General features: G+C 45.0%; 4 protein-coding genes and 1 non-coding gene across 5 annotated transcripts; 2 read left to right on the top strand and 3 right to left on the bottom strand.

Moving 5' to 3' along the window:
- Nucleotides 1-8,199: 8,199 nt before the first annotated feature.
- LOC128112014 (uncharacterized) lies at nucleotides 8,200-14,456 on the bottom strand. Its single transcript, XM_052740666.1, has 2 exons — nucleotides 13,911-14,456; nucleotides 8,200-13,475 (listed from the first exon to the last, which is right to left on the bottom strand). The coding sequence occupies exons 1-2, from the start codon at nucleotides 14,454-14,456 to the stop codon at nucleotides 13,338-13,340; spliced, it is 684 nt and encodes a 227-aa protein (XP_052596626.1). The 3' UTR covers nucleotides 8,200-13,337.
- On the top strand, nucleotides 14,403-68,259 carry Fstl1 (follistatin like 1). The gene is made up of 11 exons (XM_052740665.1): nucleotides 14,403-14,514; nucleotides 14,634-14,690; nucleotides 49,631-49,735; nucleotides 52,599-52,728; nucleotides 53,739-53,771; nucleotides 55,197-55,327; nucleotides 59,154-59,272; nucleotides 60,483-60,595; nucleotides 60,904-61,014; nucleotides 63,331-63,407; nucleotides 65,583-68,259. The coding sequence occupies exons 2-11, from the start codon at nucleotides 14,634-14,636 to the stop codon at nucleotides 65,625-65,627; spliced, it is 921 nt and encodes a 306-aa protein (XP_052596625.1). The 5' UTR covers nucleotides 14,403-14,514; the 3' UTR covers nucleotides 65,628-68,259.
- A 14,724-nt stretch (nucleotides 68,260-82,983) lies between these two features.
- Nucleotides 82,984-83,056, bottom strand: Trnak-cuu (transfer RNA lysine (anticodon CUU)). Its single transcript has one exon. It is a non-coding gene; the product is annotated as a tRNA-Lys (tRNA).
- A 7,171-nt stretch (nucleotides 83,057-90,227) lies between these two features.
- LOC128112016 (butyrophilin subfamily 2 member A2-like) lies at nucleotides 90,228-110,100 on the bottom strand. The gene is made up of 5 exons (XM_052740668.1): nucleotides 103,687-110,100; nucleotides 101,712-101,764; nucleotides 97,325-97,726; nucleotides 95,643-95,927; nucleotides 90,228-90,563 (listed from the first exon to the last, which is right to left on the bottom strand). Exons 2-5 carry the CDS (start codon nucleotides 101,761-101,763, stop codon nucleotides 90,535-90,537), a joined length of 768 nt encoding a protein of 255 aa, XP_052596628.1. The 5' UTR covers nucleotide 101,764; nucleotides 103,687-110,100; the 3' UTR covers nucleotides 90,228-90,534.
- Nucleotides 110,101-110,402: 302 nt separating this feature from the next.
- Nucleotides 110,403-133,214, top strand: Lrrc58 (leucine rich repeat containing 58). Its single transcript, XM_052740667.1, has 4 exons — nucleotides 110,403-110,980; nucleotides 123,633-123,761; nucleotides 124,746-125,023; nucleotides 127,430-133,214. The coding sequence occupies exons 1-4, from the start codon at nucleotides 110,496-110,498 to the stop codon at nucleotides 127,636-127,638; spliced, it is 1,101 nt and encodes a 366-aa protein (XP_052596627.1). The 5' UTR covers nucleotides 110,403-110,495; the 3' UTR covers nucleotides 127,639-133,214.
- The last annotated feature ends 9,968 nt before the right edge of the window (nucleotides 133,215-143,182 follow it).

A 143,182-nucleotide genomic window follows, 5' to 3' on the forward strand; every position in this document is an offset into this window, starting at 1 on the left:
TCAAGAAAATGCCTCCTAGTCCTGCCCACAAGCCAATCTGATGGAAGCATTTTCTCAATTGAAGTTTCTTCTACCCAGGTGACTCTAGCTTGTAGCATGTTGACAAAAATCTAACCAGTATATTATTGTTCGCTAAACAATGCAGTACATAACAGCTATGTTCATGGTCCGTATGTTTTATTACGTTCATAAATAATCTAGAGATGACTTAAAGTCTATGTGAGGATGTGCACAGTTTATATGCAAATGCTATGGTATTTTATTTAAGGGACTTTGAACACACGTGATAGAAGTGTCCACAGACGTCCTGAAACTGATCCCTTGTGGAAACCTGGAGACAACTGGAAAGACACCAACTGTGTAGCTTAAGGCATCTCCCTCTCTGTCCCTGTACTCTACCTTATAGCCCTACCAGTCTCCATTTGACCTAGACCTGAAGTCATCATTGCCCCATGATAAGTTTGGTACAACTGAAGGGCAGATAATGAAGTCAAATCTTTACTTTTGGGTTTCAAACTAAGCTTTGCAAGAATAGGATTCTGAGACTTGAAAGCTAATGCCGCCAAAGACTTAGGACATAAAATCATGCCATAGTATTTGGTATTAAATTCTAAGCCTATGATTCTAAAGGAGCAGCATAGAAAGTTCCTGTTCATTTTAGTTATTCTATAATTAAACAGAAGAATGTGCTATTTCTGTGCAGATATTCTAGTGAGAATGAAAAGCTAAGTTTAAAAGCAACTGTGCCATAAACAATAACTGAGGAGATCTGGGGAATTATAATCCAGACCCCCAAGTCTAGGGCTGTACCAGGAGAAAAGGACTATCACAGTTTATATTTTTTATATATGTTTTATTCAGTATTCAATTCTATCCTCAGAAGAACCATGGAAGACACTGCTATTCTAATTAGTCACATTTGATAGAGGAAACTAAGAAGCAAAGAACTTAGGTGAATTAGCAAGCTGCAGGTCGCTAGAAATTCAGACATTGTTGGCTCAACCAGCACTGTTTATTCAAAGCCCCAATACTAGGGAAGCTTCGTTTTGCCTTGTCCTTATTCCAGGGAAAGACAACTCAAGTTCATTTTTTTAAAAAACAACACAGGATGGAAATGACTCCCAAACCATGACCAGATGCTCTCACTCAACCCTTATCATGCACACTACAGAAACTCCCTAGGGACTCCTCAAGGACAGAGAAAAGTATTCTGCCATTTAGCACTATCTCCAAGATGGTGCTAAAGCCCTGAAATACTCTTGAGTCAGACTAAAAGGCCACATGCCGGATAAAGGAAACCTTTCTGAAACGCTGGTGATGGTGTAGAGATGAACCCTTCCTGCCCAATCATCGTCTGGCAGTGGTCAACAACCTCAGTGGGCCCAGAGTCAGCCACCAGGTCTCGTCCCTTTCACCAACTGCTGGTCCTCGGGCTCCTTCTACAGCCATATCCTGCCCATCTGATGCATTTCTAACCATCTCATCTCACAGTCGGAGGATGTTAGCTCTTGAGATAGACACAGTTGGCCATATACATAAGACATAAGTTGGCAAATACACTGAACGCCTACCCGAGAGCCAGACCAGGGGGCTGGAGTTAACAATTGCCTCCCAGGGGGGCCTTCAATGTGGTCACCTTATTGCTTAAGTCTGGCTGCAGATTCAGAGGAGCAGCTCCACAGTGGCCCTTTCCACTTCTCAGCCCCTGCCAGCGGCCTCCGCAAAGGCTGAGTCCCCCCACAAAGGAGTCCTGTCTCAGACTATGCTGACTTCTTCAGCCTGCCTCATTAAGAATGTGTGACAAGGGTGCCAGAACTAGGTGGTGGGTGATTTTGCACGCGCGTGCATGTGCGCACACACACACACACACACATACACACACACACTCACTCACTCACTTTGTTGGAAAAGAAATAGCCTGACACAGAGAACTTTTCCCAATGTCACTCCTATGACTTAACCACGCAGATACTTTTTATAGCTCCTCTTAAACCTACTTACATTTTCTCGTTTATATGGGATAGAATGTGTCCCCAAACTTCCTTGAATGCCCTCTAGTAGAACTAATCTCACTTCAGTTTCTGGGTCCCTTCGCAAAGGGAACATTAACAGCTGCATTAACAGGCTCTTCCAAGTCTTCCTGGGCAAGATACACCCATATTCGTGAAGGGAATGTGTTTGCTGCCAGACAATTGGAGGAACATAAACAAGGAGGTCTCGGTGTGCCTTACTGTGGCATCTCAAGGTTGGAGAGCACAGCAGCTTTCATGGGCATCTTTCATTGGAATCTGGGCCAGCAACACGGCTCTCACGCAGTCTGAGCATCTGACTCCCACCTCTACCGAGCTGGATAATACTCATTTTTTCAAAGAGAACAAACTGAGCCAGTTTTCATCATCCCATTAGAGCACTCTCCTGATTGGTCAGACTCTGCAGCTCTCGGTCTCAGTCTTGTTCAACCTAAATCCATTAGCCGTGCCTCAATGAGACTCATTTGTGGCTAGGATCGCAGAGTCCACACATTGTCCACGTGTACCTGCATCAGTCGCTTTTCTATTGCGGAGACAGAGTGCCACAACCAAGGCAACCAGTAGAAGCAGTTTACTTGGCTTACAGGTTCAGAGGGATGAGTCCGTCATGACCGGGAGCACCGAGGCAAACCGCAGACATGGTGGCTGGAGCGGAAACTGAGGGCTCACATCTTGAATGGCAAGCAGGAAGCAGAGAGCACCCTTGGAATGGCGTCCTCTTTTTAATTCTCCCAGCGCGCCTCCAGTAGCACTTCCTTCAACACGGCCACACCTTCTAAGTTTTCCCAAATAGTACCACCAACTGGAGACCAAGGGTTCAAACCCCCGCCCCCCAGGCCGGCCCGCCCCCGCCCCCGAACTGTTTGTACACAAAAAAAACTTATGTTAACACTTGACTTCTTTCAAGACATCTGGCATGTGGCAGAGAGAATGTGGTTAAATGATCAGCTCTGGATAAAACCTTTGAGCACTGAATTTCTAACAAGCTTGTGTCTGTAAGTACGAACCTCCCATACAACTCAAAGGGTAAAGACGCCGCCGACGCTGCATGTGCACCAAGTTTCCAGTCCTTTGTCCCGGGCACCTTGTCCTTCCCTGACTTTGCTTTATGTCCCTTTACTGTAATAAGTCATAGTCCTGCATGCTGAGTCCAGTGAATTCTCCCAGCAAACCACTGAATCTGAAGTAGCCTGGGGGCCCCCCAGTATACATCCAATCAGATGTAGAGATTTTCATTGAAATGAGAGTAGCATATTTCCTCATGAAAAGAGAGAGAGAGAGAGAGAGAGAGAGAGAGAGAGAGAGAGAGAGAGAGAGAGAGAGAGGACTCTAAGTGTTCCCTGCAAAAATATTCCTTCCGTCCTTGCATTCATTCATTCCAGTAACGAAAAAGAAAGCTTCCTCTGAAAGCAAACATGAGCAACTCCAAGTTTAACGAGGGGAGAAGAGACAGGGCAGGGTGGACCCCAGCTGGAGAAGACTGCTACCTGAAAGGCTCACCCTGCAGGCCTGGCTATTCAGCAGCTTGGCTCAGCGTTTCTGTACACCAAAAAAAGCCGGGAAGAATGAGCGTTTTCTGCTGCATCCACACATTCCTTGATGAGCTGGGTTTTCCTACCTGACCCTTGTGCACTAGTCACTTTCTCTGAGTAACTGCGTCTACTCTCATCTATTTTTACGTTTCAGTGGTGAATTAAAAGTGATACCCCAAAGGTTGACAGAAGCCCCGCCTTCGCTCGTGGGCACATTCACTCCTGGGGAGGGGTGCAGACCCTTGAGAGACTGTCAGCCAGTGAGGTTTTATGATAAATGTCTGTGATTATGCTGATAACAGACTCTCCCACCGAAACTAGACAAGCGAAGGCATTTCCTTTTCAGTGGGGAAAACAGAGAATAAATTGCTTTCCACGAAGCCCGAGGCTGGCATATTAGCATCCTGCTTCTTCCCCCAAGAGTGGAAGTGGGAAAGACGGGGGAAAGAAGATATTAAAGGGGGGAAGCTAAACCGGGGGAGGGGAAAGAAAGAAGAAAAGTCAACTGCTAGAGAGTGAGGCAAAGGCTGTCTCAGCCATGGGTGTCTGGCCATGGAAAATCCTCCAGGAGAGACGGTACTGCCAGGGACCCTCAGGAACCACGGGACCACACTCAACAGGCCTAGGACAGCTCTACTCTGATGGCGGCGTTTAGGATTGCAGAATCATCGTTTTGATCAATCAAACAGCTTTCACAGTCTGCACCTGGGTTATAAAGAGCTGTTTTTATCTGCTCTGGAAAAGAAAGCTTCCCTGTGCTCAGAGCAAGTGCTTTGGTTTCTTCTCCTTTCCTTATATATTTTTTGTACTTTTATGCATGCACATTAATTATATATAATAATGGGTTTTTTACAACATCTTACACATTTTCCCAATGTATATTTTATCATGTTTACCTCACATTACCTTTTCTTGCTCCTCAACCGCCCCTGCTGATCTTCTTTGACCCAGCTCTTTTCATGTTGGTTTTTTTTGGGGGGGTGGGTAGGATGAGATGGGAGGCTTGTTTGCTGGCTTTTGTTTTGGTGACCCACTGCCTTTTGTTAGGGCTTCTTATAAAATCCTGGGTAGGGGATTCCTTATTAGAGCACAGGCTCCCAACAGTGGCTACACCACTGAAAAGAATGTCTCCCCCTCTCCTGCTGGCTATTAACTCCTACAGGGAGGGCAGGACTTTGTGAGCCCTTTCCGCCTAGCCAACATAATCTACCTACAGATATCTACCCAGTCGTCATGGAGTGGCTTGTTCTCCCACCCCTTGCCCCACACGCACCACGGCAGGTTGTCAGCAGGCCCAATCTTGTGCAGGCCTTATGCTAATAATCACAACTTCTGCCGGGCGGTGGTGGTGCATGCCTTTAATCCCAGCACTCGGGAGGCAGAGCCAGGTGGATCTCTGTGAGTTCGAGGCCAGCCTGGGCTACCAAGTGAGTTCCAGGAGAGGCGCAAAGCTACACAGAGAAACCCTGTCTCGAAAAACCAAAAAAAAAAAGAAAAAAAAAATCACAACTTCTACCATGTCCGGCACGCAATGGCTCTGTCATACTTCACCTCTGCTCCATCCTCTGACTCTCACGTTCTCTCCACCCCACCTTCCGCAGTGCTGTCTGGGTCTTGTAAGAGAGTGATACAGACATGTGGCTTATGACTGAGCATTCTGCAGCCCGTTGTTCTCATCGGCTGAGTCTCTGTAATAATTACCACTGCCCCCTGTAAAAGCGAGTTTCTCTGACCAAAGCAGACGGTAGCACTGGTTTATGGGTATAAACACAACTATTCAGAAAACAATTGTGCGAACACATTTCCATTTAGCAAAACAAAAGTAGCAGCTTCCCCAATACAACCTATAACCTCCCCAGCTTCGGGCTTTTCACTAGGCTTACAGAACTGGATGTAGATTCCCTCTGGTGGAGAAGGCCTCAGATGCAATCGGAAAGTGACTGGTAAACCCTCCCTGCCCCCATTCTGATTGACCATTGCTGCCCCAGTAGACACTTCTTACCTGTCACATCCACAGGACAAGTTTGTTATTGTTTTACCACAATCTTTCATGTCCTCATGGTGTCCTTAAGCTGAGTAAGAGCCCAGGCATCAGGTCTACTGCCTCTTAGTGGATACTGAGTTGTCTAATGGCCCTTCTTTGGAAAGCCCTCCTCCTCCATTCCATATGTAATGTAAAGCTAGTGATAAGACTAAAGGGTAGATCTAAAGGATGGTATTAAGACCAAACACTGCCAAAACCAAAACCTCCTCCTGGGCAGTGTGCTTTGTCCAAGGGGTGGGCACAGGGCATAAGTGGGGCTAATCAGAACCCTTCCCTGGATGGATCTTCAGGCCTGAGAAGAATAAAAGCTTGCCTCATGCTAGGATGCCAAGGCAGAGAGAAGATGGGAATTCAGCCACACAGCAGCCTTCTTTACAGCCACATGGAAAAACCAAAACAGCAGCATGAGATGAGAGTCGTGTGTGTGTGTGTGTGTGTGTGTGTGTGTGTGTGTGTGTGTATGTGGGGGGGTTGGGGAGAGGGGGGAGGGAGAGCTAGGGGAAAAGGAAGAGAGAGGGAGGGAGGAAGGGAGGGAGGGAGGGAGGGAGAAAGAGAGAGAGGGGGGAAGAGAGAGAGAGACTAACTGACTAACAACATTATGTCTGACATTGGTTTCCTACAGCTACCACAATGTGAATGGCTTAAAACAGCAGACATCCATTCTCACACAAAGCTAGAGATCGGAACCCCCACATTAGCACGATGTCATTAGGGTTCAGTTCCCTCCAGGAAGAACTTGTCCTTTGTCTGTGCCAGCCATTCCCTGGCGTTTTCTGGCTTGGGGTTGCAACACTCCAGCCTCCATTTTCATCTTCCTGTCCCCTTCTCTGTGTCTCTCTTCTCCTCTTCTATCTGTGCACATTGCTCTGCTCTTCTTTCCGGGTGATGCACATGCGCCGCCTTTAGAGCTGCCCACTTGTTTAATCCTCGTCTGCTCAGGACCTTAATCACTTCTTTGACATGTAAGAACACACTCACTCTTCTGCCATTCTGCCATGTAAGGCAACAGTGTATATTGCAGGGACTTTTTTTTTTTAACCTATCACAAATTTCATTCAGATCTCTGAGATTTTACTTACTTCCAGCAGCTCCTTTAGCCCCCAGGAGCCACCAAGGTTCCTGCCTTTCACCAAGCCAGCAAGTTTCCTTTTGGCTTTGATGAACATGATCTGGGCTCCGTGAGCCAAGTCAAAGATGTCTTAAATCACACAGGTCTGTGTCTGCAGGAGTCTGGGCAGTGGAGGAGGCGCAAAGGGCTGTGGACAGAACCTTGGCTCTTCACTGAGGTGTGAGAAAACTCACTTCCCTTTTCCGGGAGTGTTAGTTCAGAACCCTGACAACTGTTACTTAAAGGATTAGTAAAGGTGTTTATAGTATCTTATTGTCTTAGACACTCTGTAGCAGTATGTGTGGCCTGGTAATCAGCTGCAGTTTTCCTGATTGTGTCAAAATAAAACAAACAAAAAGAACCCCAAAAGTCAAGGGCCAAATCTGGGACCGCAGTTGAGGCTCTGATGATGCCCCTGACTCCACTTCCTGTCTGTGTCTTCAGGCCCTAGCAAAGGAATCCGGTAGATCCAAACTCAGGCATCCAGTACCCAGGTCAATAGCACAGAGGGCCAGCCTTCCTGATGGACAGATACAAGTCTTGGAATTGGGTTTCGTTAGCTCTGTTGACTGACTTCAGTCAGATGCCTGCTCTGAACTCACTGTGGCCAAGGGGATGAAATGTACTGACTGGTTTTCTCCAAGTCTTTCCCTCTAGGGCAGTGGTTCTCAACCTTCCCAATGCTGCGACCCTTTAATGCAGTTGCTCATGGTGTGGTAACCCTCCCCGCAAACCATAGAATTATTTTCATGGCTACTTTATAAGTGTAATTTTACTACTGTTATGGATCGTAATGTAAATATTTTTGGAGACAGATGTTCGCCAAAGGTGTCACGACCCACAGGTTGAGAACGGTTGCTCTAGGGGAAGGTGCAATGTGCAGCTGATGAGTGGCATGGGAATGAAGTGGAATGCTGTTACTTAAGTGCAGTGGAAGCACACAGCATAAAAAGGCCTGGGCGCGTCCTGCATATCTTGACATTTAAAAATCCTACCAGGTCTATCGTAGTTCTATGACTATAATATGAAAATTTATACAACTAACATGTAAAATTTCCCGAAAATAACTTTGAAGTAATTGTATGTGTCTTGAGATACTCTTGACCTCTAGAAACCGACTGCACTAGACACATCAATAAATGTGTAAATGTTGAATAAATATTTTATTTTTCCCCAAGACGCTGATCAAAGAATCTTGTCAGTGATTAGTCAAAATGTCACCATGAGTTTGATTAACTAACCATGAAAATACTGTATTTAAGGAGTCCTTTTGTCCTGCGTGTGAGATTCTGTTTTCTGTAGCCAATGATCTTCAGGCTTCTAGTTATATAACCCCACCAGTAGCTGTGGGCTAATTACAGCACATCCCAGCAGGAAGAGACACAGGAGCTAAAGAGAAATCAATGCACATTTTAAAAAGGTTTTTATGTCCGTGTGTATCTTAGGGTTTCTATTGCTATGCAGAGAAACCATGACCACAGCAACTCTTATAAAGGAGAGCATTTAATTGGGGCTGGCTTACAGTTCAGAGGTTTAGTCCATTGTCATCATGTCTGGAAGCATGGTGACACACAGGCAGACATGGTGCCGGAGAGATCCTTGAGAGTTCTACATCCAGATCAGCAGACAGCAGAAAGAGAAGGAGACACTGAGCGTGGCTTAAGCATCTAAGGCCTCAAATCCCACCCCCAGTGACACACTTCCTCCAACAAAGCCACACCTACTCCAAAAAAGCCACACCTCCTATTAGTGCCACTCCCTATGGGCCTACAGGGCCATTTTCATTCAAACCACCACAGTGTGTATGTGTGAATGTGTGGTACTGGGGACTGAACCGAGTGCCTCATACATGCTACATACAGTCAAAACATTGTTTTAGTTCATTGGAACAACAACAATAATAATAAATTAGGTAAGTGTGATGTCATCATCCCATTTAGAAATATTTGTTGAAGATTTGTAGCCATGCTGCAAGTGTGCTTTTAAGACCAGTTCATTACACATTTGGTTTTTAAAGCCTTCAAAGTGGGAGAGGTGAATTCCTTGCAGTTGCTGGAAGTGCATCTATCCCAAACTCGTAGGTAACTTTTATTATATTTGGATAGGTAATTAAGATTGAGTAAGATCGTAGGGAAGGCTCTAATCTGGTGCCACCGGTACCCTTCCTTATAAGAGGGACAGACAGCAGGCAAAAGGCCACATGAGGACCACTGAGGAGAGGGATGCTGGGCAAGCCTGGGAGTGAGACCTCAGAACAACCAGCCCACCCGGATTCCTGGACTTCTAGCTTCAGAATGGTGAGAAATAAATTTAGGTGGCTGACGCCACCTCCTTACACAGTTTCCTGTTGTGGTAACCTTCCAGGATGAATACACTCACAAACTCACAGATCTGAGTGAAGACACGTCCCCTCTGTTTACTCCCCAAACTCAGATATTCAGTTCTCCGCCCTAGGAATCAGTCTTGCAAAGGTTTTTTGTGGAAATTTGGTGAGTAAATTTCCCTATAAACCATTCATTTTCCAATTTAAATAAAAGTCATTGCATTTTTATATTTTTTGTCAAAAGGATAAACAGGCTACTGGGATGCTTAGAAGATTATGCCAGAGTTTTAAAACAAATATGCATCTGTGAAAGTCTTAATTTGGACAAAAATCACTTAATTATAAGATACATCCAAGAATCCAATTTCAAAATATTTCTCCATAACATATTTCTTTCCAAAAGTGACTGCTCTTTAGCAGTCCTTATTAGCATTGTTCTCTATCCTAAAATGATGGATTGTGTGCGGGTTTGTTTTAATCTGATAGGGAGTACCATGCTGACACATAAATAAACAATAACAAATTGGGAACCGCTGTCTTTTTGTCAAATAAAGATGCAAATTTTCAAGTTTCACAGCATCTCAAGTCTCTGTCCCAAGATCATCTGGGAGCATCAATACGAATAAAATATTTCCAGTCACTTCTCATGTCATTACTAAGTATGACAAATACTTTGCCGTGTGGTGGTGTATGAAATCTGTCACATTAACCGTATCAGTGGCTTTTGTCCCATGCTGCACAGCTCCAGCCTTGGGGTCCTTGCTGTAGTCCCTTCTCTTTGAATAGTACAGCGAAGGTGTCAGGGTTGAGCCTGGCCACAGCCCCTGCCTGGAAGCCTCTCCTGTGTGGCTCTATTCTCATAGCTCCTGTAGAAATACTGTTTCCATTAAAGGTGCAGTGCCTTATTAAGAATACATTATCCTGCGACTGCTTTCCTTAATTGCTCATCAGATAGCAATTCTTTGCAGATTTCACTACTGAACCTGGAGGTAACCAGTGCGATAATCTCAGGAACACTTGAGACAGTTGTGTTTTTATTTACTTTACATCAAATCTCCCACAAGGCGAAATTTGTTGTAGTATTTGTTGTCGCTGTTTTCCTTTATTTTTGTCTGTCTACAGCAATTCATATACAGTCATCCCTCGTTATCCTGGAAACGTGTTTCCAGGGTCCCTCCGAAGTGTCCAGAATCCATAGATAATCAGTTATATAAAATGGCGCAGTGTTTACATGTATATCCTCTTTTATAATTTCCCATATACTTTAAATCATATCTATATTGCTTACAGTACCCAATAAAATATAAACACTGCAACTAGCCATTAGGCCTCATTGTTTAGGGAACAATGACAAGGTTGAGAAGTTGCAACATGTTCGTTACCAGTGCAAACATTTTCCTGAATATTTCTGTTAGTGATTAGTGGAATCTGTTTCTATAAAACCTAGAGGCATGGGAGACCAACTATCCCACTCATGCGTGAGGACCAAAGAATGCATTTTATCTTCTTATCATATTGTTCTTCATTTAATTAATATTTCTACTCTACTTCTGTGTGTATGTGCACGTGTGTAGGTGTACATGAGTGTGAGTGTGCATGCATGTGTGTGTGAGTGCATGTGAAAGTCAGAGAACAGCCTCAGATGACATTCTTCAGACACTGTCCACTTTGTGCATTGGCCTGAAATTCATCCAGTTCTCCTCTCCTTCTCCTTTTCTTGCTCCCTGATCTTTCTTCCTAAATTTCTCCTCCTACTTATTCTCTCTGCCTGCCAGCCCCGCCTATCCTTTCTCCTGCCTCACTATTGGCCATTCACCTCTTTATTAGACCAATCAGGTGTTTTAGACAGGCACAGTAACACAGCTTCACAGAATTAAACAAATGCATCATAAAGGAATGCAACACATCTTTGCATCATTAAACAAATGTTCCACAGCATGAACAAATGTAACACATCTTCAACTAACATTCTACAACAAGTGAGACTCTGGAAAGAAAGAGAGAGAGAGAAGAGAGAGAGAGAGAGAGAGAGAGAGAGAGAGAGAGAGAGAGAGAGAGAGAGAGAGAAGGGGAGAAGAAGAGATGGAGGGAGGAAGAGAAAAATAGAACAAGGAATGCTCCTTGGACTGTAGAAGCATGTCTTAAGACTTCTATGACATCTCCAGAAAAAGGCTAACACCCTCCCCTCCATGAGACCACTACAGGTCAGCTTATCACCCTGCAGACTGCAGTTCTCAGGACCACCCTGTAAAACCCAGGAAAGAAACAGAGGCTGAAGGTAGAAACAAAGGATGTAATACATCATCAGTCCTTGGGGACATGTTTGAACTCCTAGGTGAAGACTTGCCTAAATCCAGCCGTTATCCTGGGACTTCTCTGCTACACAGGTCACTAAATTGGCTTCTTCAGAAAAGCCACTTAAGTATCTGTCACTCACAGTGAAAAATGTCCCTCACCAGACACAGCTGTCAACTTCCTCTTATAGTTTGTTTTGCTGTTATTTTTATTTCTTTTTGGCTCTGCTTGGTTGTTTATTTATACTCTGAATCAAGAACAATCATGTCCTAAGTATTAAACAGAGAATAATAATGTACAATAAATACCAAATTGCAAAGCTATCTAACCTTGGGAAAATATCTGAATTTTTCTGATGTTCAGTTTTCCTATAGGAAGATAGAAGTCACTTTTCAAAAGCCTTCAAGTTTACTGTAACAGTGAACTAAAAATATGGCACGTCGGATACTTTCATTTACCTGGCACATAGTACCGGGTACAATTTAGATGCAAGGCAGATCAATGAAGTAATAATGGCTACCGTTTATAGATGGCTACTATCTCTCTGCCAGGCACTTTTTATAACCTTCCACTTGAAATTTCACAAGCCCCTAAAGGGCATTATCACCGTCATTCGTCAGATGCCGGAACCTAGGATGGGACGGAGCAAAGGTTAGCAGCTATACCAGGATAGAAAGCCAGGTTGGTTTGACTTCAAACTCAAGTACTTTCTGCCACCCCAATCTGTCGTCAAGAAAGGTTCGAGAGATGCAGTGAAACTCACTTTGGGTTCTGAAAACAATAAAGCAAATTTCAGTAGAGGAAGGGCGTTGCCAGTTTAGAAGGGAACAAAGCATTGTTAATTATTAGAGGACAGTAGCAAAACCTAGTACCTCCGAGCTCCCTCCTTCAACCCCAGCACGATGACAGGCAGGGGAGACGTGGGGGTCATCTGCTTCCTACTCATCTTGTTCCATCAATATCTGACTGGTGTGCGTCAAAGAACGCGTCACTCTCCTCTTGTTCGGCTTTCCTTTCTGTTGCTGCCATAAAACACCAGACCAAGAGAAACTTAGGGGAGAGTTTATTTCATCTTAGAGGTCTCAGTCCATCACTGAGGGAAGTCACGGCAGAAGGAACCCCCAGCAGGAACCTGAGGCAGAAACCACGGAGGAATGCTACTTGCTGGCTTGCTTGCAGGTCATACATAGCTAGCTTTCTTCTACAACCCAGGACCACATGCCCAAAGAACGGTGCTGCCCAAGTGGGCTAGGTCCTGCAATATCAATTTATTAATGAAGACAGTGTCTCCACAGACACCGGTCCATCTAAGCTAGGCAGTTCTCTCTTAGGTAACTTCAGGCTGTCAAGTCAATAGTCAGGGTGAAGTAGGACATCCCTCTTAGAGAATTGCAAGTGGTTTTTGGTTTTGGTTTGTTTTTGCTTTCCCGTGCTGCTGATTGTACGCAAGCAGGTTTTCCAACTCTCCCTGTTCCTGTGGAGTTTGTTCAGTTCTGGGGTTCTGCACTAGCAGACCCATTGCCCTGTCAGCTCTAGAGCCGCGGCCAACATTCCAGTTTGACCAGGAACAACAGAGTTCACATCTTGGTTTCCATCCATGTAACAACTATCTCAGTGTGAAATTTAGGCATGATTTTGAAACCTCCTAAAAATTCAGCAGTAGGTATTGGTAGAAGACAAATTCGACAAGTTCAGAGGACACCATGAAACCTGGTGTGATGTGAGCAGTGGGGTGTGTGGTGAAGAGGGTGAAGACAGATAAGGTTAGGCACACGGAGTAACAGGAGTGCTCACAAGGAAGGCAGAAAGTCTGGATTTGATGTGGAAGAAGAACGTGGATGAAATTTCTCAGTAGATGAAGACATGAAACCTGAGTGTCTCAACCCCAGAGTGAAAGAAAATGGCAATTTTTTTTTTCAGTGCAGACAAGAATGAGTATGCCTGGAGTCAGTGTTTTTTTTTTTTTTTTTTTTTTCAGTGCAGACAAGAATGAGTATGCCTGGAGTCAATCCGCTATCAGAGGCAGCTTCTTGAATTTCTGAGCGAGGAAGGAGAGGCTGCGATAGGGAAGCAGACATGTGCACAGGATTGCAGGCCGCATAGGAGATCTCTGCGGGAAACCGATCAGGTTATGGTGACAGACCTGGTACCGGAAAAGCACAGGGGTTTTGGAGGCAAGCTCTGAAAGAAGTAATGACTGGAACCCCTGAACTGGGGGAAAGTGGGGCACAGCCTCCCGGTGTTGGGTCTGAAGTGTCACACATAGATTTATTCCTGGTCACCAGAGACAGGGAAGTGAAGGCAGGAAATAAATTCTTAACATAGGGGGTCAGCACCCTTAGAGAGGCGTCACACCTTTGAAGACCGCTATGGGATGAGTAAATATGGAAAAAATTACCAGAAATGGCAAGGGTACTAACAGGAACACTGGTAAGGAGTGGATGGAGGAGAGGGGACCACGTTCCTGGGTTAGAGGGAAGGGTATAAAAAGGTTGCACTCAGGCTCTTAGCAGAGCAGGGCAGTGATGCCCTCTATCCAGTACAACCACAGTTGAATGCAAAGTAGCCTTCTGCTCACCAGCCCTTCTCGAGCTCCAGTGCCCACTTCCTTCTGCTTAGGCTGTAGTAACACCCTCGCATCCTCTGCTCTCTCTATCCCTTTCACAGATGGGGGTGGCTCTGGGATGCTTAGGTTCGAGTACCAGCCCCGGAAAGGGCTCCCACTGTGCTGTCCACCAGGTTGGCTCTGCAGCCCGCAGCTAGTTCCTGGTGTCACCCGGACTGCCGCAGGCCAGCGCCCCTCCCGGGGATGGGGTTTCCGCGGTTTCCCCCGCCTTTGTTGCAGGGTCCCCCACGGAGACATGGACACCTCATGCCTTCTCTTGAGATGCCTGAGGATCCTCGGTGAGGGTCGGGAGAGGGCAGGGATGCCCGCGGTGCTCGGAAGCTCCTGGGCTCCGGGCGGGGGCCGGGAGGAGGGAGCGCCGCTCGCGGGGGCTGCGCTGCAGAAGGGGAGGAGAATGGGGAGGAGCTGGGGGGCCGGCGGGCGGGGAAGGAGGGGTCTTAAGGGGCGGCGAGCCCAGGTCGGACTTCCTCGGAGCCTGGCGATCAGCGAAGATCCCATCTTCGACTCCAGCTCTCTGCCCTAGCCCGCGCCCTCCGGAGCCCCGGACCCGAGCACGGTGAGCGCGGCGGCGAGGAGGCTGGGAGGAGGGGACGAGTCTGCGGGACCCGAGGAAGTTTCCAGGGTCCGCGCGGGGCCCAGAGCCTTCAGTCTCACCCCCCCTTCTCTCTTCCGCAGATGTGGAAACGCTGGCTGGCGCTAGCGCTGGTGGCCGTCGCCCTGGTCCACGGCGAGGTAGGTGACCGGTCTCTGGGGTTTGCGCGCCCGGCGGCCCGGCGTGCGCCCCTGGGATGCTCTCTGGGGGTGGGGCTGGGGTCCCCATCCTTGCGGTAGAGTGGGAGTCTGGGGCGCTCCGAGCAGAAATTCTACTGAACAAACTTCCATCTCAATTCTGAAGTAGTTTGGGCCATTGAGCTGGAGCCCCACCACGCCTAATATGGAGGGAAGCTGGGGAGTGGGGAGAGGGCACGGGCTGGGCGGATAGGAGCAGAGGCGGCGGCCAGAGCTGCAGCGGAGTTCAAAAAGGCGCCTTGAGTTCTTCTGTTCACTTCAGAGGAAACAGCGAACAGTTACGGACTTTTCCTCTCCAAGTCTTTCCTGGTGGGGGAGGATTCAAAAGATTTTTAATAGCAAAATGAAATTTTTTTTTCTCTTTTATAGAGTGAACTGTGATTCCCCAAAATGCGTTTTCTTCTTTGTAAAATGTCCTGGATTTTGTTTGTTTTGTTATTTTCTGGCCTCCATAAGTGCCTTTTACAGTCCAAATTTTCCCTTAAACTCAGTTGAGCAAGTGTGAGAATCTGCGGCTCTGCCTTTGGGGGCCTCTGGTTTCCAGTTAAAACATGCAGCAGCTCTTTCTCTTTCTCTTTCTTTCTTTCTTTCTTTCTTTCTTTCTTTCTTTCTTTCTTTCTTTCTTTCTTTCTTCCTTCCTTCCTTCCTTCCTTTCTTCCTTTCTTCCTTCCTTTCTTTCTTTCTTTCTTCCTTCCTTCCTTCCTTCCTTTCTTCCTTTCTTCCTTCCTTTCTTTCTTTCTTTCTTTCTTTCTTTCTCTCCCCCCCCCCCCACACCAATGTTTTCTTTTCAACTCCAGTGACCCTCCTGGGGCACTACAAACAAACCAACAAACCCCTACGCTCACAAGCCCCTCCATTAACTCAAAGGTTTATGGACAGAAAATAAACAATTCTAAATTCCCCGGGCTCCAGTCTCCAGAAAAAGTGAGGTCAGAAACTAAACATTTGATAATTACGGCAGGAAATGTGGAAGGAATTACAAAGCATGAGAAAGAAGAAATGGAATGCACATTACAAAAGAAATCGCTCCCTGGTGGGTGGTTTACAGCCCCTTTTTGAGTTTTCCTTTCATATTACAGTTTAGCCCCACCCTTTACATCACAGCATGAGTCTGCCCCAGAATTCATAAATGCATACAGTCTTCTTACTTAAAAAAAAAAAAGAGAAAAAGAAAAAGCACACACTGTACTAATGTCTCCTTTCATTCGCTGCATCATTGATTGAGGTAGAAACAAGCTCCCCCAGTGAAATAAAAGCAGCAAGTATTTATTAGGTAGCTATCACTTGTGATAAAATTCTACTTTTAATCATAGAGAAACTGAGCCAGAGAAGTTTATGTAACTTATCAAATACCTTCAGTTATAATAGTGGGGGCAAGATGGAAACCAAAACCTTCTAGCTCCAGACCCCCGACTCTTAATCACTGCCTGGCCCCACTTGCGAGCAAGCATGAAGGCTTAGAACTTTGCCAAGTATTTTGACACCAGAGGTTGACTGCTTGTATCACTTGTATCATTTCTTTTAAAGCCCTTCCAACCCTGTGAGTGGGCTTTGTTAGTTCCATCTTGCAGAGCAGGGAACAAAGTTAAGGCAACTAGTTAAATTGTCCACGTTCGTATAACTGGTGAGTCCTGCAAGTAAATCAGTGTGTGCCCAGCTCCCTCTACCCGCAAACCCTCTCTGAGCCCCAGCCTACTCGGCATCCATTTTTTCTTCAGAGTTTGAGTGGAGGAAGTAGCCCCGATGTTTAGCCCTGGTTAAAGACTACTCCTCCATCCCTGTTATGGCCCACAGGATGCCTGCCTCTAATCCCAGCACTTGGGAGGCAGAGGCAGGTGGATATCTGAGAGGCCAGCCTGGTCTACATAGTGAATTCTCCAGTACAGCCGGAGCTACATAGTGAGACCCTGTCTCCAATAATAATAATAGTAATGATAAAATAAAGAAGACAGCTGCTGTTCTGTGATAGATGAGGTGAATCCCTGGTTGGTTTCACCGCCAGTTTAAGACTCGCCAACTAGTTCATGAAATGAGAGTCGTCTTTGCAGAGGTAAGGGGTGCAGGCATGGTGACTCATTAGCACAAGGCTGTGTGTCCCCAGGTCTGTGACCTGTCCCAGGTAACCTGCACTTCACGCTGGCTTCCTCATCCCACTGCACCGCAGGGGAAAGCTCACCCCAGGTAGTAAGGCCCTCAGCTGCAGTTTCCTGCTGGAGCTCTATGGAAGAACATCCAGTATTCAGTTCCCAGGCAAAACCTGCAGGGGTAGAGGTGGAGGGGGGCAGCAGAGGGAAGTGCTGAGGCATGAAAACTGAGGGAGCTGGTGCAGAAAAGAGACTGTGAAGTCAGGACACACGCACCATGGAGAGGGATCTCAGACATGAGCCCCGGCCACGCTGTATTTCAAGACCTCACTTTATGAAGGATTATGATCTTATAATCAACTCAGCCTTTATTGCCTGACCTTTCAGGTAACTCTTGGCAAGTTTTAATGCACGTGTTAAATCCTGCATCTTTAATCATGGCTGAAAAAGTAAATTAACCCTCTCTATGGGAGACGTGACTTGGCATACATTTTAAACACTGTATTTGCAGTTAATGATACTTGCAGTTGAATTTTTTTCCCCCTTGTTAACCATAAGAACATTCAGCAAACACTCAAATACGGTATTTCTGGTCTTTTGGCATGAGTCCATTTTAGTAAAATGTAGATCTGCTGCAGTTGTGCAGATATGGTTGGACTCTCAAAACATGAAACATAGACAATAAAGGGAACTTTCTTGGTGCTTTTTGCTGGAATAATCAAACCCAAGGTTTTAATTCACTTTTTTTTTAAAAAAATGGTGATGGTTTTACAACTCCTGTTGGTTTTTTGAAAAACCCAAAGCCTTGGGAGTCACCTTTCAGAATCAGAGCTGTTCCTTCTCGGGGAAGGGTGGCTAGTATGATCTTAACGCTAGTGTGTAAATCTGTTTGGTTACGTTTGAAAAACTATTCGCAAAATCTCAGTAAGGGAGATTTGTTTTTGGTATTTTCGGCGGTGTCACACCTGGCACCTCAGCACAGTGACATTGTGGTTGTTCCCTCCCTCCCTCCCTCTTCACTGCCACCACTTTACCACCAGGGTATTCCTTCAGCCAGCCTCCATCAGAATTCTGCCACACACACACACACACACACACACACACACACACACACACACACACGGGTTCTTCAGAGCACTGCACGTCTCTAGCTACACAGGACTTAGGCTGGGGTGGGGCCTTCAGCAGAGAGGGGGGCTTCCACCAATGGTCACACCCACCTGCTCTTTCTTTCCAGGCCCCTCCCACCGAGAATAACCACAGTTCCTTGGGAAGCTTTGGTAATGCAATAGAGGGGTGACAGAGAGGACTCCAGGCAGCAGTTTGTGGGCCTCTGGAGTCAGTGAGTGTAATTCAGTTCCTCTGACATGACAGGGGACACATAGCTCAACTACCTGCTTCAGGAGGACTGTCTTAGGAAGTGTCCAAATGCCCCTCTGGATACTGGCTTATTTTTGCTGTGGTTCCTGGCATTCAAGGTCTAGAAACTCATTATTTTAAATCACATATTCAAGGAACAGGTTTACAGAGGAGATCACTCATTCCAGCAGAGGATCCACACTTGAGCTGTGAGCTGGGAATGCGTCTCTTGAGACTGGTGTAGAGAAGCAATAACAGTTCTACCAACAGATGCCCTGTGCTTAGCTGTAGGCATCCCACACCAGCAGACTGTCGGGGCTTTGTCCCTGGGAAGCCACACTGCTTAATGTCATTTACACCTCCCCACCTGCATGTAGTTAAGCACTAGGGCAGTGTCTGCCGGGCTGGGAAGGGTTGGGAACGCCTCTGCATTCTATAGAACCTCTTCTTGAGCCTACAGTGCAACCCACACCCCCCAAATGCTTGCAGGTCCTGAGCACTTGCGGCTTGCACATCAGCCACCGAAACGATCTCCTGTTTATCCTGTAGCAAATAAACTACTTGCCGTGATTCTGAAGGCACTGTTGGGAATTGAGAAGTTAAAGCACAGCAGGGACACCGCTGAATAGCCAAAACAGATGGGCAAGCGCCTGGCAGATGGAGGCACTGCGCGGCTGCCAATGTCTTCAGAAGGTGGACCTGTTACAGTTCCTGTCCTAGTGAGTAGGGTGACAGGAAGCTCGTGCAAGCAAGTTGAAGAGCTGTCATAGGAAGAGGCTTGGGACTATGGCTGAGGCGGATATAAGGACCCCAGAAGTATATCCCAAAGAACTGGGCAGCTAGGCAGAAGTACAGGCCTGGGCAGGAAGAAAAAGTGAGCGATAAGCTTGTAAATACCCAGGGCCACATTGGTAGACTGGAAATGTGAGAGTTTCTTTTTCTTTCTCCTCTTCAAATAGCTGGACATCCAGGTTCATTTTATTGGCTTCATAATATCAGATATCATATTATTAAGAAAAAATGTAATATGTGCATTTTGTAAGTCAGGTGGTGAGTGACCTTGAAAGTGAAATGCGTACCTCTTCCCCGGTTGCCCAATTCCAAACCCCGTGGCTTTGGCAAGGGTGCTTTCTCCAAGAATGATCCGTAGGCGGCCCAGGGCTTCTCTTCACTATCTCCGTCAGACGTAGCATTGTCTGGTTCAGGACAAGCTCGCCCTGCACATGTGTATGGAGCAGAATCTAGATTGATGTGCAAGGCTTGGTCTCTGCCCTCCAGTTCCTTAAGGTCTACTGGCAGGCCAGGAGCTTTAAGTGCTAACAGATAAAATGTAGGTTAGAATAGCATTATCAGCAAGTGATTTCAAGGACAGCCTGGTCAACACAGAGAGTTCTAGGCCAGCCAGACCTACATGGTAAGACCCTGTCTCAAAAAAAATTATCCTTTTTAAAAAGATTTATTTATTTTATGTGTATGAATGTTCTGCATGTATGTATGTCTGTGCACCCCCTGTGAACCTGGTGCCCTTAGAGGTCAGAAAAGGGCATCAGATCCCCTGGAACTGAAGTTAGAGAAGGTTGTAACCTGCCATGTAGGTAGGTACTTAGAATCAAACCTGTATCCTCTGCGAGAACACGTGCTCTTAACCACTAAGCCATCTCTCCAGCCCCTGAAAATTCCTCTACATTAGTATAATATACACATCTATAATGTGTGGCTAGATAAACTTTTATACCCAGGTAACCACTACCCAGTGAAGACAGGGAGTTGGTGAAGAAAGACTGTTAAGTTCAGGGTCAAAAAGACTCACAGTAGAAATAGTGTGTGAAAGGGTTCGGCCCAGCATACGTTTAATCAGTCCTTGTTGAACAGTGGTTTTCGTTTAATCAGTCTCTTAGTGTCTAGAAATGTTTGGCAAATTTTTAGTCCATGTTTTAGCAATAATGAAGTTTTACAAATCAGTGAAAAGGCTAATTAATTCTCCCAGGAGTCTTGCAATTTAGATGTTATGTAAGTATTTGAATCTGTAGTTATTATATTTAAAGAGAGTCTTCATAAGATGCTAATCATGTTATTTAGAACAGCTGTACATTTAGAACTGCCCTGACATCTAATAGGGGAAGGGAGGGCATGCCATTTGTGCCACGCTGGCTGTGCTTCAAAACCTTACCTGTAAGTGGTGGGATTGAGGGTAATTTTACTAATTGTTCTAGTCTTTCGTACACTTTCTAAGTTTTTATGAGTGTATCTTAGCTTCATGTCTCAAGAGAATATAATACTAACTTTTTTTTCTCATGTTATGTGCATGTGATCTGTGTGTATGGGTGGGTATTGATGTGTGTGGACACTTAATGGGGTATCATGCATATGTGTCTGAATGTGTGTGAAGACCCAAGGTTGATGCTGGATGTCTATCCAGCATGTATGTGGGTTCTGGGCATCTGAATTCCATTGCTCACATTTGCATGGCCAGTGTTTTTCCACTGAGCCATCTCCCCAGCCCAGCATTAACTTTTTCTTTAAGTAAAATGACCTTAGGAGGATAAATTCCTCTTGGAGGTCACAGGAATCCTCACGATGTCAAGGCCCTAGATGAAATATCAAAAGAATAGAACTAGCAGGGATTGCTTTAAGAGAATATGGTGGATGATGCTCTATAACTTCCAGAGACTTGATCAAATTAGTAGTATGTGATGATCTTATTAAACACCGTAGGCGGTGAAAACAAGTACCTCCCAACACTGGAAGAAATGGCTTGCTGAGATGGCATGAACAAAGCATACATGCAGTCCTGACTTGCCCCTACCCATGCAGACATTACTAATCAATCGTAGAATTCTTCCCTACTGAATTCAGAGGTTTGAAATCTTATTCAACAGTATTCCATGTAGCCATTAGCAATCAGTCAGAGCCTAATTGTCATTGCTGCTGGAACACTCAATCCAGTTTGGCAAGCACTGACAAATTTTAACTGAAATATATAAGAAGAAGGATAAGGAAGGATAATAAGAAGAGTGAGTTCAGGGTGGTGTGCCTGACACAGTGAACAAGAGATGATGGACCTGAGGTTGAAAGTGTCAAGAGAAGCCACTGACCAGTTTCTGGCCCAAGCATCTAAGTTGTTTGGGTGACTATAAATACCTCAAAGTAAGCCAAACCCTTTCATGTTGGCTATCAGTGAAGATGTGGCATTGAGAGTTTTCTTGGATACCCTAATGAAATACATGCTGGCTCTGGTTAAGCCTCAAAGAGCTGCAGCTGTCACAGATAGCAGCTTCTGCGTTAGCAGGGTCTGGCCATAACTTGCTAATAGAATGTTCTCTGGGTAGTTATAATACAAAATAGAGCCTATAAATTTGCATCTTCTGCTGTGGTTGAAAGATTTCCGTGTAATCTCTTCACGGACTTTTTATGCCCTCATTTGGAAGTAATCGCTCTTACGCTATTCCCAGGATTAAGTCTGAATTTATGCCACCTGAAATGTCCTGAATAATCCAGGCACTATTTGTGACCAATTAGGACATTGCCAAACGAATCATGTGATAGATGGCAAAAGCTACGTTGTGTTGCAGGCTCATGTATGTGTGCGTGGTGTGTGTGTGTGTGTGTGTGTGTGTGTGTGTGTGTGTGTGTGTGTTGTGTGTGTGTAATGGGATATTTAAATCCACACAGGGAAAGTGACTTTTTGCTCCTTTGTTATTTTCAAAATTAAAATCCTGTGTGTGAGGGAAAAAAATGTCTTTCCCCAGTTTTTCATTTATCCTTCCACGATCCTTAATAATATGACTTATTAATCCGCAGAAGCCTCGGGCCCTTACTAGGGTGTGATATCAATCACATTTCTTCCCATTAGCAGTAGTGGGAGACCGATAGCACTATACGGGTCTTTTCCTGGAGGTGCTGCCTCCATCACCAACAATATACAGCCCCAATGGGTCTGGCCATTAGGGAGCCCCGGCATGAGTAGCCAGCCCTTCCTTACCTCTTGCCTCTGGTTTAGACAGTTCTGAAACGCAGCAGTGGGATGCGTGGCCCCGGCCCACCCACAATCCCAGAGGCTGCCTCCGGGCAGAGGGTGTCATTTCTGCCTCCTGACCTTGTCTTCTGTATCAGCGTGGCAGCTGTGGCAAGCATTCAGGCATCTGAACTGGCCTGCTCTTGGGGTCCTGACAGGATACATCCTCAGCTGCAGCCACTAAGAGCACCCCTGTGGGCACACGCTCTGTTCCCTTATAAAAAGGTGGGCCTTGCCCGTCTCCCGTCTCCTTCTCTTCCGCCGCTGTTGTCACTAGGGACCGGTCTCTGCCCCTTCCTTCTCCTTTTCCAATAAATCTCCCATGTAAGCCCTGTTGTATGGCATGACCCACCCCCCCATGCCCACGCTCCCCCACCCCGCTTTAAACTCTAACAAGCTATGGCAGCATTTTGTGCAGAACTTTATCTGAAATGGTGTCTCTTCTTTGCCCTGATGTTTTCCCGTTTCCTTGTCGTTCAGACGTTCTTCCCCGAGTGCTGTCCTTCATTGTCTCTTGTTGTCAAACTAGGTACCTCCAAGTCTGTTTTGCCTGTCTGTTTATCTGTTTTTCGTTATGTGAAAGCACTGAACCCTAGGCCTAGCTCAACCTAGCCAAGAGCTCCACCACCGATCATGTCCCCCAGCCCTTGCGGCAGAATCTTGCTGATACACCTCAGCCTGGCCTTGCATTTGTAATGCTCCTGCCTCTACATCTCAAATGCTGAGATGACAGGCTGGTGCCACCATGTCTGGCCTCCAAGCCTGTCTTTTAAACAGAGCCTATTACAGAGCGCTTTTGTTATTAAAGGTGACTGTGTAATGAAACAGTCCGTGGCATGGAGGTCCTGGGAAGTGTTTCCTGACAGGAATACAGTACCTGCTTCTCTGAAGGAAACTGGGACCTGCTAGGAAAGCATGGCTCCATCCAGAGCCCGGCCTGATCCGGCTTTATATGCTCACAGCTACCCAATCCCAGGCCAGGGCTCCTCTTTGACCTCTTCTCCCTCCCTCTCACCTCTTTTGTCTCGCCTCCCCCCCCCATATTCTTCCTGCTTCCCTTCTAGCCATCACCCCAAAATGCCTGGGGTGCTGGAACTGACCAAATCCCTACAGACTCCTGCTTGTCTTCACACAGTTTAAACCCGCAAACCCTTACGGGCTGCTTTTATCACTCATCTGAAACAATTCATTCTCTCAAAGTCCACAAGAAAGAGAGTCAAAGGTTACCCACTCGGGCCCCTGTGGGGCACTAAGTTAATGCTGGTGAAGAAGGCCCTCACAGGAGCTTTCCGTCTAGTAGGGGAAGTAGGCAGGGATCACCACAGCCTCAGAACGGTCCAGTGTGAGAAACAGCCAGGCAGGGCTGAGAATCGCCCCGTGCTCAGCAAGGCAGGGCTGAGAATCTCCCGGTGCTGAGGTCCAGGAAAGCCTTTCAGAAGCAGCCTGCAGCTGAGCTTGGAAAGGGGCCTACTGTGTAGCTCAGGCAGAAAGAGAAAGAGCCTCCACGCAATTCTCACAAACTGATAAAAAGTCCTCATCTTACTCATGAAGAAACTATTCAGTTGCCCCACCTCAGCTAGAGGCAGGATGTAAACCCGGGGCTTGAAACCCCAACGTCAAAGCTCAGGGGTCTGTGCTACTGTGTCTTGTTTCCGGAAGTCAGACTCTGTAAACACACCAAAGATTTTGCTGGTCGTATGGACTCAGCCCTGTACGGACCTAGTCACTGACTCTCCAAGGTACGTCAGTCGCTGAACGGCCCTAGTACCTGGGTTGATACTGCGGCCTTGCCCGCTGCAACCACGTGAATATGATCATCGCTTGAGTCCGGCCCCAGCTGCTTCTCTGATGCATGCTGAACTGCAGTTATTATTTGGGAGCACTGGCAGCTAATGGCCAGTGACTCACGATATTTTAAGGGGAGTTTCTGTTCTTGAGATGTCCTCACAACTGTTCCTTACCACATTAAGGCCAAACTGCAAAATGGCTCCGATCTAGTTGCTAAGTACGGCTGTTGCACAAATATGCCTGGCTGAGGGGCCCGAGGGGGCCAATTCCATCCTGCACTGTACTCATTGGGCCGTGGGCCCTGGCGCAGGGCCCCTCTGCCACCCAGCAGAAAAGGCCCCTTTCCCCACCAACTGGTTCATAAAGCTTCCCAAAGCCAACATTACCTCAGAGTCTTAAGCTTGTTGGACTGTGGTCGCCATTTCTATGTCTGTACCAGTTTTAATCAACCGGTTTCATCAGAGTCCTGAGGCCTCCGTCCACCAAAAGCCAGTCCTTCATACCGACAAGCTAAAATAACACAACTGGAAAGAATTTTAAAGCATGGTCCTTCACCCCTACAGAGTGCCTCTTTTGGCTGTTGCTCACTTCAGTTTGGGTGGAGAAACTGTGAGTTCTCGGGGACTAAGAAAAGCATCCCCAAGCTCCCCTCTGATGGCTGGATTACCAGAACTTTCCTCGGCTTATAGCTGGATTCCAGCCCCTGGGAAGAAATGTCTTAGATAGAGTGAGCCCCCAGCCTGGAGCCTTCCAGAGGTGGTGTCATGTGTTTGCATTAGCCGAACAAAGAGCTACAGGCTTTCTGGCCTGGCTCCCCTCCTCCCTCATTCGCCCCTCCACTGGGAGAGGCCAGCTAAAGTCTAGACAGCGTCTGCTTGGCACCGTGCCTTCCCAGCAGCCCACAGGGCTCTGCAGCCCCGACTGCCTCAGTGGTGATCGCTCTGGTTCCTCTCCTTGCTCATTTCCTGCCTTTCTCCAAGTCAGCCCTGAGTTGGCTGGGGGGCTGGGGGACTGGCACGTACCCATACACGTAGGAAGCAAGGGAGTGAATTTTGAGCCCAGGAATTCGGCTGCCTTGTGAGGTTCTGAACTGAGAAGTACTGGCTGGCAACATGGCTGTGATAAGTGTCCTTGATGGAAGCTAGCTTCAAGGGAACCTCCATCTTTGGCCAGAGAAGGCTGGAATGAATGACCCAATGGCACCCTAAGGGCAAATTGAGACAAACATTTAGCCCCTCATCTCCCAAAAAGAGTGAGAGTGAACTGCGGTTTAAAATCCACCCATTTTGGATTGTCAAAATACTCTGTTTAGACGATATTTGATTAGCTCTTAATTTTCCATCTATGGGGAACCATGGGGAAGAGAGGCTGGCTAAGGAGTAAGAAAACAGGATAAGGAAAGCAGGAGGCCTCTGGGTCCTGCTCTTACTTATTGAGTGCAGCCTAGAGGTCCAGGGTGTGGTGCCTGAAGAGTCTTCATGGCCCAGGATCCTTAATCCTGACTACTCTACAGACAGGCGTCCTTTGATTTTCTACTTCAAGTGGTAACACTGTGAATCAACACCAAGAAAGAAATGGAAGATGCCAAACCCCCTTGGCATTGGGGAAAGATTTTTTTAAAAAATGCAAAACAATCTAAAATTTAAAGAGTGCAATTTGAGGTTTTGTTTGGTTTTGGTTTTGGTTTTTCGAGACAAGGTTTCTCTGTGTAGCTTTGCGCCTTTCCTGGAACTCGCTCTGTAACCCAGGCTGGCCTCGAACTCACAGAGATCTGCCTGCCTCTGCCTCCCGAGTGCTGGGATTAAAGGCGTGCGCCACCAACCTTCCAGTGTCAGATTTTCTTGACAAAAGCAACTTTCTTCTGACTTTTTAAATGTTCACATTTTCCTTCAAAAAATGGTGCCGTGTTGCAAATGACTTACAAAATACCTGTGTAGAAAAGTTGCCTGGAATCCTTCTTACCTCTCACCGGGTCGCCTGGCCCTTGACCAGGCTCCAGGAGTTCCTGAACAGGTGTTGAATGCCCTGCCTTGATCCCCTGGCCTTGATCTCTGAGTCAGCGATGAGTGTTTGTGACTGTCTCCGGCACGGGAATCAAGTGACTTGTTGCAGTGACCTTCGTAAGGAAGCCAAGACCAGCATGGAGGCTTCTGTCCCACTGATGTGTTTGGTGCCTTGCCCTGGTCCTGTTTCCAAGCCCCAGTAGATAGCCAGGTGCTCAATTGCCCTGACTTCTGGTCCTGAGTAGGGGCTATTCATGCAGTGTATGTGTCCTTCCTAATAAGGGTTCTTGTATAGGTTAGAACTGGACACATGTATATACACACATTTGCACATGCACACCCATGCACACTGACTTAAATTTCATCCCTCGGCGAACACAGCCATCTGCCAGTATCTCATAGTAAGACTTACCTCAACAACCAATTCCTATGGAAACTAATGGGGAGAGGCAAGTGTGCACTGGAATTTCCTCTATTTAACTGCCCTGTGTTACTGTGTGACTTCATGTTGACACTCTAAGCCTAAGTACAGCGCTTATTTTTGTGATTATGAAACTTGACTGCTAGTGAACGCATATGTCAGTCAGTCAGTCAGTCATTCAGTCAGTCATTCAGTCATTCTACTTTAACCATAAATGGTCAGAATGCCTGCAATTAGTTAAGCCAACTAAGTTTGGCGAGGGATCCATGTTTGGGGTATAAAATTTGTAAGAGAGCAAGACCATGGGTAAGGAACTCAGGGACAGTCCCGAGGAATTCCTGGTTACTGTCACAGGGATACTTGGATCCTTTAAACCCTGGGGTGGTATTGATACAGGAGGAATTTCTGCTGGGACAGCTGCAGCGAGTGAAGCAGATGTGCAGGCGCTCGCACACCCAGGTTCCCTTCACACACACTGCCTCTGTCTTGAGGACCCAGGGAAGCGTATAGCTTCTTGCTGGCCCAGCTCAATTCACCAAAACTTCTGTAGGCGTGAGGCATATGTGTGCACCAGTTCATTCACCAGTGGTGTGAACAGGCTTCTCAAAATGCTGTAGCTCTGATGCTACGGTCAACTAGGGCAGGGCCAGGCTTCCCCGGAAACTGTGGGCTCTTCTGGTCCCAAGAATCTGAAGAATGTGAATGTGCCCGTAGTTCTCTTGTTGTTCTCTTCCTCCCCCTTCTCTTCGCTCCTTCATTTTCCACTTTCTCTCCTGTCTTAGCCTGCGTTGTCTCAGCCTTGCTGACAGGCACGCAGGGAATCAGGTTTCCTGGGTAGGCATTTATTTGAAAGGCAGGACTTTCTCTTTCTGCATCGGTCGGCCGGTGTCTGCATCTTGTTCATCAAGATTTCCGCAATGCACCACGGGCTGGCTGAGAACCAAGAAAAACTCCAGCCAAGGAACACCCGCTGACTTGGGCCTCCTCGGTTCCCTTCTGGAAGAAGAGTGAGGCTGGAATCCAGGTGCTTACTAGGGTTGATATGACAAGTTCGGTCTGCCCTGTGTGACCGTCATGGCAGGAATGACAATCTTCCACACTTGTGCCCTGCCCTTTGGCTATCAGACTGTTGAAACAACTGGCCCTAAGAGAATGGAATTGCTCTAGGAAGCTCATGATGGAAAAGGCTGAGGCCTGGTGGCAGTCGGAGGGGCACCTTGTCTCCTAGAAGAGACTTCACACAGTTCTTACAATTTGTCAGACCACTTTGCAGGAGTGTGCGGAGCCAATGATGGGGGGCAGGACCCCACCTTTATCTGGACTGCATAGCACACCTTATGTCCTCTGTTTAAACCTAAATATCACTAGGATCCTGACAATGGACTTGGCGGGTGATACACTTCCTAATTGAATAAATCTCCTTCTTTTTCTACTTCCCACTATTGCTTGTTTGGTGATTGGCTTGTTGAGGATGGGAGTCCCAGCCTGGCTTATCTCAGGGGTTGCCAGGGCTGGGGTTATGTCCCTAGTAACTCCAGTTAATAACTTCAGGCTTATTCCTTTTCAAAATTTTTATTTATTTATTTATTTATTTATTTATTTATTTATTTATTATTTATTTATTTATTTATTTATTTATTTGTGTGTGTGTGTGTGTGTGTGTGTGTGTGTGTGTGTGTAGTGCCCAAGGAGGTCAGAGGCATTGGTTCCCTGAACTGGAGTTACAGGTGGTTGTGAGTCACCTGATGTGGACACCAGGGTTTGAACTGGGTCTTCTGAAAAACCTGCATGCACTCTTTTTTTTTTTTTTTTTTTTGCTTTTCGAGACAGGGTTTCTCTGTGTAGCTTTGCACCTTTGCTGGATCTCGCTCTGTAGACCAGGCTGGCCTCGAACTCACAGAGATCCGCCTGCCTCTGCCTCCTGAGTGCTGGGATTAAAGGCGTGCGCCACCACCGCCCGGCATCCTGCATGCACTCTTAACTACTCAGCTTTCTCTTCAGCTCCTTATTTCTTTTATCTCCCTCCTTTCTTTCTTTCTTTCTTTATTTATTTATTTATTTATTTATTTTGAGACAGGTTTTCTTTGTGTAACAGTCCTAGCTGTCCTGGAACTCACTCTGTAGACCAGGTTGGCCTCAAACTCACAGAGATCCTCCTGCCTCTGCCTCCCTAGTGCTGGGATTAAAGGCGTGCGCCACCACTGCCCAGCCAGCTCCTTATTTCTTAATAAAATTTCCTAATTTTTTTTTTTAGTGGCCATATTACTTTCAGGATAGTTATAAAGTTAACAGCTTTCTCCTAGAAATACAACTGGGAAAAAGGCTGTTTATGTTCTACAAAACGACCTGTATAGTGTGATGGGATGAGCTATGGTACTGTTTTGTTTGTGCGTTTGACATCTTTGTTGTAGGCATTTTTAATCCCCCCAAACAGCCATAGTGGTGATGCAAAGTCCTATTAGAACATCTAATGTTTGAGGGTTTTGAACTGGTACAGTCATTTTACAGCTTGGGAAATTGCGTTTCCCCTCAGAATCCCTTTCCACGCACGTTTAATCAAACAGAAGGCTCCTCACATCTTGCTTAAGTTGCTCCACTGAGTGGCCGTTTAATTAGGAGCTTTCCAACACAGGCTGTTTCCTTGGTTGGCTGGATTATTTTTACAGGTGACACTGTCATTTTGCTCAGTGTAAATTATCTTGGGGACTTTAATTACTCATGTTACAGTGACCTGGGATGTGAAGACCTCCTCATTCCCAGGTGACTGGTTTTTAATTATAGGAAATGTCTTCTTTCTGCTTCTGCTGCGGGGGGGGGGGGGGGGGGGGGGGGGGGGAGGCGGGGCTGGCTTTATGTGTGGCGGACTTGTCTTTTGACTCATGTGTATGTGTGTGTGTACGTGTGTGCGTGTTCATTCATGGGTGGTGTGAGTGTGTTTGGATCCTGGGTACCTGGATACTGTTATAGGCTCTAGACTGCCAATCTGTGGCTTCAGATGTGACAGGAGCCGTATTCAGAAAGCCATAACACTCCCTTTAAGGGAGAAACCAAGGTTAAGAGTTTCTAGGGCTGGAGTATTCAAACCATGAACTGTTCCACGGTGATTCTTGTCCCTGAAATGGGGGTGGGGTGGGGCAGATGAGAAGCCTGAAAGCAGAGTGGGCACCATAGGGGGTGGAAGGGGGCCAACAGGAGGAGATGGGGGCCGGGGAAGGAGGGGCAACAGAAGTGTCCAGCAAAGTCTGAAGTTGCCATAGTGAGACCCAGTGCTTTACACAGTCGTCAGAACAGGAAACCAGAAAATGGTGAGGAGGAAGATGGGAGGGAACGGAGAGACGCTCTGGAGCAGGTGGGAAACGCTGGTGCCGTGGCTAAACAAATGAAGATGGAGTGAAGAATTACCATCTGCCTTCAGTGTTTCCTGAGAATAAACTGAGAGAACACTGTGGATGACATGAATGATGGGAAAGATACCTGCGTGGGAGGAGGGGTGGGTGGATTGTTTTTGCGAAGTTAATATATGGTCTGAAAGAAAACTTCAAGGGAAATGATAGAGTAAATCTGTAAATTAAAACACCACCGGTAGAGAGGGTGTAGCAAGGGAGGGATGTGTTCAAAGTGACTTGTGGACGGTCAGTGCTTAGCTGCTCTTGTCACTGCTTGAGTTCTGGGAGGCAGTGAACCGCAGGAAAAGGCACGGAGCCTGACCCTGGACTGTGTGCTGTGCGATGTTGAAGTCTGTGCTCGGTTAAATGGTTTTAAGTCCAGGACTTTCCAGAGCTTTGCCAGTATCAGGATACGTCAAGAGGAAGGTATAGGAAGCAATATTTTCCAACCATTTTCAACCATTTCTCCACAGAACACCATTTCAAAAACTAGCATGAATTACACACACACACACACACACACACACATATATATTATCACTCTGTAGCCCAGGCTGGCCTCAAACTCATGGGCCATCCTCCATCCTCAGCTTCCAAATGCTAGGATTATGTGTAAGCCTAACCAACCATCATGAATATTTCAAGGCTAGTGTTCCAGGAGTGAATCCGGGCAAATTTCTACAAGCAGAGCCTATCTGTGTCTAACCCCAGGTCATGGGGAACTTGCTTCCTAATGAACCCATTTCATGGGGATGACATAAGACCTATCTGGAGCCCAGGGCTAGTCCAGTGGAAAAGTCTTCTGCAAGTGACTCAGGTTGATGCCATCCACATGGTTCTGTCTGTACCCACTTCTGGATATTTGGGTTATCCAGCGAAAGTATTCAAGAATTTTCTTCTGAATAAAGACAGGGTCTCAAGGGGGCAGCTGTAGCTGGTCTGAACTCACTATGCAGTCCAGGCTGATCTAGAACCCACACAAGTGCTGGGGTTAACGGCATGTGCCACCACATCTGGACTTCTCTGGTATCTTAATTTCACGACCCATACTCCAGTCTCTTAGCAAATTTTACTAGGGGCTCTGCTGTCAGAATAGATCACTTGGGTTGGCTGTCCTCTGTCTCCATTGTCACGACTGCGGTCCAAGCCACCATCGTAGCGCTACTACAGGAGCATCCGAGATGCTCTTCTTTGTAGCGTCTGGCCCTCTGTTTCTCTATGCAGCGTCCCTAGTAGCCGTTATAAAACCCCTCCCTATCTACACATGTCGCCTTCTGTGCAATGCCCTCCAGTGCCCCTTATTGTATTGTTAATCTTCTCAGTGGCTCTAAGGCCCTCGGTGCCCCGGCCTTTGCCAGCCCCTTGCCCCCTCTCTCTTCCTGTTGTTCCCCATACCACAGTCACAGTGGCCTTTTTCCTGTTCTGGGAGCATAACAAATCCCATCCTGCTTTGCGCTTTCCTCCCCTGTTTTCAGCTTGAACGTTATGGAGCATACGAAGTAAGGCTCCTTCTTTGCCAGCTTTCATACCGTGAGTCAGCCATACCATGTTGTCCTCCCTCCAACACCCTGGTGGGAAATGAGCTCGGTTTGGTGTGTCTACTCATCCTCCTCCTAGAATAATACCCCCTGAAAACAGAACCTTGTTTGTTCCCTTCACCAATGAGTCCGCAGCTCCTAGAGCTGTGTTTACTAAATAACGGTGCCTAGTTAGTGCTTGTTGAATTCCCCACTGACTGGACAACCGATGAGGCTGTGGTCCTGTGTCACGTGGTGCCCTGCCTTTTATTGTGCGTCCCATCTCTGTGTCGGTCTGCAGGTGTCTCCTGTGCCAAGGAAAGCGGTTGACCGCACCTGCCCATCAACCCTTTGTTTACCCTTGAGCATCCTAGCAATGCTGACTTCGCTTAACCGGACACCTGGATTCTAAGCCTTTCGGGCCCTAAAGAAGCTGAGATTTTAGCAGAGGCTAGCTGAGGAGTAAATATTTCTGTTCTTTAACTTACAAGCTCAGCAGTTCTGGTATAACTGGGCACCATTCCCAGAGGGAGCGGATGCCCCCAGGAATGTGGAATAAAGTGCTGCTTTCTGTTGTTGGCGATCCTTTTCCTGCAGCCCACAAATTATTCTCCTCTCTCTCCTGACTTTGCCATGTACTGAGACCCTCGCTTTGGGGAAGCCCTACCTGTGTTTGCACTCCTGTGTCACACCAACCGTGGGTGTGATGCCTCCAAAGACACCAAGAGCATTCAGTGCCAGACAGACACGTTCAGGTCTCGCGGAAGAATTCCGTTATTCCAGAAAAAGTCCCACCCCACAGCACGGTGAACAGTGCTAAATGGAGACCTGGAGGTCAGGAAGCCGCACCTTCCAACCCCCACCTCATCTGGTTCCTGGGCTTTCCAAACTCTTACATTTGACCCACAGACCAGTTTTTTTCCTGACTTACCACAGCACAATTGCTTCACCTTTCAGTGGAGTTGGAAGTCTCTTAGGGTCACCAAAAGCAGTTAAATATGGGGCATGTCTCCAGTGTGGGTCAGTTAAACACAAAGAGTGGTAGTTTTCAGAACTATCCTGTTGCATAGTACTTGGGATATTTTCCCCCGATAAATGGAGATCCGGCCATAGCAGCTAAAGCAGTACAGCTGTGGTTACCCTTTTGCACAGAGACGGAGGTCTGCGTGCATCGTCGGAACAACACGAGGGTCTCGTGCGGGGTTTTACTCCCTGGAAAAAAATGGAGGATTTTACTGCGATGGAACTAAATTCCTCACACTCTCTCTTTAGGCCCCCTGTCCGCCGAGGCCTGGTCTGATTAACCGGCCCATGCCGATTTTTCAGCTTTTTCTTCCAAGGGAAGAATGCAAGGCAGAAATTTTTCAATAAAAGGATGTGTGTGTGTTTTCAGTGATTGAATCACAGAACACTAACAGCAGTGTGTGTGTGTGTGTGTGTGTGTGTGTGTGTGTGTGTGTGAGAGAGAGAGAGAGAGAGAGAGAGAGAGAGAGAGAGAGAATAACCAAGAAAACAATAGGGCGGAAGAGTTTTGACAAGGTATATCCACCTCATTGTCATGTCCACAAAACCTCAAAGTAGTTTATTTAGCCCTTTATTTATGTGATCCATATTGGGAGCTAAGCTGCGTGGAGGTCAGGAAGACAATTTGCTGGTTAGGTCTCTCCTTCTGCAGCGTGGGCTTGGGGATTAAACACAGATCACTAGGTTTGGTGGCGAGCTCCTTTACCTGCTCTATCATCTCACTGGACCCAACATTTTTCTCCTAGAGGAAACCATACTGCTGAAGTAACTGGGCCATGGGCATTGAAAGCAGGGCCAAAGTGAGGCTTGTGTGCCCATGGCACTGGCCCACAGCGAAATCTAGATGTTCAGTACTTCCATAGCTCAGTCTACCGCCTTGCTCATATGTTCATATCATCTGTGGACTTCAGTTATATATACAGTTCTAGAACATTCAGAGCCTCATAAAATCTTACTTTCCCCTGCAAACCCCCCCTCTGATTCAGTAAGGTCGGAACTGCACACTGTTGAGAGCTGTGCTATTTGTATTTAGTTTGAATGGCTTCTCTAGCCACCAGGTAGCTACAACTACTCCAGTGTGGCTAGTTCAAATGAGAAATACCCAATCATCTTCTTATGAGTTATTCATCAGATGAGCCCAGAATCACCCTGCCCCCTAAACGATACAGGCTCTTGCCGTTCATCTGTGTTTCCCACCAGAACTAGTTGATAAGATCCTGTTGCTGAAGGCACCACACACTTTCACTGCAAGATAAAGAGACATCAGACTGTAACTAAGATGGACGCTTCCTTCCAACTGTCTAGCTTTCAGAGTTCAAAACAAAACACACTCTGCAGGCTGCTAAAGGCATCAGTGGTCTTGACCAACTGTGAATCCTACAGACCTCAGTGACAGCCTGTCAGGTAAGATGGGCCCACCAGTGCTCCACAGCAGGGAATTCATGCTTGGCATTGTAATTCCAGTTAAAAATCCATGGTTGAGGAGGCCTGAGGTCCTAGATAATGTTACTGTTGTGTAGCTGAATTTACATGATCCCGGACTGTTTCTGGATATTTGTTTACAAACATAGGCAAATGCTGTTCTCAACCCTTATCCGAGGGTCATCTTTTTGCAGTGAGTGGTGGTGACTGCAGAGATCCATGGCTACTCTAAGTTCCTAGAGCAGTTGAGTACCCGGTCCTAACCAGGACATTGATATCACCCTCTGTAAGTCTCAGGGAACACTGTAGAAGAGGAGACAGGAAGACCGCAAGAGCCAGAAGTTGGGGTAGAGCCTGGAAAATACTGTCTTCTGGGCAGGATTCAGCGGTTACCGTCATGACATCGAGACAGCTGAAGTTGGCTCCAGTGGGCCCGCAGAAGACTAGGTCTCAGTCATCATTCAGGGATGGCAGAGGTATTCCTTCGACCCCTCCTCAACTGGTGGATTCTGGGGAAAGGGCACTCAATGTCTTCAGTCATGTACCCATGGTCCTACCAGGCTCCAGCAGACAATTCCAAACTCATGGTCACACAGCTCGCCCTGATTATACTTGGTGGATGACCAAGCAAAACAAAAAGACCTATACAGAAGGGACTTACAGGAATTGGGCGTGTAACAGGCATGGGTGGGATTTAGGAAAGAATGGAAGGAAGGTAGAGACAACCTGAATGCATTATGCTCGGGTGGGAAATTGTCAGAAGAGAAAGGTAATAAAAATATCTTTTAAAAATATACAGTTAACAGTCAGCAGTGGTGGTGCACACCTTTAATCCCAGCACTCTGGAGACAGAGGAAGCGGATCTCTGTGAGTTTGAGGACAGCCTGGTCTACAGAGGGAGTTCCAGGACAGCCTGGACTACACAGAGAAGCCCTGTTTCAAAAAAAAAAAAAAAAAAAAAATTGGGGCTAGCGAGATGGCTCAGCGGTTAAGAGCGCTGGCTGCTCTTCCAGAAGACCCAGGTTCAATTCCCAGCACCCACATGGCAGCTCACAACTGTCTGTAACTCCAGGACCCAACACCCTCACACAGACATACATGCAGACAAAACACCAATACACACAAAATAAAAATAAATAAATTATAAAAAAAATGTAAGCTTTCTTAATAATACATTGAAATGGTAACATTTGGGAAATATGGCTTTAAATTTTTTTTTTTTGCTTCTATTTGTTTTTGCAAAATGCTTCTTTTGGCTTTTCAGAAAAGTGGCTAGTATTGAATTAATAGACGACTTAACATTCTGAAGCTGGTATTCCATGTTTGTTAGTTAAGAAGCGGTCCAGACAACGGTCACTTACGTTGGCTGCTTTTCTGGTCAGCAGACATACCTGACAAGTTAGAACGTTCCAGCAACAGCTCAGGGAGAACAGGCTTCCTTTGTCGCACAGTTTCAGAGAGCTCCGTCTGTGACAGCGGAGAAGCCCCTCGTGCTGGGAACTCGATACGGTGGCTTCCTGTGGCCACCAACCATGAAGTAGAGGAGAGACCAAATCAGGGACGGTCTCATCTACAAGGCCTGCCCTAGTGACCTACTTCCTGGCTAGGCCTTACCTCATCAAGGCTCCATGGCCTTCAAAACGGTGCCACAAGCCAAGGGCAAAATGCTCAAAACGTGAGCCTGGGGTGGGAGACATTTCAGATTTGAGCTACAGCATCACTTAGCCATAGATTACATTGGCATTGCCTTGTCTTGAATCCCATTATTAGACCACGGTGTTTCTGTTCCTTGAAACCCCACATCTGTGTTCACTCTTCACCCAAACTATGAGCTCTTCAAACATGTGCTATGCTCTTCTTTGAGCCTCCGGCACATGGAGATAGTGTAGTTTGGGGGAGAAAGGATATGGGTGTATGGTGTGTGTGTGGTATGTGGTGTGTGTGTGTGTGTGTGTGTGTGTGTGTGTGTGTGTGTGTGTGGTGTGTATGTGGTGGTGTGAGTGGTGTGTGTGATGTGTGTGTGGTGTGTATGTGGTGTGTGTGGTGTGTGTGTGGTGTGGTGTGTGGTATGTATGTGGTGTATGGTATGTCTGTGGTGTGTGTGTGGTGTGTCTGTGGTGGTGTGTGTGGTGTGTGTGTGGTGTGGTATGTGGTGTGTGGTATGTGTGTGGTGTGTCTGTGGTGGTGTGTGTGATGTGTGTGGTATGTCTGTGGTGTGTGTGTGTGTGTGTGTGTGTGTGTGTGTGTGGTGTGTCTGTGGTGGTGTGTGTGGTGTGTGTGTGGTGTGGTGTGTGGTATGTATGTGGTGTGTGGTATGTATGTGTGTGTGTGTGTGTGTGTGTGTGTGTGTGTATGTGGTGGTGTGTGGGGGTGTGGTGTGCGGTATGTGTGTGTGTGTGTGTGTGTGTGTGTGTGTGTGTGTGTGTGTGTGTGTGGTGTGTATGTGGTGTGTGTGGTGTGTGTGTGGTGTGGTGTGTGGTATGTATGTGGTGTATGGTATGTCTGTGGTGTGTGTGTGGTGTGTCTGTGGTGGTGTGTGTGGTGTGTGTGTGGTGTGGTATGTGGTGTGTGGTATGTGTGTGGTGTGTCTGTGGTGGTGTGTGTGATGTGTGTGGTATGTCTGTGGTGTGTGTGTGTGTGTGTGTGTGTGTGTGTGTGTGGTGTGTCTGTGGTGGTGTGTGTGGTGTGTGTGTGGTGTGGTGTGTGGTATGTATGTGGTGTGTGGTATGTATGTGTGTGTGTGTGTGTGTGTGTGTGTGTGTGTATGTGGTGGTGTGTGGGGGTGTGGTGTGCGGTATGTGTGTGTGTGTGTGTGTGTGTGTGTGTGTGTGTGTGTGTGTGTGTGTGTGGTGTGTCTGTGGTGGTGTGTGTGGTGTGTGTGGTATGTATGTGGTGTGTGTGTGTGTGGGTGTGTGTGTGGGTGTGTGTGTGTTTGAGTGTGTTTGTCATTTTAGTGCTTGATTGTTTGGCCTGTGTTTTGTTTTTCACTGTCTTGGAAATGGAGTTTCCTCATTTCACCTTGGACAGCCATAAGGCTTGTTCAAAGATTCATTTGTGTTTAGAGTCTTCCCTTTCTCCACAGGAACTGGTTTTATGTAGCTTTTAATTGGTTCTAGAAAGATGGTCATTTCTCAAATCAGAATTGTTAAAATCCTGGGGACTGCCAGATCTTCCCACCTGGCCGAGCAGAGAGAGCAATGGCTAAACATTGATCCTTATAAGTCATAAGGCGCCCTTATTACCTCAGAAATCTTGGAGAAGTTCCAGACTTGGCAGAGATCTGTACCCTACTTTTCCAGTCTGAGAGTCTGAGCATGGGTACAGGTAAATGAGGATGTTAGCCCAGGGGCTTCCAATTGCAAACCAGAGTGGAGATCAGAGCTACCACCAGCATGGTTACACAGTAACTCAGGTCAGAAAGTCCTATTGGATAGGTGGCTGGAATTGCCAGCACATGGGATGTTACTAGAGGATGCATCCTGGGTGGGCCTTACCCTCTAAACATCCTACAATTTTGTAACTGTGCTTGTGGCTGAACCAGATGCTCATAATATTCAGCCTGGATCTATTATGCCTTAAATATAGTCATTTTTGCTGGTCTCCCGGGGGACCCTGACCTTTCCCTGCACTTCCTGACCACAGGATCCCAGAGCTTTTGGTTAAGGAGTATGCAAGAATGTACCCCAAGAAATGTCCCCTCTTCAGGGAAATTAAGCCTCCCTGCTGGGAATGATTAACTACTTTATCACCAGGAAGCAGTTCAGAGGAACCATCTTCCTTTGGTGACAATGTATGAAATGGGGTTATCTTTTTAAAGAAGCAGGTGAGAAGATTTATAATGACCAAGACCTAGAAGGATAGGTGCTCCCCTCACCCAAATTTCCCAGCATTCCAGTAGCAAAACCTCTAAGAATCTAGTTGAAGTGGGGCCACAAGAGGCAGTCCACATCCTGAGACGTGATTGCTTAGATTTCTCATTGTTCCTAAGTTCATAGAGAGTTCCATTGGGGTTTTTTAGTATCTCTATGTCCCATTGAAATTCAGTCCTTAAATCTGTAACTGGGTTTCTGGTGACCCACAGATATCAGATTAGAGTTCTGACTCTGTAATTTTCCCCCATAGACCTCAAGATCAATGTGATTAGGGTTTTAGTTTGTGCCTGCCATCTGAGTGGAGCTCCATTGTCTCAGTGGATAGGATAGATACAGAAAGCCACGTCCACAGACCCTTTTCGGCTTGTCCTGTATTGTCTTCCCAGAGTTCCTGGCTGTAATGAAACAGAAACGGGGCTTGTGGCCTGGCCTTCCTGACTGACCCTCAGCCTCAGACGCGGAAACAGACTGCCCAGAGAACTTCCCTCCGACAACTTCCTGCTCCCTTCCTTGGGATGCCTCTGAAGGGAAGCATCACTGAAGGGTAGGATAGGGAGACAGGGAGAAGCTAGACAGGACCCAAGAGCCTGGAAGCCGGCAAGCTGCGGGAGTACCACCTGCCTCAAGCGATTCCCGGGAAGACTATTCCTGGAACTCCAGGTTTCTCCTGGCCAGCAGTTTCCATGGCAACACAGTGTCTGAGCACTTCTAATTACATCTGTCTGCTTCTCCTAGAACCCTACTGAGCCACACACATATGGAGACTTCATTTAGTTGGGAGTTTCTGAGTTTTAACCCCTTCGACACTTTTAGACTAGAAAAACCACTTGTTGGGATACGGGAATCTTGCCAGCTGTTTTGCGACCCCACTTCCCCCAAAAGAGTCTCAGGGCTCTGTCCCCATTTTTAAACCGGAGACCCGTGCTGCCCGACTACACCAGGTCTCCTAGGTCCATTTTGCTCAGCATCTCTCACCTCCCTGACATCCCTGTTAGCCTCAGCCCCTGCCGTTGACAGAAGGCCTCAGTCTTGGTGGCCATCACAATCCCTTTGGCAGTGCCCAGTCCCGGGGAAAACACCCTCCATAGGTCCAGCTTAAGTCCAGACCTTCCTCTCCAGTTCTCTTCCCAGTAAATTACAGCCCATTGCGAGGATAGCACATGAGTCAGGGTCGGGTGGTTGTGCCAGGAGACCCAGATGTTCTGCCAATAGCCAGGAGACCCAAATGTTCTGCCCCAAAAGAAGGGACAAAGCCAGGCAAGCCTCATGTCAGGTGTTCAGTTTATTGAGCAGTCCGCGCCCTTCTACTTCCTAGGATAAGGAAGGAGCAGGGTTCCTAGGAAGAGGTCGCCAAACAGCTGCCCTAAGGGACCAACCCATTCCACTGTGTCTCTCACTTCGTCTCACATGCTGATCTTGGCCTCTCCTTCCCCCATGACTAGGCCGCCACGGTGTCGGGCTGCCTTTTTCCTGCCCGAATGTACACCCTGTGGTCCCACCAGACTTCGCCCGCCCTCCTTCTCTCCTTCTTCGTTCAGCATGTCTCAGCAGGAGCATACATGAATCATAGAGACATGACTGAAAGACATTCCAGCCATCCCGTGCCTCTCCAGCTGCCTCATCTGTGCACATGTGCCCACAGAGACACACACCTGCCAGCGTCTTCTGTGGGTCTCAGACAGTCTCAGATTGGTAGAATTCCAGGCTGAATGCTAATGGTCTGTCTGGTGGAGATTTGTGGGGTCTTCGGTCTCTGTCTGCAGAAGAATCCACCCTTGGGTTGGTTCCAGGAGAGGAGCTGGTACTGAGCCTTGCTGCCCCAACCCAGAGGGATGCCATCCAAGTCTGCCTTTAACGATTACTTCAGGTTGATTGAGTGACATGGGTGATATACTAGGGCCGACAAAAGGACACTAATGCTGTTTTGTTTTGTTTTGCCTTTCGAGACAGGGTTTCTCTGTGTATAACCCTGGCTGTCCTAGAACTCACTCTGTAGACCAGGCTGGCCTTGAACTCACAGAGATCCGCCTGCCTCTGCCTCCTGAGTGCTGGGATTAAAGGCATGCGCCACCATGGCCTGGCACTAAAGCTTTATTTTTGTCCTCTAGAAGGTTGTAGCTCAGCTGGAAAGAAAAAAATATATACAATCAACTAATGTTTTACATAAATTATCAAAATAGGTTCATATGAGGGAGAATTGCAGATCAGACAAGGAAGGAGATATTCATAACAATCAGAAAGAAAGGCTCGTTGAGGAGGAAACCTGAGCTAAACCTTGAAGGACAGGAAGAATTTAAGGAAGCCAGACCATAAATCAGACTTCCCAGATGGTGATAGTGTTTTTTTAGCTGGTCTTGTGGGACATTCTCTGCCCATCTGAAAGCTAAAGACTCACCTAGCAATCTCTCATAGCACCGACATTTTCAAAGGGTAATGAGCTCTCGCGTGGACTTGGAAACCCCCAAGAGCCCAGGTTTGTGCCTTTCACCTGTCCTGGCCACTTATTCTACTCCCAGGTCCCTCCCTCTGCTCTCTCGCAGTCAAGGAGTCTAAAAAGGCCATGAGGCCAAGGATGCCAAGGCCACATTCAAAGTGAAGTCACACAAGAGAGAGGGAAAGACCACATGCTGTGAATTTGTTACCGTGTCTTAAGTGAAGACTGGTGTATAAGAGTCAGGCAGCCAACGTGCATGGGAACCACTCTGCAGGACAATGGCTTCTCTTCAGAATAGGGGAGTATGGTGGCTTGAATAAGAGTGCCCCCCCATAGACCCTTAGATTTGGATGCTTAGTCACTATTTGAAAGGATTAGAAGGTCTGTGACCCTGTTGGCGGAAGTGTGCCACTGTGTCATGAAGTGGGCTTTGAGAGTCTCATTAACTCTCAGCTACTTCTCCAGCACCATGCCTGCCTTCCACCTTGCTCCCCGCCATGATGATAATGGACTAACCCTCTGAAGCTGTAAGCCAGCCGCCAATTAAATGCTTTCTTTCCTAAGAGTTGCCTTGGTCATGGTGTCTCTTCACAGCAGTACAGCACTGACTAAGACAGGGAGCCGTATGCAAATTGGGATAATGGAATTAAGCTGCAGATAAGGGTGAGGGGTAGAGTACACTACTCCCCAATCAAGATAGCCACTGTGGGTTTTTGCCACAGCCAATTCCTTCCCTGGCAAGTGTGTGTTGCCAACAGCTGCCACCCAGGTACTGCTGGAATTGACTAACAGAGCAAGATGCCTCTTGGTTTTATCCCTCTCCCCTCTCCCTCCCACCAAATCAGAACAAATAACTCTGCATTCTGCTCAGAATTCTTAAGAATGAATACTAATTGGTTCCTGGCTCGGGACGCCAGGGGAGATTTGGAGGGTCAGCTTGGGAATGAGAGCAAGCAGGGATGTAGGTCCAGATGTGGCTCTCACTGCAGGGGATGGATGCTTCTAAAACTGGCTGTCTGGGATGTCTCAGTCAGCCCATGCTGGAGCCTTCACCACCCAGAATTGAGAGTATTGGGGATTTAGGTGTGGGGAAATTTTTTTTTTTTTTTTAAAAAGAAACTCTCGACCAACCATTTTTCTTGAACTACATGTGGAAATAATTAGAGCATGAATGCGGAGTAAATGTGAGGCCTGGCAGCGTGAGACATACTTCAGTGACAGGTTCTTGGCATGAAAGGAGGCTCTGCCTCGCCAGTGAATTTCCGTTAGCCGTTTTCTCTTTCTTCTCCCACTCTTTCTTTCTTACGAGGCAAACATAAGTCGAGTTAAAACTTAATTAGTAGCATTCTAGTGGGGGTAGACAGTTCCAGCAGGTTCCTCATGGGGGAACTCAGCCCATTGGTATCCATTGTTGTTTCCCTCTAGGACAGGGGTTCTCAGCCTTCCTAAGACTTCAACCCTTTAATACAGTCTCTCATGGTGTGGTGACCTCCCACCCCCACCCCGCACACACACCACAGAATTATTTCATTGCTACTTCAAAACTGTAATTTTGCTACTGTTATGAATCATAATGTAAATATCTGATATGCAGGATGATCTTAGGTGACCCCTGAGAAAAGATCGGTCAACCGCAAAGGGGTCATGACCCACAGGTTGAGAACCACTGCTCTAGAGTGATCCAAGAGGGAGTGGAAAAACATTGCTTATGAAGTCCTTAGATTCTAAGAACCTACTCTGATGCCTCCAGCAAAAAGCCTTGAAATGCCATCAAGTTGGCATGTATACAAGATGGTCATGGCAGACATGCCTACAATCCCAGTACCCTGGAGACTGAGGCAGAAGGATTGCTGCTAGTTCAGTACCAACCCTGACTTATATACATGGTGTGTTTGAGGTAAATCAGGGCTACCTAGTGAGATCCTGTCTCAAAAAGTCTGTAGAAAACTTTTCTCTTAGTGGGGGCATTCTAGTGAGCTTACTTGGGAGATACACATTTGATATTCAGGCTCACGTGGAGTGGTAAATGTGTGAGCTAGTTAATGGAGTTCAAACAATATAAGGGACCTGGGCATCATGTCCAACCCTTGCATATCATAGATTGGTAAACTGAGGCTCGAAGATGTTAAGCTTCTTCCCTAGGTCACACCATCCAGGAGGCAGGCACATTTCTAGGGTCCTACTTCAGGTCTGTCTCTTGGGGACTGGTTCAGAGCTGTGATGCTCTCACCGCCCCATCCTACCATTTACCAAATCACTTCTCATGCAATCGTGTTCATCTTTGGAGCTCACTCTCAACTAGCTGGGCTTCTCCCCGGCTTCCTGAATCTTCCTCCTCCACTTTTCTGGTTGCTTTTACCTTCAGAGCCCCCATGCTGTGGGCACGCTGTTGACTGCAGAGAAATGAAAGAGTCTGCAGCCCAACCTGTACTGTGCTTGCCAAGCCCTGTACTCTGGCCCACCCCTGCATCTGCCCGGTGGGAAGGTGTCCTTTCTAATTGCAGAGACCTCTCGTGGGCTGATAGGCGCATGCTCCCCAATCCTTGGACTGTTTCCGATTTCCCTCCCCAGCTGTCCTCAGCCCTCCACCCCACCCTTTCCTCCTGAGCCCGTGTGTTCCTCTTCCCCCACCTCTCACTCCTACACAAATGACATCCAGATGTGCGTCTCTGTCCCTATTTCTAGCTGTCAGTGGGATGTCCTACTGTCTGCTTAGGCTTGTGCCCACACCTGACTCGTCACTGCCTGTCTGGTGTTCACCCTACCCTCTTGCTAAGGCTGCATCTCTGACAGAGACATTCCACTGCATCTCTGACAGAGACATTCCTCTACCGGCTGGTCCCCCAAAACCAAAGGCCTCCTCCACAGCTCTCGGGCTCACTCCTTCCTTCCCCTACACCCAGTGTTTTGCCAGGCTTCAATATTCTTTAGAAAGTTCTGGATGTCTTTCAACCATATCTCTACCCTCCTCCCATGAGTGGTCTCTGAGTGCTCCCAATCCTTTCTCCTCTGTTTCTCCACGTGTCTACATGGTCTATGGGCCGACCCTGCCATCCTGCAGGGAGTAGTGTGAGCCCCATCTTCAGAGTGGGTCCCCTGTTTGCAGCCTTGCAGGTGTCTACATGACAGTCTCACCACCCAGCTGCGTTAGCAGCCTCACAAAGATGGAGGCCACATCCTCAGTTCCTTTCAGACTTAGGCTATGTCCCTCTGTCATGCTGGTCACAGACTGTTATCTTGATTAGGTTTTTTGTTGTTGTTTTGTTTTGTTTTTTTGTTTGTTTGTTTTTGAGGCAGAGTGTCACTTTGTTTCCTGTTGGGGTCCACAAAGGTTTCCTAGTGAGATCTGAGCTTGCTTTACACAGTAGGGCTGCATTAGGAGATGGCTGGACCACGTGCAAGGTCACCAGGTGTCTGGGATGCTCTGTACTTGGCTGTGCTGCAGGGGAGGTCTTTTGCTCCACCCCTTGGCATTCCTTTAAAAGCCCTTTAGTAGAGACAGAAGGGGCTGGTGGGTTTGGACCCAGGCCCTCCCGAGTTATCCTGTGTTTCTATCTGTCTCTCTCCTCTATATTTGTATCTACATATTTCTCACTTCTCCCTGCTCAAGAGTACCCTGGGCGGGGGGGAGTGGGAGCAGGTCCCCCACAGTTTCCTAAGCTAGTATGGAACTCCCAGACTAAGGTGATTTTCCTCACTCAGAGCTGGCGGGTTCAGGTGTGCTCACCACCATACCCAGCTGTGTCTTCGTGATGTAGCCCTGGTTGGCTTCGAACTCTCCTTGTAGAGCAGGCTGGCCTTGAACTCACAGAGATCTGCCTGCCTCTGCCTCCTGAGTGCTGGGTTTGCAGTTGTGTGCTGTTACCATTCTTTAATGAATATGGGCATTCATCGGTTCTAATTTTAAATACATTTAAATTATTTACTCTCCTTGCTTGAAGAAGCCTGGAAAACTATGTCTATGCTCTACATTGGCAGTTAAAATGGACAAAAATCTTAGGCTGAAGGCTGAAGAACAGAAAATGAATCTCTTGTGAAAGTCTACTAGGAAAATTTGGAACAGATAAGTGTTCTGTGCTTGGAAGTTTCACCCAGGCATTCTGAACTTTGGTATACAAAAATTTTATGTATTTGAGATAAACAACTTGATGATTTTTTATAGTCGTATTTTTGGTTGTGAGCCTAGCCTTTAGCAGCTGAACCATCTCTCCAGCCTAGTGTTTTTATATTCATATACAATCAAGCTAATTAATACATCTGTTACCTCGAAGAAGTAGTTACTATTGTGTGCATGCCCTGAGAAGATTGAAAGTCCCTTTTCTCGGCGAATTAAAAACAGCCATTACAGTGTAGTGTGTGTGTGTGTGTGTGTGTGTGTGTGTATATATATATATATATATATATATATATATATATACCATAGTCTGCAGAAACTTCTCATCTTGTATAATTGAAACTTTGTATTCCCAAATGCCATTTAATGTGAAAACTGTTCCCTGAGATTGGGTCTGTGGGAGCCAAAGTATGCAAGCCACTTAGCCCTGGCTTGAGATAAGCCATATGTACACAGGCTATTCTGCGCGGCTCTGACAGACTACAGGCCCAAACCATTGTTAAAAAGGTCTTGTTCAAGAAGGAAACAATGGAGCAAATGGAGAGCTGGATTGACCTGGATGCTAATTAAGCATCTGTTTCAGCGATTTGACTTGGCAGGTCCCTCCCAGAACCCTGCCCCCTCCCCAAACATTCAAGCTTTTAGGCTTCTCAAAACCTGCATGTGGCCCTGGTATGTTAAACTTGAGATAAGGCATTGGCTGGGAATGCACCCAAGCAAAGGACACTTAAGTGTGGAATTGGCACGAATGTTTTGGTTCCTGCCAAGCCAATCAGAACTACTGTTGTAGAGCGCCTCTCCCTCTTCCACTTCTTCGGTCCACAGTGCTCTAGCACATTCCTTTTCAAAGCAGGGGAGCAGAGACTGCGTGGGGTCATGTGATGGATGCTCCAGCTAGATTTTAGCAGCTGGAAGAGGTTTCATTTTCTCCTTCACATTCTCCAGCTTTACTGTGGGCTTGTACTCCAGGAGGGCTGTGTGCACAGCCAGCATCCCACCCCTGTGTCCCCGACCCCGTCTCCCCAGTTCTGGAGATCCATTTGACCCCAGCTCCATGGCACTCTGCATCGGAGAGGCACTGAGAGTCTCGTGAAGTTTCCATGGCTAATTCTGGCAAAGCAAGGAGAGCCCTTCTTGTGTCCACAAAGCCGCTCTGCCACAGAACAGTGGCAAATGGGGCTGGATATCCATCCACCTTGGCATTAGCAAGACAGAGTGAGGGTGGGGGAGGGGGAACTGGGAAGGGGAAAAAACTAAGAAGATGGTCCTGACCCAGTTCCAATTAGTGAAGTGATGCTGTATTAAGCTGACATTTATGGCTTTGCTCATAAGCTTCCATCCTTGCCAGAGCACATGGTTCCTGCAGAAACTGTTTTACTTTGCAAGGTTCTTCAGAAACATTTCCATGTGTGTTTTCTGCTGTTCGTCCCAGAGACTCAAACACAGGATCACCTCTGCTGGTTTTGCAAATAATCTCCTTTTTCATTTGCTTGCAAATAAATAAATAAATACATAAATACATAAAATCATTGCAGGTCTGTAAGACCTCGGGCTGAAGATGATCTTTTTCTTGGCTTTGATTTGTAGACAAAGTGGTTCATTGGAAAGAGGCTGAAGTTGAGAGCTGGAGGCCAGGGCATAGTGTCACCTGAGGACAGTCATCATGCCAGGATTTCAAATCTGGAAGAGCCTAGAGTCAAGCTCCTTTTAGAGAGACAAAGGGTGGGGGAGGAGAGAGAAAGAAAAAAATAGAAAAAATAACCTATCAAAAGTGCTGAGCAGTGGTTAAGAGCACTTGCTGCCCTTCCAGGGGACCGAAGTTCAGTTCCCAACACCCATGTTTGCTAGTTCATGACCACCTGTAACTCAAGCTCCAGGGGATCCAATACCCTCTTCTGGCATCTTTGGGTACCCACAGCATATCCTCACACAGGATGCACACACACAAATGCATAAATTAGAAACTGTTTCAAGTTTAAACTGACTTAAAAATTGCTGTGCAAGCCCGCAGCAGCGTTAACATGCAAGAGCTGACAGAGAACGTTTTCAACCTGTAAGGCGGAACGGTTGGGCATTCGTTTGCCCAGAGGAATTTGTAGTGTGAAAATTAGCCGTGAGACTAGCTCTTCCAAGTCTGACTTGCCATGCACATGCAGAAAACAACATGGACACAGGTTAGACTGCCTCCCCAGACGGGCAGATCATCCTTCTGCCCCTGGCCACCCTCTTCTCCCTCATCCCTGCACTCCTCACTGGGAGGACAGAGCTGGGTAGAGCTGCAGCGGCCAGGAAGGCTCTTCCGCATTGCGGCTCTGGGCTGTGTGAGACAAAGAGAGAGATTGCCACCTATTGACAGACGCGTCACCTGCAGAGAGAATGCTTGTGTAACTCCCAGCTTCCCGATCCCTGAGCTCTGTCAAAAGCCCTCCAGGGGTTGCTGGGCCCTCTGCTCTCAATGGTATCTTTCCACTGTGAGGACAGGGAAGGATGAGGATATGACAGTCCAAGGTGGCCGTGACAGCATTTCAGGGGGAAAACTGAAAATAAATCACCCGCTGTAGTGACAGCCATTTCCTGTTGTGTAGCACACAGCATGTCCCATTTAATTCTGAGCACAGTTCCGGCCATCAGTATTTCATATTTGCACCTGAGGAATCAGGTTTCAAGAGACTACCTTGCTCATGGCCATGGCCGTGACGGATATGGAAGAGGGTTGGATATGAGAGTCGGGTATCAGCTCCAAATGCCTAATGCACTCAGTACGGTCTCCTTACACTTCCTATTGTATTACCCATACCCCCACTATAATTCCCCTAACCTTAAGTCATATGGACTTAAAAAGAAACTAAATATAGAAGAATTATTTCCCTTTGGTTGGAGGAAAATCCAACACTGTCACTTTTTGTAACTGGGCCTCTAAGGTCAGATTCCTCACCGGTAAAATGGGGAGAATATGGCATCAGAATTAGGGACTTATAGAGTTTAAGTAGCATCACCTGTGGTAGGTCACTTTGCAGGATGCCAGGTGGTTATGAATGGGTGCCTAGTCACCAGTGAGCTGAATACAGGCTCCTCTCTTTTTTGGTTTTGGGACCTAAGGCAAATTATTTGACCTTTTGGAGCCTGAATGTCCTCGTTTGTAAAATGGGGCTAGTAATACTATCCATGTTCTTATTGGGTTCGCCATGCAGTAAGGTGAAATTGTGTGTATGAAGAACATTTTGCAAGTTTTAGTCGTACTCTTCAAATATTAGTTGTTAGGATGCAAGAAAAAGGTATTCTTCTCCAAACATATTTTTGAGAACCACTTCTGCACATGACTTCTGTTGAATCCAGCCTCCACCGAACAGCTTTTGTTTGTAGTGTTTATCAAAAGGAGGTGGGGTGAGACAGTTCAGAGGGTAAAGGGGTGGGGCGAGACAGCTCAGCGGGTAAAGGTACTTGCGGCCAAGCCTGACGACCTGAGTTCAAACCCTGGGACTCGCCTGATGGAAAGAGAGACCCCGCCTCTGACTTCCGCACATACCCTGACGGGTGCACCCCTACCCCACACAGATAAATACACAAGAAGCACACACACCAGACAAAATGCTCTCAATGCTCCAGGCTCTTCTGCAAGCAGCCTGTAAGCTATTCCCATTGATCACACTTTTTTTTGTGCTATATTTACTCCTGTTTCACAGATGAGGAAATGCATGGCTGGAAGAATCGGCCGAGGGACTAATTAGGGACACATGGGGAGTGCACATTTGAGTGCAGACATATGGCCAAGCTTACTGTTGTGTGCATTTGTGCATCTCTTGCTCATTTGATGGGCCCATGGGTTAAAGAGTTCTGGGTGGGGAAGAGACCACCCGAGTTATCTTTTACAACAACCAGCAATCGCTTTTTCTCTTCCCGTCTAGCTTTGCTTTGTGCTCCGAGGCACAGCTCCTACAAGAAGGAGGGCCCTGTCTGGATTTTATCCACACACACTCCCACTCCCTACCCCCACCCCCCACCCCCGTTTAGGAAACAGACCTCTAAATCCATTCCTCCAACCTCCAGAGAAACACTTCCTCTTTTCTTCACTGCTAGCTTTTTTGAATTCTACTTAGCAATATTTAAGAAGAAGGAAAAAAAAAAAACTGGTTTAGCAACAGCATGAAAACCAATGAGATGTGAAAATGCAAATGAGCTCTAGACCAATGAGAGCCCTGCACGGCGGGCAAGCTGGCTTATGGGAGAAAAGAATAACCTGGAGTTTGCAAAGTAGCCTCCAGGTGGCAGCAGAGCAGCTATTTTTGGACCGGTCTCACGGATCTCAAGCTCTGCAATTTTTGGGCTTTGTTTTAGTTTGTTTTTGACCTGTTCTTGGTTCCCCGTTTAAGAAATCTTCTGTTACAACCTCGTGGGTATGAGTTTTTAGATGACACGGTAGGCGTGGGCTAGAAGCATGAACTTTGCGTTTACCCCGGTCATTCCTAGGCTTCTTCCATCTTGGCTGTTACGGAGCCAGCCCCAGCCCAGCAGGCTTAGGCCCGGAAGCTTGTAGCGCTTCAGCCTGCCCAGCCTAGCTGAGGACAGGGCCCGGAGGAATCCGGTTCTCTGTTTATCCACCATGACTGCAGGGCTGAATGGTGAAAGAGGTGGGGCTGGCCCTCTACCACCAGTGAATGGGAATAAAGGAATGTGCCACCAACAAACTGGTGCCCATCGAAAGCCGCATTTTCATGCGGCTTATTACAGGCCTTCTTTTCCTTGCGGTTCTGTTACATGTGTCTGAACAGGAATCCTGACCAGCAAAAGGCTTGTGGGCCATTCTACTCTCTTTGGGGTGGTTTGGTCCTGTTATCTTATAGCCTGGGCACATACAGTGGCTGAATTATCAAACAATAGCCTGTCCACGTTTTAGCCATCCTCCTCCTGGCCTCTGAGATGGTATTGCTGTGAACATCTCTTGGTGTTAAAATGTCTGGATGTGTCTCCAGTGTTTCCATTTCTTCCTGGCTTAGCCTTCTCGTGCTTAAAGAATCAGTTAAGGGTGTGGAAACTTCAGAAGGCCTCACCCGATTCTCTCATACACACCTGCTCCCTGGGGCTACCGCTGGCACGTCCATACGTGTTCTAGATACTTCCTCGCGGGGAGCCACAGAGTTCATGAGGTCAAAGACTGCCCTTTGTATCTCAGCCCTTAGCACGGGGCTAGCTTTATCACAGATGCTCAATGCGTATCTTTTTTAAATGAGGAAAAATGCAAGAAAGTTGTTCTTGCTTTGCTCTTAGGGGCGCAATCTGGGGTTCCTGAACCTGAGCCAGAACAGTGCTTGTGAGATTGGTGTCCGTTATTGGAAGACAACTTTAGGCAGACCAGAGTCCCAAGCCTGAAAGGTCATCACCACCATTGGTTTATCCTGTGGTGGGCTCGTCTCAGTAACGAGGCTTCCCTTATGATTTGTACTTTAGGAAGAACCAAGGAGCAAATCCAAGATCTGTGCCAATGTGTTTTGTGGAGCTGGCCGGGAGTGTGCAGTCACAGAGAAGGGGGAGCCCACATGCCTCTGCATTGAGGTAGGTCCTGACGTCCGGCCCGTGGAGGACAACGACTGTGGAAAGTTCCAGGGATCCCATCATTTCTTTTTTTTTTTTTTTTTTTTTTTTTTGGTTTTTCGAGACAGGGTTTCTCTGTGTAGTTTTGCGCCTTTCCTGGATCTCGCTTTGGAGACCAGGCTGGCCTCGAACTCGCAGAGATTCGTCTGCCTCTACCTCCCAAGTGCTGGGACTAAAGGCGTGCGCCACCACCGCCCGGCCCATCATTTCTATAAATGCAGAGCTTGTCTATCCCAAAGACACATGGAAGGTTTCCTCTACAGTTAAGAGTGAAATCCCTGATTTTTAATTAAATTTTAAAAGAGATGCTTTTCATTTATTTAAAAAAAATATTTAGGGAGGCTAGAGAGCTAACTCAGTAGGAAACATGCTTGCTGTATTCAGAGCCTCAGGACCCACACAGATGCCTGGTGTGGTAGCAGGAGTCTGTGACCCCAGCACTGAGGGAGAGAGGCAACTCCATGGAGTTCATTGACCAGTCATTCTAGCCAAATCCTGAACTTCAGACTTAATGAGAACTCTATCTCAGAAAATTATACAGAGTACAACCAAGGACAGTATCCAATATGGACCTCTGGCTGCTATACACATGTGCATGTGCACACGTGTACACACACACACACACACACACACACACACACACACACACACACGTATATAAGCAAGGAAATGGAACCAGTTTAGATGTCCACCAGCAGATGGACAGATGATGAAAACTGTAGTCCATGAACGCAATGAAATATTATTCAGCTGTAAAGAAAATTGGCATTTGTAGGAAAATAGATGGGCCTGGAAGGTGTGATATTAAGTAAGGTGATTCAAACTCAGAAAGAAAACATACAATGTAAAGAGGTATAAGAGTGGGTGTGGTCTAAAAGGTAAAAATGAGGTTGAGAGAGTTGTGTTAAACTGTGGTAGTAGGTGAGGAAGGATGGTATTAAATTAAGGATTGTTTTATGTGTCAAATAGTGTAGGTATTTAGACATTGTACTACCAAAAAACTCTCGGTTCTCACTAGTCTGAGGAAATGGCATTAACAGCTTTTCTACACACCAGAGTTTCCACAATTTTATACAAAATACTATTTCCACACATAGGTCTGTGCAATCTGTACATTGTACTCTTTGATGTGCCTGTGGCAGCCTCCCAGATCAACACAGATTTTAACATTTTTAAACAGCCGAATAATATTTAGTGATGTAAATTTATTCATCGTTTCCTTAGAGATGGATATTTAAGTGGTTATCTGGGTTGTTTACCCCCACAACAACAGCATCCTTTTGCCAGTATCCTTTATTTCTTAGTATTGAAGGCCACTGGGGGCCTGCTGGGTCAAAGGATATGCAAATTTTTAAATTATCAGACAGAATGTGGGCTTTGAAGTTTTTTTTCTAAATGGCATTTGAAAGGCAAAATGAGCCTTTGAGAAATAGGCAAGACTTTAATAAATTTTCATTCTTAATGTGAATGTAAATTGCACCGGCCATGGGCTTTTCTTTCCTCCCTTCTATCAAGCCTCTCCATACCCTGGAAATGGGCTTTTCTGTAAATACTACCCTGTTAGTCTCTGGCCCCTGATTCATTGCATCCGAATGGAGAGTGTACCAGCTTGAATCCTACAACCTGATCCCACTGGGATCCCTTCACCCTGGCAGCCTGCACTAGAAGGATGCTGACCACCATGTGGTAACGTAAATTAGACTCTGGCAATAGTCTCAGCTTGTGATTTTTGAGCAAACCAAGTCCCAGGAATTGCTGTAAAGACAAGCCCATGTTGGTTTTGCTCAGCACCCAAAGCATAGTAAGCACTCCATAGTAAATGTTGGCCGAATGAATAAATGAAGTTCACCTTTCTTCATGTATGAAATGGAGGGGTTGGACTTCTTTCCTGACTCAGGAAGGGAGTCCAACCATTTTAACATCTGTTTTCTTGTCTTCGTATCTCCAGTAGCCCTAGTCTGCCTACAAGCCAGATGAGCTTTTGTCTGTATTTCTGTCCATGACTTCCTGTAATCTTTCACCCTCATTGTCAGCCTTATGACAGTGGTTGGGAAATTAGGTCAAAAGCTGAACAGCTCCCAAACACTACAGAGCACAAGAAATCCCTGTCATGTGGCCCTGGAAGAACTGGGGGAGAGGGGGTTGCATACATTTGTGCATGTAGTTTCCATGCCCCCATCTCTCAGCTCTGACTCTTTCCTGTCATGGAAAGTAGGATTACTTTGCTTCTGTTTCCATAACAGAATGCCTGAGCTGGGCACTTACTAAATCATAGAAGTATACTTCTCCCCATTTTGGAGGCTGTGACATGCATGATCAAAACAAATTCCTTTAATGTCTGTCGAGGGCCTGGTCTCTACTTGCAAAGGAACCCTTGAGCACAGTGTTCCCACATGGCAAATGATAGAAGGGCCAAAGGGCCAAGTGCTGTGTGAAACCCCTTTGTAAAGGCCTTAATTCCATTCCTGAGGAAGGTGCTCTGGTGATGTCATCATCTCCCGGAAGCCTAGCTTCTTTGTGTTATTGCACTAGGGATATGTACAATACGATATTTCAGCCAAAGGAGGGTGTTTGTGTACTTGCATCTTGGCACTGGACCAGGATGGATGGACAGAGGGGCGTGGAGAACTCAAGGTTGTAGGATGCCTGTTGTATCAAGTGGAGTAGAGTCACCAATGGTGACCAGAGCTGGGGTTCCCTGGGCCCTGGTGATTATATACATGCTCCATCTCTGTTGGTGGTGAGTCACCTGACAAGAAGGCTGTGTGAGTGTGTGCTCCATCCTGTATGGCTGCACAAACATCCCCCTGCCGATCTGTTTCAGCAATGCAAACCTCACAAGAGGCCTGTGTGTGGCAGTAATGGCAAGACCTACCTCAACCATTGTGAACTCCACAGAGATGCCTGCCTCACTGGATCCAAGATCCAGGTTGATTATGACGGACACTGCAAAGGTAAGGCATGCAGTCATCGCTGAATGGCAGGTCCTGTGATAGGGAGACAGAGACAGAAACCATAGCAATGTGGCCTGGTGACCACACAACCGTTTGGAGATGCTCCTTCCTAGCATTCCTAAGCCTGCTAGGGCCTTTGCCCTGTGTTTCCTGCATCAGACCTGGGTCTGCTCTCAGCATCACCTGCAGCCAGAGAGTAAAATAAAGTGACTGCATCAATAATCAATAATGGTATAACGGTCCTTAAAAGGATTTCCACACCTTTCAGAAAGTGTAGAGCAATCTCTCCATTCCCTGCTTTTAAAATGTAGGCATTTCTCAGCTTAGTAACACGCCTCCTTTATTTTCACTCTTGTCTTTGTGATCAGTTGGAAAGATGGATTCCCAAGCATGAGAATTCCCAAGCACCAGACCTTTCCAAGCCTGCCCAGCCATTCCATCCTTGACTTTCCCTGGAAAAACACAAAGCTTTATCCCAGACACCAGTCTCCTCTCTGTCCGCTGGGCAGAACTAATCTCTATATGAAGTTTTGAAATCCCAGGGACTGCTCAACCCAGCAGGAAGAAATAGAAATCTGGAAGGGCAATCCATTGTCCACAGGCAGGAAGGATCCCAGCCTCAGACCCTACAAGAAAGAAAAGGATATAAGAATTGGAGGTAGGGGCTGGAGAGATGGCTCACTGGTTAAGAGCATTGGCTGCTCTTCCAGAGGACCTGGGTTCAGTTCCCAGCACCCACATAGCAGTTATCAACCATCTGTAACTCCAGTTCCAGTGGATTGGATGCCCTCTTCTGACCTGCAGGTACTAGGCATGCACAATAGTGCACAGACATACATGCAGGCAAAACACCCATACACATAAAATAAAAATAAACAAATCTTAATTTAAAAAAAGAATTTAAGACAAAATAATGACAAGATTGCAAGACTTCAGAGTTTTAATTCTAAAATCATCGACATATTCTTTTATTCTTCACTTTGCATTACACATCTCCTTTTTTCTTGCAGAAAAGAAGTCTGTGAGTCCATCTGCCAGCCCAAGTAAGTACCCTGACCTTTCTGCAGTGTGTGTGCATCTTAGGGAGGAAGCGTCTTGTCTTCCACGGTCCCCACTGAGCGGCCAGATCATCTGTGGGGTTAGGACTTTTGATCCAGATCTGGGCTGAGCACAACACAGCTCAGTCAGACCACCAGTCTGCATTTTTAAAATGTTCATTTGTTCTGGTGTCTGCCGATCAGAGCAGCTGTTCGGGTCTAAATGTTGACTCTTCTGCATTTTTGCTGAGAGGTGAATGCACTGTATGACAGCCAGTCAGCCCTTCTTTCAGGGCCTTGTAAGACATGCTCCTGTAGAGGACCCAGTGAAATCAGAAGACACGGCTCTTCTTGTAAGAGGACAGTTGGAAATGCCAGTATGGCAACTGCTGTAGCTTTCTCTCAAAATGTATTCGAATGTCAACGTAGTTTATAGGCCCAGACCTCACAGTAACCTTGCAGGTCTTGCTGTAATCACCTTAGAGTTAGGTATAAAGGCTCATAGGATTGAGTCAGTTCCCCTAAACCACACAGCGTGGAAGAACAGAGTGGGAAATGCCCGTATGTTCATTCCCTGGCCCTGCGCCCGCCCTCTTCATGTCCGAGCGTGTGTTGTCTTCCAGGAATTTCCTTTGGCCGGAGCTGTCTCTCCCCTGCCTCTCTGCCCACTTGACTCCCACTTGTTCCTACATGGCTCAGAACAGCTGCTCAGAGCAGGGCTGAGGCGTGGCCCTTCCTTGGCCTGGTTTCCTGTTGTTTATAGTAAAGGATGATGGGAGAAAGTTTTGAAAGGGCTCAGTCGGTGAGAAAGGGAGAATTTCAGCAATCCAGCAGCATGAATAACTAATGTTTTCATTTATTGATTTGTTAATACTTTCCAGAACCAAGAGTTACTTTAGTGAATGATTTTTTTCTCCCTTGCTCCTTCACATTCATGAAAACATCCTTTATTTTTTTCTTCCTTATTTTTTTTCTTAAATAACAATGCCTCTGTTTCACCATTGTTTCAAGTTTCTAATCCTATGGTTTTCAACCTTGCTAACGCTGTGACCCTTTAATATAGTTCCTCATGTTGTGATAACCCCCAACCATAAAATTAATTTTGTCACTACTTCATAACTGTGATTTTGCTATTGTTATGTAACAAAACATATTGTATTGTAAATATCTGATATGCAGGATGTCTGATATGCAGCCCCAAAGGGGGTTGAGAACTACTGTTCTAATCTTTATGGGTGTTTTTCACATGTGAGCGTGCTTCCTGGGGTAGACACATTTCTGTACTCTGGGTACCATAATCCTGCCTCTCTGGGTGCTGTGAAGACTGAATAGGATGACACATGCAGAACTGAGTGACACTGGGCAGTGGGTGCTGATGACTCCAGGGTTCTCTTCCTCACACCCACCTCACATCCCACCCCACCCCCACAGTTGTCTGCTATCAAGCTAACCGTGATGAGCTCCGGCGTCGCATCATCCAGTGGCTGGAAGCTGAGATCATTCCAGATGGCTGGTTCTCTAAAGGCAGCAACTACAGTGAGATCCTGGACAAGTACTTCAAGGTAATCAGAGTTGAAGTCAACAGTGTTCCGTCCTAGAGAAAGGGGGACTCCCTCTTCCCCTTTTTGTGACTATTGGGAGACACAGTTCCTTAGAGACCCTGAGTGTGCCCTCATCACCAGTCATTTTATGGAGCCGAGAAAGTTGCCTTGCGATCTGCTTGACCAGTGGGGACCAGCAGTTGACCTTTGGGGTCCAACATACATGTGCTGTTCCCTTTGAGCATTTAGAACCACCAAAGTCTCAAGGAGCTGCCATGGGAAATGGCAGACTCTCTTCTGCCCTGTGTAACGCTTCAGGGGCTGGAACAGAGCACCTTTGGTATACCAGGCCCACTTCAGCATCTTTCCTGCCCAGCTTGCCACCCATTTCTCCTCGTCACTAACTTGGCCAGTCACAGCTTCTCGTCTGAGAAGAGTCAAGAAGTACGTGGGATTGGAGACTGTTCCAGAATCCAAGTAGTGCTGCTATCTACTGTATTAAGTAGAAGAGATCAGAGTTCCGTTTGGAGGCCCAGAAAGATACTGCTTTTGAAGGAGAAATGAGTGAGGAAATAAATCATTGGCAGTGGGTATGAGTACCACACACAGAGATCATTCAGGAGACTGGAGAGTCATTGGGAAAAGTGGTTAAGGGCACTTTACTAGCTAATTGACAAGAACATAGACACACACCTACACTATTCCAGACACACAAACCACAACCCCATCACAGACACTTCTTACACTCAGCCACACATTCAGGTACCGCATTCCCACAGAAGTACCAAGTCCCTGTGCTTTCAAGATACACATATTAAAGTTGGCGCCTTGGACACTCATCCCAGTGCGTGCTCACAATGCCTGCTGTCCCCACAACTAGCCAGCCAGGACTTAGAGCTCCACACATACAAGGGACTTCCTGGAAGCTCTCAGGCCACGCAAATATGTTTCACACCATCCTAGTCTGTGGATGGAATCTTCAGCTGGCATTATGGACACCCACAGATGAAGAGACGCTGGGTTGAGTTGAAATGGATATTTGATCGTTTAAGGCATCTCCTCTACTATTCTTATTAGATAGAAGTTTTCTCCACTCTAGTTTTTTATCTTACACTGGAGAGAAAGCAGAGCTCTTCCCACTCTGCAGTGTCTCAGCCATTGCCACGTGACAGAGCACTGAAGACATGGGCAATTCCTCTTCTCCAGAAAACAACATCACTTTGCTGAGCAGGAGAAACAGACAGGAGCAGAGAGAAACATAAAGAAATTGACTTGGGGCTGGCGGGCTGCCAAGGCCGGAGCTCTGCGCTCCATACCCAGGACACACATGGTAGAAGAAGAAAACCAACTCTTGCAAACTGTCCTTCAACTTCCACACATATGCTATATCACGACACTCCCACATACACACACATACATACACAACAGGTAAATAAATTAATTTTGATTTTTTTTTTAAAGAAAATGATTTTTTCCCAAAGCCAAATGAGTAATGTCTGCAAGATTTATTGTAGGCATTCCCTCTGTCCTGTCCTTGCTGTATGGAACTGTTGGGCAGAGGACATTAATTCCAAGGGGCCACTTGGGATCTTGTAACCATTTGTAGATGGCAGCTGGCCTTAGGCACTTCTGATACCTGCTATTAAATTTGATTGCCAAGTATCCAGGCCACAATGCCACTCAACACATTTCCATGTCCCCAAGCAGTAACACTCTTACAGGCTCCTAGGGGGTAAAAAAACCCACAGCACGGCCACTTGGGAAAACAGCTTTTCTCTGGAGCATTCTCCCATCTCAGGAAGCTTGCTCACAGCTTACAAACACAAAGCTCCTCTTCCAAGACATCCGAGAGAGATGCTGTCCCACCCTGGCGTAGATAGCTGGATGGCAAATCCAATCAGCATTCAAGTAAGGCCCACCCTGCCTTTCCCCTCCCGATGGTCCAGTCACCATTTCTCTGATGAACTCCAAACAGAATAAAAGGGGAGCCTGGCAGGGAGAGCCTTTCCTACCCATGCTCTTCATACCTTGTGGCACTAGATGGGAGACACCTAGAGGGTGGGACTAAAACTGAAGTCAGCCTTCTTACCTCCTAGACCCTAACTAGCATCGTAGACCCCATTGCCCCAGCTGCTTTATGTGAGTGAATGCCTGGCTCAGCACATCTCCTCTGAACACTCTGTCAGCATACAAGTGTGATTCCCTAGCATGGATCTCAAAACAGTCCTCTCCCTTCCTTTCTACAATCCAACAATCAAAAAAAAAAAAAAAAAAAAAAAGAAAGAAAGAAAAATGTTGCTGTCTCCGACATTTTGTCTGACTACAGACAGACATGCAGAAGTATCTCTAGCCTTTGCAGTTAGAGTGAATTATGCTGGATTCTGGCCAGATGCCATTGGGTTTAATGCTATTTCTGGGCAGGTACCAGACTCAAGAGATGAGATTGACAAGAGCTGGGATGTCCCCTGAGTTTCAGGCCTGCCTTCTGGTTCCCTGGTAGTTGATGTGTGCACACGAAGCACTGACTTTGGTACCAGGTCCAGAGTGCCCAGTCAGTAGCTTCATACCTGCTGCAGGACCATAGTTTTCCTACGCTCATACTTGTCACCAGACGGGATGGGGATGGGGTGTGTTCTAGTTGTACTCAGGAAAGTTCATTGGTCCTCAGGATGCTCCCTGTCTGATCAAGCTTATTGAATTGGGCATCTTTAATTAGTCAGAACCTCACAAGTGGAATTGTGGGGAGATTTCCTCAGGGCAAGTGTATAGTGAGTGCTTAAAGAACGTCTCAGACCTGTCCCTGAGAATCAGGGCAAGCGTGACAAACAGGTCCTAAGCAAAGGCGTAATGGCTGTCTCTTGTGTTCCCCGCATTGTCTATGCCAAGGACATTTCACATGTGACACATGGTAGTCATGAAAGGAGTGTTGCCCCCAGCCTAGGAGTCTAGGCAGACATTTCCTCCAGACGCCTGTGGATGCTGCCCATTTCCCAGGGCAGCCTAAGAAAAGTGTGGGGAAGGAAGGGGTCCCCCTAGAGCTAGTTAGGATAGCAGCAGCATCCAACATGGAATTTGGTCTAAGCCTTCGAGCTGATGCCTCCCCTTGTTGCTAGACCCTGAGCATGTTGAATGGTTCCAGGTGGCTGAGGTCTTGGTTTAGCGTCTTGCTTTGGAGGGAATGATGCCTGACCTTGTTTACCAATCCTTGCTCAGTTGTGTTCTTGGGCTGTCTGTCACAGGTCATCAGCCTGCACGGTGGAGCGTGAGGACCTGTGCACACATAGGCACTGCCACTGTAGTGTAGGGCAGAGGAGGAGGGAGGCTGGTCTTAACCAGCAAGATAGACTTCTGTGGGTCCCAAGGAAGCCTGAAAGATCTCTTGAACTGCTGCTTCTCCTGAGCAGCCTGTTAGGATCATACACCCAGGGCTCCATCCTCCCAGATTCTCATTTACTGCTTAGAATGCCACACCTTGTTATGTGTTCACTAAGGTGTGAGGCAATGACGTTATCAATGGCCTGGAGGACAGTGTCAGGGACTGGGTCACAGGGTCTTCTTAGGTAATGCAGACATCTGTTCATGCTGCCCTCCTGAGCAGGATCCATACTGAAAGAACCCCACTGATGGCTTCTAATCAGGAACTTTCGCTTGCTCATCTTGGAGTACCACTTCCTAGTTTGGGTATCCATCAATCTGAGCCACTAATTACTACTGTAGTTCCTTGTGGCTAGGTGAGGGCAGGGTTGGAGTGTATTAAGAACACGATGAACTGAGGGGTCAGGCCGAGGGTGCCCCAATAAAACGGGCTTTCTAAACACTCCTGAGAGATCTCTTCATCTCCTTCTAGAACTTTGATAATGGTGACTCTCACCTGGACTCCAGTGAATTCCTGAAATTTGTGGAGCAGAATGAAACAGCCATCAACATCACCACTTATGCTGATCAGGAGAACAACAAACTGCTCAGGTGGGGAGTGAGGGCCTGGCCATATGGTCCCCAGGGAAGGCTGCCTAGGAGAGAGGGTTTGGACCGCTTCCACCAGCAGAGAAGCTGCCAGTGCCAATGTGAAAGAAACAGAAAAGAAGGATTTCTGTCGTGATCTAGTCTATGAACATTATAAAACTGGGATACCCAACAACATTCATATCTGATCAAGCAGTTATTGTTTGGGGTCAGAACTTGCAAGGAGAAAAGACTAATTTTGGAATAAATTATCAAGGTTATGCCATACCCACATTGCTTCTGAGTGTGGCAGCTGATGCTCGTTGATCTTCTGACGGAACTATATTAATGTATTCTTTCATTGTAGACCTAAAATCATTTCATTCCTGGTGTTTAAGATGATCAGTGTGGTTCCATGTAGAGTTCCCTAATTGTTATAAGTGTATGCTCTTCTTTTAGTATTCATCTTAGAATAAATATTAATAAACAAAGAAGTTTCTGGCATGGCACTAGTACATCAGTAAGAGTTAAACATGGGAAAGTTAACTCTCTTTTGTTCAAAACAAGTTCAAATTGTAGCGTCTATGAGTCTTCTTAACCATAGTCCTTGACCTTAACAACTCATATTTCAGTAACCTGGATTTAGGTAATTTGATAATTTCAATGTTTGATCATCAAAACATCCCAGTAAGGGAAGGACTTTCCCCCCTACCTTTAGAGGTGAGAAAATAAACTCAGCAAGATTGAATAACTAGCTCAAGGACATTTGAGTAGGAAGTGGCTGAGCCAGTGCCTAAGTCTTAGTCAACAGAGGGGGTGATGGAGCCAGAGTCCTAAAAATCTTCTGAAAGAACTCCTTTTAGAATAGTGATGGTCATCTATCATCTCTTCTGCTTTGGTTTTTCTGGACTGGTTAACTTGACAGTCATGCCATGGGGAAAGGCAATCTAGAGGAAGATAGGCCAATAGTGAGAGCATTTGCTAATAAAGGTGGACAAAACTTTGTCTTTGAGGGGGCATTTGAACAGCCTACGTGCTGTGATATCCAGTCTAAGAAGCTGAAAGTTGGATGTTTCCGGGAGTAACTGGGTAATGGTGTGACAGGTCAAAGGAGAGAGACATGGACAGTCGTCTTGCCTGGGGCTCCAGCTGTCTGTGAGCCTTGTGCTTAATTCCTTTCTTAGGGAAGAAGCCAAGGCCTTGCTGATGGTGTTTCTCCTGTGTTTTGTTTCAGAGGACTCTGTGTTGATGCTCTCATTGAACTGTCTGATGAGAACGCTGACTGGAAACTCAGCTTCCAGGAGTTCCTCAAGTGCCTCAACCCATCCTTCAACCCTCCTGAGAAGAGTATGCCTAATCTAGAAACTGAGTGCTGTTGGGGATGGAAGCATTACAGGGAAAGGAAGGTGCAAGCCAGAAATAACTGGTAGAATTCTCCAGAGATAACAGAGCTAGCCCCCATCCATGATACTGGGCTGTCATCAGTCCATCGTCTCTATGATGAGGTTAAGGCCATGAGTTTATGGGGCATTTGACCATGAGAGACAAGGCAGTCCTTGTCTGGGAAGTGGGACATGGGTGCTCAGACTGTATCAAAGACACCACCCTGTCCCACCCTCGTGTCCCAACTGTTGCCTTTGTCTATGGCCCCACAGAGTGTGCCCTGGAGGACGAAACCTATGCAGATGGAGCTGAGACGGAGGTAGACTGTAATCGCTGTGTCTGTTCCTGTGGACACTGGGTCTGCACTGCAATGACCTGTGATGGTGAGCCATACTGAGGGCAGACTTGAATGAGAGGAGATGACATGGGTGTGATGGGGCAAAGAAAGGCCAGGGACTGGAAGTGAGTGGCAGCCCCCCAGCCCCTCTGGGGAGCACGGTGGGTGGAGCACTTGCTCTAGATGCCTCAGGTGTGAAAATCAAGAGGCATCAAAGGAGAGAGAATGGTGATCCAGAGCACCAATGAATGTCAATATGAGACTGAAATAATCATCATGAAAGAAAGCGCTGATCGGTGAGAAATGTGTACCAGCAACCTTCCACGGTCTATGCCTATTAACCAACTTAATCCTTATTACAGTTAAGGAAATACTCTATATAAAAGAGTCAAGTAGTCAGAAGTCAAAAGGACTTAATCTTCCATGCCATGCAGGAAAAAAAAAAAAGTAAATGAAAAAAATGTAAAAAATAAATTAAAAATTTAAAAATTAAGATCATTGAGAGACAGGGGCAAGATGGGTTGGGGACATATAGGTGTTGGAGTTTGGAGGCAGAGCAGAGGTCCAAGAGTACATTGGAATCACTCACATCCCATCAGAGACCTAAGCTACAGTGATGTCAGTGATCAAGAGGGAACTTACATGAAAGTCAGGCTGAAGCCAAGAGTCAGATAGAAGCAAATCAGAGAAGGCTATTAAAGTCAGGTCCAGAGTGGGAGTCACACAGTGGAACCAGACTTAAAGGTTATACCTGCAGGAATGACCCTGAGGTTGTATTTTAAGAAGTTAACTGAGGCAAGAAAAAGTAGGTACTTAAAATTATGTTCAGGGGGATTGGGTAAGATGGTCACTGAGAGACAGCAAAGACCCAGGAAGCTCTCTAGCCAGGACGCCCAGAATGCCATTGGTGTACGTGGGAGCCAGTGTTACCCATAGGTTCAGTGACCTTCATATGTCTGAGTCTGCTTCAGTGTGAGAGAATAGATGCCCAGCTTACCCGTAGGGGTGGATGAGAAAGCAAAAGAGGCTGTTTAAGGACAGGAATTTTCTAAAAGACACAGAACTGATAGCCAGACACACGCAATAGCCACTGAAGCCATCAGAGGGCATCTTTAAATGGGACCGAGCCCACCTCAACCAGGAAGCAATGTGTCTTCCCCAAACTCCCTTCCACGTCTCTAACTGCTCTTGTTCTCACTTTGGAAAGGTATTCCTCCTCCATTTCTAAGACACAGGAGTCAGTGTGCCCTGACTTACGGAACCCTAAACACAATCATCTGGGTAACAAGCCAATCACTGTGCATCAGACAACATATCACTCCCATAAGACTTAGTTTCCATAGCCATGCTGTGTGTGGACTGCGCCACCTCACGGACAGTTCGGCCTATGGGGCCTCAACACATCTTGGTGTACAGACTATGACATAAGAGGAAAATGAAGAGGCATTTTTCAGGCCAGTATCTGAAAACTACCAGTAGGGACAAGCAGGTTATTGAGGTAGCACCAGAAAAGGCCAGGGCCATGAGAACTGGCTAAGAGGAACAGACGGACCTGTGTCTATTGTTTCCTAATGGTAAATGTTGTGTTCAGCAAATGGATTCCCAGGCACCCTTCCAAACCTTCTAGACTGTAATCTACAAAAAGAACATCTTGGGGACCTGTGTAGGGTTTTTGCTTTTTTGTTTGGTTGCTTGTTTTGATTTTGTTGTTGTTGTTGTTGTTTCATTTTGTTAGGGTTTTGTCTTGTTTTGTTTTTCCTGTTTTTTTTTTTCCTTTGTACTTGAGAAACATTTGTTACATGTAGTTATTAACCCTGGTGTACAAAACTCCTTCAAAAAGCAAAAACATTGGTACCCAGCTACCTCAATCAATTACATCAAAATTTCTACAGTTAAAAGCCAGGTGATTTGAAATTTTGTTTGTTTGTTTTTTTGTTTTGCAGTTCTGGGGGGTTGAACATGGGGGTGGGGTACACGGTCTGCATGCTAGGCAAGCACTCTGCCAACGAACTACATCCTGAGCTGGAAATTACATTTGCAACTGTTCTCTGGGACGTTGTGAGGGTGTGGGAACTGTTGCGAATCACTGCCCGGGAGGAGTTTCCTGAGCCAGGACTCAGGTTGTCGCCATTGCATTCTGTAGGACTGGCTTGTCTTGTGGAAGTCAATTAAAGGGAACAGCAGGAACAGAAGCCAGAGAATTAGGATAGATTGCTTATTTGTATTACCCTGGATGCCTTAATGCTCAGAGAGAGGTGGGACATTCAACTCTCCTCCACAGATTGAGTGGAGAGTCTGTTAGGTAGAGCCCTCCCTGGCTTACCACAGCCCCCACTGCTCTGAACTTTGCTTCTTCTTACAGGAAAGAATCAGAAGGGGGCCCAGACCCAGACAGAGGAGGAGATGACCAGATATGTCCAGGAACTCCAGAAGCACCAGGTGAGCAGCCACAGTGCTGGTTCAAAGATTGCTGTTGCTACCAGGCTCTTAACACCACTCAGAAGCTGTCCAGTGCCCCTAGGAGATGAGGGAAACCCACTTTGTTCAACACAGATCCCAGAGGATGCTACCTCACCCTCACCTCAACTACCAAACTGTGATACAGACCGTTCCCTGAAGGAGTTACTGTGCTGGAGGTGGGAGGGCCTGAGGTATCACTACAAAACCTTCCAACAGCCATCATCTGAGAGCTGCTACCAGGAGACGATTCTTAGCATTTCTGTCCTCCAGCATGTGTGGGCAGTGTAGGATGCCTAAGACCAGAGAAAGCCCCGAGGTGGAGAAGCAGGTGTAGGCCGTGAGAAGTCAAGCCAGTGTTCACTATGAAACATTCAGTGCAAGGCAGCTGGACGTGGAGTACCAACTGTGCCTGATAGGTGCCAGCCAATGGTGTAGGCAGTTTCCTATGGTCAGTCCTTAAATTGAAGTCAAATTCACATGTCATAAAATTTACCCCTTTAAGATATGCAAGTATGCAACCAAGTGACTTTCAGTGTATTTCTAAGATTGTCAGCCATTCCCTATGGTCTAATTCCAGAGTGTTGTAACCTCCCCGCAAAGAAACCCCATGCCCACTAGAAGCAACTCCTTTTTTCCACCCTTTCCTTCTGCCCCGGAAATTGCTAACCTGTCTTCTGACTGTAGATGTGCCTGATCTGGAAATGTCATATAGAATGCTCCTTTTCTGTCTGACTTCTTGCATTTAACATAGTGCTTTTCAGGTTTATTCTTGTAGCATAAATCTACATCATTCCTCTTTATGTGAGTCATATATGACATATATATGACATTTTGTGTATGCATTCAATAGTTGATGGATATTTAGGTAACTTCTAGCTCTGATGGATGCTGCTGCTATGAACGTTACTATATAAGTTCCCATGTGGACATGTTTTCACTCCCTCTATATATTTAGGAATAGAATTCAGGCTGTGTTAAATCCCTAAGGGATTGCCGAAATGCTTTCCAAACACCATTCATGGTACATCCTCCCCAAGAGGTCTCCATTTTCTTCACATCCATGCCAACATCTGTTACTACTGTTCTTTATTTCATCTGACCTACTGGATGTGTAGTGGTATTGTTGTTGGTTGGTTTTTCTCTTTGACTCTTTTGGGCAGCTTGCCACCCACCTCCCAAATATATCATACACAGAGGCTTATTCTTAATTATAAATGTCCGGCCTTAGCTTGGCTTGTTTCTAGCCAGCTTTCCTTAACTTTAAATTATCCCATCTAGCTTTTGCCTTTGGGCTTTTATCTTTCTCTATTCCTGTATACCTTTTCTTTGTTTCTTACTCCACAGCTTGCTGTGTAGTTGGGTGGCTGGCTCCTGATGTCCTCCTCCTTCTCTGGATCCTTCTTCTCCCAGATTTCTCTTTCTATTATTTCTCTCTGCCTGCCAGCCCCACCTATCCTTTCTCCTGCCTCACCATTGGCTGTTCAGCTCTTTATTAGACCATCAGATATTTTAGACAGGCAAAGTAACACAGCTTCAGAGAGTTAAAACAAATGCAACATAAACAAAAGTAACACACCTTGAAATAATATTCCCCAACATGGTATCTCATTATGTTTTCTTTTGTATTCCTCTAATGTCTCATGATGTTGTGTCCTTATTGGCTATCTGTACATCTTCTTTGGACAAATATGTCAGGCACTGTTGTAAGAGCTGATACAGTGTTGCCCTGGTGTTATAGTTAAAGATGTTAAGGTGTAGATTTCAAAATATTCCCAAGGACACTAGGAAAGCTGAACAAGCCAAATTCAAGCCCAGACCTATTGACTCTGAGACCTATTGATTTTAGTAATTTTGTGGGACATGAATTCAGAACATTTCCCCTTTAATATCCTTTATCCTTAAAACCGGAACATCTTTCATAAGATGTTTATATAGGATCAGCTCTTAATTCAGTAAACTACCCATGAATGACCATGCCACAAATTAGATATAGCCTCATGCCATTTATCACACAAGGAGGAGCCATATAAGTAAACAACTAAAATCTAGCATAATCATGTGTCTATTGATGATATAGAAAGTCTGGGGGATCTGAATAAATGCCATCAACTTTTTATTATTTGCATAATGATTATTTTTTCTTCCATCTCAAAGGAAACAGCTGAAAAGGCCAAGAAGGTAAACACCAAAGAGATCTAACAAGAAGCACACACAGCACCGTGTCTGGAGCCCAGCGCCTCCTCTTCAGCGCTGAGTCCAGTATACACGAGCGTCTGCTGAAATCAACAAACCACCAGTATTTGCTTGTATGGCGATGAATATTATTTCGTTTGTTTTGCAATGAAGGAAATGAGGCTGGCTGGCTAGCGAGGGAAGGCCACAACCTTCATTTCTAGGAGTGCTTTAAGAGACACTAAAGGGCACTTTGGGGCTGGAAGCAAGGAAGGAAACTGCATCAGGCTGGCAGAGGAGCAGACCCAGGTCTGAATGAGTCCGTTCTGGGTGCACAGCAGCTGTGTGGAGGCTACAGGAAAAGCATGTGATGTTGCGGGGAGAGCTGAGCCGGCTTTGCTGGAGAAAGGGTGGGGAGCTCTGTGGAGAGGGAAGCACTGTCAGCATGACAGACTGCAGCATATCCGCTTCCCCCCTTGGTCCCAACAATCACCTGAATACACAGCCATCCCACTAGTTACCTGTGTCCCTCAAATTTGGATGGACTTTTCAGGAGGGTGTGTTTAAATGATGCAGATACTTAGATACTTCAAGCGCCATGGAGACCTAACCAAAATTTTAGAAGACATTTTTTTTTTTTTTACCAAAGGTGCTATTTCTCTATAAAAGACTTTTTTTTGCAAGCTGACTTCATTCCTCAATTATTATCATTATATTATTGTCATTTTTTAGTATTTCATTTTCTTGACTAGATATTAAGCTTTTGTAATTATTTTTTTTCAATAGCCTTCCATATCAGAGGTGAAAGGGGTTTGGGAGTTTTTCTGGGTACAGGGAACCCTGTAACATAGAAGGCCTTTGCCCTGTCACCCACTAGACTAGATGCCACCCAGAGCTACACCACCCCACCGCAGGCTTCCAGAAGGTCAGCTGCATGCCAAGAAGCATGAGGTGCCTCAGACAGAAGCCATAGAAAGAAGCGTCTTCATAGACAGTTGTTGAGATCCAAAGAATTCATTTGTTTTTGTTTCTTGTAAGAAGTTCAAAGGACAGAACCCCAGGCTACCCCAGCCTGCCAACACTCTGTGATCTGTGATCTGTGGCTAACTGGCCGAGTGGCTGGGGCCCTCTAGGTCTGCTCCTACTTCTAGGTGTCAGTTTCCTTTGTAAACTTGATAAGAATGCATCTTAGGATTTAAGAAATGATACAGTTTGTGGTTTGGGTAACTGGTCCAGAGGGAGCTAGGGTCCTGTGACTCCCTTCTTTCTCCTTAGGATAGATGAAACCACACAGCAAGAAAAGACAGCCAGTAACAGCATGACGAGGTTTTGCCTTGGTCTAAATGATCTTTTCAGGTGGCTGGGGTGAGGACTTTATGGATCAATTTGCCCAAGAAGAGAGTGTGAAGGAGAACATCCAACCTTCTCGAAATGGTGCACATGAGTGCAATCTCTGGTTGGAGTAAGAGATTTCCCCATACAGATGAAGATAAAAGTTTTCAGATTTGAATGCAGTTAAAAATGAAGATTAAATCTTAAACCTTAGCACTTAAGGCGGGGGAACTACTCAGTTATTGCAAGTCAGTCCTTTTTTTGACCTCTGATTCTTAAACTCCCTTATTGCCATGTTTCATGTGCATTTAACATCACACATACACACAAAAAAAATCAAAACCTTATCTCATTTGCAAAACTCAAACTATAGACCCTCCAAATAAATTACTGAGATTTTCCTGAATAGGCAAATGTGGAAAGTTGGGATAGAAGCAGAATTCCTCCTAAATAGTTTTTCCTGTTCTCATTTGAAAGGAGACAGCTCCACATTGCTGAGTGGCCTGTGCTTTTTTGTACCACCCCATTCAAAAACTCCTTGAACCCCTTGTACAGTCTGGATTTCAGCTTCCTCTCCAAGTGCCTTGGAGAACTCACAGCAGCATGCCTTAATCAAAAGTTTTGCCAGTTCTTGGACATGATGGGAGAGGGCAGGAGTATCAGTTTGCTCAAAGCAAGTAGCTACAGTGTCTGTTCACCAGTCATCTTTAGAACAGTGGTTTTCAACCAAGACTATCCCACCTCGTAACACTAAATACACAAGGGCAAGCTCACATTCCTCTTGAGTTCCGCTACTTCTGTATAAGTAAGGCAGCTGTTGTCTATACCACCATAGATTCGTGTGATACCTAAACTATTCATGAAAAGCTGCTAAGTAGCCTAGTTTGGGGAGCCTTAGGTAGAGCTTTGCATGGGACCAACAAGCAGGATTGCATCAAGTTCAGTTCCTACAGTCCTCCAGAAGCCTATAGGCCAAGACTGCAGGCTCCCTGGGCTTTCTGAGATTTGTTTTGTTTTAATAAACAATAGTGTCTGTTAAGATTCAAAGCCGAGGGAGGTTTTCCCATATACATATGCCATGACTCTGGATACTACTGTCAGTCTTGGGAAAGCAGGCTCCTTCTGTAACCAAGTCCATGTGAACAGTCTGAATTCCTTCTATGCCTATGATCTAAATAGTTAAACTTCAGGAAACAATTTCAACAGATCTCTGTTGCCCATGTGGTCATGAAAATTCATTTGTATTTAGTGTGCTTCCATATTTCATTTAACTTGTTTTTGTAATTTCTGATTTTTGTTACTATTAATAAATAAAAATAAAATAAGAGTTTTGTTGGTGTCCTTATCTCCAACGAAGGCCAAATGAAATTATGAGAGTGTTTACTTCTTACCACATAAGAGTAAGTTTGAGTTTCTCTGAGCCTTGGTGGGGGTAATATAAACACATAATTATTTCCTTTTATTTCATGTTAAGCATTGGGCCACCGTGCATGGCAACAATCATTGATTCTCAGCAGTTTGACCAGTTACAAGTTTCCACAATAACTGTTGCCCAGAGCTGACCAAGGCTGACAACAACAGAAATCTGTGGCTGTGAAGAACTGTCTAGAAGGCAGTTTAACAGGCACATCACAGCTACTGAAAACAATAGCAGGAACTTCCCTACTGGGATCTTTCACCTCCCCCACTCTGGCTTACAGTACCAGACATGAGTCCCTTCCTGTGGAATGGGCTTTAAATCCAGCCAGAAGACAGTTGGTTGCACCAGTAATGGTCATGCTACTATTGCACCAGTGGGTACATCTTGCCTGGAAGATGGTAGTGTAGCATGCTGGTCCATAACTACAAAGTATTATGTGCAACACTTCTCCCTCAGCAGCAAATCTGTGAGACACTCAAAGACTACAATTCTATAATGAAACTTTTTTTACACGGATTACTGTCTATTTCAAGTGTGTGCCAGTTGGCCTTGGGATTCAGCAGCTAAAGTAAGATAGTTCTGTCTAGCTCAGTTAAAGAGAAGAGTTAGTATAAGATTGGAGTCTGCTTCAAAGAGACAGAACAAGAGCTTGAGAAATCTACAACCGCAATGGGAAAATAGCTGGAATGTGCTTAGAAAAAGACGTGTGTTGAGAGGAATCCAAGCTGAACACAGCTCCCACCATTTGGCTTCTGTCCTAATTAGGGTTACTGTTGCTGTGATGAAACACCATGACCAAAAGCAACTTGGGAAGGAAAGGGTTTATTTTACTCACAGTCCCATAAAACAGTTCAAAAGTGAGGGCAGGAACTCAATCGAGCAGGGCAGGAACCTGGAGGCAGGAAGTGATGCAGAGGCTATGGAAGGTTGCTGCTATAGCTTGCTCCTTGTGTCTTGTTCAGCCTGCTTTCTTATAGAACCCAGGACCACCAGACCAGAGATGGCATCACCCACAATGAGCTGGGCTCTCTCCCATCAATCACTAATTAAGAAAATACTCCTTGTAGGCTTGCCTACAGCCCAATCTTCTGGAGGCATTTTCTCAACTGAGGCTCCTTTCTCTGATGACTCTAGCTTATGTCAACTTGACATAAAACTAGCCAGCACAGCTTCCCATAATGAGTGTCATCCAAAAGGTAAGCTAGCTAGTTCTGGTGACAAGAGAGGCAGTCATGCCCTCAGGACATGCCATGAGATGTAAACAAGTCTTTCTCTATCCCACCAGCTCCCAAATAATGACACAGAGACTTATTAATTATGAAAGCTCAGCCTATAGCTTAGGCTTGTTTCTAACTAGCTCTTATAACTTAAATTAACCCATTTATATTCATCAACATTCTGCCATGGGGCTTGTGGCTGTTATCTCTCCTGCACATGCTGCTTGTTCTGCATCTCCTAGTGTCTCTGCCTTTCTTCTTCCCAGAGTCCTCTCTGTCCTTGGAAGTCCTGCCTCTTCCTCCCTAGCTATTGGTCATTCAGCTCTTTATTAAACCAAGAACTATAAAGTGTATCTCTCCAGCAGGGTAATGAATACTTAGGAGGACTTTCAAAAATGCAGAGAAGGCCTCTGCTGCCTCAGTGCTCAGTTGCTTACCACATTCCCAATGCGCTTTGCCACCCTGACAGGGACAGTCTTGAGAGGCTTAGGAGGGTGGGGGAACCTGCACAGGAGGGTGGGAGGACCTGCACAGGAAAGTGGTGGGAGAACCTGCACAAAAAGGCGGGAGAACCTGCACAGGAAGGTGGTAGGAGAACCTGCACAGGAAGGTGGGAGAACCTGCACAAAAAGGTGGGAGAACCTACACAGGAGGGGGGAGGACCTGCACAGGAGGGTGGGAGAACCTGCACAGGAAAGTGGGAGAACCTGCACAGGAGGGTGGGAGAACCTGCACAGGAGGGTGGGAGAACCTGCACAAAAAGGTGGGAGAACCTACACAGGAGGGGGGAGGACCTGCACAGGAGGGTGGGAGAACCTGCACAGGAGGGTGGGAGGACCTGCACAGGAGGGTGGGAGGACCTGCACAGGAGGGTGGGAGGACCTGCACAGGAGGGTGGGAGAACCTGCACAGGAGGGTGGGAGGACCTGCACAGGAGGGTGGGAGGACCTGCACAGGAGGGTGGGAGGACCTGCACAGGAAGGTGGTGGGAGAACCTGCACAGGAGGGTGGGAAAACCTCTGTAGTCAACAGACTGGGAAGCTAAGTGAGGTCTGCAGAAGCCCCTGGTAGAAAAAGAAGAGAACCTTTTAAAGTGAAGACAGCTTGAGTAGACATTGGACACTTGCCCAATACAGACACAGCAACAGCATAAACCACAGTAAAATAAGAGACCCCCAGTTCAGCTGACAATCTCCACCTGCCCATGCAGAAAATGCAGCCTTCCATTTCTGAGCAACCAAAAAGAAGTTGCACTGATATTTTGCTTTAAAAACCAAACAAAGCCCCCTAGATCTTAGCAGTACTTTTTTTTACTTATTTATTTTATATGTATGAATGTTTGCCTGCATATACATATGTGCATTGTATGTCTTCCTGGTGGCCATGAAGGTCAGATACCATGGAATTGGAGGTACAGGTGGTTGTGAGCCTGCGTATGGGTACTGGGTGCCAAAATCAGGTCCTCTGCAAGAGCAGTGGGTGGCTCACTGAGCCATCTCTCCAGCCCCTTCATTATATATCTTCAGTTTTTAAGATCTATTTATTTTATTTTAATTATATTAGTGTTTTGCCTGTATGTATAATTGTGTATCACATGCCTGTCTGGTGCCTGTGGAGGTCAGAAGAGGGCATTGGATCCCCTAAAACTGGAGTTACAGACAGTTGTGAGCTGCTATGTAGGTGCTGGGAAGCAAAACCGTGTTTGCTGCAAGAGCAACAGCCAGTGCTCTTAACCTCTGAGCCATCTCTCAGAGGAGTCCCCAGAATTTTAAAAATTATTCTTCATATATCAAAATCGGTTTCTGCAGTATTTTTCATTATTGGGCAATCTTCCCCCCTCTTCCCCTCTTTGTTGTGTTTCCGCTCCCCCTCCCACTAAATGGTTATTAGTTTTTAATTTATTTTATTATATTTTAAACTTATATTTTTATATTTTATTCTCTTCCTTATATTTATCTAATTTTGCTTTCAAACATTCTCATTATTAGGAAATTTCTGTTTTGTTCTTTTTAAGGGTTTTTTTGGCATTTCCTGCTCTTTTCTCTTCCCTTAATACCATTCCTCTCCACTCTCTTACCTTCTCTTCATTTAACCTTGCTTCCTCTTTAGTTTCCCTTTCTCATCCATTTACTATTTATACATTTATTCTTCCTTTTTTGACAGAGTTGCATTCTAAAGCCCTAGCTGGAACTCACTTTGAAACCAGACTGGCCTCAAATGCATGGCAATCCTCCTGACTCATCCTCCCAAGTGAATGATTTCAATAACCCACTCTCATTTATACATAGATCATCCAAACAAAACAAAAAAATTTTAAGAATCAGTGAAGACATTTCTGAGTACACCATACATCAAAAGAACTAAACATATCTACAAAACAGTGGTTCTCATCCTTCCCAATGCTGCAACCCTCTAATACAATTCCTCTTGCTATGGTGACCTGGAACCATAAAATCATTTTGTTGCTACTTCATAACTGTAATTTTGCTACTGTTATGAATCATAATGTCAATATCTGAAATGGAAGATATCCGATATGTGACCCTCGAATGGGTCATGACCCACAGGTTGAGAACTGCTCTGCTAGAATAAAAAAGTAGCCTACAGTTGGGAAAAATCTCCACCAATTACACATCAGACAAGAGACTGATAGCCAGGGTACATAAAGAACTGCAAAATGTAAATGGCAAAAAACTCAAATCGATAAATAGACTAATGAACTTAATGACAGTTCTCAAAAGATTAAATATGGTCGGGCAGTGGTGGCACACACCTTTAATCCCAGCACTCGGGAGGCAGAACCAGGCAGATCTCTGCGAGTTCGAGGCCAGCCTGGTCTACAGAGTGAGTTCTAGGACAGGCGCAAAGCTACACAGAGAAACCCTGTCTCGAAAAACAAAAAAAACAAAAATCAAAAGAGGAAATACAGACATCAAATAAACACTTCAAAAGTCTTCGACACTCTTAGCCCTCAGAGAAGTGCAAATTAAAAGTGATTTCAGTCCTGTCAGGACAGCTATGGTGAAGAAAACAAATGACAGAAAATGCTGGCAAGGATGTGGGAAGGGGGGACCCTTCTCCACTGCTGGTGGGTGTGGAATCTTAGTGTAGTCACTTCAGAAGCAGCATGGAAGTTCTTCAATAAATTAATGACTAGAACTGCAGTATGACCCACCTATGCTCTACGCACCCACTGTCCACAGTAGAAAACAGGACCGGCCTCGACGTCTATTGACCAATGAACAGATAAAGAAAATGTGGTACATACTCTACACACCCACTGTCCACAGTAGCTAAGAAACAGGACTGGCCTCGATGCCTATTGGCTAATGAATGGATAAGGAAAATGTGGTACATGTGTACAAGGAACGTCCTTCAGTTCTAAAGAAAAATGAAATCATGACATTTGCAGGGAAACAGATGGGTGGAAATCATTATGTTAAGTGAGATAAGCCAGACTCAAAAATGCTACATATTGTCTCTCATATACAGCAATTAGATCTAAAGTGTGTGTGTGTGTGTGTGTGTGTGTGTGTGTGTGTGTGTGTGTGTGTTGAAAATAGAAGGACCACCATGAGAAAGGAGGAAAACTACTAAAGTCCTAAAGGAAGAGGTAAAAGAGAGGGTAATAGGGTTCATATGATATAAAAGCATAAAAGTCAACTGTTTGAGGAAAGGAAGGGAGCCAACAAGAGGGGAGAGAGGACCTGAGGAGGTAATGGAAGAAAGGGATAAACAAAGTGACCTATGGACAAAATTGTATAATGAAACGCATTACTTCCTATACTGCCTCAAATTTTTAATTAAAGAAAATAAGAACAAAAATGTCATCCCATTCAAATCTACCACAAAACCATCTCATTATTCACATCAGTTGTTCTGTCAAGAGAGAAATATTGGGCCTAGCTGCATGGATGGACCCCATTTAGCACTCAATAATCCAGTCATTGTCCATGAACATGGCCTTCTCATCCTGGGGTACCGCCATAGGTCTCTCTCACATGCTCCCACCCCACCCCCACCCCCGACAGACTAGGGAAGAACAGCGCATGCTCCTCATTCTGGCCCGTAACCACTGGGAACAGGCCATGCCCTCACCTATCATGCACACTGCTGGCACAGGTTCCCTGAGTCTGACAGACGCCGGGCAGTGCTCTGTGCATTGACTCTGTATTGACTGAACTTGCCTGCAGAAAGGGCCTTAGGCTGGGTAAACTGTCAGCCACTCATACCACCCAGGTGTACTTCATCACAGAGGAGAAACGCCCACAGCATCTTCCGGCCGTCTACTCACCACCTCCAGAACAAGCTCAATCTTTTTTCACCAGCACTGTTCTGGCTTCCATCACCCTGAGGAACTGCTGCTCCGGATGTGAAGCCTTCCAGTGCTCGCTAGTCCTTTCTATTATCCCTCTCCCCACCTCCCCCACACACACACCCTAGGAACTCTGGCTCAACATAAATCTTGCTATGTTTGCGTTTGAGCGACCTTGAATAGCTCCCTTCATTAGCTTTCCTCTCTTCTCATGCCCTGCTCATGCTTCAGGACACGATAAGCTCAATTTACATGCCAGTCTAAGCCATACAGATCTGCCAGGGCATCACCTACTTACCACGTGCCTCAGTCAAGTCCCTGGAACCCCATACCAGCCTCGAGGTTCCTTCCTGCTGACTTAACTTCTGTCTTAGCTCTCCTGTGAACCCAGGTTTATCTGGACCATGGATTATACCTCAAACACTGCTTCTCTCATGCCCAGTTCAGTGATGCCTGTCTTTCCACTACTGTCTTCCAGTCCCTGATACACACAGGGACCTCAGTCAGAACTGATTTCCCATGTATTGCCTTAGATTATGCAGCCTTTGTCTCATTACTTAGCCTCCCACCTCTATAGCCCTCTAAATATCTCATCTGTCCCCACGTCCCACAGTCTCACAAGCCAGGACGGGAGAGATTTTTTTTTTCATTTCTTGTTTTAAAGTCTCGTAGTTCAAGCAATTCAAAGCAGAACACTGCGTGATTATCATAGTTTCCTGCACCAGACAAGATCAGGGGCTCTCATCTGGATGCTGATTCGTAGATTTCTCCCTTTCTCCATAATAAAGGTTGGATTGGGGCATATATCAACAAGATCCCATATAGCTAAGGCCAGCCTCAAACTCATGATGAAGCTGAGTGACAGTGAACTCGGACCCCCTTTCCTCTACCTCTCCAGTGCTGGGCTGACAGGTATATGCCCACCATGCCTGGCTTAAATGATCATTTCCCAGGGAGGAGCGGGTACTGGGGATTGAATTTAGGAGCCTGCACATGCTAGGCAGGTGCGCTGCCCCTGAGCAGCAGCCCCAGCTCCTTGACAGCCATCTTTTAATACATCTTCCTTGTTCTTTTCTCCCTCACTGTCCCATTCTCCCGCTGGGTTCCAAGTTCTTATCTCCCCGAAGAAGTGTTCTTTAGCACAGATCTAATCACTAGTCTCTGTCTCTCTGTCTCTCTGTCTCTGTCTCTGTCTCTGTCTCTCTCTGTCTCTCTGTCTCTCTCTGTCCTCTCTCTCTCTCTCTCTCTCTCTCTCTCGTCTCTCTCTCTCTCTCTCTCTCTCTCTCTCTCAGGCCCCACTGGCTGTAAGAACAAAAGACTCCCTCCATTTCATCCTCCCTTACCTTACCTTTTCTGCCTCATCAGTGGCTGTTGCAGAGAACAGCATCCACAATAGTCCTTGCTGATTTCCCTTTCCCTTGTGCTGTCATGCCTTCCTTACGAGGGCAAGTTCTTTCTGGCAAATAGCTCAACCTCAGATACATGTCTTCTCACCCCACAGCCCGGGGTCATGTGTGTCCCTGCCATAGCCTGCCTACATGGATGAGTACCACTTTCAGGGCTTGCAATATATCCCTTCATCTATCAGCTTGTGGAGGACCCACAAAGGTTTCTCTAGTCAGATCCTGAGCATGCTTCATCCAGCAGGGCTGCATTAGAGGATTGCTTGACCACATGTGTGGTTACAAGGTGATTGGAAGGGCCTATCTACACTTGGCTGAGCTAGGGGGAGGTCTTTGCTCCTTCCCTTGGTATTCCTATAAATAGCGCCTCTAGAAGAGACAGAAGGGGCTGGTGAATAATAACCCAGGGCCCTCCCAAGGCTATCCTGTGTTTCTATCTGTTTTTCTCCCTTCTATCCTTCTATCTAATATCTCTTCTCCCTCTCTCCTCAGAGTACCATGTTGTAAAATGTGGGAGCTGGGCTCCCACAATCAGCCATTGTAGGGGGGCATTCCTGTAGTCACATGCTACATCCCATACTACATCCAGGAAGAGGATCACACTAAGATATCCCCTGCAGGTGCTCCATCCTCAGTTCAGCCTCAGATACATGTCTTCTCGTCCACAGCAGGGGCCACGCAACTGCCATATGGCAAAGAGGCACACGATCCCCCTAAGAAGTGGAAAAGGAAGCCATGTTGGTGTTGCACCATGGAAGCGCCTCCCTTAGGCAGATGAACTCACTTGCATGTCTTCCGCATAGCGGCGGGCGGTCAGTCATGCAACTGCTGTGCCCAAACTTTCCTTTGGTTCTCTTGGTCCCTGTGTTGTGTGACTTTTCCTGTGGAGACAAAATCTATTCACTTCAAATAAGGCACTGATAACAGAGTTTTAAAAAAAAAAAAAAAGAAAAACCTTCTCAAATCTTGATAGGTAAACCAGTAAGTTTTGGGGGGCAGTTACAGGAACATGGGTAAAAGGCTATTTTCTCACAAACTGTATCACCAGAGCCCACCCCAGCATATGTGATGAAGTACAAAAGCTGCTTCCCAGGAGTTCCCTGTTGTCCTGGTTTTCTTTTCTCCCAACTTGATACAAACTAGGTCATCTGAGAAGAGAGGGATGTCAGTTGAGAAAATGCCCCCATCAGGTTGGCCTTTAGGCAAGGCTGGGGGGCACTTTTCTCAGTTGGTGATTATGTAGAAGGAGCCAGCTCATAGTGCGGTGGTGCCATCCCTGGGCAGATGGTCCTGGGGTATAAGAAAGCAAACTGAGCAAGGTAGAGGGAGCAAGCCAGCAAAGCAGCATTTTCCCACGGCCTCTGCTTCAGATCCTGCCCTGATGTCCCTTCATAATGGACTGCAACTAGAAACTGAAATAAACCCTTTCAGGCCCAAATTGCTTGGTAATGGTGTTTTATCACAGCAACAGAAACCTTACTAGGACATTGATGCAACTGACATTGTAACATCACAAAAATTACCTTCTCTCCCCTGTAACCATGAACTACTTAAATAACCTGGGGGTAGGGGTTAGTGGACTTGAATCTGGTAGTTTGGTGAGCTTCCTCAATCTTGTAAGTTGCATGAACTTTCTGTACCTTGTGAGTTTCCTTTCTCCCACAAGGGAAGGACTGTTTCAATGCTGAGGAAAGAGCACACCATAGTTTCTTGATCTTTTCAGGCTACTATAATAAAAATAGCTTATACTGAGTAATTAAAAACAATTTATTGTTCATAACCTGTAGGTTGGAAAGTCTAAAATGAAGGCACCAGCTAAATGTGGTGTCTGTTGAGGGCTTTCTCTTTCTCTCAAAAATGGTGCTTTCTGGCTGTGTCCTCAGAGAGTAGATGGGATGATTAAGGCCCATTGGACCTCTTTAGTAGGAACATTAAATATTATTCATCGATGGTAGAGAACTCAACATTAGGTTTGAACTTGTAAACTGAAGGATGAGCATATCCAGGCAGAAAGCATTCCTGTAACCGGGAGAAAGGTTAAATGAAATTGATTTTTTAAGATTCTAGCTATATATCGTATGCTGGCCTCAAACTTACTATGTAGAGCAGGCTAGTTCCCAACTTGCAATGATCTTCTTCCTTCCTCTGCTACCCAAGTGCTGGGATTACAGGCTTTTGTCACCATGCCCAGTTTTTTGTTTGAGACCCAACACGGTGCATCCACCTCATCTTCTTTCATTTCCTTTTGGGTCCTTCGCATACCAAGGCAAGTGCTCCTCCCCGCCCCCTGGACTATTACCCTCTAAAATCTTCTAAGGTCACCATGAGTCTTATGAGATTGAAATGGTGACTACAGGCGGAAACCTACACAAGAAACCAAATCAATTTGGGGAAGTGACATGGGGAACATGGAAGCATGGTCAGAAGTGGGTTGGATAACTTTAAATACTTGATACACATGTCCCTGTTGGGATGACCATTTCCAAGTAGACTGAATAGTAGGTGGCCTAGATGGTCTACTTCACTCCGATTTTTAAGATACATAAGCAGTACCTGTCTCCCATTTTCATCATGTACCCCCATCCCTACCAATCCTGCCTTTCAGAAGACCTGCATTATAGTTGATGAGTCTTTATAAAATACTTTCTTCAGTATTCATACATGCATATCACAGGAACCATGGAGTTGGCCTGGACAAGCTGCCTTGAGAGTCATGCATCATAGGTTTTTCAGGTTAGCGTCCGTGGCTCCAGGGGCACAATGTGCCTCCCAGTTCCTGGGAGACAGACGCACCTCCTTCAGGCAGTGAATCATTCAGGCTGCTTTGTGTTTCTCTGTATGTTCCCTCGGTAGTCATGGAAGCATGGAAGCTTGGCAGGACAATTGGTCTTAGACGTTAAACTTGCGTACCCTGCATAGCTTGCAAAACTTTGTTGTATCCTGGCAACTACACCTGTATTGATCCTGGCAATTGCCATTATATCTGTTTTCTGGTAATATATAAGAAGTCTGATCACTCTCAAGATAATTGCCAACAGCTTAAGTTTTTGCTATGGACCCTACAAATGGCCTAATTTAATTCCTCAAGGCCATATCAGGTGACCTTGGCCCAGTAAGTAAGTGCAGGTGTTTACAACACATATGTCAGTATCAGAGGGTTTAAAGTTGCTTGATTTCAAGCATATATATGTGTGTGCTGTGTGTGTGTGTGTGTGTGTCGTGTGTGTGTGTGTGTACCCAGAAGTTGACATTAGTGTACTCTTCAGTTACTCTCCACCTTAATTTTTGAGCCAGGGGCTCTCACTGAACCTGGAGCTCAGTAATTGGCTGGACTGGCTGGCCATCAAGGCTCAGGGATACCACCCCCAATCCTTGTCCCCACCCAGCACTAGAGGTTACAGATGTGTGCCTCTGCTGTTTACATGAGTTCTGAAGATCTGGATTTCGAATCCTCATGCTGGTGCAGCAAACACTTCATATCGATGCAAGTCTTGCTTCCCTGTTACAGCCAGGGCAGGGCAGGTTGGATTTAGGGAATTACCCAATGCAAATCAAATAGTAGAAGAGCAGTTTCCAGGGTAGATAATTCATTTAGAATAGTGCTTGCTTGAAAGCAATGAGGACCTGGCTTCCATCTCCAGAACCCCACATGAATGCCCAGTCATGGTAGCGTGTGCTTGGTACCTCCAGCCCTGGGGAGATAAAGACAGTAGAAATCCCCAGGTCTTGCTGGCTAGCCTGGATCACTTAATTGAGGACCACCAGGCCAGTGAGAGACCTTGTCTAAAGAGAAGTGGATGGTGTTTCTAAGAATGACATCTGAGGTCATCTTCTGGCCTCCATCCACCTGGGCTCAAACATGTACCTGCATACCCATGAAAAGTATACAGGCATGCACGTGCACACACACACACACCTTAAAAAATAAAAAGAATTCTCATTGTCCATGTTATTGCTACGGATTACTAATCTCATTAAACATGGGTCAGTTTTATATCTTCAAATTTTTATCCTCAGAAATAAAATTTCATCCAGTTTAATGGATAACATGTCCGTGATCACTTTTAAATCCTTGCTGATTTTTTAACCTGTCCACCAGTCTCTGGAAATATTTTTACAACCACATATGTGTTTAGGAAGTAAAAAAACACATTAAAACACCTTAAATGAAGCACAATTCAGAAGATAAATCTTGTTACGAGAGAATTTTGTTTCACATTATATAAGTATTATATTATATAAATTGTGATTTACTTAAGTATAAATCAACTTTAACTATAAATGATTAGACAGATCTAAGCAGATGCTGTCAGACCCTTGGAGTAAACCTAGCATGGATGTGGGACTATTATAAGCCATGACCAGCATGGCTTTGGGATTGACCTGGCTGGAGTGACAGGGAATGTAGACAAACAGACGCATAAACAGAAAAGCTGAGGTGGGGAGGGCCGTGCACTCTGAACAAGGTGCACCAGCATCCTGAAAACTCAGTGTTTTATTATATACAACTGAAGGAGGAGGCAGGTTAGCTAACCTTGGTAGATGGTCTCTGCTAGGGAAGCAGTCTCAGGTTCACGGTCATTCTAGGGGGGAAGAAGCTATGGTTGACACTCTCTGTTATATACTGTCAACATCTACACATGGAGCAGGGAAAGGCCCTGGACACTCTCATAGGTCTGAGGCATAGGTGTCCTTGATGTGGCCTCATGTCAACAGTACACGTCTACTCAGGAACTTCATCTGTTCCCCATGTCTCCCCATTTCTTAGCTATTAAATCCTCCCAATGCAGCTCTTCTAAGCCAGCAGGAGTTCTATGTGGTGTCCAGAACGGACTAAAAGAAAGAACCAAAAAAACCCCCTCCATCTCTGGCCTAGGTTAATCGGGGTCATTCTGCTCGAAAACAGGAAAAAACTTGAAAGCCCGTGAGGTCCTGCCACAGCAACATACCTCTTTGGAGGCTGCTTGTCAGAGCCGTGCCTTGAAGATGGTGAGGATCCATGTCTGTACATAATCTAACCTCTCCTAAATGTAAGTGCTTATCCAAACCCCTTAAGCACCTCCTTCAAATCCTGTTAGCATTTTCAAAAGCCAGTTGTTTGGGGGAGCACCGTTCCTGCCTCTGGGTTGGCTGTTGGTTTGTTAGAGCCAGGCCACAAAGTCTTAGTGCAGTTCTAGGCTTTGGTGAGTCTCACCAGGTCGGTTTTTTATTTTATTTTGTTTTTCATTTAGTGGGCAATCTCTCTCTGTCTCTGTCTCTGTCTCTGTCTCTGTCTCTGTCTCTCTCTCTCTCTCTCTCTCTCTCTCTCTCTCTCTCTCTCCATACCCCTGAGGCAGCCATGTTAATTTGTTGGTAAGCTTGCAAAGGATAGTGTCATTGGTTGCTAGTCCCTCCTGAAGGTCCTGTACGGAGCATGTCTGCTCCATGAACTAGATTACACTGCACCTGGCCCTGACATCATTCTGCAAACCCAGTCTTGAATAACAGGTAATCCCCTGAGTTGAGGTAATATTTTGCCACGCTTAGCCAATCAGAAGAAGGCCAGGTATTGTCACCCAGGAGACTCTGAATAAATCCGTGTGCACATGGAGCCATCGGCCCATAGGCTGTTTCAGTCGTGTTTGATTTTCCTTTAAGGATCTGAAAAGCAGTGTCCTCCTGGAAATGCACCATTTGGTTTGGATTTTGTGGGTCAGATCACACAAACACAGCAAAGTAGTTAAAACCAGTAGTGTCTTCCCCCCAAGACAAGGCTGCTGTAAAGGAGCGAGTCTACATTCGCCTTAAATCTCTTGGTGGCCCAGACCCAAGGTGAAATCGCGCCGTGGGTTGGGTAACCCCATCCTTGTAATCACCATCCCCAGGATCAGCATCTGGGGTGTCAGGCAGGTCAGGGCAAGCAGGCCATGTGGATCAAAGTTGCCTCTCTGTCTCTGCAGGTCCAGGTGGCATTGTAAGAGCTGCAGCTGTGGCACTGTCACTATCTGTGGCTGTCTCTCGGGGGACAGAGGGTCAATCCTTCATAACCAGAGTTTAAAACTCCATAAACCAAAAGTAAAAACACGGGAATGCACTCAGAGGCCCTTCAGCTGTGTGTTTAATTTTCCTTAATTTTTCTGCTGCTTTTTTTTTTTTTTTACATAGCCCAACTTACTGTCCCCTTCTTCTTAAAACCAAGAGTGTATCTCCTGAGCATCATTTAAGAATGGATGGAGTTGAAATATTTTCACCTTATTGTAGTAGTAGTTTCCTGTTGGCTGCCAGTCCACAAATAATGACAGAGACTTAATTATGAAAGCTCGGCCTTAGCTTAGGCTTGTCCCATTAGCTCTTATAACTTAAATTAACCTGTATTTTAAAGTCTATAGTCTACCACACACGGCGTTACCTTTCTTCCATCTTGTACCTCCTGTTTTCTCTCTGTCTCTCCTCAGGCCTCCAACAACTCTATAGCTGATCGCAGTCAGCCAGTCGCTGACTCCATTCTTTGATTCAAAGTGGCTGTGTTGGGCACAGTGGAATTGCCGTAACGAACAAGGTAAGTCTCCAGCAACACCTTATTTCCATGTTTCCCTCAAAAATCTCCTTCAAAGCACTAACATGTAGCTGCCTGTCTCTAGATTATGCTTTGTCCCATGTTTTACACCCAACACATGAAAAAATGCCTTCTCCTTATCATTATATCTCTGCCCTTCTCATGTGCCCTTGCCTGACCGATGCTAAGTGCCCCGTATCAAGGTTCCTGTTGAGGCACCACTTGCCAAATCCTGCATGGCTTTGGGATTGACCTGTATAGAGTGTCATGGAATGAAGAAATACGTACAGAAATACTTCAATGGAGTGAGCCATGCACTCTGATGGAGATGCCCTAGAGGTCCAGAAACTGTGTGTCTGAATGAGGAGGCGGGTTTATTGTACACAGTTGAAGGGACGGAGGCAGTTAGCTAACCTTGGCAGGAGAGTCTCAGGCCACAGTTATCTGGGAGGAGGAGGAAGCTGTGGTAGATACTTTCTGCCCAGAGTGTCCACATTTGGCATCCTTGACGTGGCCATGCTCAACAGCACGCATTCTCTCACTTGGGACCTCATCTGGTCCCCACAATTACATGGTGTGACGTAGCAGGTAAAATGTTGCTATCTAAATAGGGGAGTCTTCCTGTCAATAAGATATGTATGCCGGATAAAAACATTTCTTACAGTCCCTCAAAGAAAATATAACAGATCAAATCACCATCTTGGAGAACATGTGCATTCGTACACATGCTTGTAACTGCCTTCAAAGAGGTCATACAATACACATTTGCTGTGGGATGGTCTGTATGTCAAATGTGTTGCTGATTGGTCAGTAAATAAATCACTGATTGGTCCGTGGCCAGGCAGGAAGTATAGGCGGGACAAGGAGGAGAATAGAGCTGGGAGTGGAAGGCTGAGAGAGGGACACTGCCAGCCGCCATGATGAGAAACAGAATGTGAAGATACCGGTAAGCCACGAGCCATGTGGCAAGGTATAGATTAATGGAAAATGGATTAATTTAAGCTATAAGAACAGTTAGCAAGAAGCCTGCCACGGCCATACAGTTTGTAACCAATATAAGTGTCTGTGTTTACTTGATCGGGTTTGAGCGGCTTGGGACTGGCGGGTGAGAGAGATTTGTCCTGACTGTGGGCCAGGCAGGAAAACTCCAGCTACAAATGGCGCCCAACGTGGGGCACGAACCCACGACCCTGAGATTAAGAGTCTCATGCTCTACCGACTGAGCTAGCCGGGCTGGTGTCAGAAGTGGGATTAATTTTAAGCTATAAGAACAGTTAGCAAGAAGCCTGCCACGGCCATACAGTTTGTAACCAATATAAGTGTCTGTGTTTACTTGATCGGGTTTGAGCGGCTTGGGACTGGCGGGTGAGAGAGATTTGTCCTGACTGTGGGCCAGGCAGGAAAACTCCAGCTACAAATGGCGCCCCACGTTGGGCGCCAGATATTGGTGAAATTATTAAGGCCACTCCACGTAGTTAAAAGGAGATTTATTTAATGGTGTAACTTACAAATTAAGGAATAGGTAGGTCACGGAGTCTGGGGAAGGTGTATCGCAGTCCAGCGGTGTTCTCTGGAGCTCTGCTCGGTCCACCTCTCCAGTCCAGGGTCCCGCAACAGAGAGAGCGCCCGCCGATCCAGCTCTCGGGTCCCCAGGCGCCTCCCTTGGCCCCGCCTTGTAGGCGTGACATTGCCGAAGTCTCAATGGGGGTTGGAACTTCCAGATCAAAGCTGGAATGGCTACCCACTACACAACATTCCCACTGAAAATGAAGGAACTTGAACAGGCTGGGCCATGGTAAATATGGCAGTGGCGGGCCTTGCCCTTCTCCCCTATTCCCTCTTCCTTACTAAAAACCATTAGATTACATTCCTAAAGCCACCCCCCACCACCAGGGTCTAGTCCCTTATTTGGACACTTCCTCCTCCTAAGGCTGACTACCAAGGTCCAGCTATCAAATGAAGTCCAGCCATCAGAAGGCCCTTTTGGCTGCCCTAATTAACATGCCCAATCAAAAATCAAAGACCCCATCCTAACACAGGGTTTCCCCTTTTACCTTTATAAACGGCCATTTGTCTGTGGGTCCCATCTGTCTCCTCTCTATCCAGAGGCAGTCCTCTGTCCCCCTATGAGACAAATATTCCTTCCCCTCTCCTTTGTCCCGTCCCCTTCTCCCTTGTCCTCTGCCTCCTGTCTTAGTTTCTTATTTCCTGCTCTTCATCCCTTTGGGGCAAATAAATCTCCTTTGTGCATCTCTACGTGTCCTAACACTAGCAATTATTTTTTCCTGCTTTGACATTATGTGGGCTATTCTTTGTCTCGTCACAAACTTCACTGAGTGTATAAGCCAACGTATCCATCTTTCCCATTGTTTTTAAAACAAAAGAAGTTTAAAATACGTGCCACTGGAGAAGCCCAAGGAGAGAAAACAAACACAAGACAACTCAAAAGTCCTCTGAATGAACACAGAAAATGCCCCCAGGAGGGAAATCAGAACGTGGTGTGATGCAGTCATTACCAGAATTGGAACGTGCACAAACTTAATTTAGAATTATAATCTCGGGAACATTCCAGAACAGAGTATGAGAAGCTCAGGAGAGGATCTGAACTGAGTGATGTCATCCTCAGATCTGCTCTGTTTCATGACTCATGAATAGTGATTTCTAGTTCTTTCGTGAGATAAAGTAGAGGCTAAGATCAATACCATCTATGTTCACTTAGCAATTATTTTATGTGTCTTTATCATGGTCCAAACATTTTCTAAGTGTCTGTTTTAAGTGCTTGGATGCATCAGGGACCAGTGTGGGGAGGGAGTGTAATGATCTGTTTTGTGACGCCCGTACTCTAGTAAGGACAGCTGGATAGCAGGCATAATAAAAAGTAGACTCCATACATTAGAAAGTGATCAGAGAGATTGAGGGAATGTGGGATGCGGGAGCATCTGGGCTTCAGACTTTGAGTAGGATCAAGGCGGGCCCTCATTGGGAAAGAATGTACAGAAAGGAACCGGAAAAGATTAGATGGGTGACGGTTAACAGAAGAGGAGTGTCAGTCTGACTGGATGAAGGGGAGAGAGAGAGCGTGGTGGATACACACCCAAAGAAGTGACAGGAAGGGACAGGAGTTGAGGAAGAGGAGAGTGTTTCTGACAGCATGCAAAGACATGTAAAGACTCTAAGGGCCGGGTGGTGGTGGCGCACGCCTTTAATCCCAGCACTCAGGAGGCAGAAGCAGGCGGATCTCTGTGAGTTCGAGGCCAGCCTGGTCTACAGAGTGAGTTTCCAGGACAGGCACAAAAGTTACACAGAGAAACCCTGTCTCAAGAAAAAGAAAAAGAAAAAGAAAAAAGAAAAAAAAGACTGTAAGGGCACAAGGAAGTAGATGGGGGAAACAGTGGGTGCTTCTCACACTTTGTGTGTGCCCAGTCCTTAAAACTCCTTCCGTATCTTCGTGTCCACCTGAATTGTTCTCCCCTACACGTTTGCACATCCAGCTACCCAGGAAGTGGATCTTACAATGATTCTGATAGAGTGAGGAGTGTTGGATTCCTGTTGGGAAGAGCTCTAGGTCCATAGACATCATTTGAATCTGTAGAAGAGAAAAAGTGGATGCATACAACCGCTAACAGATGAGAACTGGGGGAGTGTGAACAGATGAAGGAAGTGTAGAATTGAGTGAATGTTTCTGTAGTCCCTGGAAAGGAGTAAGAATGACGAGTACAATCAAAACCAGCTCTTTCCTCCTAGGGAACTATGTCAGCAGGCTGTGTTATCTTGTGAGCGCATTGTAACAAAGATAAAAGACAAACACATTTTGTTTGGGAAAGAGCAATCAGCTCTGCGGAGTTTTCTAAACCAGTCTGAGGTTTGACATGGTGGTGAATGAATGCCTCTACCGCAGTGCTCTGGAGATGCAGATGCAGGGAGGGAAGGGGGATGGGACGCTGAAGGAATCAGCATGACCACACAGAGTCCTAGTCATTTTCATAGTCACAGATTAGTTTTATTTAATGAACAGAGTGAAGCGCTCAAGGACAGTTTCTCAGAGTCAGAGGGACAGTGTCCTGAGCAACAGAGCAGGCAGCTGTTGACCTTGGCAGCTGCAAGAGGAGGCGGTTGAAGGTTACCATCTCTGAGAGGAAAGAAAGCAGGGCAGAACCAGCAGTGAAGGTCATGAGCAACTACCCCAAGGGGCGGGGCTTTGGGGACAACTGTTCTTTCCCATTTCTTTATCCTGTCCTCAGGTGTCATTTCCTTCTCATCTTTGGGTTGGTTGTACAAGAGAACTTTATTTCTACGGCAGTAGAGTTTTTACAACAAAGGAGACCCCAGACCTTGTCCAGACATTTGAAGCATTTGCTTTCTACATCGAAGACCATCGATGATTCTGTCATTTGCACTAGAGAATTATCCACAAAGGCTAAACTCTGGCCCACTGATCCTGACGTATTTCCGGTGGTCCCCTGGAAGCTACAGAGGCTCTTTGTCCATTCCCTTTCTTCCTGCCTAGGGCCCCAACACATCAGAACACTGGAGGACGAGGCAAGAGGATTACAAAGTTAAGGCCAAACTGTGCTACAGGGTGAGAGCCCATCTCAAAAGATGGGAAAAAGAAAAGAAACCCACCACAAACCACAGGCTGAACTCTGCACAAGTAGGATTTTACTAGAGTCCGCTCAGAGGGAGCAGCATGTATGGAGACGTGAAAACGGAGGAGAGGCAAGAGGAGCTACAGGCTCAGACCCGGGTCTGAATCCCACTCTGTATGCAATTATTAGACTACATTAACAGATGTTCTTTAAGTTTCTTCATTTGTAAAACGGAGATAATAATCATCTGTATTTTATAGAGTTGTTATGAGAATAAAATGAAATATATAGTATGCAGAAAATCTAAAAGTCCTGAATGATGAATGCTAAGTATTTGGTGTTCTTCATTGTGGTGGCAGCTATCCTTTCCTGTAGAAAGGAAAATAACAATTCTGCCGTGTAAGCTAAATGAAGCAAACATGTTACGGCCTCGGCAAACAGTGAACTGCCAAAGGAAAAAGTAGTCATTGTTGGCCCTGTGGCATAGATATTTGTACAGCCTGTATGTGTCTTGTGGACAGCAGAAAACTAATGGAGCTGAATGGTCGGAGGAGGGCGTGGCCAGATTCAGCTTTCTATTAGAGGTAGCAGAGATAGGAAGAGGCAAGTCCCAGCGGATCAGTCAGGAGACTACAGAAACGAAGAAAGAAATTATAGTGATTTGAACTATGATGATAGGCTCAGGGTTATCAAAAGTTTAAGGAGGTACCCTCGGTAGGAACTGGTTCTTGGCTAGTAAATGGGTACGGAAGTAGAAGTAATGGCTAAGAATGATTGCAAGGTTCTGACTGGAACAGGTAGGTAGACTACAGTGCCATATTCTGAGACACTTGGCTGGGGACAGAAGTCATGGGAGTCTCCCGTATGCTGAATCTGAGTTGTCTTGAGATGTCCTGATGGATACATCTTCCAGGTGGATACGAAGGTGCTAGGAGATCTAGGCTGCCCATCTAGATCTGGATCTAGAGACGGTATTCCTGGGTGGGGACAAGATGGCAGCCATGGAAAATGTATCGAGAGAGGACAATGTTGAATTGGGCAGGCTTACTACGAATTACTAAGTTCCTGTACTCTTTGTTGTTAGAGATAGAGTCTCATTGTATAGCCTAGGCTGCCCTTGAACTCCAGATATTCCTGTCTCAGCTTCCTGACTATCAGGAAAAATACCTCTTGAGAAAATCTAGATATGTTTTTCCTGCATCCTCCTAGCCTCATCAACAGAAAGCATTCACAAAAACATCATGCAATTCATGGAATTTATATTGAAGGACATCCCATGCAGAGAATTCAGATAGGAAGGCAAACCTCTGAGACTTACTCGGAGGTCAAAGCTGGCACGGAAGCATCACCATCCGTGTCTCAAGTGGAATAGCACAACTCTGCTGACAAGCAGATCAAACAAAGAGGGCCAAAGAGGAAAATACACCCTGGTGCTCAGCATCGGGATGAGTAGGTCTTCCCCGCTGTGGTCAGATAATAAAAACTGGGAAACTAATAGAAACTTGAAATTACGCCGGTCTGTAAAAAGAACGCATTTCCAGGACAAATAAGAACAGTGAGCTAGGGAGTGAGGCCAGAATGCATTCTTTAACCCAGAAACACGGGCAAACTGTCAAGAGAGTGAAGCATGTGCAAGAAGAAAATTTTGCCTACAGAAGAAAGGGGACTTTTATCTTCCCAGTTCTTGACCTAGTTTTAAATACACAAACTATCGGAATTTCCTTTTCAAAGAAGCTGAGGCAGCTGTGCTTGCTCTAAAATTCTTTCCCTAGGTCCGTATCCAGATTATGAAATGTGTGTGAGTGTGTGTGTGTGTGTGTGTGTGAGAGAGAGAGAGAGAGAGAGAGAGAGAGAGAGAGAGAGAGAGAGAGAGGGAGAGGGAGAGGGAGAGGGAGAGAGAGAGAGAGAGAGAGAGAGAGAGAGAGAGAGAGAGAGAGAGAGGGAGAGGGAGAGGGAGGGAGAGGGAGAGGGAGAGAGAGAGAGAGAGAGAGAGAGAGAGAGAGAGAGAGAGAGAGAGAGAGAGAGAGAGAGAGAGAGAGACTTACCCTGCAGCCCAAGCTGGCTGCAACCTCACAATTCTCCTGCCTCAGCTTCCAAAGTGTCAGGATAACAGGGTTTTTTTTTTTTTTCTGTATTCTTTATCTTTCACAAATGCCTTTCTTAATTTTCTTTCTCTTCTTGTAACTCCTGGTGTATTTCATTGGGATGACTGTTTTGTTCTGTTGAAGTATCTTTTTATATTTATTTATTTATTGGCGTGGTGGGGAGCCATGCCACACAGTGGATGTTAGGGGACAACTTAGGAAAGTCTGTTTTCTTGTCCCACCGTGTGGGTTCTGTGCCTCTACCTGCTGAGCCGTCTCTGACATCGCTTTTGTCATTTCTGTATTTCATAAGTTAGTAAACAAAGTCACGAGCTTCATTTAGTCATTCTTTTAATAAAATAATAATTACTATTAATATTATTAGTATGTGTATAATGTGGGGATTTATCAAGGCAACTCCACGGAGTTAAAAAGGAGGTTTATTTTGGGGTAACTTACAGCCAGTAAAGGGGTTGGTTACAGGATCCAGGAGAGGTGAGGTGAAGTCCAGTGGGGTTCTCTGGAGAACTCTGACTCAGTCTGCCATCCAGCATCCAGGATCACCAGGAACCAAGATCCCGGCACGCCCGGATCTCAGTCTTAAGGGCTCCTGTCTCGGCCCTGCCCCAGGGGCAGGTCAGAGGTAGGCATGGCAGTTACCAGAAGCCTCACTAGGGGTAGGACTTCCAGGTCAAAGCTGGAACAGCCACCCACTATATGTGTATGCACACTATGTACGTGTGTGAGCATGCATGCCATAACACGTGTGGAGGGCAGAAGACAACTTTAATAGAGTCTGTTCTCTTCTTCCACCGTTACGTGGGTCCCAAGAATGAACTCAGGCTTCCAGGCTTCCATGACAAGGACTTTTACTTGCTGAACCATCTCACTTGCTCCCATTTAGCCTTTTCTTTAAAGATTCATTTTATTTGTAATTCAGAAAAGAGTGGGCCTCTCGGGGATATCAGTTGAACATGACATAAGTTACAATAAGACTAGGTGAAGACCCTCATATCAAGGCTGGATGAGGCAACCCAGTAGGAGGAAAAGGGTCTCAAGAGTAGTCAAAAGAGTCAGAGACACCCCGAGTCCCACTGTTAAGACTCGCACAAAAACACCAAGCTACACAGCCTAACATATGTGCAGAGGACTTAACACAGCTTCATACAGGCTCTGTGATTGCCATTTCAGTCTCTGTGAGCCCGTATGAGCCCTGCTTAGTTGATTCTATGGGCCATGTTCTCCTGGTGTCCTCAACTCCTCTGGCTCCTACAATCCTTCCTCCCCCTCTTCCACTGGGTTTCCTGCTTCTCCTACATCTTAGGCTTCTGGAAGTTCTTTCAACTTCCTGTGTCTCCATTTCCACTTAAGATGGTATAATAGTAGTTTGTACCTATTTATTCAGTTATTATTTGAGGATTAAATCATCAAATGTGTGTCTAAATAAGAATAAAGAAAATAAAAGTCACTAGATGAACAGAAAAGAGTTAGCCTCACCTTTGAATGTCTGATATTTCTACAGCTTTTGTGCAGTAATGCATAAAAGGACTTTAGCAAAGATATCCATGATAATTTGGGGGAAGGTACCTCTTAGGCTCTTCTTGGTTGGCCAGGGACCCAAATAACACCATTCCCAAAAGGAAACAAAAACCTGACGTAGAGGAAACATATTCCCTCTGCTCCGAACTCACCAAGTCATTCAACACCGAAGTACACAAGAAACTGACACGTGACACTCAATCCACCAGGATTTTAATCTCCTTTCATTTTGTACTGAAGACTTTGGAAATGGACTCAGAATTTAACATGTTGGGAGAATGAGACTAAATAAAACAAATCTTTTAAACAAAAGAGAGAAGCAGAGATCAAGAAGCCAGACTCTGTTAATATGTAACAGTCTGGACTGGCTGACTCCTTGTTTCCTGTTTTTGGTTTATGGTCAGTAAGTGTCCAGGACAAAAAGAACATCACTCACAAGAGAAACCAGCAACTCCACTGACTGAAGGCGCAGCAGGTTCTTGGGCAGAGAGCATTCAGATCTCTCAATATTCATATTCACCGAACCTTTTCTCTGAAGGAAAAAGATAATGTAAGTTAGTTTTGTATTGGAAGCAGTTCAGCTGCAATGCGTTCTTAGAGCTGCACAAGAAGGAAAAGCTGTAGCAATGAATTCTTTGTTCCCTCTAAGAATGGCAGCCCTCTAAGGGGACTCTAAAAATACCCTAAAAGTATTTTCTTAATTGCTGTCCATTTAGAAGATGAAATTTGGTTTTACTAGCTCATTTATTCCTTCACTCAACAAATATTTTTAGAGAACAATTAGAGAAGAAAAAAGGAAACGGGCAGGGAAAAAATAGTATTTCCTATCAACTTTCAGAGATAAAAAGAGAAAAGAGCAACATAGACCCGAGCCTCAGGGCGGCCCTCCCTTGTCTGTTAGGTGTGTGGGACTGGGGTAGATGGCCAGGAAGCTGATGTCATAGGTCAGCAACTCACATCACATTCCAGGATGCTCTGGGGAAAAATCATCCCAGACAAGGAAAGACTGCAGACTGGAACATTCCTCCTCCTATCTCTCTACAAACTTCTAGCTTAGAATTGAATATCATTCAACCTTATTACCCACTACCCTTGCATGGTACAACCTCGTGATGTCCCTCTTCTTGGAGTCAATGCCGTTATCCCATGTGTACGCCGTCCATCTGAGCCTTAACCTCCTCTCCTGTAAGATCTTTGCCTACGTCTTGTTTTAGTCACCCTCCCCATGGTTAGTCCTTACATGATGACGTTAGTGTTAACTATGACTTCTCCCCTTGCTCAATTTCAAGAGTCTTACTCTTTAACCATTACCTGCGTCTTTCCAATTCACCATCTCAAGTCCCCCAGCTTGAAGAGTTTTTGAATGCCACCAGGACCTAGAATCCAGTGACTCTACCACTTTGAGGGAGATATTAGGGGTAGAACCCAGGGCTGCATGAATGCTGGGCAATTGCTCTACCACCAAGATATAAGCCCAGCCCTCCTACCACCTTTCCTCTGCCCTTCCACTTCCATCCTTCATTTTTCCCAGATCATCTTAAATTCCACTGCTGACCATTATACTACCACTCCACACCCATCTGTCTCTATCTATCATGCAGCATGACAGAACTCTAACATCTGGTTGACCCAACTTTATTACCTCTGTGTCTACACTCCAATAACTGAGATTGGAGAAAAACACACAGTGGTGCCCGGTGTCCTCATTTTAATGTAATGATCATGAACTTCAAAGTGCTTTCAGTGAAAAAAAAAAAAAAAACACAAAAACAAACAAACAAAAAACCTGTTCTATTTCTTTAGTTAGTCTCTTCTAGATGATTGCTTTATTCTTTCCCAACACTGGCATGGCTAACTTTACACTCAGCTCATGAGCTCACTCCTAGTTAACTTATCCTCTCTCAAATAACCTATTCTCCATCTTCATCTCTTTTGATTCCTCAGTCGTATTCTCATAGTTAAACATTCCTTCCTCTCTGAAATGCCTTTTCCTTGGTTTTCTGGTTATGACATTCTCTTGGTTTTCAATTTATTTCTCTCTCCATGCCTTCTCCTTCTCCTTTACCATGTTCTCTTCATCATTCTCACCCACTCACAAAGGATGTGAAAAGAGTAAAGGGCAGAGAAAAGGGACCCAAGCTTCAGCACCCAAACTTCATTTATTTGTTTTTACATTTTTGCATTCTATTTCCATGGTGAGCACATGCAGTCTCGGAACTTCAAATCCCATCTGTGGTTCACAGTCCCCAGGTTTTGCTTCTGAGGCTGCCTCTTTCTCTTAATTGAATGTGTGACTACATACTCAGCATTCCCCTCCAATGGCTCACATGGGCTTCTCTAACTAAAGATGCCCCCAAAAGAAACTCCAGGACTTTCTAGACAGATACGGATTTACTCACGCTCTTCCTGAGAAAATCTCAGTGAGCATGGACTCCTCTTTCCCTTATACCCTTCACTTCATCTTTCAACAAACTCTGTTCGCTTTACCTCCAGAAATGCAAACATGACCCAGTCTCTTTTTGTTATTTCCACTCCTAGCACCTGGGGTCAAGACACCATCTTCTCTCGCCTGGATTATCCTAATAGTCCAACTGGGCCCCCGGTCCCCCTTGCCTCTCTGTGTCTACCCTCAAGAGTAACAGGACAGAGCTTTGTGAAATGCCAGTCAGACCACTTCACTTGTCTGTGCAAAGCCACCAGGGGCTCTGCATCTTCCTCACAGGATGAGGAAAACCCAAAAATCCTTACAGTCCTCCACTAGAAACGACACAGTGCTAGCTGCCTCTCATCTTTCTACTGTCTTCAGCCCTGCACTCTTTCCATTCCAACCCTGGCCTCCTTGCTGCTCCTCAAACCCACCATCCCTGCCTACCTCTGGGCCTGGCTTCCACATCTCTGTTCAAGCCTTTGTTGAATCTTAGCATGGAAGTGAGGCTGTCTACAGACAGTCTAACATTACAACTCTCCCTCCCTCCTCTGTTCTTCCTGATCTGCTTCCAATGTTTTGCTTTCCTTTATGTGACTAGTCACCATATGATATAATACACGTTTTCCTTTATATTGAAAAACACATACAGAAAAGTATGTAAGTGTCCAGCATCATTGTAAATGTAAATCTCATATAAACTGAATACTACCATATAACCAGCACCCGCACCAATAAGTGGAATAATATCTGTACCCTAGAAATCTTCCCCACTCCAAGGGATACCACTCTTCTGACTTCCTTCACATAGCATAGATGAATTTTTTTTTCCATTCCCCCCTCTCCCGGTATTGAATTTCATGTAAATGGGCTCATATGGTGACATACAACACATTTTAATGATCTGTTTACTGTGTATCTTTTTCCCACTAACAGTAGGAAAGTTTCGAGAGTGTAAGAACTCATTATATTCACTGGTGTTATCTAGCACCTACAAAGAGGATATGGAGCTCAACAAATATTTGATGTGCAAATGAACAAAACAAAATATTGAACAAATAGAAAGGAGCAGAAGAGAAGCTCTCCGAACGTGAGCCAAGTCTTGGGAAACGGGCAGGAGTGCATGAGGCAGATCAAGAGAAGAGAGGTATTCCAAGAGAGGCAGAGTCTGCACAAAGGCTTGGCACTGTGGAAAAAAACCAGATCCAGTCTGAAAGTCACAGGACGTGGTAAGCCCAGAGCAGTGAGCAATGGCTATGCCTTGAGACACAGCAGCTCCGGAGCTGGGAAAACAGGCTGATGCCGGATCTCAAGGGTCTCAGATAAATACATAGATGAGGGTATAGAAAGAAGTCAAATACGAGGACTTTTTAATAGCTCTGGGACATTTTAAGGGTGTTGAAATTTCAGAGGATAAAAACAACAGTATTTCTTTTGAAGCCCACTCATTAATAATGCATCCTAGTGTTCTCAGAAGAAAGTCCGAGGCCCACGGTAATGTTCACAGACACCAAGTTCATCCGAATGTGTGGGAAAGACTTAAAAGTCTGGCAGATAAGTGAGCATTCCCCACCCCTTTCCCTTTGAAGGAAAGGCCAGCTCATGTGGGAAATTCAAATGCATGAGTCTGTCTGGTTTGTCCTGTTTTGCTGGACTGAGAGAAGGCCGTGGGAGCTCTGCCTCCCTTACCTCATAGACAGCGCTCTGAGGAGACCACACCCTATCCCCCCTCCCTGGAGAACAGAGGTGCTCTGGGTGTCTTTACCACCCACCACAGCTTACATCCTATACCAGCGCTTCTTGGACTTGAGCGTGGGTCAGAATCACCTTGAGGCCATATCAAAACTCGGCACTGAGTCCCCCCCCCCCCCCCCCCCGAGGATTTACTTTCCAGAGGTCACAAGGGGACCCGAGAACCGACCTGTCCTTGAGTTCTCTGAGGTGACAGTGCTGCTGGCCTGGGCAATCACTACCCTGCACACTTGCCTGCATCCTAAACCAGGCAAAGAGTTTTATCATATCTCCTTTTTCTTCTTCCAAAGCTATGAATGCTCCATCCCTATCATCCCTGAGCTTCAACTTTTCCTGCTCTTACTAAATGTTTCTATTACTGTATTTTATCAGACAAAATATAGGGCATCTAGTTAAATTTGATAAGTAATATCAATAAATTTCAGATATATACTGACATAGATGATGTTATTGGTTACCAAAAATTTAAAGTATGTGTTCATTAGTCAAGATTTTGGTCAAATTATTTAATGTTCTAATTTCTTCATATAGAAAGGGACAGTAAGCCGGGCGGTGGTGGCGCATGCCTTTAATCCCAGCACTCAGGAGGCAGAGCCAGGCGGATCTCTGTGAGTTCGAGGCCAGCCTGGGCTACCAAGTGAGTTCCAGGAAAAGGCGCAAAGCTACACAGAGAAACCCTGTCTCGAAAAACCAAAAAAAAAAAAAAAAAGAAAAAGAAAGGGACAGTAATAGCAATTATCTGGCAGGACTGGGTTAAAGATTTAAAAATAGCGGGTGTGGGCTGGGGAGATGGCTGTATGGGCACGAAGGCCTGAGTATGGGTCTCCAGCATCTAAAGACTTAGTGCAGCAGTGCCCAGGTGTGATCCCAGCCCTGGGGGAGCACAACCAGGCAGATGCCTGGGACTCGGTGCCCAGTTGGTGTAGCTGACTCGGTGAGCTCCAGATTCAGTGAGCAAACCTATCTCAAAAAAGCAACCGAGGAAGAATACTAACATCAGCCTCTGGCCTCCATACTTGCACATGCGCACATGCACCCCAAACACACATGCACACACAGACACATGGACACACACACAGCACATATGTGAAGTTCCAGGCACATGGTAAGCAGCCCACAGATGGCTGTGATGACCGCTCAGCCTGTCACACCAGGAAGCAGAGGAACAGGAGCCTCATTGGGAGGGGCAACCATCTCTGTCTGGACAAGAGCTGTCATTCCCCGAAGCCTAGTCTTTTTTTCAAACCCAGAGAGACTTCACCTCACTACCATTTCTGACCCCAGGCTACAAGCTCCTGTTCCTGATGCATCTTTAAATCCCCGAAGTGCTCCGAAGTGCCTGCTACATTTGGCGTTCAGTAAATATTAATGAGTGGTGGCTTCTGTGTGATGAAGAGCAGCCCGTTGTCACTCTCCCCTCGGAGCCGCACTTACTTGGGTACCGCCGGATGGATCTGGTGGGCCGGTTGTTTTCATTTGTCTCTGTAATGTGGCAGACGTATTTTTCATTTAACTTGACTGGGTATCTGAGGACGGAGTACACTCTGTACAAGCCATTCATCTGCTCCTCCAGGACCTCCACTGTGCTGTGGTTGCTAAGGTCCCTCTCTCCCCGGTCTAACCAGGTCACGTTGGGGGTGAGATACCAGCCCTTGGATGTGCATGTGACCACATCTTCTTCATCAATCTTCTCAAACTTCACCTGGGGCATTTCAGAATCTGGTTGGGAAAAAATAATAATAATAATTAGTTCCTTTTTGGTTTTAGTCCCAGGAGGCTCAAGCTCTCGGTGTTTATGCTAACCCTGATGGAGAAAACATGTTCCCGGGTTCACTGTAGCTAAAATTTTGGCCCAAGCATAGTGAGAGAAAAATGGGACTCTCTTGCCACGTAGGCCCCCACTGATGCTGTCTTTATTTAGGGGATCTTTTCTTCTTGGTGTGGGTTCACTCCAGAATCTCCACTGACCTCAGATGCCCCAAATGAGAATCGCAGAAAAGTCTGTGACTGCACCACTCTGAACAAACCCAATCTCATCTGATCTCGGCTAAGCAGAGCCAGGCCTACTTAGTACTTAGATGGGGGAATCACAGTGGATAAGTAATACAATTGGGAAGTGGTACATGCCTGTAATTTCCACCACTCAGAAGACTAAGGCAGGAGGATTGCTGTGAGTTCAAGCCCAGATTGGCCTACATAGAAAGATCCTGTCTCAAAAAAAACAAACAAAAAAAATTGAGAAACAATTCTCATCACCTTCCCATCTCTTTCAACTCTTACCCCAGAGGGAGGCTGTCTTGCAGGACTCAGCACCCTGGGCTCTCTGTCAAAGGGACATAGTTTTCATGCAACACTGGAGGGTAAGGGTACAATACTGGGGGAATATGGATTCAACCCAATCAATGTTTTTCAAACTATTTTTTTATATTTTTAAATTTTTTATTTTATGTGTGTGTGTGTTGCCTACACATATATCTATGTACCATGTACATGCCCCGTGCTCATGGAGGCCAGAAGAGTGGTTGGATCCCCTGGAACTGGAGTTACAGATGATTGTGAGCCACCACGTAGGTGCTAGGAATCGAACCAGTGCTTTAACTAAGGGGCCATCTCTCCAGCCCTGAAACCTATGCTTTATAGTGAGAAGAGTGAAGCCTAGAGAAGCTAACGGATTGCCCAGTGTCATCCAGATGTACAACTCCAGTCTTCTGATTCCCAGTTCAGCACCATTCACATTAAACTATGTCTGACCTTAGCATTTTCCTGTGGGACTATTGTATCAGATGTGTGTGTGTGTGTGTGTGTGTGTGTGTGTGTGTGTGTGTGTGTGTGTAGGGGGGCAGTTACAATGTGTAACATTTGGGATTCAACCAGTGCAGCTTTGGCTGCCCTTCAGTTCATTCATATTAATGAGTGAGTGATGTATCCTGGGACAGACATAGCACCTTTTGTTCAGAGAAACAGTTTTAACTAAAGTAAATTGATATTTCACTGCTCTTATAATAGGAATAAAGTCATTTGGGCTAGAAAAATGAGACCACCCAGAAGGAAAATTTAGAGCGTACTATGAACAGAGGTCAAACGTGAAGCCAAGTTCATCCATGAAGTCCCTTTACCTTCCACTATGAGCTTGACCGTACTCTCCCCTCTACCGCTGGGGGCGATGGCTGAGCACTTGTACAAAGCTTCGTCCATGAAATCCACGTTTCGTAGCAGAAGGGACAGAATCCCCTCAGAGATTTCACTCTGATCCACAGAGACTCTTCCCTCATATAAGGCATTCTGCTCTTCAAGTTGCTCCGCATTATCGTAAAACTGGTAAACCACCTTTGTGAACACTTGAAAGAAGTCGTAGTACCTAAAAAAGCGGTAAAAGTCACGGTCTTCCACCTCATATTCCTCTATTATGTCTTCTCTCTCCCAGTAAAACTCAAGGTTTTCTGTGCTTTCTATAAAGGAGAACTCGCAGTCCAGGGTCACATCGGTGAATGGGTGGGCCCGAACCTCTTCTGTTGACACTGGATTGTCAAAGAAGAAATGGAGTTAGTAAAAGCCAATGACCGGGCAGCGGTGGCGCATGTCTTTAATCCCAGCACTCGGGAGGCAGAGCCAGGCGGATCTCTGTGAGTTCAAGGCCAGCCTGGGCTACAGAGTGAGATCCAGGACAGGCACCAAAAACTACACAGAGAAACCCTGTCTCGAAAAACCATACACACACACACACACACACACACACGCACACACACACACACACACGCACACACACACACACACACGCACACACACACACACACACACACGCACACACACACACACACACACGCCAATGACCACTGCATAGGGTAAGGGGCAACAGTAGGTGAGACAGAGAAGGATTTACTGGAGGGGACTGGTCATGTATAAAATCACTAGAAGGCTGGAGAAATGAGCCTAAAGATGTGCAGGGAATGTGCGGCTTGCAATGTGTGTCCCGCCTGCCCCTGCGTTCGGCTAGGCACAGAATGACCCAGCAAGGTGGCTCTGTCAGAGTGGACCTGGCAGGAAGAGTGGACCTGTGTTGCGCAGGTGTTGGCTCCAAACCCAAGCTGTGCTTGCCAGATTCACACCGGCAAAAGAGAACCGTCACATGCACTGTGGACCATCACCTTCCCATCTCTTCAGTCAGTTGCCAGCTCAGCCTCTCTGTCAACGTATCTGACTGACAGAGCGGGCATCACTCCCAGAACCTCAGCGTCGCGGCAATCTTGACAACGTTCCTTACTCTCTGCTTCTGTAACCCAGGAAGGCACATTGGAATGGAGGAAAGATGGTTTATACATGAAAATCTTTCAGTAAACTAACCTACCCTACCTGCCGCAAACCCCTCCCAGCCTGGGCAGAGTTCTCACTAGGGGCCTGATAGCTGTGGGGATCACAGCCATGGACTGTATAGCACTCGTGGGTTCTTAGCTTGGTCTAGATTCCTGGCGTGTGATAGTTGAAAGTTGACAGGTCACCCGACGGGATGTTTTCAAACTATTTCCCCCAGAACCCACCCAGAGGTTGCTACCAGCAACAGCTGAAGACTGTAACAGTAGAATTTCAACTTGCTTGCCTCCCCCCTCATCTGTTGTCTGTCTGTCTGTCTGTGTCTCTGTCTCTCTCCAAAAAGGAGGAAGAATTGGTGAGTGGGGGCCTCAGTAAGAGTGTGGCTTGATATAAAAATGAGCTATGACAAAATGCAAGAAAAATAAGTTAAGCACTAAGAGCAAATCCGGGTATCACATTAAGTGGTCAAGGAAGCTTCTAAGCCATCAGCAAAATGCAGCCAGCCAGACATCCAGTAGAGGACATTCGAGAGGACAGACGACACAGTCTGCCCATCCCAGCTCGCAGAGACCTGATGGCTGCTGATGGGGCTGTCAGATATTTGGTGAAGTGTTACTATGGGTGTCTATGGGGGCTTTTGTATTAGGTTAACAACTGAAAGGGCAGACTTGAGTAAAGCAGTTACCCTCCCTAACATGAGTGGTCCCCATTCTATCCGAATCTAGAATAGAACATAAACAGCCGGCTGACCTACCAGTATTAAGAATGCCTGCCCAAATGCTTGGGCAATCCTTTTCATGCCTTCATACCTGAGGTGAGACATGGGCTCCTTTTGGGTCTCAGGTCTTTGGATTCAGATCAGAATCATACCTCTGGCTTTCTTGAGACACCTCCCCTAATTTTTGTGTGTGTGTGTGTGTGTGTGTGTGTGTGTGTGTGTGTGTGTGTGTGATGCGTGTGGTGTTCATGCTAAAGAACCCTGACTTTATCAGTTTATATTTATTTTGTGTTTACAATATGCTAAACATATCATAAGACCTTTCTTTCCTGGTTTTAACCTTAATCTGCAGACTACATTAACGCAAATACTATCTAACACCAGGAGGTGGGCTGTTCAGGGACACAGGTCACTTTGTGGGCAGTAGTAGGCTCTGTTGAGTCTCAGGACTCTGGTTCCAAAGCTCTCCATCTGAAATGTGCTCTTTCAGATAATAGTAGTCATTCTTTCTAAAGGTGACAAGGAAATCAATTACCGAGGAAACGGATGAATGAGTACAGAGAAAGGCAATATAGAAGGAACAGCACAGGAAAAGACAACTTACACCATGTTTAGAAGGATGGATTTGCACATTTCCAATAGTGGTTTCTAAAGTCCTGGTCTGAAAAATTACAAACCCAAGCTCTAGTGCTAAGTAAGCCCATACTAATCATGTGGCTTCGGGCAACTTCATCTCTCTGCGTTTATTTCTGTCTATATAATTAGGACACCACCTGCTCCAGGTGGTTGTGAACCACCTTGGGATTTTAGTGACTGTTTTTATGTGACACAACTCAGTCATCTTCCAGAGGGACACAGGGGAAGAGAACAAATGTGTGCAGCTGCACTCATCCCAGTCCCTCTCATAGGAACGTGTTATATGTATATAATAGAATATAGGAAAATTTTATTCTTTGATGGATCATCAGTTTTATCATCTAGGGTTCAACCTCTGAGCTCCTGCTATAGCTGTACCGTTTACGGTCTTGGAAGAAAAGGATTCCACTCTGGAATCTAAGAGACAGGATCGGCTGAGGATGGAAGTCACCAGTCTCTAACTGGCCTGTCTACACAAGGCCATGTGCCTTATAAATACGTCCTTCGTCTTTTTCAAACTGTTGTCTCTAAACTGTTGTGTCTTTAGCTCCCCCAGGTCTAAAAGCCTAGGACAAAAACATATCGAAAGGCTAAAAATGTAGGAAAATACTTTGAAAAGTATACAGAAATATGATGGTTGTCTAACGCCCTGCTATATAGCATGTGACACATCATACCAGATTGATAATATTGTTATAAAATATATTGTTAGATGGACCTTCCTAGATGATGTCCCTTCCTCATTCTCAACTACCTTCACACTCGTTCTTTTTAACGTTTTCGGTAGCAATTTTAATATGAGTGACTTTGTCCCTTTACCTACACACACACACACACACACACACACACACCCCTCAATCATCAAGTGAAAAGAGCCAAGAAATATCACCCAGTGAACCAGACTTGCACTAACTTCTGAGTTATCTCCGAGGTCTAAGGACGCTCTAACACTGCGGCTGCCCGGCAGCCCGTCGGCGAGGAGAACCTCTGTGGGCTCCTGTGAGACAGCATGTCCCCAAGGACCGTGCTTGGTCGCTGAGTGGAGTAGTTATATTGCAGGGTTGGCCTGCACGGTAGCTTTTTAGAAACTTTCGATTACACGCTCCATGTAAGCTCAATTACATTAACAATGTCAAAATCTGCACCTGATGCATCACTAACAGTGTTGCAGACTTGAGTACAGAAAGTTGAATTTAAAAAATTGTGTGGTGTGACCATCCAGAATGTTTAGGACAGGACTGATTTCAAATACTTTGAAATTTTAAAATTTGGTACTTTTCTTTTTTGGTTTTTCGAGACAGGGTTTTTCTGTGTAGCTTTGCACCTGTCCTGGAACTCACTCTGTAGACCAGGCTGGCCTTGAACTCACAGAGATCTGCCTGCCTCTGCCTCCCGAGTGCTGGGATTAAAGGCATGCGCCACCACCCGCCCAGCTTAAAATTTGGTACTTTTCAAAGTCACTTGAAGGTGGGGGTTCTGGAGGTCTTCTTTTTCTGTCTGGAAGTTTGCGATGAACACAGATGTTAAGTTGGTCATGTGACTATGGCTTCAGATGGACAAACCTAAATTCGAGGGAGGGGTTTCTCATTAGGACAAATAGAATTAATGTTACAAAATCTATGTTATGTTCTCCCACACATTTCATGTTTTGTAATGCAAATACAGTATTTGCTTTTCACATTTAATAAATAACAAGACTGAGCTTTGAGGAGGTTAAATCATTTGCTTGATTGGTCGTGATGTTTGGTGGCTTGCTTGATTTTGTTTTTTATCTCTCCATCATTGTCCTCACTATCTCCAGAATGGTTTCCGAAGTACAATGTTTCTGAAAAACGACTCACCTGCACCATGAAGAAGTAGAAGCAGGTTGGCCCACATCAGAAAGAAAGCCATTCTGTGAGAAACAAAAAGGCAGAAATTTGCTTTGGCTAAGAAATAATCTGGGTCCCATAGTCACAGCCGTGTGTGTGTGTGTGTGTGTGTGTGTGTGTGTGTGTGTGTGTGTGTGTCTGTGTGTGTGTGTGTGTGTATGTGTTTGGCTAAGAGATAATCTGGGTCCCATAGTCACAGCCGTGTGTGGGGGGGGGGGGCACAGTTCTTCATCAGCACCGCCTCTACCTTCCAGACCTAGCAGAGGTACCCTTAGCTGACAGAGGCTCCCCTAACCTGTACTCCATGTGCCAATGTCTTCTGAGGGACAACTCCACCACTTCGAGGAGCTCTAACACAGAAGTACGTCTGTATGCAGATAAAGACACAACACTCAAACTGAACCCAACCTCCCACCTGGCCTTATTTCTTTTTTGTCTTGGCTTTGGTTTGTTTTTGTTTTTTCAAGACATGGTTTCTCTGTGTAACCCTGGCTGTCCTGGAACTCACTCTATAGACCAGGCTGGCCTCGAACTGAGAGATCTGCCTGCCTCTGCCTCTGGGGGGCTGGGATTAAAGGTGTGCTCCACCATTGCCATGGCTAGTTCTCCACACTTTAAACTCCACTAATACATCCCGACATCATGGTGCCACCCCACCTCACCCCACCCCACTCCCATCATTGCCTGTACCATTCCTGATCTCATCCCCCACCCCCATGCATACACAGTTTAAGGCAGCCCTTTTGAAGTTCTTCTCACCTCACAGCTAGCTAATCATTCCTTCTGCATCACCCTAAGCATAATTTTATCACACAAATCACATTGTAGGCAGTTATTTTTTCACATGTTCTTTATCTCTTTCTATTTCAAAGAAAGGCAGGATAAAGATTCCCTCTCAGTATATATTCTTGCCTCCTTACTTCCTATTATTTGTTAAGCCGGGGGAAATCCCACCACTATCCCCCAGGGCTACTTATGATACATTATAAGTATAATTGTGTGTCAACTACCTCTCCATGGAAGATACAGCAAGATATTTTGAAACCAGACCTAAATTAATATAGATTGAAGAGGTAAGCTTACGAGTAACAGCCACTAGGGCTATTGTAGTTAACAGAGAAAAGGGATAAGCAAATGACATGGAGAAAAGGTCTGAAAATACAGCATGTGTTTTTGATAACTCAACAGAATTTTGTCAGCTCTTTTGGATACGAAAGCTTTTCATCACTAGGAGAGACAGAAACTCCAAGGCTTTCCTGATCCCTTTCAACTCCAGTTAGACAGAATTTCCACTCCTCTGCCCTTTGCACCGCTGTGTGATCCTCTTACACATTTAATACAGCTTGTTTTCAATGATCCTAACAGTAACACAGGCTTAATGTAAAAATCATTTTAATAGACAAGAATACTAAAGTCACCTTCAACTTATCAACTTTGTCTTGCAGCTGTTTACATTCACATTTAACTACAGCTCTACTGGGCTGCTGCTCATTCCTCAAGAACAGGACTAGGCACTCCTCTTATTCTAAATATCCATCAAAGTAGCCCATATATTTTAGATCCAATAAGTACTCATTAATAGAATGAAATGCATCTGGTTTAATATTTTTACAAAGTCTCACTGTATAAAGGGGAAAAAATAAAACAACAACCTCCCCCCAAAACTCAAACCAAGAGATTTATGCACGAATAATAATGAGAGCAAATTATCCTAAAACAGAAAATTCCAGTCACATCGCCAGGCCTTGCCTCTAGTGTTTGTAATCTTCTTGATGTCTGATTTGCGGAAAAATCACAGAGAAGTCTGTGAAGCATGGCTGTGGCAATGTGAGCGTGAAGGAACAAGACACAGTTGGCAAAGACACCTCAACACTTCAGTCACACTGTGAGTCGCTTGACTGGCCAGCAATTCCTCCCAAGTAGTCTCTTCAGTCAAAGCATTTACCTGTATGCCAGCTGGTTTCTTTGATCAGCCAGCTCCGAAGCAAGTGAGGCAGAGCCAGCAAGTCTTTGAAGGGATAGTTGTGTGGCAGTCCTCAGGGAGACGGCTGGGAGATACTGCTATTACCAACCTGTTGCCACAGATGCTCAGTACAGAACTGTGAGACGATATTTTTACAGTCAGAGTTGTTAGCTTAAAACGTCTTTCAAGGTGTTATGTTGAGAACTGAAAAGAAAGCTCTAAACCTCTGCTGGGCAATTATTCTGCACTCATTTTTTTAAATCAAAATTTTGAAGACTAATAAAATAGTATGTGGTAAATGCTTACTATACAATTTTGGTGAAAAAAATAAAGTATGAAACTTTATATGCACACGATAACATGATATACAATGTCAGCCTTGTGAGGGGAAATGTGTGCTCATAGAGGAAGAAAATAAATGTATCATATAATAATGGATTATTTCTGGATGGTGGGATTGCAATTCTAGTGTTTTCATTGTGTATTCCTGAAGAGGTATGGATCTACCACATTTTATCTACCTTCTATCAGTTTAGGGATTTAGGGTTAATTTCATCTGTCTCTCCCCCACCCTGCCTGACTGTGATGAACAATGCTGTCACAAACATTTGTGTGTACATGCTTGGGATGACTTTTTCATTTTCTCTTTGGTATGTACCTGAGAGAGGGATTACTAAGTCATATGACAACCCCAGTTTTAAACCTTTTCAGACCATTCAGATGGGTTTCCAAAGTGACTACACCATTTTCCATCCCCACCATCAGCTTGTGAGGGTTAATTGCTATTTTCCACATATGCACCAACATTAATCACCATTTTATTTTAGCTTTTCTAGGTGGGCATGAGTATTGTGGGATATATGATCGCACAGTGAAAACTGAGACTGTGTTAATAAAATCAACCTTGGATCAGAGAGCAGAGCCAGCAACTAGTTGACAGGAATTAGCCATAGAGATTATGGAGAAAGTAGGAAGATGGATAGAGAGATGCACAGGAAGGAGTAGGGAGGGACTTGGAGTTTTGGGGGTCTTTTTTGGTTTGGATGGCTGAAGAGACCCTCTCTTGATTGGGTTTCCAGCCAAAAAGGAAGTTCAGCTGGTTGCTTCTCAGTTTCTCTGATCTAGCAGGTTTTCACCCCAACATCTGACTCCTGAGTCTTTATTGGTAAATGTAATGATAGAGACTTCGTTAAAAATTCTATTTGGTGGCTGAGGCAGAGCTGGTGCCAGTGAGACCAGAAATCCCACCAGGCCAAGGCCACAGGGGCTGCAGATGGTAGTTAAAATATCAGTAGATTCAGGTGTAGCCACTAAACTGACAGAAAACAACACATGAGTAGTTGGCTGTGGCTTTAATTCATATTTCCCAAATGACTAATGTGTATCACCTTTTCATGTGCTTGAGTGATACGCACATTCTTCCCTTCTAAAATTGCAACTTTCAATGATCCGTGCTTTATTTCTATTCATACACAGGAAGTCCCTTAAAGTCAGTGTAGTATTTTGAATGATATATTCCCCCACAATATTGGGCATCTAAATACTTGGTGTCCAGTTATTACTTTGGTAGGCTTAGGAGGTGTGGTTTTGCTGAAGGAAGTATGTCACCAGGGGTGGGTGTTGTGTTTATCTAAGTTGTTCTATGACCAATAAAGACTTGGGAGTCAGATACTGGGGTGAAAACCTGATGGATCAAAGAAGCGGCAGAGGAGGAATGACCAGCTGACCTTCTCTCCACACTTCCCAGATCGAAGAGAGCAAATCTCCAAGTGTCTCCCTACTCCTTCCTGCGCATCTTCTCTATCCGTATTCTTGACTTCTCTATGGCTAATTCCGGTCAGCTAGTCACTGGCTCCGCCCCCTTATTCAAGGTTAAATTTATTAACACAGTCTCAGGATATCACAGTGTGATCAAATATCCTGCAACAGGTGGGTTTAGAGGCTTCAAAAGTCATGCACCCTTTCCAGTGTGCTCTTTACGTTTTCTGTTGGGAGTCCCTGAGATGTGAGCTCTCAGCTCTGGCTACTTACCAACTGCTACCTCTGCTCTGCCAACATGGACTCTTATTCCTCTGAAACTATAAGCCAAATCAGTTTTCCCCTATAAGTTGTTCTTGGTCATGGTGTTTTATCACAGCAACAGAAAAGTAACTAAGCCAGGCAGTGATTGAATGTTTTAAAAAAAAAATATGATCACTATAATTAAGTTCCTCTGTATTGGCACCCAGCTCCATCATTTCTTGTGACTTGGAAAATTAATTAATTCTCCCATATCTTGATTTTATTGTATGTAAAATGGGGATAATGTGATCTACTTTATAGTTTGGAGATGGGATTAAGTAAAATATTGATCACAAAGCTCATAGGACAGTATCTGGCACACTACACCTTACGGCAAAGTACAATGATATGCACAATATTATGAAGAAATCCATTATTTTTGTATTCTTACTAAAAATAATATTAAAAAAGGAAAAGAATCACTAAAGCCTACCTTTAATTTTGCCTAAGATAGGGAGTTAGTGATCTGATTTGTTTGTTTGTTTGTTGAGACAGGATAACTACATAGCCCTGGCTGACCTAGAACTCACTCTGTAGACCAGGCTGTCCCCAAAAGCACAGAGATCCACCTGTCTCTGTCTCCTGAGTGCTGGGACTAAAGTCATGTACCCACATGCCTGACCCCAAGTTACTGATTTTTTTTTTAAGACTAGAACCACAGTGAGAGGAAGATGGAAGAACTTTAATCCATCCTAGGGGTATGTAGATAAGTCGAAGTGAAAAAGATTCTGCCGTGGAAATAGTTCAAAACCCCGTGTGCCCATCTGAGCATTTGACCTTCATCCGACAGGCAACAATAACCCTAGGCCTTAGCAAGTCTTTGCACACACACACAGCTACACACTTCTGATTCTCTTCACTGGGGCACTGTTGTACAAATGACAGGTTTCCAGGCAGTCTACAGATGGGCTTGTCTGGCTCAGCACCCACCAGGCCTGTGGTCCTGAAGTATGGGCACATAGCAAAAGCACATCACCTCAAATTTTGTTTTCAGCTAAGTGGTCCACCCTGGGTGTGTGCTTGACACCCACAAAATCTTCACCCTCACCAAATGCCCTATAACTCTAATAATCACAATATTTTTTGAAATGACACAAATGGGTAGATATCTTTTGAAATCCTGTCTACTCACTGTTTGGACAATCTTATCATTCTGAATAGGAAAAAAGCACACACTAGACTAGGTACAATGATTCAGTGTGTCGTAATTTAAAGGTCACGGACTTTGGAGTCACACAGACGTAATGCTAAATTTCAACTATGCTTGTCACTTGTCTATGTCATAGAAGGCATTTACTCTTTATTTCTCAGTTTACATTTCCTCCCCTTTAAAGTTTGGACAAAAGCTCCTTTTAATAAATTACATCAAACTTCCAAGTTGTTTGACATATAATTTATCTGATGTGGAAAATCAAATTAAATGTCAAGTTCTTGATAAGTGCGGATTTTTAGTAAATGTCAGTACTCTTTCAACTAAAAATATTTATAAATATACCGCTACTCAAAAGCTTAGGTACTGTGGGGGTTGGAGAGATATTCATAAATGAAGACGTTCCTCTCAGGGACCTTTCAATCTAACCTAATCATTAAAAACAAGAATCAACCAGGTAAGTCAGACACTAGTCCAATCAGTGAAAATTGTCTGAAAGAAATTACACCTGGGGGATGGAGAGATGACTCACCGGTTTAGAGCTTTGGTTGTTCTTCCAAGGGACCCAGGTTCAGTTCCCAGCACCCACATGGCAGCTCACAATTGTCTGTGACTCCAGTTCCAAGTAACACCCTCACACGGACATTCATGCAGGTAAAACACCAATGAACACAAAATAAAAATAAGTTTAAAAAAATTACACCTGTAAAAATGGGTAGCCTAGCCAGGAATAGTGACAAACACCTTTAATCCCAGCATTTAGGAGGCAGAGGCAGGCAGATGTCTGTGAGTTCCAGGACAGCCAGGAGTGTTACACACAGGAACCCTCGACATCAAAACCTTGTCTTGAAAAAAAAATACAAAACCCACAAAACAACAACAACAACACCACAACCAAAGCAGGAAAGACTGGAGAGCATCGTGTAAAAGGAAATAAACCAGACTCAGAAAGACAAACGTCCCAAGTTTCCTCTCATACATGAATCTGTATTTTAAGATCAATCTCTCTCCATATGTAGATAAGATACATATATAGATAAATGTGTGTGTGTGTGTGTGTGTGTGTGTGTGTCTGTGTCTGTGTGTCTGTGTGTATAGACAATAGACTGAGTGGAAGGAAGGTTTGTTTTGAAGGGGAGGGGAAGGGGAAGAGACATATTGCACACCCTCATATGCAGAACACGTGCATACGTAACATGAAAGCAGAGGGATAGTTTGGAGGGAAGAAAGGGTTGGGGGGGGCAAGGGAGGTGATGGTGGATTGAAGGAGCAAAATACAATGATATACAAGTATGAAAAAGTCGTGAAGAAACCCGTTACATAGTACATCTACATAAAAAGAAATCATATTTGCAATGGTAGGGAGTTGAATATAGGAGGGTGCACACAAAAGAAATAAAGATCTTTTCTCCGTGTGGGAGCCTGTTCTGATTGAAGAGCTATACCGTTTCCACTAAGATTTATAGTTTGCCTGGTATAGCTTCAAAAACACCATGTTCAACTTTTAGAAGATCGTTTCTGTCCAATGATGTTTACATTCATCCTAAATCCAACAAATAGATCAATAGTCAAATGTTTATTAAAATGGGTCATACCTCAGTTCTGCAAGCAGTATCCTTAAAATTTTGTCAGTTTGCACATTTCTTTGCTAAAGCTCCATTTTCTACCCTCTGTCCTCCACTGTTTATTTAAAAGAATTTAGTTTCTATCCCATTCAAAACTTTCTACGTAGCTTCAACTTCTACTATTGAGGTCGTCTTTTCCCCCATTACCTCATGTGTAATCTTAGCTCTTTTCCTGAATCACATTTTTTTTTACATTTTACATTATTGCTGTTTGTTTGTTTTATCAAGGATACACATTTTTAAAGCATGAAATTGCATTAAGTATTTTTTACTATTAGAGTTCCTTCTAGAATGTTAGTTTGATCTGAAATAAGGTCCATTTTAAAAAAGAAACTTTCACATCAGATGCTTGCAAGACACTTGAAGATTTTGTTTTCATTTTTTCAAGACAAGAGTTTCTCTGTGTAGCCTTGGCTGTCCTGGAACTCACTCTGTAGACCAGGCTGTTCTTAGCGATCTGCCTGCCTCTGCCTCCTGAGTGCTGGGATTAAAGGTGTGGCACAAATTTTATTTTTTAATACAGTCTCTCCATGTTATCCTGGCAGTTCTGAAACTATGTAGACCAGGCTGACCTCATACTCAGAGATCCTCCTGCCTCCTTATGCCCAGCACAGACTTTAAAAAAAAAAAAAAAAAATCCACCCACAGATTGTTAAACTGACAGACTATATCCTTCTACGACAACTCAATCATAAAAGCTTCGCTGTGAAGAAGCATGAAGTCTCTCACTTACATGACTGATGACAAGCTCTTTTTTTTTCTTTTTAGGAGGAAAGGAATTTAATGCCATTAGTTTTTCTTGTATTTAAGCTCAGTAAGAAACAAAACTAAGTATTTTTCTCATTTCCATTAAAATTACAAAGTGTAATTTCAGAAAAGATTGAAATTGGGATAAGGATGAAAAATGCATGAACCGGAATTACTAAATCGGAGGCTGAGTCAAGAGTTTCCCAGTTAAATTCTGGTTCTCACTTGCAGTGGACTGTGAGTGCTTTCTCGGAGAGTTCAATGTAAACTAGCTCGAATCAAGAGACCTCCTCAATCCAGTTCCCAGACTCATTCCCAACCACAAGAACAGACCAGAGCCCACGCGAGTGATTCTGTAACTGAAGTGGGTAAAGTTCTTATTCGACACATATTTCTTTTACAATGCTGCTTTAAAAGACAAAAGAACAAAAAAATCCTGAAGGGCAAGTAGGGAAGGTCCTGAAGCATGTTTTCCAGATGGGGCAATTGCAATCAAGCTAATTTCTAATTTGGGCCTTAGCTTCGAAGAGGGCTTTTGTTCCCTGGCTGGCCTGGGACTCGCTCGCTCTGCAGGACGGGCTGGCCTCGAACTCAATACACCCGACTCTACATTTCAGTCTAGGGACCAGAGGCGTGCGCCACCAGGCCGGTTCTCCCGCAGACTTTAAATCCTCGGGTTCCGTCCCTGTCATGGCTGCGCTCTCCCGATCCGGCCGATTTGGGGGCCTGGTCTCTAGCGAGAACAAAGGAGGCGGCGCCCCGTGACGCACAGGCCCTCCTAGGGCGGGCCCGTCAAGCCCCGGAGCTGTTTACTCCGGCGGCCAAGGCCGCGGGGCCGCCCGACTATAAAGGACGCCGCAGCGCGCACGCTCCAGAGCGCTCGCCCGGCAGCCGGAGCTCCACGAGGCCGAGCCCTCCCGGGAGCCAGGACGGCTCCCTCCGACGGGAGCCGGGAAGGCTCGGAAGACCTCGGCTCGCTCCCAGCGGACGCCGCGCCGCACGCCACGTGAGCCGGAGCCCGCCCCGAGCGGCGCGCGCACCCGGCGCTGGGCATCGCGTGACTCGGGGCCGGCGCGCGGGGTGAGCGGCTGGCCGCCCCCGGGCCGCGCGCCACTTCCGACGCAGCGCTCGCTTGGAGCTTCCGGGGCGCGCCGCGGCGTCCGCTGGCGGAGGCGGCGGCGGCGGCGGCGGCCTGGGATTCGGGCGGGATGGAGGAGGCCGCCATCGGAGATGCCGAACTCAACTGGTCCCGCCTCAGCGTGTCGGCCGAGGCGCTGGAGTCGGAACTGGAGGCGCGCGCGGAGGAGCGGCGGGGCTCGCGGGAGGCGCTGCTGCGCCTGCTGCTGCCCTACAACCGGCTGACGTCGCTGCCGCGGGCGCTGGGCAGCGGCTTCCCGCACCTCCAGCTCCTGGACGTCAGCGGGAACGCGCTCACGGCGCTGGGGCCCGAGCTGCTGACGCTGAGCGGCCTGCGCACGCTGCTGGCCAGGAACAACCGGCTCGGCGGCCCGGGCTCGCTGCCCAAGGGCCTGGCCCAGTCGCCGCTCTGCCGCAGCCTCCAGGTGCTCAACCTCAGCGGCAACTGCTTCCAGGAGGTGCCCCCCTCGCTGCTGGAGCTGCGAGCGCTGCAGACCCTCAGCCTGGGCGGCAACCAGCTGCAGAGCATCCCCGCCGAGATCGAGAACTTGCAGAGGTGAGAGGCTGCGGGCCGGGGTGGGGTGGGGTGGGGCGGGGGGGGGGTGGAGAGCAGGGCGGTGGCCGGAGCTCCGTGGCACCAAAGGACTGCACGACCATCGCCAGTGGTTAGCGTAATAACTAAGGTGGAGTGGATCATGGCGTTTGCATTGGGTTTGGCCTGCGCAGATTTTCGAAGCAGTTTCGCTGCATTCTTTTTGTCGTCGTGTCGTCGTCCCCCACCCCCACCCCCCCCACACACACCCCACAGTGAGCTCTGAAATTCATGGTGTAGATCAGGCTGGCCTCGAACTCACAGAGATCTACCTGCCTCTACCCCCCCCCCCCCCCAAGTTCTGAGATTAAAGGTGTGCGCCTCGAAATCCGGCTTCGCCTTATTCCTTGAGTCTAGAGAAGCGAAGTGGACACCCATTAGCGGAGGTGGTCCATTTCTTACTGGAAAGCCTTCCATGGCTTTCCTTGCCTTTGCATCAAAGTGGGCCCTTTAACGTGACGTAGGAGGTGCTCTGACCTACTCCCTTGTTTTTCTATTTCCAGCTCCCTCTTCTCTCCTGCGTTACTCGGACTACCATTTGTGGAGTTAATGAGCTTTTGCACTTCCCCCACCGTGTAGAAAAGGCAGCGTGTCACTCGCTAAATATGGATCGGATTGGGTGGGCACAAAGCCTCTTCACAGGGAACTTATTCACACTTCAAAATCTTATCTTAGGAGTCGGGTCTGTGATTTCCCCCTCCCCCTCTTTTTTCTTGGTTTTTCGAGACAGAGTTTCACTGTGTAGCCCTGGCTGTCCTGGAACTCACTCTCGACCAGGCTGGCCTCGAACTCAGAGATCTCCCTGCCTCTGCCAGCGATTAAAACATGCGCCGACACCACTTAGCTTGTGACCCCTTTCTTTACTGTTCCCTGGACAATTAACAGCCAAACGACTTTCTCTCTGTCTCGCTCACACCATTGTATTTATTTTATTGACTGTAATTTCTTCCTTACAGGGATTGTCTATCTCACCTAGTAGGTTATTCAACAATATAGAATTATGTAATGAGAAGCTACAGAAAAGGTATTGAAAGTTCCCTAGGGTGCCCTTCAGGGGAGTTGGAAGTAAAACATCAACAACGAAGAATCTTACATTTGTTAATTTGTTAAATATTTTCAGCTCCTTTATTGGATAAGTCAGGATAAAAGAATGTGGAGCAGGAAAGAACCTTTGAGTTAACAGGGAAAACATTGACCTGGGAATAAAAATTAACATCTCAGCCTTAGGCAGGCCACCCACTGTGTCCCTTAATTTGCTCCTTGATAGATGTTTACAGAGTGCTTGATGTGTCCATTTCTTAGGTTCTGGGGAGATTTGGTAAGCATGAATCTAAGCCCGCGTGGATCTAACAAATTATATTGGCAAAGGGTAAAGATGCTAAAGATTTATAGATTTCCTTATTAAATTACAGTGCATAGAAATAAATCCTGGGATGTGAGAGCACCTTGAGACAGAATAACAGGATTTGACCTAGTTTGGTCCTGGAGTAGGTGCTGTTTGAGTCAGGCTTTGAAAGGAAGTAACAGTGAAGATTACTGAGTGTGAGCCATCGGGATCAATCCAAGTAAATGTGCATGTGAAAGCCAGAAGCAAGGAGGAGAGCAATTGCCAACTGCTGAACGATGAGCATCGTACTCGAAAGGGACAGATAAAAACTGGGGCCACTCGGGCTGCATTACAGCTTGAAGGCTTCCCTGAGTGTGAGTTGCATTCTGAGTGCACACATGTCTTGTCCCTGTGGAGTGGGGAGAGGCTGAAGAGATGAGGGAATTTTGAGGCTGCTGAGGAGGTCATTGTGGTAGAACAGAAATGATGGTAGTCTACAACAGGAGTCCTAGGGAAAGATAGGGTGTAGGGCAGTTAAGGAGAGACTTATGTTAATTTGACAGGCTTTAGTTGTGATATTATGTAATTCAGGCTTTTCATTTCAATTCCAGCCTATTAAGAGGAACCCAGGGAGAGTGTTATCTCCACATGGAAAAAAGAAGTAGGCAAAATTCCATGTATGGAAAACTTCAGACTATGCAGTGCAGTGGGTGGGCCCTGTCATAGGCGCTCCAACATTCTCTGTGAGTCTAAGATGAGGTTCTCTGTTTTCAGAGGAAGAAACAAAGGCTCAGAGAGGCGAAGTCTCAAGATCACAAACCTGTGAAGTAGTGGAACTGGGTTTGACTCCTGAGGTCTCTGATACCAAATCCATAGGTTTCCCACAGTGGCTGGCTAGCCAGCCCTGAGTCTCTAGCTTCCGTTGTGTTGGCATATGTGATCCAGAGGACTGGCTCAGGTCACTCACACCTGGTTGACCTGATCTTCTGGCCTGCCAGCTGCTACTCAAGGTGGTCAGTTAGTCATTATGACTTGATAAATTGTGGGATTTTTGTTGTTCAGTCTTGTGCTCTATTTCTCTACTGATAGGAATCAGCAGCGGTTTAGAGAATGAATTCTAGTTGGATGTGGGCCAAAGGGTCATGCAGAATTGTTCTCCCACAGAAAGAAAGAAGCAGCTTTGACCATGACCTAGTTCAGTTCCTTCTTTTCACGGATGAGGAAGCTGAGATTTCATGGGAATGAGTTGCTTGGAGCAAAATCCTGGCCACAGTGAGAGCTCGGTGGTTCAGTTCTCAGGACGGCTAATTATTCTGAAAGGCTGCGAAATGGAGCGGTGGTGTTACAGTCCCTTGAACCTGCGGGAGCTCTTGATGTTCCTCAGATCTGTCAGTTCTCTCCGTGGTAAACCTGGTGTGTCCTGTGTGCTGTGGTGTGCAGCCCTGCTCCTCTCCTCCCTTCTGGTGCTGAGGGGAGACCACATGACCCTCCGCATGCTAGGCAAGAGCCGCTTCTTGAGCCAAGTCGAATATTTTGGCACATGAAGAAGATTCTGTCCTTTTAAAGAACAGTTAAGAAGAACAATTATTTAAAATTACACAGAGCATATGGTCCACAAAAACTCGCCCTTTCCAGGGCGAGTAACAGGAAGTAAGTATTCCAGGAAGGAGTAACAAGATCTTGGCTTACGTGCCATCGGCCTCTCAGGTTTTCCTGGGTCTTAAATGTGTCTTCATTCTGCTTCTTGGTTCCTCCCTTAGTGACAAAATTTTGAAACTTAAAAAAAGTTTCTGTAAGATGACTTTAAAAAACAAGTAAATGGGTGCTGGGAGTCTTGTTTATTTATTTTATGACTGACTTCATTCCCCTGGAATGTATCAGGCCATTATATGAATACAGATTCTGTTCGTTAAAGATAGCTTCTTCAGAAAACAAGTGTAAGGTTTTGGCGTTGGGTAGGCGGGCTTGTTGTCGTTTACAGTGCTGAAAGGGTGGGAGTGGTTCACACTCGACGACGATGGTCCTTCTAGTGAACTTGGGTTCCATTCCTCTCGAGCTTGAGTTCTTACTCCTTGAGCACCAAACAGTACATGGTTTGTGTGGCATCCTGGGTGCTGTTTGGAGACTGAAGCTGAGCCAAGGGAGTTGCGTGGGTCCCTTTCCCATCCTCTTTTTTAGTGACCTTTTCTTGGTGTCTGTTTAATGTGGTTTTCAAAGATAAAGATATGAGGATTGTGACAGAAGAAAAGCTAAAAATAGCCCCTGGAATGTTAAAGCTAGTCTACAGTGGTTATCCTAGGAATGAGGTGACTCACCAAGTAGGAAATGTGCTAAAATTGAAGCAAAACACTTGCCCCGGTTAAAACCTTACACTGAATTTGTGCGTGTCAGATTCCCTGTGCTGATTTCCTTTAATTTCATACCATGTATTTTGATGATAGACACACACACACATACACACACACACACACACACACACACACACACACACACACACACACCCACACCCTAGGTTCAATACTACCTACCCACCCAATTTCAAGTTTCTCTCTCTTTTTGTTTTGTTTTTTGATGGTTTTGTTTTTCTTTTAAACCCACCAAGTTCCCTGTTCATGTTACCCTGCTACTCTTGGTTGTGGGGCCTGTCCTGGAGTGTGGTTGACCTACTGGGGGTTACACCATTAAAGAAAACTGACCCTTTCCCTCCCAGCAGCCATCAAATGTCTTAAGTAATTCCTCAGCTACCAGTGGGTGTGGTGATATTTTATTTGTATGTTAATAAATAAAGTTTGCCTGGAGATCAGAGGACATAGCCAGCCATAAACAAAAGTCAGGCAGTGGTAGCACACGCCCTTAATCCGATCACATGGCAGGCAGCTGTCTCTGTCATTTTTGGAAGTTGCTTACAATGCTCTTCCTGTTTACTTAGGTAATATTGTATCTTTCTGAGGTCTTTGATGTAGTTGAAGACTAGAGAGTTACAATTTTCCTTGGTTATAATAAAAGATAAATTAGATATGAAACGTTAGACTCACAAATATAGGATAGATAAAATATTTTCTTTAATTTTACAAAATACAAATAGACTAGATATTATAACTGTAATTCTTGCTGGATAACTTTTTTGTTATATGTAATTTTAATAGGTTAAAGTTAAAACCTTCCTGTTGTTTAGACAGAAAAGGGGAAGTGATAGGGGAATGTCTTTCTGTACGCTGTGATTATGTGTTGCTTTGATTGGTTGATAAATAAAGCCGTTTGGCCTATGGCAAGGCAGCTTAGAGGCAGATGGGAAATTCAAAAGGAGAGACAGGAGGAAGGCTGGAAGAGACGCCAGCGAGCCGCCCAAGGAGCAACATGTAATGGGACACAGGTAAAGCCACGGAACATGTGGTGATACATAGATGAATAGTTATGGGCTAATTTAAGATATAAGAGCTAGCTAGCAAAAGGCTTGAGCCATGGCCATGCAGTTATAATTAATATAAGCCTCTGTGTGTTTATTTGGGGGATGTGAGTAGGAGAGATTTGCCCCTATTGCTGGCAGGCCGGAAAACTCCAGCTACAGGTGGGACTTTGTATCCGCATCCTCCACTCCATGCTGGGATTTGCATGCTGCCACAATTGCTGTGAGTTAGTATTTGCAACAGTCCTCTTGTGTCTAGAAAATACTGCTTCCTTGAAGTTATCCACCACTTCCGGCACTTAGAGCCTTTCCACCCCCCTTAAAGATCCCTGAGCCTTGGGGCTGTGGATGTGAAATGGATGTCCCATTTAGGGCTGAGCACTCCTCAGTCTCTGATTCTCTGCATGTTGACCAGTTGTGGGTCTCTTATTATTAGTTGCCGTCTACTTCAAGAAGAAGCGTCTCTGATGATGATTGAGAGATGCACTTTTCTGTGTATAGCAGTAAGTCATAAAGAGTCGTTATAATTGCTCTGTCCATTTAATAGAGTAATAATAGTTGGTTCTGCCCTAGGGCCTATGACATACCTAACCACGGGTTTTTTTGCCCCATTAACAACCAGATATGGGTTCCATTTTATAGTAAAGGCCTTCCAGCCAGTCAGAAAATGGTTGGCTGCTCCTGTAACGTTCATGCCACTACTGCACCAGTGGGCACGTCTCCCCAGGCCAGTTACTGTAGCTTGCAGGGGTCACAGCTGGGTGAGGTTGATGATTACTTTTCTCCTCTGGTATCGAACATAACACCTTCCAGCCAGCCAGTAGAGATGAAGCTCTGAGGTCAGTACCCATTTGATTTCTGCATGTTTTATGGTTCAGATATGTACTGTCCTCAGCAATATGGTCTTACCGTCAAGATCTGGAGGACAGTCAAAAGCAATGACAATAGCCTGTAATATTTAGGGGTCTCTAAGACGCCATTGACCACAACTCAAAAAGAAGAAAACCATTCATGAGCACCTATTTCACAGTATGTTCTAGTTGGGGTATTCTGCTAGCTAGTTTTATGTCAACTTGATACAAGCTAGAATCATTTGGGAAGAGTGAATCTCAATTGAGAGAATACCCCCACAAGATTGCATTTTCTTAATTGATGATTGATGTAGGAAGGCCCAGCTCCCTGAGTAATGCTACTCCTGGGATAGTAGTCCTGGGTGCTACAAGAAAGCAGACTAAATTGGGTTCTTTGCTGTTTCTACTATTCCATAGCATTATTTTAATAAATGTTTGAATACCAGCCTACTGAAAAGAAAGAGACCAGGTGGTGGTGCATGCCTTTAATCCCAGCACTCAGAAGGCAGAGGCAGGTAGATCTCTGAGTTCAAGGCCAGCTTGGTCTACAGATGATTTCTAAGACAGCCAGGGCTACACAGAAAAACCCTGTCTTAAAAAGCCTAAAGAAAAGAAGGAAAGGAAGAAAAAGAAAAGAAAAGAGAAAGCAGGTGGAGCCAGCCATGAAGAGCACGCCAGTGAGCAGCATCCCTCCATGGCTCTGCTTCAGTTCTTGTCTCCAAGTTCTTGCCCTGACTTGCTCAGTGATGGACTGTTACTTCTCTAAGTTACTTTTGATTATGTTTATTACAGCCATAGACACCCTACTTAAGATGGAAATTGGTGCCAGGCTCATGGGTATTGCTGTGACAGACCTGACTTTGGTTTTTGGAGAATTGTGGAAGGACTTTGGGACTTTGAACTAGAAAACCCGTTGAATATTCAGGGCTTAGTGAGCTGTTGTAGGAACTAAGAAGGTAAACCTGAGAGCAGTGCAGACAATAGAGGCCTGGCTTGGGAAGAGGGAAGTTGGAGAGTCCCTTAAAAACTGCGTCAGGGCTGTTGGATGTTTTGAGTTGAAGGCCACTAAAGTGAAGCGTTTGCTGTGTTGGGACACTCAGTGCTGGTCAGCTGGAGTGTGAAATGAGTGACTAGGAAGAGATCATCTTCCTACGGTGTCACTGTGTGATGGTCCCCCTCCCTTTCTGTGGCTACTTTTGTATCTACTTGTTGAAGGTGATAGCATTTGAAGATCTATGACAACACAGGGATGTGACTTCAAGAAGCCGGGCTGTTTTTTGTTTTGTTTTGTTTTGTTTTTTTGTTTTGCTTTTAATGTATGAATCTCGTTGTGTGTGTTTCTCTTTGTTTTCTAACTCTGTACATTTCTTTTTCACTTCAATTCAGTTTTTCTTTAACCAGCCATACAATATGGAGCTAATATATATCTCTAATTATATTTAGTATATCTTTATTTTACTGAAGAAGTGAAAAGCATTTCCTATATATAACTGGCTAAAGGGACAGTAGGCACTGGGGTGCCCAGTGTGTTTTTCCAGTGAGTCATTCACCCTGAACAGAGAAAAGATACCCATTTCACTATCCCTAATAATTGAAAAGATGATAAACCATTCAGGGACAAACTCAGGATTGGTATATTAGTATTCAAAAGAAAAGGAAGGAAGGAAGGAAGGAAGGAAGGAAGGAAGGAAGGAAGGAAGGAAGGGAGAGAGAGAGAAAGAAGGAAGAAAGAAAGAAAAATTCATTCCATAAGTTTGTTGCATTGTTTTCCTGTTTTCTGTGTATGTCAACATGGGAAGTTGTTCTAATGGAAGAGGTCAAGGCTGACAGATGTAAAAGCTTTTATATATATTATATATATAATTTATTTACTTTTATGTGCATTGGTGTTTTGCCTACATGTATGTCTTTGTGAAGGTGTCGGGTCCCCGGAACTAGAGTTATAGACAGTCGTGAGCTGTTCTGTGGGTGTTGTCAATTGAACCCAGGTCCTCTAGAAGAGCAGCCAGTGCTCTTAACTGCTGAGCCGTCTCTTCAGCCCCCAAGAACTTTTAAACACTACAATTGGCTTTAAATTCAGCAGTTGCCTTTCTAACTACAGAAAAGCATGTTTGGAACAGTTGTTTCCTTAGAAGCTTAATTCTCATAAACCATTGAAAGATTGAAACTTTGGAGATTATATGAGTTTGAAAGTGAGAAATAATTCTGACAGTGTAAGTTTTGTATTCTGATCGTGACCTGATTAGTGATATCTGAGTTGCAAAAGAGAATTGATGAGTACATCATTTCAGAATCATGGGCCTGGTTATGAATTTCAGATCCTTCTCTGGCAAAGTCATAGTAGCCGCTGGTGGATGGCATCTATTCTGTGTGCATCAGTCCCCAGCCTACATGTAATCGCCAGAGACAGCCACCTCCTAATGACACCACTTAAGGATTAGGGTTTCAAACCTGAGAAGACAACATTCAGTTCCTAACACTGCCCTAAATAAATAGGACATATTTACCCTTGCCCTGGAGCATGTTGCCATTTCACTGTTGAATCCTGTATTAAAAACTTGCAAGTTTGGTAAACTTTTCTCCCCAAGTGTTCTTGTTAAAATAATTACTCTTCTAGGATAGTTTTGTTGTCTGAACTCCGAACACTGTTTTGTTGTTGTGTTTTGTTTTGAGACATAGTCTCACTATGTAGCCCTGGCTACCTGGGACTCACAGAGGTCTGCCTGCTGCTGCCCCGGTATGCTGGATTAAAGGCGTGCGCCTCTGTGCTCTGCTCAGTACTCTGTTCTTTTCCAGTAGCTCTGCCATTGAAAAGTCGGGTTTTCTGAGAATCGGAGCATTCACTTAAGCCATACTTGGTAGACTCAAAGCCCCTGCCTAGGACTTTGTCCTTCATCAATACTTAGACATTTACTGCTAGAAAAGTTGAGCCTTCGCACCAAAGTGGTTCTTTGTTTAGGTGGTTGGGTTGTTGTAGAATTTTCTCTACAGAGCAATCTTAGGAAGGAAAACTGTAAACACTACAGAATACCTATCTGCTTGACTTTTCCAAGCATTACAATATGTCTAGAGAGAAATGCAAGCTTGAAAAGCTTTAAATAATCAGAATAGGGAAGAGTATACCATTGATACAGTTAAAAGACAACTTTGGATTCAGGTTAACTGTTAGAATCATCACATAGCAAATGAAGGCGAGCTATAAAAAGCAGATGGAATTTAATAGATGGGAGCGATTATACCTCAGAAAATATCTGATGGATGGCTACCAGTAAAGGACTTGAAGTGTTTCCTAACTCAGAGAAGGAATGGAAGAAACTTTTCAGTGGAACCGTTAAGGGGAGTTTTGAAATGGACATTTATGAAAAACACAATTAAAATTCTTGGGAATAGTATACAGTAGCCTCCCAAATCTATTCATGATTTTCTTTACTGGCTTCCAGTTACAATCAACTGTGGCCCAGAAATATTACATGCAGAATTCTAGAAATAAACATTTCATAATTTTTAAGTTGCAGCTCATTCTGAGTATCATGATGAAATCTCAAATTGCCCCATCCAAAACCTGAATGGGCCTTTGAAGGTAATACCCAGTCCCTGATTCCCGCCTTGCTCTCTGCAGCCTGGTCCACCTTATCTACCTTACCCACTCTGTATGCCTTCCTGCCTGGTAATTACTTAGTAGCTGCCTTGATGATGGTTTTTGCTTCACTGGAACAAAATTCCTGACACAAGCAGCTTGATAAAGAACTGACTCACAGTTGCAGATAGTGTCAGCTCAGTTCACAGTGGAATGTGTGGCAGAGGTTGGCTATTACATGGTAAATGGCAAGAACCAGGGGAGGAGTCTAGCCTTCGGAGGTCTGCCACTAGTGACCCACTTCCATCAGCTAGGCCCTACCTGGCTCCCAAAGTTTCCAGAACCGCTAGAATTGCAGCACCAGCTGGGAACCAAGCATTCACAGTGTGAACACGTAGTAGGAGCCACTACAGATGACCATAGGACTGCTAGAGAGAAGGAAACAGGTCAGCCACCAAGGAACAGCAGTCATAGTGACTGAGAGGTACTGAGGCCAGATGTGGAAGGAGATTGGAGGATGTCTGCCAGCAAATAGAAGTAGCATATATGCTCAGAACAGTAGGGGAAATGAATGAAAGAAAGAAAAACTGCCAGTGAGAAAAGGCAGGACTGAAGAAGGGAGACAGTATCCTGAGATAGACCATTGTAGAACCTACACCCTAACATAGCAGCAATCAAGTTGTTCCCTGTTTGTACATGAGAGGACTTAAAAACACTAGTAAGTTAAAAGTGAAAAGATATTCCGGTGGTAGTATTATTTCTCAACTGAATTACACTGGGTTCCAGTCATACACACTCATCCAGCTAATTGTGATTCTTCTAAATTAAGTGAGATGATACAACTAGCTTTCATGTAAAACCCATCCACCAGACTGGAGAGATGGCTCCATTTAGAGTGTCTTGGAAAGGTTGGAGTTAGATTCTCATCACCCAGGTCATGTGGCTCAGAACTGCCTGTAACTCCAGCTCCAGGGGATCCAGTGACTTCTGACTTCTCTGAGAATTACATAAATAAACACATAAATATTAAAACCCACCCACCATACCTAGGATAAAATCCAGAGTCCTTGTGAGGCTTTGTGATCCGACCTTCCCAGATTACCTGTTGACTACCAAGCTCTGAGCACCTCATTTCCACCTCAGTCTGGTCTGCCCACACCAGCTGTGCCACAGCTTCGCCTTGCATTGACCACCTTCCATCCGGGGCTCATAGCAGCTCACTCACGTCTGCTCACACTTCAGAATCTCTTAAGGGAAAGCTTTCCTGGCCACCCATATAGTCGTCTCCCATTATGACCTGATTGACTCCATTTTTCCTTGGAGTATTATCTGCCCTAAGAGACTTGCCTCATCCAAAACTCAACCGATTGACAGTGTAGTCCCTGAAATAGTGCCTGGCACGTGGTAGGTGTTCATATTTGTTGACTGGGTATTTTATGTGCTCTATAATTCTATGCCATCTTTAATAAGCATCCAGTAACTGGCCCTGATTTTTATGCCAAGAAGTGGTAGAATTGAATGAAATAAACGCTAACAGCTACAACAAAAGCTGGAAGCAGTATTGATAATCGGGGAGTGGATTTCAAAGCAAGATGGATTTAAAGGAACAGAGAAATGCTTCGTATGAATTAAGTAACACTTTAACAGGAGGTTTGAGGAGTCAGAATCCTGGGTGTTTGTGCCGGGTAGCTTTTGTGTATTGGGAGCAGAAGTGACAGACCTGAAGGGAACATGGCCATGGTTCTGTGGGAGACTAGCATCCAGTAAGAAGGCAGAGGACAGAACTTACGCTGTGAATTGCTCCTCTACAAAGTCAGCGTGAATTCTTGTAATACATGTAAAACAAGCAAAAGGAGGTCACAGAGGAGCAAAGCTATGCAGAACACATACTTAACAGCCAAGCTGTTAAGACCACAAAGTTGTGGAAATTGTCTAACCCGTCAGAAAATGGGCAAATGGTACAAACAGGAGCTGCTCTGAGGATATGTGAATGACCAGAAACGCAGAAAGACATACTAAACTTCACTAATTATAAAACTGCAGCTCTGTGGGTAGAAAGTGCAGAATAGTACCTTTTTCACACCATCAAATCATTTTCAGAAAATCAAAGTGTGGCAAGGGGGTCTGGTTTGAGGTGGAGATGGGATCGCCAAAGACGACTGATGAGCAGGCGGATCTGCGTGCTCTGGGCTCAGTGGAGGAAGACTCAGTCCACTCTGGCTTCTCCACACACATGCATATTTGCACACACATACATGCAAAAAATGAAATGCCCTCCAGATAATTCCTAGTTTGGATAACAGTGTGGTAGCCGCTTTAGAGCTGTTGTTTTGTTATTTACTTGTTTTATTTGAAAGTCTTTGAAAGAATGATAGTTCTGAGCAGAATAGCAAAACCAATAGTAGTAGTGGGAAAGTTCCAGATACATTGTGTGTGTGCATTCTGTTTATTTTTATGACTATTGTAAGCGCTGACTACCTCCTCCCTGCAAAAACCCATTGGAGCCTTTCTGTAGTCACCAGAGAATGGTATTACATCTAAGAGGCTATTTTTTTAAGTAAACAGGGTCACCTAGAACGTTTAACTTCATGCTAATGGTTGGTTTTACATAATTTTCTCGGATTGCCTCTGAAGAATGTACTTGTTTTATTAAGAGCAAAGAAAAAAACATAGAAAGTTCGTATATGGTTTTCTGCCCTTTTTGGGGGGTGGGCAGGACGATTGGTTTTCCCGTTGCCTATTAGTGCTTACATGAAACACAAACATGTCAGCACGGAATCTCAGGCTGCCTGAATCTGGCGTCTCCAGCCTTGTCTGGGTTCGTCAGGAAAAAGTCTCTTTTATTAACAGGTGTACCTGTTGAGTCTTTAAAGCCCCTCCTCTACCTGGAAATGTTCTCTTTTTTTCTCTGTCTAAGGGCTAAGTTCATAGCTCTGCTGGATTCGCAATACTCTGGGGAAGCTTTTCCAACGAGAACTGCTGCGACCCTTCCTAGTCTTTGTCAGTCAGTGCCTCTTGCTTTGCTAGTTTAATCATACAGTGTCTTGTCTGGCAAGATTAGGTATAAGCTCCCTGGGGATTGCAGTCTCTTTCTGGAGACTGCCTAGCATAGTATTTCTCAACCTGTGGGTTGCTACCCCTTTAATCAAATGACCCTTTCACAGAGGTAGTGTAAGACCAATTGCATATCAGATATTTACATTACGATTGATAATAGCAAAATTACAATAATGACTTATCAATGAAAATAATTTATGGTTGGGGGTCACCAAAACATAAGGTACTGTCTTAAGGGGCCGCAGCATTAGGAAGGTTGAGAACCACTGGCTAGCTTATAGCAATCCTGAGTAAGACATTTGGTGAATGAGTAGATGAAATGTGTCCATTTTAGTAGAGACAGTGAAGTATCTTGACCAACTTGTATTTATTTACTTTTTAAAAATTTGCTTTTGCAGTTTAGAATGTTTATACCTTGGAGGAAACTTCATTAAAGAAATCCCACCAGAATTAGCAAATCTACCTTCTCTGAATTACTTGGTGTTATGTGACAACAAAATCCAAAGTGTGCCTCCTCAGCTTTCACAGTAAGTAGTCTCGGCTTATAGACGCAGGCTTCTGTGGTTAGCAGTCATGATCAAGACTGTGGAGCTGAGTAATTTTTAATTTTACTTTTAAGTGTTCTGGTTTATTTTAAGTGTATTTGCTCAGCTTGGTGTGTGTGTGTGTGTGTGTGTGTGTGTGTGTGTGTGTGTGTGTGTGTGTGTGTGTGTAGGTACAGGTATGCATACTTGTGTAGAGACCAGAGAATGACCTGGATGCCATTCGTTTCCTTCGAGGTGGGGGTCTGTTAGTGGCCTGGAGTTCACCAGTTAGGCGAGACTTGTTGGCCAGAAGGCCCCCAGGAACCTACCTCTGGGATACAAGTATGCACCACACCTGACAGTTTTTGCTGGTGTTTTCACATTGATGCTGGGCATTGAACTCAGGTCCTTACTCAAGGCAGAGGCTTTACTGACTGACCCAGCCCCTCAGCTTTCTTGTTTTTTTTTTTAAAAAGAGAGTAGTAATTTGGCATAGCTTTTCCTTGGAAAAGCAATGGAATTTGGCAATGTGTATTTGATGTTAAGCATAGTCTTTTGTTTTCCTCTTTTACCTGTAAAATCTTTTTTAGGTTTGTAAGTGATAAAATATGCCCTCAAGTGTCTTTAAATCGATCATTTATCTCAGCTAGGACATCAGAATACTTTGTAAATGTTTTAAGTACTCTTAAGATCCCAGAGAGGGAAAGTCTGTGATAGCATTTACAAAACTGTATTCTGAGCTGGTTTAGATAGTTTTGCCTTCATTAACCTCAGTCCTAATTGTTCCTTCATATGGAAGCTCAGACCCTGTGTATGCACACATAGCTGCGTTTGTTTCCATACACAAGTGTATATGAACATAACTTCTTATATTTTTGGTTGTGAGCCTAGCCTTTAACGGCTGAGCCATCTCTCCAGCCCGAACATAACTTCTTAAGCGGCTTTACTTACTGGTTGCCTTCGGCTTCTGTGTTGTGTTGGATCCAGGTTGCATTCACTTCGTTCCCTCAGCCTCCACAATAACTTGCTGACATATCTGCCTCGAGAGATCCTCAACCTCATTCATCTGGAAGAATTGAGTTTGCGAGGAAATCCATTGGTTGTTCGCTTTGTTAGAGATTTAACATATGACCCTCCAACTCTTCTGGAATTAGCTGCAAGGACCATTAAGATCCGAAGTATTTCTTACACTCCCTACGATCTTCCTGGGAATCTTCTTAGATACTTGGGTTCAGCCAGCAATTGCCCAAACCCAAAGTGTGGTGGTAAGTGAATCTCGTGTTGGTCTCTTCCCTCATTTAGCTGTTTTTAAACTTTGATGTTGGGTTGTTTAAATTAGCTAAAGCTTCTTTCACACAAAAGCAGTTACTTGGAAATAAGACATTTTAACCCCTGAGCCTCCTTCCTTAAAAATTATTTTCATACTAAAGTTGGCTTCAAATACAAGGAAAATACCCAGAAAATCTCATCCTGTCTTAGAACATTCTGTTGGAAGCAAGATGGCAAAATAAAAGGAAACATAAAGAGCATAAATGGTTCTAATTTCTTCAAAGAGTTTTGAAATGTTTGGCCGTCTTTCATGTTTATTTGAAGGTTCACTATTCATTGTATGAGATATAGTTAGGGTATGCTTAAAGATGTGTGTGAGCAGACTGAGTGTGTGCCCGTTTCTGGATTTACAAAAGAGTTTGCTGGGCGGTGGTGGCGCACGCCTTTAATCTCAGCACTCAGGAGGTGGAGGCAGGAGGATCTCTGTGAGTTCGAGGCCAGCCTGGGCTACAAAGTGAGTTCCAGGAAAGGCACAAAACTACACAGAGAAACCCTGTCTCGAAAAACCAAAAAAAAAAGAACTTGATATTCTTTAAATCCATGGTTCAAGATTTGCATTTAGGACATTTGGAGACAAATACTACTTTTAAATAAGTCCATTTTTAATGAGTATAGAAAGGAACTAGTGTGAGGATGAGTGTAAATACCTAGAGAATGTTGCATAATGTTATCAAAGCTAGGTAAGATACTTCCCAGAAAGTGTCATCTTAAGATTATTTTATAGGTAAAAGAGGAAAACAAAAGTTACATTTCTCAAAGATTGTTGCAAGATTGAAAAAGACTGGATTTAAAAAGAAAAGCAGCCGGGCGGTAGTGGTGCACGCCTTTAATCCCGGTACTCAGGAGGCAGAGGCAGGCAGTTCTCTGTGAGTTCGAGGCCAGCCTGGTCTACAGAGTGAGTTCCAGGAAAGGCTCCAAAACTACACAGAGAAACCTTGTCTCGAAAAACAAATAAAAATAAAAATAAATAAATAAATGAAAGAATAAGAAAAACATTCTCTGAGCTGGTTTGGCCACCTCTGCTCAGAAGCAAGGGTTGCTGTCTTGGTGGGCCTCTGTCGTGAAGTGGCTTTGGCAGTGGCAGGGGACTCTTGAAACTGGGGTATGAAGACTTGTAAGAGGCAGCAGTCATATCATTGCTTCCTGTGAAATCCAGTGTGCCCAGAATCCGTCCTTCTAGAAATGGGCCGCTAAAGTACTCTCTTCTCTTCACTGGGTTTGTATGGACTTCTTTAGTATTCTAAAGAGCTGTTTATCTTAGGAATGCCTTAAAAATTACAAGTTTAAATTTTCAGATAACATGGATAAATCAATAAAATAAAAATCAATCATTTTACATGCTTTCCTACCACCACCACCCCAGGTTCCTTATTGAAATGTAAGTTAAAAACCATCTCATTTATGAGACATTTTCTCTTTGTATAGTTTGAGAGCTTAGAGATGACTAGTATTACAGGAAGTTAACGTAGTTATGAGGATTTATTATAAGCCTATTGAATGCATCTACTTTCTAAGTTGTTCAGAGTAGTAAACCATAAAGGGTTAGGGGAAATCCAGGCTTGGTGGCACATGTCTTTATCCGGTACTCAGAAGGCACAGGCAAGTGGAGCTCTGTGAGCTGGAGACCATCCTGGTCTACACAGAGAGTTCCAGGCCAGCCAAGGCTACACAGTAAGATCCTGCCTTTAAATAGTCAATAGATAAGTAAAAAGGTTATCGAGGGGATCTTATCGCTGGGGAGTTTTCCTTTCATTAGACCACATCACTTTGTTTTGGTCCATTGTGTGATAGAGAGTAATTGGGAAACTTAGGTCTGAAGTTTGAGATTTCTCTTTATAGAGACAGTGGGCACAGATCTTCATAGTTGGTTATACGGCAGCCATAGGGATGGACTGGGGTGTGTAAGGTATCGCTAAAGGACCAGCTAGAGTCTGGAGACGGTAACCTTTGCTTTCCTCTCAGCTCTGGCTGTAGCCCTGCTTCACTGAAGGAGCATAGTTCAGGAGCACTGAATTAAGAACCAAGGAAGGGAATTACCAGTGTGAGTCTACCAAAGTGTATTTGATTTTGTATGCGCTGACTGAGATCATCAGCTTAATCCCAGATTTAGAGCCTGCATAAATGTAAGATGACATTTTGTCTCCGTCAGTTTTGCTCTCCCAGTGGTGCATGCACATGTGTTAATCCTAAACGCTTGGGAGACGTGGAGGCAGAAGGAGTGGGAGGTCAAGCTTCTCCAGAAGGCTAGGAAGGGCTGGTCTGTTCTCTTCTGGTTTGTTTCTAGTTAGGAAAAACTGTGGCGCTTTGCTTCTGCTGACTCCTTATCTTCTTCTTCTTTCTAGGTGTCTACTTTGACTGCTGCGTCAGACAGATTAAGTTTGTGGACTTCTGTGGGAAGTACCGCCTCCCGCTGATGCACTACTTGTGTTCTCCAGAATGCTCTTCCCCCTGTAGCTCTGCGTCACACAGCTCCACATCCCAGAGTGAGTCCGACTCAGAAGATGAAGCCAGTGTTGCTGCACACAGGATGCAGAAAGTTCTTCTGGGCTGAGCGGCAGTGGGTCTGGAGAGATACTAAACACTACGCAAAGATACTTAAAAAGAAAATGGAGCTTGAAGTTGATTGGAAACCTTAATGTTTTCATCTTGAATGTCCGTGTAGGAGTTGCAGTGATGTAAAAGGTTTTGCATTCCATCTATCTGTTCAACAAGATTGAGTCCAGTTCCACGTTTAGATTCTTTGAGTGTAATTTATTCTGAATGGCAGTTCACAATTGAGTTCAGCTGGTTGGTCACAATTTTCACTGAAGTCTTTGATGAAACACTAGCAGAATGGTACACCCTGAAGAGCAGTCATCATCAGCCTGGAGTGGTGGCACTTGGGGCAGTTGGGTTGACTAAGTAAGACTTGATGACAGTTGTACTTCCAGAGTTGTCCTGGTTTGTGCTGAACACTCTGCCATGAGTAGACTGGGCCTTCCCCTGTGTCACCCCTGACTTGAGCCTTTCTGACCAACTAACTGGTACAGTAAGGACTGTCACTTTCCAGTGGACTGTCTAAACTTTAGCTCTTGTTTGGTGTGATTGTTACTAACCTTATGCAGTCTAGCTGGGATGTGTTACAGTGCCTTAATCCTAGCAAGGATGTGGAAGCTTATTCTAGAAATGACTTCAGAGCAGCCTACAGCCTGACACTATGCAAACAAAACACTTGGAACTTGCTTTCTCAGACTAAACCCTATAGATTGTCCCTGAGTCCTGCAGGCCTGGGACTCGGGATGTAGAATGGGCTGGCCGGGAACTTCGAGATCCACTTGCCTCCACCTCCTGGTGCCGGCATTAAGGTATTCGCAACCACCTCCTTCCATGGCTTATCTTAACTTCATTTTGTTAACTGTAGTGATCTTGTGTAAGTAAGGCTACAGTCAGGATCCATCTATTCGCCAAAAGATAGAATCATCGTTCTTGACAGAAAAATCTAGACGACAAGTAATCTGAGAAAAGCTGCTTTATAATAATGGACTAAATGAGGAAAAGTTGGACATGGTTGTGCACACCTCCACACCAGCACTTGGGAGGTAGAGGCAGAAGGTCAGGAGTTCAAAGTTAGCCTAGGTGCCATAGTGAAGTTGAGGCCAGCCTGGGCTATATACATGAAAACTTGTCTCATAGTGGGGGTGGGTTAGGGTGGGGTGGATTTTAACTGTCAAATGTGTCGCCTTTGCTTGTTGTATACTAAACCAAAACTTTCTCCGCATTTGAAAGACAAACTACAACTAGATAGCATGACCGTTGAAGGGAGTCAGAAGTAGAGCTCATTATGTTCATCCACAATAGACTAGTTCACAGAGTTGGGATAACCATTGAACATGGAGGAAGAAGTATTAAGAAAACAGAAAAGAAAACACTAATAAAAGGTTGCATCCTTAAGGTGTAGGAGAATTGTAGTAACACAAATTATTGTCATTGGAAATTAACAAATTTTACTAACTAGTTGATTATGCAATAAAAGCTAATATTAAAACTAAATTGACATTAGAAAATCTTTAACTCTCACTACTGATGATTAAGTAAGCAACCTGTAATAGCGTGAAGGCTGGTTGGTAAGTGCTAAAGGTGGTTTCAGATTGCATTTGGGTGTCTGGTGATCTCTTAAAGAGTGCTTTGTTAGAGGCCAACTGTGTGCTGAGAATGTTCGCATGTTAGGTTTCCTGTATATATCATTTTTATTTTAGTAGATTATTTTAGTAAACTATATTAGTAGGTTATAGGGTAATTCAGGGTTTGTGTGTGTGTGTGTTACGTCATGGAACACGAGAGTTTCATGGCTGCAGTTGTGAAACGCTGCTATAGGGAGTCCCCTTACCTTTCCCTCGGAATAGTGTAGTAAGATTATTTTTTCTTTTTTGATGTAGAAATTTTCGTCCTGTGTTTTTAGAAGTGATGTTTCTACTGCTAACATAATTGTATAATAGAAGTTACAAAGTTTATATTTTACCTAGTGAGCAACTGTAAGCTGTAGACTGCGAGATTAGGAAAGGCACAGATGCCTGGGCCGTACCCAAGTGTCAAACTGTAAATGCTTTGTAAACTGTAAATTAGATAACTTTAGTTAAATAACATAGAATGTTTTCATGGAAAACATTCAAATTGATGGGACCACATTCTTCTGGTTTAAATACTTGTAATAATCATCTTGACCTAAGTATTAGCTTGAGTAGCCCTTTAGGAATTACTTGTTGTAAATAGCCTTGTAAATAGAGCATCTAACCATACATATCCTTTCCAGCCTTCTAGAAAGAAGGTATACTGTTTCGTCTTTCATAAATGTAAATATTCCAGCCTGTGGCATATAGATGTATCCTATGGTGTTCTTTCAACAAAGTGTTTATTGTGGGTTTTTTATGTGTATAGTTAAACTCTGTGAACAGTATACCAGATCAGTGTGCAGGTGTCTTTTTGGCAGGGGTAGGGATTATAGGGATAGCCCCCAGGGCCTTGTGCATCCTGAGCAAGCTGCAGTCCAAGCATAGCATGTATAGCTTTTAATGAAATCTTTTGTAGCTGTTTGACCCTTTTTGTTTTTCCCTTTTTACTCATCTTTGGCCTTATCCTTTACTGCCAGTGATTGCTAAAAATTTTTCTTCTTTCTTTTTCATACTTTTCCTTTTTTAAAAAACCAATTATAGACATTCACTTGGTGAGATAGGAATTGGCCATCTAGAAATATGATCATCTTCTGAAGTCAGCAGATTGTATTTTAAGCGGTAGTCTGTCTCGCTAGTTATAAGCTCCGTGTATATCCAGCTAATGAACTCTTAGAGTTTCAGAATCAGCAAGAACTAATTTTCATAATACAGCTGTTTTGTTTTCTAAGACAGGGCCTGGCTGTGTAGCCTAGGCTAGCCTTGAACTCACTATGTAGCCCAGTCTGGCCTGCTTGTAATGCTCTTGCCTCAGCTTCCCAGCTGCTGGGATCACAAGTGTAAACCATGATCCCAGCTCAGTATTTTACATGGAAATGTGCCAAAGGTGCCTCTTGGCCTAAAAATCTCCATGTTAAAATTTTGTTGCCAATATTAAAAATAAACATACATTGTAAGTTGACTTCAAATACGAGATATTTGGGGGTGATACAAATAAAAATAAAAGGCAACCTCAATAGTGCAACACGGTACTGCAGCCACTGCAGTTCTAACAGACACTGGAAATACTGGGTTTAGATGAATACTCAAGAAGAGGCTCTTTGCTAGAATGTAAAATCTTGAAAAGCAGCAAAGGATAGGAAAGAGAAGTCATAGGTACCAGGGAAATCCCTGAGCCAGTAAAGCCCTCTAGAGTAATAAGGAATTGTTTTAAAATTGACTTGCAAAGTGGCCTTCTGCTGCCATCGAAAAACCTTATCACCAAGTTTATTACTGTTATTGTTATTATTCTATCAGTCCCTGCTGCTGGAGGCTGTTCCATTTGCTCCCAGTAAAGCAGAGCCAGCAAGCTGTAGGCTTGTTTTCAGCCTTGCTTTTCCCAGAGTTGGAAAGTATTTCTTCATTGGTCTGGTTTATAATACAGCAGGTAGCCTTGGTGAATGTTTACCTTTTTGGGGTGTGTTGGGGGGGTTGTTTTTTGTTTTTTTTAGTGCAAATCAAGTACTTAGTAGTGGCTATTTACATAAAAACCATGTGAGTTTCCATGTAAGTGCTTGTAGATACAACTTTACTAGTAAAAGTATAAATGTAAAATTATTTAGCTGCATTTAGTTTTGAAGTGCCTAATTTTTACCTAAATGACTTGCCTTTCATCTAAAAGTAGAGATTTTATTATAACTATTGCTCTCCATTTAGTCCAAAATACTGAGTTTTTGAGTGAGACTAGGCATGTAACCCCAGTGAAGGGTACTGTGTAGGCTTTAGGCAGTGTGACATGTAGCACATAGTTCTGTTCTGTTGCTTAGAAAAGTGTTTGGTTAGCCTTCACTGTCTGTATATTAAGCACTTAATGTTATATAACATTAGTTCAGTAGCATGCAGTTTGATATTTTCATCATAGTGTGATCTTTTTGGTAGTATAGTGGGTAGCAATATCCTTTGTGGTCTGAAAGTAAGTGCCTTAAGTCTTCCATTTAACCCAAACCATGGGAAAGAACGTATATTATATGGTAAATTGTCGGTGATGGCTGTGTGATCTTCTGCATTGACTTGAAGAGAAAAACTGATCCTGAGGGATTCCTTTGCCCACAATAGGGCCCACTGTGTGTGTAGGGCGTCTGGGGAGGAAATCTTAATCATACTGTGCCAGGAGATCAGAGCCCTCTGGAACCAAGGATCAAGCACCACCACCACCACCCTGCCCCCAGTAGAAAGGTGTACCTTTTATATAGTATTTTATTTAAATGTATATGCTCCCACAAAGGACAGCAGAAGTTCCACTGCTGTCATATTTATATCATCTTAGGAAAATAATGTCACTGAGGTTTAGCATGTTTTATCACCAGTTTTCATATAGGCTGAAGTGGGGATAGTTTAATATGTCAAAGTGCCACCATTCTTACTACATTTTTCTTGATCGATATTTACTAAGGATTGGATTCAGAAGCATTCCACTAACTCAAAGTTGAACACGTAGAAGGTGGTTTTGATGGGTGCTGCTAGGCTTTTATTTAGCATCAGTCAGCCTCAGTCATTGGTATACTATTCAGTCTCATGTGTATCATGTATGTATAAAATCTAGTAGCTTAGTGAAGGTTATTAACATGCAGAGAACTGTCTGCATTCACTAGAACATACTTTATTCTTTTGACCATGAATACATTGAATAAAGTTGTATTATTCAAAACTTAAGCTGGGGAAAGAAACTAGGAGGAGGTTGGCATTGCTGTTATTGGAACCATAACTAGTTTTTGTGTACAGGGATGGTTGAGGCCCTGTTCTCACAGTTCACGTGCTCAGCACTGGTGTTCCTGAGAAACAGTGTTGACCCAGTAGTCACTTTCTCACAGTCATAGCAGACTTAATGTTGAGGTTTGTTGCATTTTGAGCCCACTTGGTGTTTGTTAGAAACAGAACATAATGGGAAAGACTTTCTGCATAACCATCCTTAGCTTTTCATAAAGTTGGGGGCTTCAAATACCAACAAAAGATGCTGAAAAGATGTTACTTTGGTCAAATTATTATGTATATTCTGACTTCTTTAATTTTCAGTACCTAAAGTCTCGTGTATTAGAAATACATGTATAAGTATATACATAATTAAAATGTAACTCAGAAATATGAATTAATAATGGAGTTTGTTTTCTGGAAAAGATAGTCCTGTTGTATCAAATTTATGTTACCTTATAATGGCTAATATTCTAAAAAGAATGTTTAAACTATTTAAATTCTTGTGCCTCCTCCTCCAAAGGACATGAAAAAATATCTTAGATTAACTTTATATACCTTCTTCATGAATTTTGCCTTAAACATTGTGCCTCATTTTATTAAATTGTGTTATTAGACTCCAATTCTGGTTTTTGTGACAGCATTTTATTCTAAACAAACATTTATTTTAAAGAAAACGTTATAATGCCTGTATTTGGTGTATCACTGCTTATTTGTTCATTGAATTTATTGAATACACAACTCCAAAAATTAAGTGTGTATTAGCATTTATTGTGTGTGCTGGATACAAGAGAAAATAGAGTTAGAGCCTGTTCCTCTATGAGAGTTGCTTCTTCCCATCCCAGCCTGTGGGTACAGTCTCTAACCATCTTGCCACCAAGGTCAGTCTCCATTTGTTTATTCCAGAATCCAACACTGATACAGTCTGAACTTTAGGGTCCCACATTTCATAATGTCCTTTTTTTGTTTGTTTGTTTGTTTGTTTGGGGGTTTTTTTGGTTTTGGGGGACAGGATTTCTCTGTGTTGTTTTGGTGCCTGTCCTGGATCTCGCTCTGTAGACCAGACTGGCCTTGAACTCACAGAGGTCCACCTGGCTCTGCCTCCTGAGTGCTGGGATTAAAGGCGTGCAACACTGCTGCCCAGCTTTCATAATGTTGTTCTTAAGAGGACCTGGTGTTTCTAAATTCCAGAATGTGGAAGAGTGTTTTGGTTGGCTGTGAGCTGGGTAAACAGTGGCTGGGAAGAACAACGTTTGCAAACCAGCCAGTGCTTCACATCTGTTGAACTGGAGAAACTGTGCATCTCTGGTTACTATCTAGAAAAACCTCCTTACAAAAACAGGCCTAGGAATGGAAAGAAAGAAAAAACTTGTCATTCTGGTCTCTTACCTTTCCTGGATAAAACTTCCACTCCTCAGAGCTAGTGGTAGGAGGACATCATCCACCTAATTCTGTAGGCATCAGATGGCCAAAGCATTCAAGGGTATATCAGGTTACATATGTCCCATCCATCGCAACAATCACTTCAGGAGTGAGCTGGAAGTCAAGTGTATTCATTTGAGGAGGGGGGAAGCTTAAAATCAAGAGACCTGTCTTAGGGTTTCTATTGCTGTAAAGAGACATCATGACCACAGCAACTCTTATAAAGGAAAACATTAAGTTGGGGGGCTGGCTTACAGTTGTAGAGTTTTAATCTATTATCATGGTGGCATATAGGCAGGCATGGTGCTGGAGAAGGAGCTGAGAGTTCTACATCTTGATCCACAGGTAGCAGGAGACGGTACCACACTGGGCATAGCTTGAGCATATGAGACCTTGAAGCCCACCCCCCACCACAGTGGCACACTTCCTCCAACAAGGCAACACCTCCTAATAGTACCCCTCCCTATAGGCCAAGCATTCAAACACATGAGTATGGGTGCCATACCTATTTAGACCACCACAAGACCCTTTTTAGTTCTTGACAGTTTCTCATAAACACTATATTATGCATGCTAATTATTCTCATCTACTCTGTTTTGATTCCCTCTCTGTCTAGCTCCATCTTTCCTACCAATCTTTCTCACATTCCTTTGAGAATTCCACTGAGTTTAACTAAGGCTGTCCGTGACATGTAAACATGCTGTGTGTTGGGGCATGGTGGGCTCAGCAGTAGGTGCACAACTGAAAACAAATCTTATCAGTAACAACTAGTTCAGCTGTAAGTAGGGCCCCATGCACATTGACAGGGCCAGCCTTGGCCCATAGTCAGTAGTAGCTGCTGCTGTGAGTTCATGATTGCAACGGTTGTGTCAGGCCTACAAGATGGCATTTCACGGCCTTTCTTCCTATCTTCCTGCTCCCATGTTATCCCCACCACCTCTTCTGCAATCTTCCCTGAGCCTTAGGAGGTTATAAATGTTTAGGGTTAGATGCCCAATCATCACTTGTTCTGAGCATTTTTGACAGCCGTTAGTCTGCATTGAGCCCTCTTCACTGCAAAGAGGATTCTCTGATTAAAGTTGAGAGTCTTTGTCAATGGTATAAACATTTAGAAGGTGGTTTGGTGGTATGCCAATTTAGTCAACCGTAGTTAAGTTCTAGTCCCATCTTCCCCTGCCCCCACATACCTTGGGCCTATGACCGGCCCAGGCATGAGTTTTTGACTAGCGATGGGTTTCACTCCTATGCAGCAGGCCTCAAATCCAATCTGGGACGTCGATTGCACCCATAACAGTCATGCCACTATTGCGCAGGTGGCACATGTTGCCTGGAAGATTATTTTTGTAGCTGGTAGGAATCAATCACAGCTGATTAAGACTATTTCTCCCAGCTTCTTGCTTTGCACATTCCTACTCTTTGAAAGCTAGCCATGAGGTTTCCAGCTCAGTTCCAGTTTGTTTTCTCTCTATCTTGCAACCAAAGTATGTGATGTCTTAGCAGTAGAATTGTTATTGTTTTGAGACAAAAGTATCACTGTATAGCCCTGGCTGGTCTGGAACTTGCTATGTAGACCAGGCTGGCCTTGAAGTCACAGGCAATAGTCTTATCTTAATTCTAGGTGAACAATCAAGAGAACTGAGAAGAGCCTATATTGTTTGAGAAGCTTCCTGGTCAATTCCTACAGAGGTATCCCACACCTGGCACTGGGAATTGTGTTTAGTAACCCATTGTTTCTAGGCTTTGCATTATCAAGCTGTGCATGGTATCTCTCTTCAGTCTCTTGAAGTATTTAACTGGTTTACCAGATGATAAGTACCCATATGGCTTCTTCATACAGTCTTAGTTCTTGTTTAATTTCCTGTGGGAGTCTGCCCGCATCCAACCCCAACCCGTCGAAGGGTTCTTGGGGGGGGGGGGGTAGAGGAATGAGGAAATGATAGTTAGAAAGATAGAGATGATAAGAAAGACAGAGACACAGGATAGCTAATGAGGAAATGATAGAGATAAGAAAGACAGAGACACAGGATAGCTTCATGAGGGCCCTAGGTCAATACCTAGTTGCCTCAAAGTTTATTCCAAAGGGCTTTTTATACAATGCCAAGGGGAGAGGCAAAAAACCTCCCCTTTTCAAGATCAAAGCACAACATACAGCCAAGTGTAGACCCTTCAAAACACCTGGTAACTACGCCCATGGCCAAATATCCCAATATGAAGCCCTGCTGGGTAAAACAAGCTCAGATTCTCTGACCTTCAGTAATTTGGGCCCCCACAATTTCCCCTTTCCATTCCCTCATCTCAACTTTCCCAAGACTCCCTGGGACTGACCTTAAGCTTCTGGACTCGCAGGTAAACACAGTTTCCACTGTAGAGTACTGCTTCATTTTGTATGCAGTGGTAGGAGAAATTAGCATTGAAACTGCATTCTAATTGGGCTACAGTATGGAAGTGATTGCTGTCTACACTATCTCTCAATGTAATCATGACTTGAAATTTGATGGGAGACCTTGGAGAAGAGGAAACATGGATAACTACAAAGACATTAAGAGCCTGCCTTATTTAATCTACCTGACACTAAGCTAATACTAGAAACCAATGAAAACAATTGACATGTAGTTAAAATAGAGATCTACGAAACACCAGCTTTATGAAAAGATAATTCAGCTGTTTACATTCTTAAATCGACTGTAACTGATCAAAAACCCAGGCGTCCTCTACAGTGCCCCTGTCTGTAGCTGGAGTTATCTCCAGTTCCACCCAGGCTTGCAGCTGCTCAGACACAGACACGCAGAGACTTATATTACTTATAAACTATATGGCCATGGCAGGCTTCTTGCTATCTGTTTTTATATCTTAAATTAACCCATTTCTATAAATCTATACCTTGCCACATAGCTCATTGTAGAAGTAACCAACCGTCTTATTAAATAAGAAACACAGGCCGGGCGGTGGTGGCGCACGCCTTTAATCCCAGCACTCGGGAGGCAGAGCCAGGCGGATCTCTGTGAGTTCGAGGCCAGCCTGGTCTCCAAAGCGAGTTCCAGGAAAGGCGCAAAGCTACACAGAGAAACCCTGTCTCGAAAAACCAAAAAAAAAAAAAAAACAAAAAAAAAACAAAACACAGAGCCAATACAGAGATAAAAGCCAAGAGGTCAGAGCAATAGCTAAGAGCTAAAAACCTTACCCTTCACTATCATGGTGGTCCTACCTCTCTGAAAAAGAGACCTACTTCCTGTGTGTCTGTCTTTATAAAGACTTTCTGTTCTGCCTTCTCATTGGTTGTAAACCCAACCACATGACTGCCTCGTCACTGCCTGTCTGTACAGACCTCCAGGTCTTCTATGGTTGGTATTGAGATTAAAAGCGTGTGTCTCCAATGCTGGATGTATCCTTGAACACACAGAGATCTACCTAGCTCTGCCTACCAAGTTCTGGGATTAAAGGCGTGCACCACCACCGCCCAGCTTCTGCGATGGCTTGCTGTTAGTTCTGACCCCCAGGCAACTTTATTTATTAACATACAAATAAAATCACATTTCAGTACAAATAAAATATCACCATAGCTCGTGGCTTACCAGTATCTTACATCTTGCTTTTCATGGCGGTGGTGGCTGGCAGCATCTCCTAACTCAGCCTTCCACCTCCCAGAATTCTCTCTCTTTATCCCACCTATACTATACTTCCTGCCTGGCTAATGGCCAATCAGCATTTTATTTATCAACCAATCAGAGCAACAGATTCACAGCATACAGAGCAACCTTTTACTATGTTAAGGTTAAAACCTTCCTTTTTGAAAAAAAAAGAAGAAAATGTTCAGAAGTGCTGTGGATATCACTCTGCATGCTATGAAGGTATTCTACTGGGAAGATGAAAATAGATTGCTTTGTGTAGAGAGCTGCGTGCAGCCGCGCCTCCTAGATGGCGCTGGCTTCAGCCTTCCACCCTCCCGACAGTGAGTGCTCTCTGAAAAACAACTCTGAAAAACAACTCCTTATTTGGCTAAGGCTGGGATCTGGCTTGCTTCTGCGTACCTGGACCTATCCGTGGTACCCACGTGGCAGACTGGGGTAGGCTACCCCGAGGCTATTTAAGTTGTGGGTTGGCTCTCCCCGGGGTCAGAAGATTGTTTCAAGGTACCTGAATAAACTGCTTGGAGAAGAGCCTGGTGTTGCGTCTTCCTTGCTGGTCGAGGCGGACGAGACAGCTTTGAGCAGACAGACAACAGAGAACAGATCAAACCTTAAACCCCTAAGTGTTGCTCTATGAGGAGATCTGAACTAGTAATTCCAGATTGCCCATCTAAGCAGGCTAGTTTTCCATCCTTTTCTCAGAGAGAAAAAGGGTTTTCCCCTGGACAGCTGTTCTTACTTGGGTGTTTAATAAAATTACAGGGGAAAGTGTGAAAATAGGAGAATGCAGGACCTCATTCCTGGAACAATTTAATCCTGATCCCTGATGGTGGTAGATTTGGGTCCCTTTAGTTATATTCATTCTCTGTAAGTGGTGTGGTTGCCTACCAAGGATAACAGGTAATGCTTTTGTAAAATTCCCCTTATGACAACTTGAGGTTGAGGGATTAAGGTATTTCTTAAGAGATAATGTAAGTTGGACCAAAGCGATGAAATGATTTGCCTAAGTTCCCCCTAGATAGTTACAGAGCTGGCACTAGAATCCATCTATCAAAAAATACATTAGGGACTGAAAAGATTGCTGTTGGTTGTTTTTGCTCTTTTAGGGGGCCTGCCACCCAGCTCCCAAATAAATCACACATGGAGGCTTATTCTTAGTTATAAATGCCTGGCCTTAGCTTGGCTTGTTTCTTGTCTGCTGCTCTTAACTTTGTTAGCCTGTCTACCTTTTGCCTCTGGGCTTTTTCCTTTTCTTACTTCTGTATGTCTTACTTTCACTCTTACTCCATGGCTGGCTGTGTAGCTGAATGACTGGCACCTTGAGTCCTCCTCTTCTCCAAGTTCTCTTGTTCCTTCTTTCTTCCCAGATTTCTCCTTCTATTTATTCTGTCTGCCAGCCCTTCTTATCCTTTCTCCTGCCTGGCTATTGGCCGTTCAGTTCTTTATTAAACCATCAGGTGTTTTAGACAAGCACAGTAACACAGCTTCACAGAGTTAAACAAATGCAACATAAACAAAAGTAACATACCTTAAAATAATATTCCCCAATAGAGATGACTCAGCAGTTAAGAATGTCCAAGGTTCTTCCACAGGACCTGAGTTCAGTTCCCAGTACCCACCTCAGGCAGCTTCTGGCCTCTGAGACACCTGCATTCATGTGCACATACCCACACACAAGCCCCCACACCCGTACACATAATTAAAAATCAGGCTAGAGAGATGGCTTGGTGATTAAAAGCACTTGCTACTCTTACAGAGGAGCCAGGTTCAGTTCCCAGCACCTACATGGTGGCTCACAACCATCTGTAACTCTAGTTCCAGGGGATCTGACAACCTCTTCTGGCCTCTGCGGGCACTGCATACATATGTACATACATACATGCAAGCAAAACACTCATACAAATAAATCTTTTTAAAAACTTTAAAATTGGATGCGTTTTTTAGGCACTGGTTGCTAATCTAAATGTTAGCAGTCACTTGTCAGTCACTTGTTTTTTCTGAACTGAAAATGTTTTGAGGTTGTAAAGGTCATATTCAAGTGGGATGGCCATCTTGAAACCTGCAACTAACAGTAAGCAAACAGATTGATTGGTCAGAAACTTTCAAGAAACAGTTGTTGGTTTAAATGTTCAGGTTCTAGCTACAAGACAGGGGACCTTTCCTTGTATGAGAAAAACATTGTCAAATCATCCACTGGTTTTGATGACTGCAGGTTAAAAAAAAATTACATGGCTAATTTAAAGCTATAAAATAATAGGAAATATATCTGCCTAGTGGACATTGTAGTTAACCCATAATCACAGATTTCCATGACAGGACACAGTAAGAAAAGTTCAACTAAAAATTTATGCCTGGTTTTTGCCTTCATTTCTTTTAGGCTCTGTGAGGTCATATGATTCTTTTACTGTTTAAATCAGAACAATAATATCCTTTTAAGACTTGGCACAAATAGGTGTTGAAGAGCTGGCTCAATGACTAAGAGCATTTGCTGCTCTTACACAGGACCCGGGTTTGGTTCCCAGCACCCAGATGGTGTCTCACAACCATCTGTAATTACAGTTCCAGAAGATCCTACTCCCTCTTCTGGCCTCCATGAGAACCAGGCACACATGTGGTGCACATACATGCATGCAAACACTCATACACATAAAATAAAAAATGTAATGAATATATATATATAAATTTTTTCAAGACAAGGTTTCACTGTGTAGCTCTGGCTGTCCTGGAACTCACTCTGTAGTCCAAGCTGGCCTCGAACTCAGAGGTCTACTTGCCTCTGCCTCCTGAGTGCTGGGATTAAAGGCATCTGCCACTAAGCCTAGCTATAAGCTATATTCTTAATGGTCTTATTTTAAAAAGACTTCTGTGGATATTTGGAAGGTTTAAATGGAAAAGAAAAGTGGTGTGTGATGTCATGGGAACTTTATAAAAAAGAAAATATTCTTAAATGTCATTACTGATATGTATTTTCCCTTCATATAAAGACTAAATTTAAAATGTTGGTTTGGTAGTTTTAAAAGCTGAAGTCAATAAGTCTGCAAAATTAGTCTGAACTTCTTAGAAAATAAGCTTACTTTTACAGCTATCAAGCTTCGACAATTTTAGAATTTTTTGTTGCTCATTTGAAAAACCTTTGTAACCTTAACAACAACATCTGAGGTTCTTCCTAACTTTTAGAGTCTACAGTTACCCGTGTGCAAATGCTTCTTCCCTTTTTTTTTTTTTTTGTGGCTTTCAAATATTTGTAAATTCTTCTTTCACCTCACGATGACCCTGTTAGTCACCCCTATTTAGGTCTTTTAATTCTCCCCCTAAACCAATGCACATGCAGCCAGGGGCCTAGTGGGCCGGCTAATGAGAATGGTACCCTCATCTATAATTAAAATTCCGCCCCTTTATGTCACTTCCAAGGAGTCTGTGTAATAGATGGCAGATGGCAGAGAGGCTTTGAAACAAATAATCTTTTTTTTTTTATTTCTACATCCCATAAAAGAAAGGCATGTGGTAATTGACCAATGGCTAGGAGTGAACCCTATGGTTTTGGGCTGCCAGTAGCATAATTATAATATATATTAGATAGATACATTTTTTTATTCTGGCGTGCAATAGAAATTTCTCTCCAATTCTAAGCAATCACAGAATAAATGAAAGATTTACCAGTCAGGGCCTGAGAAGATGTTAGTATTCACATATGCAATGGACAAGCCAGCCATCAGGAAGAGCACCTATGTTTGAACAGCTCAGACACTGTTTCTTCAGGGAGTCTCAGATTGCTTGTTTCCTAAGGTTCTTCTGATGGGTGCTGGCCAGATTAAATATGTCAGCAAGAGTACAATGAATGGTCTATGTACTTACTTGTATACATGTTAGCTGACAGAGCCAGAAATCATTGGAAGAAACCTCAGCTGAGGGTTTGCCTAGATTAGGTTGCTCTATGGGTATGTCTGTGAGGAATTACCTTGTTTATTAACTGATGAAGGAGGGCCCAGCCCATTGTGGGTGGCCCCCTTTCTCGAGCTGGTGGTCCCGTGGTTGACTGAGCATAAGCCAAGGAGTAGGCCAGTGAGTAGTGGTCTTCCATGGTTTCTACATCAAGTTTCTCCCTGAGTTTCTGACCTGAATTCCCTCAACGACAGATTTGACCTGGAAGTAAAAGCCAAATAAATCCTTCCCCACAACTGCCGAGTTGCTGTTTTGGCCAGCCTGTCTTATCACAACAACAGAATGAAACTGCCACACCTCAGTGACTTTCTCATCACTGTGAACTCGGCACACACAGGGATGGCAGTTCCCAGAGCTCCTGTATTGTATCTGTACACCTGCTAAGAGGAGAAAATGAACAGCAGCACTATATATATACACACATATATATGATATACATACATATGTATATGTACATACATAAGTCATAGGTCCAGCTGCAATGACTGAATGACAAACTATGACTGGGAAGAGAAGCTCTTGACTGAAGTTTTCAACCTCACACTGAGTAGTTAGACTAATGTAGACAGAGAGGTTGGTGTCCAGGAGGAGGACAAAGGGGCCAACTGGTTTCCAGACCCCATTGGTGAACTGTTTTCATAATTGACTCTATGTGCACATGAATCATAATCTTACCACAAAGAGAGGATTCTTTCACTCATTCTTTGGTATCGTTAGGAACTCTCAGGTCAGATCATCTCTTTAGGTACTATTTACAAAGCAATTAAATTGGGCTCAGTAGGTACATTTAGACAAGCCCAAAATCTTATGTAGGGGTGTGTGTGTGTGTGTGTGTGTGTGTGTGTGTGTGTGTGTGTGTGTGTGTGTGTATGCACACGCACGTGCACACATACACTAATTCTATGCTCATAGATACATGTGCACACCCAACGATGGAAACGTAATTACTGAACACAGAAAGAGAAATGTGTGTGACACTTGCACTCAACAAGTCTCAGAAGGATATAAATGTTGGCACGGGAGCCCTTATGTGACACTGTGTTAAAAGAGAGCTTTTCTATTTTCTCCCTTGAGAGGTATGGGAACAAAGCCATCCTGGAACAAAGGCCAAGTGGTTGATCTGACATAAAACCATTAAATCCAGAAATACAGACCCCGTTGGTGTACATCCTCATAAAACTGGGCACTTAGGAAGTTGAGGGCGTGTCAGAGGGGGCACTAATTTAACAGAGGAGACTCTAATTTAAGAAATCTTTTGGAATTCAGAACCAATCATCAAAAGAGCAACATCACAGAAGATCTCTTGGCATGCTATCCTACCTGCTTCTTTCCCTTCTCATTGTCTTCCTATTCTTCCTTTGACATTCTGTGCATAAGAATGCACACGTCTGCCAGGCACGGGTGGTGCACACCTTTAATCCCAGCACTCGGGAGGCAGAGTCGGGCAGATCTCTGTGAGTTTGAGGCCAGCCTGGGCTACAGAGTGAGTTCCAGGAAAGGCACAAAGCTACACAGAGAAACCCTGTCTCAAACAACAAACAAACAAACAAAAATGCACAAGTCTCCCAACTACATGTGAAGGAAATGCTGTGTCTTAACTTCCAAGGCTGAGCAGCAGTCAGTAACTAGAATCCTAGGAAAATGGTAACTGGAGCACAGTCCCTTCCAACTAGGGATGCCCATCTTCAGTCAGTGGCCACCAGGCCTCTAAGTGTATGAATGAAAATGAGGC

This window comes from Peromyscus californicus, unplaced genomic scaffold (assembly GCF_007827085.1).
Source record: "Peromyscus californicus insignis strain IS unplaced genomic scaffold, ASM782708v3 Scaffold_16__1_contigs__length_79575227, whole genome shotgun sequence".
In the NCBI taxonomy this organism is placed as follows: Eukaryota; Metazoa; Chordata; class Mammalia; order Rodentia; family Cricetidae; genus Peromyscus; species Peromyscus californicus.

Excerpts from the sequence above, each read along its gene's own strand:
- LOC128112014 (XM_052740666.1), bottom strand. The coding sequence starts at position 14,456 with ATGGGATCTTCGCTGATCGCCAGGCTCCGAGGAAGTCCGACCTGGGCT. Across the intron at positions 13,476-13,910 it reads CTGGAGCTCGAGAAGGGCTG|GTCTGTCACCATAACCTGAT; the intron begins GTGAGCAGAAGG and ends TTCCGGTACCAG.
- Lrrc58 (XM_052740667.1), top strand. The coding sequence starts at position 110,496 with ATGGAGGAGGCCGCCATCGGAGATGCCGAACTCAACTGGTCCCGCCTC. Across the intron at positions 123,762-124,745 it reads GTGCCTCCTCAGCTTTCACA|GTTGCATTCACTTCGTTCCC; the intron begins GTAAGTAGTCTC and ends TGTTGGATCCAG. Across the intron at positions 125,024-127,429 it reads CCCAAACCCAAAGTGTGGTG|GTGTCTACTTTGACTGCTGC; the intron begins GTAAGTGAATCT and ends TCTTCTTTCTAG.
- Fstl1 (XM_052740665.1), top strand. The coding sequence starts at position 14,634 with ATGTGGAAACGCTGGCTGGCGCTAGCGCTGGTGGCCGTCGCCCTGGTC. Across the intron at positions 52,729-53,738 it reads TTATGACGGACACTGCAAAG|AAAAGAAGTCTGTGAGTCCA; the intron begins GTAAGGCATGCA and ends TTTTTCTTGCAG. Across the intron at positions 59,273-60,482 it reads GAGAACAACAAACTGCTCAG|AGGACTCTGTGTTGATGCTC; the intron begins GTGGGGAGTGAG and ends GTTTTGTTTCAG.
- LOC128112016 (XM_052740668.1), bottom strand. The coding sequence starts at position 101,763 with ATGGCTTTCTTTCTGATGTGGGCCAACCTGCTTCTACTTCTTCATGGT. Across the intron at positions 95,928-97,324 it reads GGTCAAGCTCATAGTGGAAG|ATTCTGAAATGCCCCAGGTG; the intron begins GTAAAGGGACTT and ends TTTCCCAACCAG. Across the intron at positions 90,564-95,642 it reads ATCCATCCGGCGGTACCCAA|AGAAAAGGTTCGGTGAATAT; the intron begins GTAAGTGCGGCT and ends TTTTTCCTTCAG.